A 137,016-nucleotide genomic window follows, 5' to 3' on the forward strand; every position below is an offset into this window, starting at 1 on the left:
TTTGGCTAAGGCCTAGCATAACTGACACACCATTTTCAAAGGCAAGAAACTTGTCAAAACTATCTTACCCTGTCTTGGCAGGATATGACAGTCCTGTTTTTTCCATTCACAGATACTCTGTATTTCTGTCAGTGGTTGAGGTATGGGCATTTTTTTTACCCAAAGGCCAGTTCAGCCAAGAAGAAAGGCTCCAGGTGGAGTGTCTTTGGTGCTCAACATTCTCTCGGGAATAGAGCGGTGTTGCCAGGAGCAATTGTGTCTCACTACCACAAAACTCTGAGTTAGATCAAAGGCCATTTTCTACAGCTCTTTGAAGAGGTTGAAGATTATCTATCTATACTGAGTATAATCTCTATGTATCTAAAGAACCTGATTAGTCTAATTATAAATGACAAACTTAGAATACTATTGATCTATATAATTCTCAATACCTATCTAACTTAAAGACTAAGACAATAAACAACTGTGAAACAAATGAGGACAATGACCTCCAAATATAAACAATGTACAAATATACATTGCAGTACGGTAAATATATATCAATACACAAGCAATATGTAAGTATCTTAATCAGAGGTAGAAATGTACACTGCAATATGGTAGATATATACAATATATATCAATACAATATATGTCATACATAAAAAATGTTTTTAAACAGAGGTAGAAACATGCATGCATACAATAGTCAATATAATTTCACTTTGTATCAATATATAAGAATCGATACCAATACATTTGTCTCAAAACAATAACTCACAAGTACCAACAAGTACCAATATATTATCTATTATCCCTCTTTTTTTTTCAAATGATCCCTGAGCTTATAAAATTCCTTCCCCAACCCTCAACCGTATACCAATTATAATCAACCCCTAAATAATGTCCCTAAACCCAAGGGCAAACTTTACTGGGAGAGGGGACGTCGTCCTCTAGAGTTACTTCCAGCTGTCATGGGAGCGACGTTCTTTCTGGGGGATCCTGTGAAAGTAAAATGATGGTTAAATTTCAAGATCAATGTCTTTTAAAATTGCAAATAGTCTCTGAGTATTTTGTGCAGGTCTGGCCAGAATGTTGTATAAGAGGTACACCATTTCAGCTAACCAAGTTGGGACTGTCTTGTGCAGCTGGTACCCAAAACAGGTCTTGTAGTAGCGCTATCAGTATCATGACGTCATATCAGCCAGGTGGAGTCATTGTTATGGGGCCCCATCTTCTTCCTGGAAACTTTAAATGTCACTTCAGGAAAAACTCATTGTTCATTGTGAAAAACTTAAACATTAATCATATAGACATACACACACACACACATATATATATATATATTGAATATATATATTCAATGAAAGGCATGATAGATATATTCAATGAAAAGTATGATAGATATGAAGAAAAGCAAAGATGTTTTCTAAACTCATATTTCTTTCTGTCCCCTATCATAACTCTTGACATGAGACAGAAACTCCAGAAACTCTGGGTTTTTCTCTTACCAACAGGCTTGGAATTGGAGAGGGACTGAGCCAGAGTCCAACTTCAAAACCAGCTCTATAAATTTAGAAATATGGTTTAGTATATTTTACTTACACAACTTATTCAGTTTTCTTGATAGTTCCTATTGGGCAGGTATTTTTCCATCTGTCAGTATCCAAACATCCAGGATCCCTTGAATTTTTCAAAGATGAGTGTTTTCCTGTGGAGATAAGAACAGAACCCTGCCCCCATTCTATATGTTTTTCTTACCACCTGTAGGAATATCATCATTGTGGATGAGTTGTCATTTCTCCTTTCCAAGAGGTTTCTCCTCTTCAAATCGAACCTTTATTAATTTTGATGGTATCCACAATTTTTCTTCTCCTGTGGAAACAAGAGCAAAACCCCTTCCCCAACGTGGCACATCTCCTGGCTTCCATTAAGAGGTCAGCACATCTTTGAAATAAATTGGTTGATTTAGTTCAGCAGACTTTTCCATTATCCAATGTCTTTCTGCTGCTGTCGTTCCTTTCTCATTAGTGTTAAGAAAATTCAAGGTCAATAAAGCAGTATGTAGTCTATTTCTGGGGGTATTTTTGGTCCCTTTCTGTTTGTTCAGCATATCCTTTATAGTACAATTTGATCTTTCTATAACTGCCTGACCTGTGGGATTATGTGGTATACCTGTAATGTGTTTTATATTATAATAAGCAAAAAACCATTTCATTTTCTTAGTTACATATGCTGGACCATTGTCTGTCTTTATTTGTGCAGGTATTCCCATGATGGCCATAACTTCCAATAGATGTGTGATTACTGAATCAGCCTTTTCTGAGCTCAGGGCAGTAGCCCATTGAAAACCTGAATACGTGTCTATGGTGTGGTGTACATATTTTAATTTACCAAATTCCATAAAGTGGAACACATCCATCTGCCAGATTTCATTTCTCTTAGTACCCTTTGGGTTACTCCCTGCAGGCAACAGTGTTTGATTATAGAAAGAACAAGTAGGACATCTCTTTATAATGTCCTTAGCTTGTTGCCATGTAATGGAAAATTCTTTCTTTAGGCCTTTACTATTGACATGATGCTTTTTATGAAATTCTGAGGCTTGCAACACGCTTCCAATCAATAATTGATCAATCTCAGCGTTGCCTTGTGCTAGAGAACCAGGCAGACCTGTATGGGACCGGATGTGTGTTATGTACATCGGACAAAGCCTGTTCCTGATTATGTCTTGTACCTGGATAAACAATGAAGTCAACTCTGTGTCATCTGGTATAAATTCAGTGGTTTCAATATGCAAGATAACTCTTTCTGCATATTGTGAATCTGTAACTATATTAAGAGGTTCTTTAAAATCCCTTAGCACCATAAGAATGGCATATAATTCTGCCTTCTGGACAGAATTATAAGGGCTTTGTTCCACCTTACTCAATTCATCTGACTTATAACCTGCTTTCCCTGATTTATTTGCATCAGTATAGAATGTACGGGCTCCAGTTATTGGAGCATCATGTACAATTCTAGGAAGAATCCAAGAAGTTCTCTTTATGAGGTTAAGTCTACCACTTTTGGGATAGTTGCTATTAATTTCTCCCAAAAAATTAGCACAAGCTCTTTGCCATGGTTCATTGTCTTCCCATAACTTTTTTATTTCTTCAGTAGTAAAAGGCACTATAATTTCTGCTGGGTCTATACCTGCTAGTTGACGAAGTCTCAGTTTTCTTTTATAATTAATTCAGAGACTTTTTCCACATAAATTTTTAATTTTTTACTTAGTTTATTAGGTATAAATATCCACTCTAAAATAATATCTTCCCTCTGCATTAGAATCCCTGTAGGAGAAATTCTGGAAGGCAATATGACTAGGATACAGCTAAGATTTGGGTTCACCCTATTCACATGTGCCTCCTGTAATTTTTCCTCAATCTTTGTCAGTTCCTTTTCTGCTTCAGCTGTCAGTTTTCTTGGACTATTCAAATCTTTATCACCATCTAAGGTTTTGTTTAAATGAACTATTAGATCAGGTGTTATCCCAACAGCTGGTCGTAGACTGGAAATGTCTCCTAACAGTCTTTGGAAGTCATTAAGAGTCTTTAGCCGGTCTCGCCTAATTTGTGCCTTTTGCGTTTTAATTTTCTCTAACCCTATTCTGTAACCCAGGTAATTAATAGAATTTCCTCTTTGAATCTTTTCAGGGGCAATTTGTAATCCCCACCTAGGCAAGACTTTCTTTACTTCTTCAAACATCCTTTCTAAAGTATCTTTATTTGAATCAGATAACAAGATGTCATCCATGTAATGATAAATTATGGACTTGGGGAATTGTTTATGAATTATTTCCAATGGCTTACTTACAAAATATTGGCACAATGTAGGACTATTGAGCATACCCTCTGGGAGGACAGTCCATTGATATCTCCTATTAGGCTGAGAATTATTATAAGTAGGCACTGTGAAGGCAAATTTTTCTCTATCCTTTTCTTGTAACGGTATGGTGAAAAAACAATCTTTCAAATCAATAACTATAAGAGGCCATCCTTTTGGTAATAGAGAAGGCAAAGGAATTCCAGATTGTAGTGGGCCCATAGGTTGAATTACCTTGTTGACAGCTCTTAAATCTGTCACCATTCTCCATTTACCGGATTTCTTTTTTACAACAAACACAGGAGAATTCCAAGGGCTGGTTGATTCTTCAATATGGTGAGCATCTAGTTGCTCTTGCACCAGCTGTTCCAATGCCTGTAATTTATCTTCAGCTAGAGGCCACTGTTTGATCCATATTGGCTTCTCAGTTAGCCATTTTAAAGGTAGGGCTGTTGGTACCTCTAAAGGTTTGGTATTTGCTGTATGTTCTTGTACAGCCTGAATGGCTGGTGACTTTTTCCCATAATATCTCATCATATCCTTCCCAGAATTATGAGTTCCTGGAACTACAGAAATGCTAATCTGGGTATTCCATTGCTGTAGCAGGTCACGGCCCCATAAATTTATTGCAATATTGGCAATATATGGCTTTAGTCTTCCTATTTGCCCTTCAGGCCCTATGCATTCAACCCATCTTGTACTTTGTTTTACACGAGATAGGGTTCCAATTCCCAGGAACTGAACATCTACCTCTTGAAGGGGCCAATTCGGATGCCAAGATTCTGGAGTAATGATACTTACATCCACACCTGTGTCTAATAACCCTTCAATAAAAGTGCCATTTATACAGACTCTTAGCTTTGGTCTTTGATCATTAATAGAAGTCTGCCAAAATATACGTTTACTCTGTCCTACTGGGTTTTTTGACTCATCCTCCATGCGTAATTCATCATTTAGACCAGTAATATTTTTTACAGCAGAAATTGGAGTTTTTAATTTTCTTGGTGGGGCATGTTCTCTACTGTGACTGGGAATGATTGGGCCACTGTTGGCTTGGGGGCCTGCAAGAGGCCCCTCAAGGAGTTTCCCGACGGTATCGGGTTGCCTTGTCTGTCTGTTGTTGACCTGCATTCGTTGGACCAATGTCAGCCTTTACCGCATCTCCTACATATACCTGAAGGCCGAGGTCTCCTATTTTTGTCATTCCCAGAAGGGATATTATTCCTAGAAATCCTTTGCCTGCAATCCCTTTTCAGATGTCCTAATTTACCACAATTAAAACACCTGGCAGTTTGATGTCTCCTCATTGCTTTGGAAATCGCTTCTCCTACCCAAGATTTATCATTATAGCTAAACGTCTCAACATTCATTGTATGCTGAATCCATTCATCCATAGGTGCTGATCTAAACTTTAAAGTCCCAATTATCTTTTTGCATTCTATGTTTGCATTCTCAAAAGCTAGAGATTCAAGAAGTAATCGTCTAGCTTCTGGGTCTGTTACCCCTATGTCCAGAGCTTAATTAATCTTTGCAAAAAGTCAATAAAGGGTTCTCTCTGTTCCTGCCTAATTCTGGTATATGATTCAACCCTTTTTGCTGGATCTTGTAGCCTATTCCAAGCATTTAAAGCTGCTTGGTGACATAAACACAGTACTTCATCATCATAAAGAGCTTGGACCTGTGGATCAGCATATTCTCCTACACCAAGAATTGGTCTTGGGAAACCTCCACACCTTTTGCTCTTCCATATGTTTGGATTCTTCTCTGAAATAGATTCCAAACATCAAGGAAGGTCCATTATCTAAAACTGCAGACACTAACTGATGGAAATCGTGGAGGGTAGCTCTAGCATTAGAAGCCCAAGTCCTTATCATTTCCTTAACATATGCAGAGTGCAAGCCAAAGGTAACAATAGCTTGCTTAATTTCTTTTAGATCATTCATTGCTATTGGCATCCATCTAGCTTCTCTGACTCCCTTTGAGCCTTTAGAAGTTGACGCTTTGTCAGAATGAATTACAGGGTATGTCGCTAAAACCCTGGGTAAGCCAGTTCTAATAGCTGGTGGTGGCATTGTATCCTGTACTTGTGCCTTCTTACTCTGTTCACCAGCTCCAATAATTTCTTCAATAATTTCAAGTCTTTTTATCATTGTCTCTCTTAAATCCTGAATCTCCTGACCTACATGTGTTTCTAGTGATTTTACTGAGGTATCAATTTTTTGGTCCCCATTCTGCACCTGTGATTCCAAAGCTTTTGAATCCTGAATCTCCTGACCTGCATGAGTTTCTAGTAAAGATTGTATGGTTCTTAGGAGTGCCATATTTTTCCTAAATGATAGAATATTCAAAAGAATACTGAAATCTAGTAACCAGTAAATTAAGTTATCCCCATAGTCATATAAACCTTGCATGACATAACCCATTGTTTTGGTAAGCAAAACCGTAAAATTCGTGTTGGAAACGAAAACTGCCATATTACCTATTATCCAGCAGCTGGCGCTGTTGCCAAGTCGTGACGAAAATGGGGTCCTGTTTCAGTGTCCGCCTAGTATTTGTTAAAAACTGGGAAATGCAAGTTGCTCAACAAAGTAAATGTAATTAAATCAATTCCGTACATGGAACCATAAACCCAGAATCCAGGGGTAGAGAAGAGTAACCCGGAAGCCGTGTATGCCTCCACGTGACAGAGTCGTCCCAAGGGGTTGCAGCTTTCGGCAACCGGTAACCGCGTGCTCTGGTTCGCTCCGCTTAAGAACTGCGCTTGCAAGGGAGATTTGAAAACGATTCAGAAAAGAGCAAACCATGTGGGCAGAGACTACGCGGGCCTGTGGAGTTTAAATCCACGTAAGGAGGCAAACGATAGGCTGCGTGGGGACTTGAAGTCAATCTGAGGTGTCTAAAGGGAAAATATAAAGAACTGCAGCAAGAATGGCCACTGCGTGATGATTTATGTTAAACTGCTGGCTCCACGCACAAGGCACAGGCCGCAAGGCACAGACCACAAGGAACAGGCCACGGCCGAACTGCCAGCAGGCAGCCCAGTGGGGGAAGGAGGGGTACTAAAACCAAACGTTGGGTGCCAGATGAAGGCACAAATCATAAACAATCCCACACCAGTTTGGAATTGTGATTAATAGGGTGGTATTTATTTAAAGGGGAATAAACTTACAGATCACCGTCCCAGTCAACAGCCCTCTGTGCAATTAGGAAGAAGTCTAGTCGCCGGAACTGGAGCAGGAAGTAAAGAGAGCGAGGAGGGAAGTAGCCGCTTTTTTAAAGGGAAAGAGACCACGCCCCAATGGGCTGGTATCTCAGTGGCTATTGGCTGGAGGAGCGAAAGGACCTCCCGCAACACATGAGTTCAAAGGGTGAGATGAAAAGGGGGGTTTGGGGGAGAGCCCTAAGCCTAAGAAGGGCCAGAGGCAAAAGTTTTACCCAGTCAAGGTGAAGCTCCTGTGACATTTTAACAAGAACATTTTTTAAGGAATGGTTAGTTTGTTCTACCTTCCCTGAAGACTGAGGGTGGTATGTGATATGAAAATGCCAGGGAATGTTAAGAGCCTTAGACAAAGTTTGCAAAATCTGGGAAGTAAACTCTGGGCCATTATCTGACTGAAGAGAGGTTGGGATTCCAAACTGGGGGATAATTTCTCGGAGAAGAAATCATCTGGACCCTCTTGTTAGTGTTGGGAAACCCTTCAATCCACCCAGACATGGTGTCCACTAAAACCAGGAGATATTTAACTCTTCTGACCATGGGCATATGAGTAAAATCCAGCTGCCAGTCAGTTCCTGGAAGGGAGCCCCTGGCCTGGTGGGTGGGAAAAGGGAAGCTATGGTATTTATTCTTGGGATCTGACTTTTGACAGATTTGACAAGAGGCAGTGATAGCTTTCAAGAACTCTAAGTCCTCAGGGGCGGGTTGAAGGTGAGCCTTGAAAAAATGAAACAGAGCTTTGCTATTAGGATAAAAGAGCTGATGTAGGTAGGACAGAATTTTTTGGGTGTCAGGGGGTGTCTGTGAGAATGTGGGCTGTACTGTGTTGTGCCCAGATTACGACCCCCAGAGAGAGACCACCAGAGAGGCCCAGACTGTAATAAGCAAGGTTTAATCAGCATAATACAAACATGTTTGGAACTCATCTCCATCCCCATTACAACAAGGTAGAGAGGAGTTGTATCTCCTCTGTGGGGTAAGCTTTTAAAGGTATAACTACAAAGAGAATCATTGAAGCTGCTTTGGCATGGGTGCAAGGACTTTTGCTCCCTCCCATTCTGTTAAGTCAGCTTTCTCCTTGTTCTTAGAGCAAGGCCACTGTTCCTGAGTTAGGCCATCTTTATCAGCCTGTACCAGTTGGCTGGCTGGGCTGAGCTAAGAGACCTTGTGCTCAGAATCTCCTGGGTGGCAGAGGGGAAGACCACTATCTTCCTGGGAAAATATTCTGCTAGGAAATTTCTTCTTGCCCCTTTGAGAATAAGGGGTGAGGGTCCCACATACTGTATAAACCCCCTGAGGTAATTGAGGTAGGTTTGGGCTCTGGAATGCTGCTGTTCTCGCTGCTTAGTCAGAAATACTGTTAACTGTTTGTCTGATGAGACCAACAGTGAATAATTCCTATAGCTTTGGGGAGATGGGAGGCTTTTAACAAGTCCATAATGTAACCTGAATTAGTAATGGATCCTCCTTTCATCATAAGAAGACCACACTCCTTCCAGATAGCTGCGTGGGACAGGAGGATTTGAAAGGCATATTTGGAGTCTGTGTAAGCATTTAAAGATTGTCCCTTTGCTATCTGAAAGGCATGGGTAAGGGATATTAACTCAGCTTGCTGATTAGAAAAAAAAAGAGAAAGAAGAATCTGGAGGACTGACCCCAGGTCATCCAAACATGATTTCAGCTAAGGGAAGCAATCCAGAAATGAATGTCAGTGAAGGGCTCAACTGTAGCCTTAAAGAGTGTGGTTGGGGGCTGTCCCCCTGTTTTTAAGAACACCAGAAGATTTTCTGAAGTTCATTAGTCAATTCCTTGGCTTCAGAGAAATGGTTAAGCTGACCAGAATGAGGGAAACTCACCAACTGAAGCTGGTGTTGTGTGGAGAAATCGTGCTCAGGCATATGGAACACCTGGTTGTTGTAGAAAAAAAAATACCTGATTCTGGATCCTGACCCCAAAAGAGGCACTGGGATGGGAGAGTCTCCCAAGTCTCATGGCACCAATGAACTAATGAAATTACCTGGCATAGCACCAATGAAATTACCTAGTTCACGTGAGAAAGAACCACAAAACATGCAACAAACCTGCTAAGGAGTTTATTAGAGGGGGTGTGCACAGGCCGGGGAAGTCAGTTTGTAGAGAGAGAGAGAGATGGTGCATCCAGCTTTTTAAAAGCTGCCTAGTGCATGCTCACAGGGAGTTGGCGTGACTATGTCATATGCAGATGGCGGGGCTCACACATGCACGCAAGGGCTTAGCTGAGTCATACGTGGATATAACCATGCATGTGCATATGTGAGCCATGCGGGGCCCTTTAACATTCAGGCACTTCTCTCTGAGGGCTTGTCTGCATGTGCACATGCATGGCTCTAGAAACCTAGAAACTGGAAGTGCAGCCTTATTTGTGGCTGAATAATTACAGGCACGATCTTCTTTTCGGAGATGAGTAGTGAGACTTCCCAGTGGGGATGGAAGACAATTGTACTCCCTTCCATGACTCTACCCTTAATGCAAATTAAAAAATCACAGAGAGAACCTCTTTGCAATGACCAGTGCTAACCTTCAGGCATTTTTAGAGCTCTGACACTAGTAACAGAGATCATAAGAGTACAGGAATTCATTGGTCAAAGGGCATGGAGTGATCAGGAGCCAAGAGGAAAACACTAACATGCAAATATATACATATATATATATATATATATATATATATATATATATATATCCAAGAACAGGTAGAAGAAAAGATATAAGAGAAAATCAGAGTGAAATTCAAAAGTATGCGGTGCTGGAAGTGAAGGGATATGAGTGCTTTGGGGACAGAAGGAATGTGGATTGCTGGAGAAAGCTAAACAATATCCAGCCAAGTTATGTTATGTGGATTCACAAAGGCAGGTAGAATAGGACAGTAAGTAGCAATAGGATACACATACTGGGTGTGGAATTAGGGAACTCAGAAAGTTTGGCTATGGAAAGGGACTGGGAAAGCAACTAAGAAAGAAAATGAGAATGACTTGAAAAAAAAAACAACAGGTGAAGTAGGATGGGATTACAAAAGCCTTTTCCTTTGCTGCTTTCTTTTGTATTGGTAGGCCAAACATGAGCTGTGAGAGCTAAAGTTATAAGATTTAATTGCTGTGCCTAAGAGACTCATAAAAGAAAGAAAACCCTCTAGGCTGTAAGCCCATTGCCCATGGACAGGCACTTCCTGAGATGCTGGAGGTTGTTGATCAAATAAGATAACAAGCCATATATTTTTATTTTCCTAAACAAGTTTAACCCAACTGCATTGGATATGCTTGATCCCAAGTAGGTGGGAGGTACATAGGCAGGAAGTATACCATAATGTATGTTTGCCCCCATTGGATGAAGGCAGGAGGTATATAGCTTTTGGCCATTTTCTGGGAACCCTGGAATGGACCTGACAAGAGCCCATCATGCTGGCCAAGATATGCTCAAAATTGTGGTAGTAGTCTTATTCTTGCCCAGTGGGATTAACAGAGCATAGTTACATTTTTTTTTTGAGGAAAGGAGAGTTTGGAAATAAAATGGTTAACAAATAAAAGCAAAAGAGAAAAAACTAGGGGCTAGTGTAGCTGATTATTTTTACTCTTTGGGGACCTACCACGCAGCTCTCAAATAAATACATGGAGTCTTAGTCTTACTTTATGAATGCCTGGCTTTAGCTTAGTTTGTTTTTTAGCCAGCTTTTCTAATTTAAATTATCTGTTTCACTTTAACTGCATTTTGTCTCTGAGTTCTTTTACCTTTCTTTATTCTGTATATCTTTCTTTACTTCTTATTCCCATGGCCGGCTGGGTTGCTGTGTGGCTGGATGGCTGGTCCCTGGCATTCTTTCTCCTCCTTTTCTTGCTACTCCCTCTCCTCTTGAGCCTAGATTTCTCCTCCTATTTATTCTCTCTGCCTAGCACCACTGCCTATCCCTCTCTACTGCCTTGCTATTGGTGGTTCAACTCTTTATTAGACCAAACAGGTATTTTAGGCTGGCAAAGTAATACATAATCACAGACTTAAACAAATGCAACGTGAAAGAGCACAGCACACCATTACAATTTTAAACAAATATTCCACAGCACAAACAAATGTAACACATCTTAAACTAATATTCCACAACAGACTGAGAAGATGGCTCATGCTCTAAAGGCCATTGCTATAGAAGCATGCTGATCTGAGTTTATCCTTTTAAACATGGAAGGAGAAAAATGATTCCACAAAACTGTACCCTGATGACACATGTGCACCTGCATGCTTTCACTCACACATGTATAACAGACACACACACATACAAACATACACACATACACCACAGCATTTGCATTTGAAATAAAATATTATCTCTATATCAACAACCTTCACAGCAAATTTTGTTAATTATTTTGGAATTCTTGACTTATGGATGTATAAGAAAATTTTTTTGACAAAAATTAAAATATATTTATTTCTCCCAACTTCTAAGACTTTTTAAATATAAGACTTTTATTCAGTTTTTATCTCTTTCACTTTGTAAGACCTTTATCCAAGTGTATTTCATAATTATTTTTTTGAAATTGAATTTAATATATATCATTTCCCTTCCCCCAACTGCTCCCATGTACACCACCCTTGATCTCTCTCAAATTAATGGCCTAATTTTAATTGTTGTTACCTATATTTTTATATATGTATTCCTTAAAACACAGATACAACTTGCTCAGTCTGTATGTTCCTTGTAAGCCTATGTCTTCAGGGCTGATCATTAGGTGTTGGATAACCAGTCGCTGTGCTCTTCCCTTGGGAAGACTATTTCTACCACTCTTAACATTCCTTAGTTGCCTATAGATCTTTGCCTAGAGCTTTTAGGCCTTGTGTGGTTTCCCACCTCCATGTTAGCATGTCTATCATGGCAAATGTTTTAATCTCTCCCAACAAATTATATACAAAGGCCTTGCTGCGCTGCATTTTTAGAATATAAATGACTTAAATGTCCAAAATCCAAATGAACTTCCTGTCCTGGTGCATTTACTTGCTCATCCATATTTGTGAATAGCATACTCATTGTATCAGAAGTAAAGTTTTGCCATTTTGAGACAGATTAATTGGAGTCGGGGGACACTTTCTTTGCAACCATGAACTTATTTCTAAAAGAACAATAAACTTCAAAAAGACTCTGGGATGAGGGGTTGTTCCTCCTTCTTCCCATGTCACATTATTTTCCATGTCTTCTATCATCTCTCATAAAGAAGAGAAAAAGAAGTAAGGAAGACGAGGGGAGAAGGAGGGTGGGGGAGAAAGAAAAAGAGGAGAAGAACAAAACAAAGAAGCAAGGAATAATAAGAACACTACAAGGAGAAAAAATATACTTGCCTAGATTCTCCCTCAGCTAAAGGGAAAGAGGAAAAAGCTTTTGCTGAAGATTCTGACAGTGCCTCCTAGATGTAATTATAGGAAGTTGAGAAGAGGTTGTTATCCAGTTTTCCAGGCCTCATAAGAGTAAAAATATCTGAACAGTAGTGGCATAAGACTTTAATTCCAGCACTCTTGAGGTAGAAACAGGCAGACCTATGAATTCAAGGCTAGTCTAGTCTAGATAGTGAGTTCAAGGACATCTAGAGCTACACAGAGTTACCCTGTCTTAAAAGAAAAAAAAGAATAAAAATTAATGAAAAGGTGCAGACTTACAAGTACTAGTAATAATTGATAATGGAAATCCATTTCATTTATCTAATACTTAGGTACATTTTATAAGGATACCTTGATGGAAAATAGAAAAAAGCAGGTGAGAAGTAATACAAGATTCCTATGGCTTGGGAAATAATGACCACACTGTCACTTCTCAGAGCAATCCCTCCTCCAACAGAACTATGCATAGCTCTCTCTCTCTCTCTCTCTCTCTCTCCCAATCTGTGTGTGTGTGTGTGTTTGTGTGTGTGTGTGTGTTTCAGTGCTGAATACAGAACCAAGGTCTAATGAATGGGAGGCAAATATTCTGCTATTGAACCCCAGTCCTAGTCTCTGAAGGCACTGGTGGTTTTAATCTGAACCAATGCAGTAGCCTTCTAATTGTTTTTTCATGCTATATATTTGTCCCTTTAACCCATACTTCCCATAGTAGCTATAACATAGATTAGATCATTAAGGTCCGCTTCTTAAAATTTTACAATGGTTTCTAACTGCTCAGAAATAAGACCCCAGTTCCTAGATATGTATGGCAAGATTCTACTGGGACATTCTCTTGGTTACCTGTAGAAAAAAAAATAACTTTTTCCAAGCTTCATGAGTTCTTGATTCCAATAGACCCCTGTAACAAAAGACAGATTAGCAAATTAAAAACTAACAAGTTATTAACACATTCAGTACACTGTACTTGGGAGAAATCACAATGAAAAGTACTAAAGAGCTGGGCTGGGTGCAGTGGCACAAACTTATAATCCTAGCACTCAAAAGCTAAGGTAGAAGACTCACCATTTTAGTCCCACTGGTGTGGGAAGTTCTTCTGTGTATGTGTTGCTTTTATTGGTTAATAAATAAAAAAACTTCAAAGACTTGAAGTTCTTGTCAAATAGATCTTTCACTTCCTTTGTTAGTGTTACCCCAAGATACTTTATGCTATTTGTGGTTATCGTGAAAGCTGATGCTTCTCTGATTTCCCTCTCTGCTTCCTTATCCTTAGTGTATAGGAAGGCAACTGATTTTTTGGAGTTGATCTTGTATCCTGCCACATTACTAAAGGTGTTTATCAGCTGTAGGAGTTCTTTGGTAGAGTTTTTGGGGTCGCTTATGTACACTATCATATCATCTGCAAATAACGAAAGTTTGACTTCTTCCTTTCCAATTCGAATCCCCTTGATCTCCTCATGCTGTCTTATCGCTATTGCTAGAACTTCAAGCACTATATTGAAGAGGTATGGAGAGAGTGGACAGCCTTGTCTTGTTCCTGATTTTAGTAGGATGGCTTTGAGTTTCTCTCCACTTAATTTAATATTAGCTGTCGGCTTGCTGTAGGGCAGGGAACCCTTACTGCTCTTTGGACTGGAGAGGGAGGGGAAGGGAGATGGGGGGAGTGGGAGGGAAATGGGAGGAGGTGAGGAGGTGGAAACTTTTAATTAAATAATAAAAATAAAAACAAAACAAAAATATAAAAAAAATAAAAAGAAACTGCTTTGGGCCTATAGCAGGGCAAACAGTGATAGGCAGGGAAAACTAAACAGAATGCTGGAAGAACAAGGTAGAGTCAATGAGACACCATGAAGCCACCATGGAGCCACCAAAAGGGAAAGACATGAGTTGCCAGTTGGAACCTTGCCGGTAGGCCACGAACATAGTGGTAAAATATAAAATAAGGGAAATGGGTTAAATTAAGATGTAAGAGCTAGCCAGTAAGAATCAGGAGTTAATAGGCAAAGCAGTGATTTAAATTTAATTAATATAGTTTCTGTGTAGTTATTTCAGGGTTGAGCATTTAGGAGCAAACTAGATGCCTTCTCCAACAAATTGGTGCACCAACATGTGTAAGTACATTCATATAAAATCCTGAGAGACAGGAAATTCGGGATCAACCTACCCCAGGATCCAGCAATACCACTCGGGAATATACCCAAGAGATGCCCTATCATACTACAAAGCATTTGTTCAACTATGTTTATAGCAGCATTATTTGTAATAGCCAGAACCTGTAAACAACCTAGATGCCCCTCAATGGAAGAATGGATAAAGAAAGTGTGGAATATATACGCATTAGAGTACTACTCCGCAGTAAAAAACAATGAAATCTTGAATTTTGCATGCAAATGTATGGAAATAGAAAACACTATCCTGAGTGAGGTAACCCAGACCCAAAAAGATGAATATGAACCTTCATCTGGCAATGGATGGAGATAGAGACAGAGACCCACATTGGAGCACTGGACTGAGATCCCATGGTCCAAATGAGGAGCAGAAGGAGGGAGAACATGGGCAAGGAAGTCAGGACCTCAAGGGGTGTGCCCACCCACCAAGACAGCAGGACTGATCTAATGGGAGCTCCCTAAGGACAGCTGGACTGGGACTGCACGAGCATGTGATCAAACCAGACTCTCTGAACGTGGCTGACAATGAGGGCTGACTGGGAAGCCAAGGACAATGGCACTGGGTTTTGATTCTACTGCATGTACTGGCTTTGTGGGAGCCTAGTCTGTTTGGATGCTCACCTTCCTAGACCTGGATGGAGGGTGGAGGACCTTGAACTTCCCACAGGGCATGGAACCTTGACTACTCTATGGACTGGAGAGGGAGAGGGATGAGGGAGAGGGAAATGGGAGGAGGCAGAAATTTTTAATAAAATAAAATAATTATCTGTATCTCACAATTTAGTAGACATATATTAGCATTTTAAATTATACCATAATAAATGTGAAAATGTCAATTTTTTAAAAAAAATAAAATAAAATCCTGAGAGAGCTTGAAAAGGAATTCTAGACACACACACACACTAAAAAAACAAAGTTTAATGCAGCTTCTTGCTCTATTTACTAGAAGCAAACTGAGGCATGATTTCTTTAAAAGAGGTCTTCCTAATTCAGCAGTAGCAAAATAAGAAAACCTGCTGCACAGTTTCCAAATGGAGGCTTCCTGGGCTGTACTGCAAGCACAAATTCTGGCTGTTTCAGGAGGCCAAGCATTTAAATGGGTTTTGTGAGCAGAGTGCTACAACTTGCTGAATGGTAACATAGATCCTCTGTGTGCCTGAAAATGGGGCTATGTTGGACTGGGCAGAGGCAAAAGACAAAGCAGCCTTAATTCTAGTAATGAACACTGCTTAGCATTTTAAGAAGATCTCCTAGACAGAAAAGGATTGCAGATACACAATAAAGACAGATTCAGATAAAAAAAAAAAGACCTCTATGTGGGTCACAGTGTTGGATAAATGTATGTAGGCTTGGGAAAGAGAAGACAACGAGTGTAGAGAGTTATAAAAAGAAGAAAATCATTTATTAAAAAAGTCTTTAAAGATACAGAGTAAAGACAGTCATAGCTTAAAAGGAGTAAAGAAAAATAAGCCACATAAAGATGGAATATACATAGTCTAGATTATGTATATTATTGTGTTTTCATTGAATTTTTTGACTGTGAAGGAGCTAAGTACAGAGAGACATTTCATTGTATGGGCTGCTAAGCTAAATCAACATAGATGTTTTAAAGACATCTTGACTTCAAAATTTGGGTCTAAGGATTTGTTGCTTTGAAAAGGAGGTTCTTCTTTTGTTTCTACAGAGGATGGGAACCTGTGGAATCCTTCCTGACTAATGTGGTTTGATGGACCAATGGCCCCTGAAAGGTCATCATGAACACCCACCAAAATATTTTGCCCAACAAAATGCAGGAAGCAGTTTGGAGAGAACTGCACCCATATTTCCAAATATTGTTTATAAATCCTTATTTACATTTAAAATGGAATATGCTATAGAGATTTGCATTGGTATGGATCTTGCTTTATTGATACAATTTTAAAGGTCAGTTTTGTTATATGTATATTTCTGTTCTTGATTGAGGTATTGTGTTTGTGCAACTCATTTAAAAATGTAATGTATAATTAAGAAATAGAGGTTAATAGAGAGTCATCTATAATAATCAAGTTTATAGACATGTTAGGTTTTCTAGATGTACAGAGATATATTTCAGTTAGACAGGTATTCTTCAGTCATGTCAAAGAGCTACAGAACATGGCCTTTAAAATGTTTTTTAATAACTTAGGACTTTTCCTGACGCGACACATCTGCTCCTGGCAGCACCAATTACTTTGAGTGGAATATGGGCACCGAAGAGGCTCCGTAAGGAGTTTGCTAGCCACTTGGGCAAGAAACTGCTCTTACCTAGACTGCTTGATGTTATGCTGTGTGAGCTGGACATGCAGGACCCACGGAGAGATGACTGCTGAACTTGGCTTAAACTTGAGACGGGCCTTTGGGATTTCTGCTTCATGAAAGAGTCTGCCAGACATTTTGCAGGACACAGAGGAAATTAACTGACAAACTGCCAATATAGGTAGAACTGTCATTGAAACTTACTGCTTCATGGAAAAGTCTGCTGGATACTATGGGCCTGTGGCCTGAGATTGGGAGCCCCAATGATACAGGAGAACTGTGGGTGACTGTCCAGGCAGCAAGACGTATCTGTGAATTCTAGAGTTTTGGAAGTTGCTTACAATGCACTTCCTGTTTATTTAGGTAATATATCCTTCTCGAGTCTTTGATAGGGTTGAAGAATAGATAGTTAGAATTATAGTTTTCCTTAGTTATGATAAAAGATAAAGTAGATATAAATGTTGTAACTGTAATTCTTGCTTGATAACTGTTTTGTTATATGTAATTTTTCTTTTTATGTAACTTTTCTTTTTATTTAAAGAGAAAAGGGGAAACGGCATGGGAAGTCCTTCTGTCTATGTGATGTTTTTATTGGTTAATAAATAAAGAAACTGTTTTGGGCCTTTAACAGGACAGAATAGTGCTAAGCAGGGAAAACTGAATGCTTGGAGAAAGAAGGCAGAGTCAGTGAGATGCCATGGAGCCACCAGAGGGGAAAGACACAAGCTGCCAAGTGGAACCTTGCTGGTAGGCCATGAACCTTATGGTAAAATGTAAAATAATGGAAGTGGGTTAAATTAAGAAGTAAGAGATAGCCAATAAGAATCTAGAGCTAATAGCCAAAGCAGTGATTTAATTAATACAGTTTCTCTGTGGTTATTTCGGTGCTGAGCAGCTAGAAACAAACTAGCAGCCTCCTACAACATCCCAATCTGAGACAGATAAGAGAAAGAGAGAAATACTTGAACTCTACTTACAAAGCATCTTCAGAAAATAACACCTTTGTAGAGAAATGACAGAAGAGAGGCAAGTTTGGTGACCCACACTTGTAATTGAAGCACTCTGGAGGTAGATGAAGGAAGATCAAGGCCATTATGAGCTACATAGTGAGTTAAAAGCCAGCTCAGGCTAGATGAAATCCTGTTTCAAAAATTTAAAAGACTGCCACTTTACTAAAGCTGCATAATCTCTTTCTACATTCAAAATATTTGTCCTTATACTCACTGGGAAATGTAGTCCTCACCCCTTATCAAGGCATTTTCTCTTTGTAATAGATGGAGACCATTGCAGAAAACCACAAGCAATCAAAATGCAGGGTGGTATAGCCCAGTCCCAATGGACACATCTACAAAACAGTTCTGCACCTAAGCCTCAGAAAATATTGGTTCAATTTTCCCACCATGTTGATTTTAAGGAATTGAACTTAGCTCCTCAGAACTGGCAGGAAGCACCTTCACCTATGGAGCCATCTTACTGGCCTCTGCTGCTTCATTTATTGTTTTTCAACTTACTTATTTAGTCCTTTCCTTTCCCTTCCTTCCTTCCTTCCTTCCTTCCTTCCTTCCTTCCTCCCTCCCTCCCTCCCTCCCTCCCTCCCTCCGTGCGTACTTCATTGCTCTATTCAATTAAGCTCTCTATTCTTAATTTACTACTAAATCCTCCTTTGTCCTTTAGTTTCATAAAGGGTAGCGTAATGTTCTTAAAAAGAAAATGTAGCCCATTGCTTCCCACCTCATTGGCTACCCTCCCTCCCTCCCTCTCTCCCTCCCTCCCTCCCTCCCTTCCTTCCTTTCTTCCTTCCTTCCTTCCTTGCTTCTTTCCATATTAGAGATTTTCCCCAGTACCTTGCACATATAGGCAAGTACTCCACCACTGCACTATATATTGTCCTTTAATTTATTTTTAACTGATACATAAAAACATACAAATTCTACATATGAATGAGTGTTCTGGTTAGTATTTTTCTTCAATTTGACTCAGACTTAGGCACATCTGTGAAGAGGGATCTCAACTGAGGAATTTCCTCTGTCACACTGACATGTAGCAAGTCTGTGGGGGGATTTTTTTTGATGAATGGTTGATGTGGGAGATCTAATACCTCTGGGAGGAGTGGTAGCCCTAGGTAGTCCTTAGTTGTATAAGAAAGCAGTCTGAGCATGTCATTAGGCAAGCCAGTAAGCAGCATTCTTCTATTGCCTCTACTTCAATTCTTTCCTCCGAGATCCTGCCCTGCTCCAGTTCCTGCCCTGAATTCCCTCAATGATGGATTGTGATTAGGATATATTTCTAATTTACCCTTGCCCAACATTGTTTCTTTGGATCAGAATATTTCATCACAGAAACACAAAGCAAAATAGAACAATGGGGAAATCTGTGTTGTGTTGTGTCAAAGAAACATTTTCTGGCATAATATATTGATTGCCTTCATATCCTTCAAAATTCATCTTCATTACACTTTCTTATGAAAAATACTTCCTTTTCAGAGCCCAAAATATTGCTCTGTGAGTAAAGGCAATTACCATCAAGTGTAACAACCTGGAATCTGATCTTCAATCTCCACATGGTGGTATGAGAGAACAGACTCCTGCAAATTGTCCTTTGACTTGCAAATGTGAAGCTTGGCACATAAGCTCCCCTCCAACATTAAGTAAATTAAATTTTAAAAATTAAAAAATACATCTTTTTCAATTATGCCAAGACCTTGATCAACAAATGTTACTTCAGTAGAAGTTCTTCCTTGTTTCAATCCATTCTTTATGGTAGTACTATAATAATCTCCCATCATAATATATAGGGGAAAAACTGTAATAAACTTTACACACTTGTATTGACTATGCTAGTCAACTTTACAATGCTGTTACAAAATCCCTGTGAAAAGCAGCTTAAAAGAAAAAAGTCTTGGTTTCTTATTTCAGAGGTTTCAGTTCATGATCATTCTGCTCCATTAGTTCCAGGACTACACTAATACAGAATGTTTTGGTGGGGACCATGTGGTAGAACAAAGCAGTTCTCCCTCATGTGACCAGGAATCAAATAAGAGAAGGAAAGGAATGAAGGAGCTATACCATTCAAGAACATTACCTAGTGACTTATTTCTTCCACTGAATCCACTTTTTCCCATTTACACACACCTTTCAATAGCCCAATAAGCTGTGGATCTATCCACTTGTGACACCAGAACTTCTATGGTCTGATCACTTTTAAAGGCCCTATGTCTCAACACTGTTCCATTGGGAACAGGCCCCTAACGTAAGAGCTTTTCAGGGGCATACTCCCCGGGCTCCCTGCAGGGGCTCTACCCCCCATACTGCCTCTCTCTTCTTGTCCCACCCAGCTTGCATCCAGAACCCTTCTTCCCTCTGTCCCCTTTCCTCTTTGGGCACATATCACCATCCAGCTCAGTCTGTCTGGCGCTGGGGGCAAATCCTCAGGGCAAGTAGGCAGGCGAGACCTCCTTTGTCTCACTGGCCCGCCTGCACCAACCAAGGTAGGAGCTTTGTTTACAAACTACCCAACCTGCACGGAGATCTGATCTCGGCACCAGGAGAGACAGCAGTGCGGTGAGTTTGTGACCAGCGGCGGCGGAAGCAGCCCTGGACAGGGAACTCTGAAGTTCCTCATCCCCCTCCCTATACTCCCCGGGCTCCCTGCAGGGGCTCTACCCCCCCATACTGCCTCTCTCTTCTTGCCCCACCCAGCTTGCATCCAGAACCCTTCTTCCCTCTGCCCCCTTTCCTCTTTGGGCACATATCACCATCCAGCTCAGTCTGTCTGGCGCTGGGGGCAAATCCTCAGGGCAAGTAGGCAGGCGAGACTTCCTTTGTTTCACTGGCCTGCCTGCAACAAGCAAGGAGAGACATCACTAGAACACCAGGAGAGCTAGCACTGCAGAGAGCCATCACTGGGAAGGTACATCAGTAGGCAAGGAGACCTGATCCGGTAAAAGAACATCCAGAGGGGAGCATTCGGAGAAAGAGATGGGCAGGCGCCAATGCAAGAATTCACCTAACAATCTGAAAAACTATATGAAACCACCAGAACCCAGCGACCTCCCAACAGGTGGACATGAACACCTTAATCATGAAGAAGTAGATAAAATTGACTTTATGAAAGTGATTGACGCCCTTAAACAACATGTAAAAAATGCCCTTATAGAAATGGATGAGAAGTATAACAGAAAGTTTGAAGAATTGAGTAAATCAGTGAATGATACCCTAGGAAACCAAGGAAAAACAATCAAACTGATAATGGAAACAGTTCAAGACTTAAAAACTGAAATGGAGGCAAAGAAGAAAACACAAACAGAAGGCCAGCTGGACAGGGAAAATCTAGATAAACGAATAGAGACCACAGAAGCAAGCATAACCAACAGAATACAAGAGATAGAAGAAAGAATCTCAGATTCTGAAGATAACATAGAGAAAATAAACACGCTGATCAAAGAAAACAGCAAGGCCAACAAATTCTCATCACAAAACATTCAGGAAATATGGGACACAATAAAAAGACCAAACCTAAGAATAATAGGAATAGAAGAAGGAGAAGAAGCGCAGCTCAACGGTCCAGAAAATATATTTAATAAAATTATAGAAGAAAACTTTCCCAACCTAAAGAAAGATATACCTATGAAGGTTCAAGAAGCATACAGAACACCGAATAGGCTGGATCAAAAAAAAACATCCTCTTGCCATATAATAATCAAAACACAAAGCATACAGAATAAAGAAAGAATACTAAGTACAGCAAAGGAAAAAGGCCAAGTTACTTATAAAGGTAAACCTATCAGACTTACACCTGACTTCTCTATGGAAACCATGAAAGCCAGAAGGTCCTGGATAGATGTACTGCAGAAACTAAGAGACCATGAATGCAAGCCCAGACTACTATACCCAGCCAAGCTTTCGTTCACTATAAATGGAGAAAACAAAATTTTCCAGGATAAAAACAAATTTAAACAATATGTAGCCACAAATCCAGCCTTACAGAAAGTAATAGAAGGAAAATCACTAACCAAGGAGTCCAACAATGACCACAATATCTCAGACAACTAGAGACCCTTCACCAGCGCAACACAAAGAAGGGGAACACACAAAATTTACAACTTAAAAAATGACCGGAGTTAACAACCACTGGTCATTAATATCACTTAATGTCAATGGACTCAACTCTCCTATAAAAAGGCACAGACTAAGAGATTGGATACGAAAACAGGATCCAACATTCTCCTGTTTACAAGAAACACACCTCAACCACAAAGACATGCACCTACTCAGAGTAAAGGGTTGGGATAAGGCTTATCAAGTAAATGGACCTAAGAAACAAGCAGGGGTGGCCATACTAATTTCTAACAAAGTTGACTTCAAACTTAAATCAATCAGGAGAGATGGAGAGGGACATTTTCTACTCATAACAGGAACAATTAATCAGGATGAAGTCTCAATCCTGAATATCTATGCCCCTAATATAAAAGCACCCACGTACGTAAAAGAAACATTGTTAAAACTCAAGGCAGCCATCAAACCGCACACATTGATAGTAGGAGACTTTAATACTCCTCTCTCACCAATGGACAGGTCAAGTAGACAGAAACCTAACAGAGAAATAAGAGAATTAATGGAGGTAATGAATCAAATGGACTTAACAGACATCTATAGAATATTCCACCCAAATAGGAAAGAATATACCTTCTTCTCTGCAGCTCATGGAACCTTCTCAAAAATCAACCACATACTCGGTAACAAAGCAAACATCCACAGTTACAAAAAAATATTAATAACCACCTGTATCTTATCAGATCACCATGGATTAAAGCTAGAATTCTGCAACAATGCTACCCCCAGAAAGCCTACAAACTCATGGAAACTGAATAGTCAACTACTGAACCATACCTGGATTAAGGAAGAAATAAAGAAAGAAATTAAACTCTTCCTTGAAGACAATGAAAATAAAGAAACAACATACTCAAACCTATGGGACACTATGAAAGCAGTTCTGAGAGGAAAGTTCATAGCACTAACTGCCCACTTAAAGAAAACAGAGAAAGCACACATTGGAGACTTAACAGCCCACCTGAAAGCTCTAGAAAAAAAAGAAGCAGACTCACCTAGAAGGGGTAGAAGACTGGAAATAAACTGAGGGCTGAAATCAACAAAATAGAAACACAGAAAACAATTGAAAGAATCAATGAATCAAAAAGCTGGTTCCTGGAGAAAATCAACAAGATTGATAAACCCCTATCCAAACTAATCAAACGGCAGAGAGAGAATTTGCAAATTAATAAGATCAGAAATGAAAAGGGAGACATAACCACAGACACAGAGGAAATTGAGAGAATCATTAGATCTTACTACAAAAGCCTGTATGCCACAAAACTGGAAAATGTAAAAGAAATGGAACCTTTTTTAGATAAATACCATTTACCAAAGTTAAACCAGGACCAGGTGAACAACCTAAATAGACCTGTTAGTCGTGAAGAATTAGAAGCTGTTATCAAAAACCTCCCTTCCAAAAAAAGTCCAGGACCAGATGGTTTCAATGCGGAATTCTACCAGAACTTCCAAGAAGACCTAATACCTATTCTCCTTAATGTATTTCACAATATAGAAACAGAAGAGTCATTGCCAAATTCCTTTTATGAAGCTACAGTAACTCTGATACCAAAACCACACAAAGACCCAACCAAGAAAGAGAATTACAGGCCAATCTCACTCATGAACATCGACGCAAAAATCCTCAACAAAATTCTGGCAAACCGAATCCAAGAACACATTAGAAAAATTATCCATTATGATCAAGTAGGCTTCATACCAGAGATGCAGGGCTGGTTTAACATACGCAAATCTATCAATGTAATCCATCATATAAATAAACTGAAAGAAAAAAACCATATGATCGTTTCATTAGATGCTGAAAAAGCATTTGACAAAATTCAACATCCCTTTATGATAAAAGTCTTGGAGAGATTAGGGATACAAGGGTCATACCTAAATATAATTAAAGCTATATACAGCAAGCCGACAGCTAATATCAAATTAAATGGAGAGAAACTTAAAGCCATCCCACTAAAATCAGGAACACGCCAAGGCTGTCCACTCTCTCCATACCTCTTCAATATAGTTCTCGAAGTTTTAGCAATAGCAATAAGACAACATAAGGGGATAAAGGCGATTCAAATTGGAAAGGAAGAAGTTAAACTTGCATTATTTGCAGATGATATGATAGTGTACATGAGCGACCCCAAAAACTCCTCCAAAGAACTCCTACAGCTGATAAACGCCTTTAGTAATGTGGCAGGATACAAGATCAACTCCAAAAAATCAGTCGCCCTCTTATACACAAAGGATCTGGAAGCAGAGAGAGAAATAAGAGAATCATCACCTTTCACGATAGCCACAAACAGCATAAAATATCTTGGGGTAACTCTAACCAAGGAAGTGAAAGATCTATTTGACAAAAACTTTAAGGCATTGAAGAAAGAAATTGAAGAGGATACCAGAAAATGGAAGGATCTCCCTTGCTCTTGGATTGGGAGAATCAACATAGTAAAAATGGCAATTCTACCAAGGGCAATTTATAGATTCAATGCAATCCCCATTAAAATCCCATCAAAATTCTTCACAGATCTTGAAAGGACAATAATCAACTTTATATGGAGAAACAAAAAACCTAGGATAGCCAAAACAATCTTATACAATAAAGGAACTTCTGGAGGCATTATCATCCCTGACTTCAAACTCTATTACAGAGCTACAGTAATGAAAACAGCGTGGTACTGGCATAAAAACAGAGAAGTCGACCAATGGAATCGTATAGAAGACCCGGATTTTAACCCACAAACCTATGAACAACTGATCTTCGATAAAGGAGCTAAAAGTATACAATGGAAGAAAGAAAGCATCTTCAACAAATGGTGCTGGCACAATTGGATGTCAACCTGTAGAAGAATGAAAATAGACCCATATCTATCACCATGCACAAAACTCAAGTCCAAATGGATCAAAGACCTCAATATCAATCTGAACACACTGAACCTGATAGAAGAGAAAATGGGAAGTACCCTACAACATATGGGCACTGGAGATCGCTTCCTATGTATAACCCCAGCAGCACAGACATTAAGGGCAACATTGAATAAATGGGACCTCCTGAAACTGAGAAGCTTCTGTAAAGCAAAGGACACTGTCATTAAGACAAAAAGGCAGCCTACTGACTGGGAGAAGATCTTCACCAACCCCGCAACAGACAAAGGTCTGATCTCCAAAATATATAAAGAACTCAAGAAACTAGACTTTAAAAGGATAATCAACCCAATTAAAAAATGGGGCACTGAACTGAACAGAGAATTCTCAACAGAAGAAGTTAAAATGGCCTAAAGATACTTAAGGTCATGCTCAACCTCCTTAGCGATCAGAGAAATGCAAATCAAAACAACTTTGAGATATCATCTTACACCTGTCAGAATGGCTAAAATCAAAAACACCAAGGATAGCCTTTGCTGGAGAGGTTGTGGAGAAAGGGGTACCCTCATCCATTGCTGGTGGGACTGCAAACTTGTGCAACCACTTTGGAAATCAGTGTGGCGGTTTCTCAGAAAAATTGGGATCAACCTACCCCTGGACCCAGCAATACCACTCTTGGGTATATACCCAAGAGATGCCCTATCATATGACAAAAGCATTTGTCCAACTATGTTCATAGCAGCATTATTTGTAATAGCCAGAACCTGGAAGCAACCTAGATGCCCTTCAATGGAAGAATGGATGAAGAAAGTGTGGAATATATACACATTAGAGTACTACTCTGCGGTAAAAAACAATGACTTCTCAAATTTTGCATGCAAATGGATGGAAATAGAAAATACGATCCTTAGTGAGGTAACCCAGACCCAAAAAGAAGAACATGGGATGTACTCACTCATAATTGGTTTCTAGCCATGGATAGGGGCCACTGAGTCTATAATTTGTGATCCTAAAGAAGCTAAACAAGAGGGTAAACCCAAGGAAAAACATATAGATATCCTCCCCCAGCTATGGGAAATAGACATGACTGATGGGCAAAAAATTGGAATCTTGGGGGTGGGGTGGGATGGGGATGAGGGGTGATGGGGAGAGAAAAGTGTGAAGGAGAGGATGAGGGGAACTGGGGGAATCGGGGTGATTGGGGATAAAGGAAGGTTGGATAGGGGAGCAGGGAAACTCATACCTTAGGTAAGGGAGCCACCTAAGGGGTGGCAAGAGACTTGAACTTGGAATGGCTACCAGATGCCCAGGGCAATGTCCCCAGTTAGTTCATTGGGGCACCTGAGGATAGGGAACCCGAAATGAACCTATCCTATAATCATACTGATGAATATCTTGCATATCGCCATAGAACCTTCATCTAGCGATGGATGGAGATAGAGCCAGAGACCCACACTGGAGCACTGGACTGAGCTCCCAAGGTTATAATGAGGAGCAGAAGGAGAGAGAACATGAACAAGGAAGTCAGGACCATGAGGGGTGCACCCAACCACTGAGACAGTGGGGCCAATCTATTGGGAGCTCACCAAGGTCAGCTGGACTGCTACTGAAAAAACATGGGATAAAACCGGACTCTCGGAATGTGGCGGACAATGAGAGCTGACGAGAGGCCAAGGAGAATGGCACAGGAACTTTCAACTGGCGATAGATCGAGAGAGAGACAGAGACCCAAATTGGAGCAACGGTCTGAGCTCTTAAGGTCCAAATGAGGAGCAGAAGGAGGGAGAACATGAGCAAGGAAATCAGGACCACGAGGCGTGCACCCACCCACTGTGACAGTGGAACTGATCTATTGGGAGCTCTTCAAGGCCAGCTGGACTGGGACTGAATAAGCATGGGTTGAAACTGGACTCTCTGAACATGGCGGACAATGAAGGCTGATGAGAAGCCAAGGACAATGGCACTAGGTTTCGATCCTAATACATGAACTGGCTTTGTGGGAGCTTAGCCTGTTTGGATGCTCACCTTCCTGGGCCTGGATGGAAGTGGGAGGACCTTGGTCTTCCTGTAGGGCAGGGAATTTGGACTGCTCTTCAGTATCGAGAGGGAGGGGGAATGGACTGGGGGGAGGAGAAGAGGAGTGGGGATGGGGGAGGGGAGTGGGGGGAGGGGGCAATGTGTGGGAGGAGGGGAGGGAAATGGGAAACGGGGAGCAGTTGGAAATTTTAATTAAAAAAGAATAAAAAAAATGAAAAAAAAAGAGCTTTTCAGGGGGACATTTCTTTCTTTTATTTCTTTTTTCTTTTTCTTTTCTCTTGAGACAAGGTCTCTCTATGTAGCCCTGGATATCTGTAGATAAGGGCCTGCAACTCACAAATATTCTTCTGCCTCTACCTTCCAAGTGCTGGGATTAAAGGCATGAGCCACCATACCCAGTTTCCAGGGGACATTTCGAATCCAAAACACACCATTACCTATTTTCCACTTTAGAATTCATATTTCATGACTAGTTCCAGAAAACCATAGGAATGAAAGATGGTGAACTGGAAAGATGAGTCAATAGCTAAGAGCACTTGCTGCTCTTCTATAAGACAGGAGCTCAGCACCCATGTAGAATGGCTCACAGTCACCTGTAACTCCAGCTCCAGGGAGATCTGATGCCTTCTTCTGGCCTCTATCAGCACCTGCATAAACATAGCATGCACACAGACAGACAGACAGACACACACACACACACAAACACACAAATATAAGTGCTTTTAAATCTTTGTAAATATTCTTAAACACATGAATCAATCACATCCACAATTGTGAGCAAGGATGGATGTTAATTCTTATTAAATTAAAATAATTACAAAGAGACAAAGTTTGCAACAAAACAAATCTATGCTACCAGATAATGGAATGATGGTTTTATGGGAGAAAGGATCATGAATTGGGTTTTTAGGGAGCTGGCAATGTTGCTTTATGTAGGTGTTCACTATCTAAGTGTATTCAGTTTTGATTAATAGATCATAGGCATATGTGTGGGCAAGTCACACATACAAACAATAATAATAATGATAATAATAATAATAATAATAATAATAATAATAATAATAATAAGAAGAAGAAGAAGAAGAAGAAGAAGAAGAAGAAGAAGAAGAAGAAGAAGAAAGGTGAGAGACTGGGGAGATGGCTCAGTGCTAGGTTAAGAGCATTTGCTGCTTGTATTTCTCAGAGTTCTCCAAAGGAACAGAAGTAATAGGATGAACTTATATATATTAAAAAGGAAAATATTGCAGACCCACAAAGCCCATGAAACTCAGATGGAACAATTCTTCATCCAAAGAAGAACTGACTTTGATTTAAAAAGTGCTAATAAACCTGAGTTCGAGACCAGCCTGGTCTACAAGAGCTAGTTCCAGGACAGGCTCCAAAACCACAGAGAAACCCTGTCTCGAAAAACAAACAAACAAACAAACAAAAATAAACCTGGAGACAAAAGCATACTTCCCACACAGGCCCATACAAAGGCCAGACACTATATGGCAGAGAAATCACTGCCCCCAAAAGAACTACAAGTTCTGCCATTGTTTTTCAATGCTGTGGCAGACACAATGATCCTTTTTTTCAAGTCTCCATTTTTTAAGAGTGAGACATCCATTACCCCACCTTATCCCCATTCACTCCTCAGAGAAGGTAAGGCTTCCCATGGGGAGTCAACAAAGTCTGACACATCACTTTGAGACAGGACCCTCTACATCTAGGCACTCCCTCCTATATCTAGGCAGAGCAAGGTATCCCTCCGAAAAGAATGGGTTCCAAGAAGCCAGTTCAAGCACCCGGATAAATCCTGGTTCACTGCCAGTGGCCCCAACAGACTGTCCAAGCCACAAAAATGTCACCCACATTCAGATGTCCTATTTGGGCATATGCAGAACCCTTGCTATCAATCCAGAGTCAGTGAGCTCCCACTAGCTCAGGTCAGCTGTGGGTATCCCCATCGTGGTCTTGACCGATTTGCACATATTATTGCTCCTCCCTCTTTTTGACTGGTCTCACAAGCTCAGCTTGTTGGTTAGCTGTGGATCTCTGCATCTGCTTTCATCAGGTGCTGAATGAAGGTTCTATGATGGCATTTAGGATAGTCATCAACCTGATTACAGGGCAAGGGCAGTTTAGGCACCTTCTCCATTGTTGCTTACAGTCTTAAATGAGTCATCTTTGTGGATTCTTAAAAATTTCCCTAGTGCCATGTTTCTCACTAGCCCAGTTTTCTCAGGAAAGCTTGTCTATTTCCCCTTCCCAGGGGGATCCAGACAATTCTCTCTTAGGGTTCTCCTTGTTACCTAGCTTCTCTGGGGTTGTGGACTATAGGCTGGTTATCCTTTGCTTTACATCTATTATCCACTTATGAGTGAATACATACCATGTTTGTCTTTCTGGGTCTCAGTCACCTTACTCAGGGTGGATTTTTCTAGTCCTATCAATATGCCTGCAAATTTCAAGAGGAGTTTTTCATTTCCTCTTTAAGGGTCACTATCACCTTCATAAATTTACATTTAAGTTTGTTTTCTTCCTGCTTCTTTTGGGTTAGGATGTTCAGGTCTTTCTGTAGTATGACCACTAGGTTTTGGTGTTGCCATAATGCTCTTTAGGTTTTGGATGCATTTTTGCATTGGGACCTATAGATCTCTTTCTCCAAAAGGTGCCCGTGGGGCCTATGCTTCAGTGGATCTCCTTGCAATTGGTGCAGGTGGGGTCTGCGGCTTAGGTGGTCACTCTTCCTCCTGGTGCAGGTGGGGCCCTACCTCTGGTAGTCGCTGTTGTGACTCTGGGGCAATTTCTAGATGCAGTAGAGGCCAAGGCTCCAGTGGTTGCAGATGTGGTGGGGAACTATTACGGGTGTGGGGGGAGCTGCTCTCAGATCTCTGGGGCTTTGCTGCTGTTTGGGTGAGGCCTTCACCCAAACATCATGAAAAGTTTCTGCACTCGAAATAAACCTCTCTGCCAATGCAGTAATCCAAATCAGATTAAATCAAACCAAATTGGAAAAAAGCCCAGGTTTAATAGATACAGATCCTCCTGGATAGCTTTCCAGCTCCCCAAAGAAAAGACAGGAAAGGAAGACAGAAAAACCGCAAACTTGTTCACTGGGGGTCAGTTTAAATACTCTGTGAGAGTGGTCTTGAGCATCTCTGGGGAAGGGGTCATCATTTGGTGGACTTTCTCAAGGGTGGAGTCTGGACTGAGGCAACTCTCAGGGGAGGAGACTTGGGTTGGAACTTCCATCCAAACATTTTTTAGACTCTTTGGATATTTGGATGCCAGGGGCTGGGTTGAGGCTTTCATCCAAACAGCTGGGTGGGGTGATGCAAGGGTTGTAGCTCAGGGGGTCAAGAGAGTATGGTCCTCCAACCAATGGGGAACCCAGACACTCACCTCATAAGGAGCAGTCAGGGCTAAGGCTCTAGTGGTCAGAGATGCAGTGGGGATGGTTGCAGGTGTGGGGAGGCTGGTAGTGGAGTGGGTAGGGTGTGGAATATGCCTGGGGCTAGGGCCTTCTAACAGGGAACACCTTTTCATAAACAGTCAGGTCCAAGGCTCCAATGGGCACAGATGTAGTGGGGGATGTTTGTGGATGTGGGGAAGCTGCTTCGAGGTCTCTAGGTGTTCATTGGGTGGCAGTGGGGTACAGGATGTGCCTCTGGGGAGCTACGGTCTAGAAAGCAGGGTCCTCTAGCCCAGAACTCAAATAGTCACCTCTCGGGGCAGTCAGGGCAAATGCTCCAACACAGATGCGTTGGGGGATGGTTGTGGATGTGGGGAGGCTGCTCCCATGTCGCTGGGGTTTCACTGGGTGGGAGTTCAGCACAGGATGTGCCTCTGGGAACTAGGATCTAGAGATCATGGCCCTTCAGCTGGGAACCCAGACACTAACCTCTCCAGGTGCAATCAGGGCCAAGGCTCCGGTGAAATAAATGCATTTTCAAAAGTAAAAATAAATAAAATAATCAAAAGTGATATACTGTGAAACTTTGGAAGAAGTCAATATGAAACTTTAGAAAAAAGGCTTAACTACATATTTCAGTTTAAAATACAGGTATTTTAAAACTGGAGATAAAGGCAGAAATGCTGAGTTTTCATTTGTGATACATTTTGCATAGATAGGCCAATGGTTTATATTTTTGATATTTAAGAAGCTAATATACATCAATAAATAACAACATGAATAATTGAACTATACAAATGTTTAATAATACAGATCCAGCAAAAAATAAGTACAATCTCCAGTAATAAAAATATAATTTAAAAAAGCAATATTTCCCCATTAAATTAGCACACACTAAAAATTTCTAAAATGCCTAAACTTGGTTGGGGGGTTGGGGAAACAAGCATTTTCTGCAAGTGAGGTAAAAGCTGACAGAGTCTCTTTGAGAAGCATTTTAACATTTTACATTAAAACTAAATGAATAATATTCCTTTTTTTGTTTGGTTGTTTTTGGCTTGCCAAGACAGGTTTTCTGTGAGTAGCGCTGGCTGCCCTGGAACTCACTCTTTAGCCCAGGCTGGCCTGAAACTCAGAGATCTGCCTTTGCCTCCTGAGTGCTGGGATTAAAAAAAAAAGTTTTTGTTGTTGCTTGATTTTTGAGACAGAGTTTCTCTATAGAGCCCTGACTGTCCTAGAATTAATTCTACAGAGCAGACAGGTCTCATACTCTGAGATCCTGTCTGCCTCTGCCTCCTGAGTGCTGGAATTAAAGTTGAGTGCCACCATGCCCAGCTTTAAGAATAATGTTATTTGTTAATGTTAAATGTTTTCTTAAACGAACCTCACCACCAGTGCAAATCATCCCAATCAGACTGAATAAGACTGAATTAAAAGACACCCTTGTTTAATAGATGACCTTACTCCTGGTGGCACCAGGAAAACATGGAGAGGGGAAGAGAGAGAAGGGAAGACCATGAAAAACCTGGAGACCACGTGTTCATTCTGGGTGGGGTTTTAAATAGCCTGTGGGAGTAGTCTTGACATTCCCTGGGGAGGGCTTACCATTTGACAGGCTTTCTTGACCCTACCTGTGACCAGGTCATTGTTTGGTGAGTTTTCTTGGAGGTGGAGTTTGGACTGAGGCAACTCTCAGGGGAGGGGGCTTATGCCAGGAGCTGGGGTGAAGCCCCCGGGCAAACAATCCAGACTTTTTGTATAAAAGGGTGTTAGGGAGCTGGGGTGGTACTTCTGACCAAACAGTTAAAGCAACTTATTTTTTAGAAGCAATTCCAAATATATGAACAACTTTACTCAATATATATTTTAATCATGCCATTAATTCAAATTGCAAAAATATGAGAATATACACGTGCTTTCTTTTTTAAAGTCAGTGTATTCATTTGATGAAATGTTACACAGTCATTAAAAAGTGATTATGAGTTCATAAAATTTGGGAAAAGCTCATAATTTGATGGAGGAAGGTCATTGGTTAAATAATAAAGAAACTGCCTAGGCCCATTTATAGGCCAGCCCTTAGGTGGGTGGAGTAAACAGACAGGATGCTGGGAGAAAGAAGCCGAGTAAGGAGTCGCCATGATTCTCCCACTCCAGACAGACGCAGGTTAAGATCTTTCCTGGTAAGCCAGCTCGTGGTACTACACAGAATATTAGAAATGGGTTAGATCAATATGTAAGAGCTAGCCAATAAGAGGCTGAAACTAATGGACCAGGCAGTGTTCAAAAGAATACAGTTTCCGTGTAATTATTTCGGGGCATAAGCTAGCCATGCGGGCGGCCAGGTGCCGGGGACGCAGACCCGCCGCTCCTATTACAACAATAATTTAGTGTTAAAGTGAAAGATACATACATTCTGTAGTTAATCTCTGTCCTTGAGGAGAAAATTTCACCTCCAGCTTGTAAACAAGCATTCCTACGTTTGTATTTAAAATATTTTTTCTCCCATTAAGATACTGAAAAGATATTGTGTAGGCAGGAAAGAGGGCTCAGTGGGCAAAACACTTGCCTGCCACCAAGCCTCATGAGCTGCCTTCTAACCCAAGGACCCACATAGTAGATCGAGAGAACTGACTTCCACATGTATGCCATGATACATACACCTAAATGAAATATTTTTCAAAGAAAACATATCTGTATTAGTTTTACTTAATTTTAAGATAGTCTATATAATAGATGTAATATATCCATATTAGTTTACTTAGTATTTATTAGTATTTGTATGATTCAAAGACAATTGGAGTAGAAAGTAATACGTAAGAAGGTAAAAATCTTGTCTTACTATGCTGCAGTTTCCAAGGATTTAAGGGCTTTTATACAGATTGCTCTTTTTGCTGTAGAAAATGCAGAAGACTATTTGCTGAACTGCCAAAGGGATTTTACTTCAATAATGCTTGACCCATTAAGTCATGAGTAATAAAGTTTGGGGATGTTTTGTATTAATGTCCACCAGGGTTAAAACCTCAAGCTGTGTGTCATTAACTGGCTGTTCCCTTTGTTGTTTGAGCATCCCATGCCAGAAGTGAAGGTCATTGCTTTACAGCGTGCGCAGCTGCTGTAAAGTACAATTCATTTTGAGGGCCTCAAAACCTAGATACGTTCTATTATATTTCTAGAGAAGTTATTTCTTTCTGGTGCTGAGAATGGACCGCAGGGCCTGCTGCTTGCTCGGAACCCATTCTACCACTAAGCTATACTTACCAATGTGTTTTTGTAGTAGACTACAAGGTCTTATTATGTCTCAGATATCCTAGTACTCAAATGTAGCCGAGGATGAACTCAGTTTTATGGCCATTGTCCTGCCTCAGCTTCCCAAATGCTAGGATTATAGGTGTGTATGACTGTATCCAAATTGTACAAGGTTTTTCCCCTTTTCTTTTTATGCTGTTGATGATCAAACCCAAATTCTTGAAGGGAGGAGTCCTCACTGAAGTGTTACAATTGTCTTTCAGGAAACAAGAGGGGATGGAGATTCTGCCCTGCTGAAATCAAAGCCCATCGACTTCCTTAGCTCTTCTACTCTTTCATACCTCTGAATAAAGTGATTTGATCACACACACACACACACACACACACACAGAGAGAGAGAGAGAGAGCGAGAGAGAGAGAGAGAGAGAGAGAGAGAGAGAGAGAGAGAGAGAGAGAGAACTGAGGTAAAAAACAACTGAAAGGCAACTCCATCTATAATATACTTCCTTAGTCTCATTGCCTCCAGTGACTGGAGTTTGATATATACAAAAGTCTATTTCTTTTTTCTTTTTCTTTTTCTTTTTTCTTTTTCTTTTTCTTTTTTTTTTTTTTTTTTTTTTTTTTTGGTTTTTTGAGACAGGGTTTCTCTGTGGTTTTGGAGCCTGTCCTGGAACTAGCTCTTGTAGACCAGGTTGGTCTCGATCTCACAGAGATCCACCTGCCTCTGCCTCCCGAGTGCTGGGATACAAAAGTCTATTTCTATTTAGTGTAGTGGCTTACATCCTAGCATTCAAGGCTGAAGTAGAAGAATCTCCTTAAGTTTGAGTTCACTCTGGGTTATGTAACGAGTATCAAACCATCAATGGCTATATAGAAAGGTCTTCTCTCACAAAATATATTCCCTTACTGGAACAGTATGTGAAAAAGCATGCATGTATTATCCAGAAATTTGTTAATTCTCAAACTCTTTAAATATTGGTTCCTCACTACATTTCCAACTAAAATAGTATGGTGAGAAATACATCAGTTGTCTCCCTGCCCTCTGACTGCAACAAAAACACTTTTGTTAATATGTAAAAAGTGTGTCAACTTGACATTATTAAAAACCATAAAAATGTGTAAAAATAGCCATATAAATACAAAACTAAGAGCTCCATCACTAATTTGTACTTGAATTTTATTGTCTTATTTCTTCCCAGTGGGGTATGCTTTTAAAATAACAGGGTAATATGAACCTGGATTTCAAAAGCAAGTAGCATTTATTAGATATTTATTATTATGCTCCAAGAATAGATTCTTCTCCAAAAGCAGTCATCAACTCTCAATAGTTCCTCAGCTAGAGGTGGGTCTTCTCAAGGCCCTCCCCGTCAATGCTGGAATTTTGCTTTAGTGCAAGTCTTGTGCAGATAACAATAGCAGCTGTGAGTTCATGTTTGCAATGGCCATGCCATGTCCAGAAGACAGAATTTCACAGCCCTCCTCCTTTAGCTCTTACATTCTTTCCACCCCCTTTTGTGGTGTTTCCTGAGCCCGTGTTGTGGTGGTTGATATAGATGTGCTGCTGTTTAGAACCAAACACTCTGTAACAGGCTTTTTCTTTTGGGTCACCAGCTAGTTCCCAAATCATGACACAGAGACTTAATAGTTTTGAATGCTCATCCTTAGCTTAGCTCTTATTTCAATGTTTTTCTTTTTATCTACATTTTGTCTCAGGACTTTCAACATTCCATTCTTTCTGTATATATCACTTCCCTGCTGTTTCCATGTCTGGTTGGTGGCTACCTGGCTTCTGGGCCTGAGTGGGTCCCTCTCTTTCTCTCCATTTTCTTCTTTCTTCTCCTTCCTCTTGTACTTGATTTCTCCTCCTACCTATTCTCTCTGCCTGCCAACCCCACATATCCTCTCCTGCCTAGATATTAATTGTTCAGCTTCTTATTAGACCAATCAGGTGCCTTAAGCAGACAAGGTGAGACAGCAACAAATCTTTTCATGATTAAACAAATGTAGCATAAACAAATGTATCACATTCATATATTATTAAACAAATGCACCAGAAACAAATGTAACACATCTTCATACAATTAATGTAATATTCCACAGCATAAATAAATGTAACACATCTTTACATAGTTAAATATTCTAAAACAGTACTCAAAGTTACTTATTCTCATCACTTTGGCAAGTAATTCCACTCTGCATTAACCAATGATCATTGCAAAAGTAAATTCCTTTGAGGACTTTTGACCAAGGAGCCAATAAGAAAAGGGTTGGGTACTCCATGCCACTGTTGTATAGAGGGCACATCCTGTTTGACAGATCAGTATTATAACATGCAGCAGTGATTGATAACACCATTGATGTCTTTTCTTCCCCAGCAGCTTATATTGTACTTTTCATCACTATGAAAGTTAGACAGTAGGAAAGAAGTTTCCTCTGTCTGTTTGGGGTTGATTTCCTTATGTTCTGCAACTAAAATATGCAGTGTCTTCAGCAACAGGGTTTTACTATGTAGTTACAGTAACCAAGAGCAATGACAGTAGTCTGTGTTGTTTAGAGGGCCTCTGAGGATACCTGACCACAGGAAGGAATCCTCTTTCTGGCACTGAGATTTTTTTTAATAACCTATGGTTTCTGAAATTATTGTCCATCTATATAAGGTACCTGTGCTCAAATTCCATTTTAAAATTCTATTGTAAATTGTCTTACAACATAGTGTGTTTCTACAGGCTTTTTCAGATATTTTTAATTTTGGTTAACCCACCTCATCCTCTCCAATCCCACATCCTCCTCCCCCATCCAGTATTTGAAACCACTAACCTCCAGTATTTTTCTCCAACTTGTTTAATATCACATGTGTTCTATTATCCCGTCCATCTATTAATGCCCCTTCCCCTCACTCTTCTCAAGATCCTTTCCTGGATTCCTTATCTCTGAAGACACTTTGCTGTAAAAATTCCTACAACCAGTAGCCTTTAAGTTGCCCACCCACTTGAGCATGGCCTCTTATACTATATATGCTCGTGTAAAGCACGGGTCTGGCCTCTCTTCCGGTGGTGTGATTCAGTTCCTGTTTTCTGTTCATGCAGAGGATTGCCATCTGTGAATCTATCCCTAAAAAAATAGCCCTTTATTATACTCAGTTCTGAGCTAGTGTGGGATTTCTTTTTAGCATCCTTCATCAACACTTCAAGTTAAACATACAGTTTTTGGAAGTAAGATCTTATGTAGCCTAGGCTGGTCTCCAAGTTGCTCTGTGGCTAAGAATGCCTTTAAACTCCTCATCCTGTCTATGTCTCCCAAATAGTGGGAATATAAGCCTAAACCACCATATACCTACATTCTTAGTATTCAGTAGAGTAGAATAAGCATATGGAGAAACTAGAACTCTCATAGATGGCTAGAAGGAAATAACATAGTACTACCATTTTGGAAAACAGTAAGATAGTTTATTAAAACAGTAAACGAAACAGAATACCAGAATTTCATCTTAAAATGTGTCTTTGTGGTGGTTGATTTCTTATAAACATGACACAAGCTAGAGTTATTTGGGAAGAGAAACTTCAATTTAAAAAAATGCCCCCAACAGATTTGCCTGTGCTCAAATATATGGTACATTTTCTTGGTTAATGTAGGAAGAGTGCCTGCTTGTTCATCCAGCTGCCCGGCTAGCTTAGTCCTGAAATACCACACAGAAACTGCATTAATTAAATCACTGCTTGGCCCATTAGCTCTAGTCTCTTATTGGCTACCTCTTATATTAATTTAACCCATTTCCATTAATCTGTGTATCACCATGTGGCAGTGGTTTACTGGGTAAAATTCCCAGTATCTGTCTCCAGTGGCTCCATGGCGTCTCTCTAACTCTGCTTTCTTACTCCCAGAATTCAGTTCTGTCTTCTCTGCCTACCTAAGTTCTGCCCTATCAGGCCAAGGCAGTTTCTTTATTCATTAACCAATACAGGCAACATGCAGAGGGGATTTCCACATCAGGTTAATCATTGATCATTAAAATGAGAAGGCAAGGCCTAGCTCACTGTGAGCAGTGTCACTCCTGGGCTGGTGCTCCAATGTGCTATAATTTAGAATGCTGAGCAAACCATAAAGACCAGACCAGTAAGCAACATCCCCCATGACCCCTCCTTCAGTTCCTACTTCTAGGTTCCAGTCCTGTTTGAGTTCCTGTCCTGACTTTTTCAGTGATGGAGTGTGACCTGATAGTTGTAAGCTGAAATAAATGCTTTCTTCCCCCAAGTTGCTTTTGGTCTTGCTGTTTATCACAGAAATAGAAAGCAAACAAAGTTAGTTTCTTTGACACAAAAGATCTTTGTACTGAAGAAAATTAAGAAGCAGCAAAAAGAATTGTCCCTACCTTCCCTCTTTTCTGCCTAAGAACAGAGCATGCTTTACTGGTGAATATTCTTTATCAGCTAATACAACATTTAAGGAATCTACAAACAAAATTTATCCCAAGATCCCAGGTAAGACATAGTGACTTAAACTTATAATTCTAGTCCTGGGGGTCAAGGGCTAAAGGACTGCAAAAAGTTTGAAGCCAGCCTGGGATACATATTGAGTTTCAAGATAGCCAGTGTTATAAAATGATGCCCTCTTTAATATTAAACAAACCACCACCACTGCCAAAAACAAAAAAATCCAATACCCAAAACCAAACCAAACCAAACCAACCAAACAAACAAAAGACCTGTTCCATTAGAATCTTCCCATGCATTTTCCTTCCAGCAGGTTTTCACTTTAGAAACCCAAAACCTTTCCTTTATCCTATCATTTCTTCACAATTCTCTCTCTCACATACACATATAAACACCCTGAGTGACTTTGCATTAAAGTTTTCCCATGTGATATGCACTTTATATCTAATACTTAATTTTCTTGTTAATATGTTTTTTATAATGGCATTTGTTTCGATTTTAATCTTATGAGAGTTAAGGAGGAATTCTCTTTCCTCTTTAGCAAATACCCACTGCACAAGGTAGCTATTCTACTTGTAGGTACTTATCCAAGTGAAGTGGATGTATAAAACCATACAAATACTTCTATACAGATATTCACAGTAACTCTACTTGTAATAATCAAAACTCAGATTACACAAATGTTCATCAGGAGGCAAATAGATAAGCAAATTATAGGATATCCACAGTTGTCAGTATGTACAAATTTCCACTACTAGCAACAAAAGAGTGAATTATTAATATATAACAATAATTTTTTCAAAATAATTATGCCTAAGCAAATGTCAGATAATAAAAAGTTCCATTTGATTCTATATATACAAAATTTTATGAAATTCAAATTTTTTAGGAACAATAGAAAGATCAGTGAATATTTGCAAGTTAAATGTTTCAGTTGGGGTGGGAAAAAGGAATAAGAAATAAGAAAAAAGCTCAAAGAAACTTAAGGAGCTAGTATGTTTCCTTCTGTCCTTCCTTCTTTTCTTCTTTCCTTCCTTTATTTTTTTCTTTATTTTATTTTACTGTGTTGTGAGACATACTCTCACTATGTAGTCCAGGCTGGCCTTGAACTCATAATCCTCCAGCTCTGCTTTCCCCGTTCTGGTACTACAGGCATGTACCACCACATTCAGAACAAATACGATCAGTTTCCTAAATGTGGTTGCAGTTCCAGCTACATATACATATGCGAAAACAATCCAATTATACTAAAGTATGAATATACAGTTTGTTATGTGCGAATTATACTTAAATAAAGACCCTAAACAAAAATAATATTCAACAGAAGAAAATTTGTCAAAAAATTGATCTACAAGGAATGCAGATGTAGCTCAGTGATGAAGCACTCACCTGGCATATATATGAGGCCTTGTCTTCTATCCTTAGCACTGCAATATATGTATATAATCTTCTAGAAATTTGCAGAGGACACTCGCCTGACAAATCACAGGTTATTATACATAATACATGGATGCATATATCTATATATGTAACATGAGGGCCTGCTTGTTGGTAGTTTCTGTCCTGCCCAGTTCCCACAGCCAGTAAATTCCCAAAGAAAATCACACAGAGGTCTCCATAAGTTATAAACTGATTGGCCCATTAACTCAGGCTTCATATTAGCTCTTATAACGTATATTAGCTCTCATGTTTTATATATATATATATATATATATATATATATGATTATTTAATTTTTGTAAAGAGATATAAAATTTATACAAACTTTTTAAAGAATCACTTAGGGAGACATATAAGACTAGTAATAGTGGTGGAAGATCTTCTGAAAGAGAGAGTCACTATTTGACCAGGTCTCTATGAAAATAACAATACAGTGATCAGAAATTTGGTGAGAGCAAAGGAGATAATTGAGGAAATAAATTTTGGCCTAAATGTAATATAAATTTCTTCCATTTCAGAAAAGAAATATGAGAAAGAACCTAGTATGGTGCTGCACACCTGTGATTCCAGTGAAGAGGTGGAGGTAGGATGACAGTGAGTTCAAGGCCAACTGGGCTATATATCAAGATCTTGTATATTTTAAACGTTTGTATCAAAGAAGGAGGAAGAAGAACAGGAAAAAGAGGAGGGGTAGGAGACAAACAAAAAAAAAAAGTCTAGAATTTACACTGACAAGTCACAGGTTATTATACAAGCCAGAAAAGGTGGTTGTAAGTGAATGTGAACATAAGAAAATATAAACCAAACTAGAAAGTTTTTCTTAGTGAAATTCTTCTTGTGACCAATTTACCTAAGCATGCATTAATATATAAATTTAAACCCAAGTGTAACATTTTACAGTTTACTTAGAGATTGGGGCCAGAGGGGAAAAGAGAGAGAATAGAGGTGTAAGAGAGCTAGAAATCAAGTAAATAAAGATTAGAAGCCTGAGGATTTGCCATCTCTGACTTAATGTACCAGGAAGAAGATATCTTAAATGAGTTAGGATTATTGCATCTGCTGTCCTCCTTCAAGCAAAGGAATAATCCTATTGACTGCATCTTCTCCTCAGAGGCAGCTTTGGAGCTGCTGATTCTATCTAAATCTTTTTAGAGACTCCTGGTAAACGAGCTCGAGATGATTTGATGAACCTGAGCTCTGGGTTTCGTTTTAATGACCTTCATGTAAACAGTATGACAGGATTCCATCAAAATGTCCTGACATGGCAAATGGCAAGCATTTGCAAACATACAAGTTTGAAACAAGCAAGAAAATGACAAGAAAAACAAAAAATACCAGAAAAGATGAGAGGAGGTGGAAAGAACCAAAGTATTGAGGACAGAAGACAACAAATAAATTGGATTTAGAAAAGCAGATACTTGGAATAAGTGGAACTCACAATATTTACTGATGAATCCAGATTCATAAAGATGCTATTATTAATTGAATATAGGAAAATTAATAAGAATTACTCATGTAAAATTTATATGTAGGAAGAATGAAGTTCAGGAAAGAGCAACAATAAAAGGGTAGCATTATAAAGTTACATGCCTCTATTGCTAGAGCATAGAATACATACTAGAGGTGAAGAATCTAACCAGGAGATAGACATTGTCTTAACAAAATTCACTTAGATACAGATACTCCTCAGACATTACCAAATAAGCAGAGAGATTAACAGGAAAAGATAAGCAAATATTTAATACTACTATATCTCATGTATACATGTTTCCATGCATAAGCCCAACTCTCACCTCAAAAAAGAATAAAAAAAGTTTATTATAAAGTCACATATAAGGACTCCTGGACAAGAAACACAGATTTGTATGACCCTAAAGAACCACATCCTAAAATTGTAATAGTTTATTGAAGTTTGACCAGTCATTGAACAAGAGATAGTCATAAATTAAAGTATTTTTCTTTACATTAATGGGAACATCAGGTAACAGATTACAGCAATGTTGAAAAATTTCACCTATAGACTTCAGAAGCTATCTTATGTCCTTGATATCCTTTGGGCTAGTAGAAGCTAGTGGTCTATTAGTGCATTCCTAAAGGATTTACCTAATAGTAATAGTCACAAGAATGGATGTTATGTTGTAGGTTGTGCACACAAGATAAAGAACCCAAGATACTTTGGCTCTTGACCTGCAATATTTTGATGCTTGACAAACATGAAAGTTCTATAATGCTTGTAGAATCTTAAATAAGTTTGGCTTTTTTTCCTGGAAACTTCAATTCACATGTAGAAGGTACATTTCCAGGTAAAATGAGTAAATCACAAGCCCTTTTGGTCAAGCTTACATACCCTTATTTTCTGAAACAGAAAGAGAAGTCTGAGGCCAATTATGAAGAAATGCCAAGGGTAAGCATATAAACAAAAATAAGTTTTGTTATATAGATTTTTTTGATGTCTTTATTATTGATAAAAATATCTAGTCATTTGCTTATCCTTTTTCTGAAAGAGAGAGAGGGATGGAGAGATAGAGAGAGAGAACAAGTGGAGTCACTCTATGTAGATGTAATTTCTCCTACCAAAGGTAATCTGTTTTCTGAGTTTCTCCTGTTGTGATAGTATCTTCTCAAACTAATCATTTCAAGAGTTATGCATGGTGCCACGGGTCTGTAATCCATAGCAGCTGAGAGGCTGACCAAGGAATGTAGAGAATTCAAGGTAAGCATTGGCTGAACAGTCAGTCCCATACTGGTCTTAGCTTATAGAGATCTGAAACTAGATCCCCTTTCCCAAAATTGAGCTCAAAATAATCATTACACCAAAAAGGTACATTTTAGGTTGCCATATTAGTCCCTTACAGTCATTGTGAGTTGGGATATGCTGGTCTTTTACACTGAAATACAAATAAAAGATAATATACAATCTAAGTTGTTGATAAAAATTCAAAATGGAAGTGCTTCTACAGGAACCCCTGGAAACTTGCCTACAGTGGTGGCTATGTAACTCAAAGATAATTCAGCAGAAAATAAAATTAGATTGAAATTGAAAGGGTTGCTTGCTGTTTTTCATAGAACCTAGAATATTTATAAGTAAACCATGCCTATGACATATATAACTAGGCAGCTTTGTCCTTTGTTCTTTAATTGTGGGTAAATAAAATTTCAAAAATGGCAGTAGGAAAAGTAATAGAGCATGGATTTGTCTGTTCCCAGGGACTCCTGTTTCTAAGAACACTTTCCATGGAAGTTATTCCCTCCCTGACTCAATAGAAGTCAAGCCACTATTCTAATCATTCAAAGAGTAATGACTAAAGTGGTCATTACCACTAGAAGTCAATAGGTTTTGAAAAATTCAGCAGTTGGTGAGCCTTGGCTGGCTGTTTAAGCAAATGATGTTAATTATTTCTGTGCCAGTCTGGATAGCAATGTGTCCAAATGAACAAAATATCCATGATTGATGGAGGAAGCTCATTGGTTAAAAAATAAAGAAACTGCTTGGCCCTCATAGGTTAGAACATAGGTGGGTGGAGTAAACAGAACAGAATGCTGGGAAAAAGAAGAAGTGAGCTCAGACTCGATAGCTCTTCTCTCTGGGGCAGACGCGATGAAGCTCCGACCCAGGATGGACGTAGGCTAGAATCTTTCTGGTAAGCGCATCTTGGGGTGCTACACACATGAATAGAAATGGGCCAAGCAATGTTTAAATGAATACAGTTTGTGTGCTGTTATTCTGGGGCCTAAGCTAGCCAGGTGACCAGGACTGGGGCGGCAGGAACACAGCCCACAGCTCCTACTACACGATTACATAGGAAACCAATTACACTGAAACATAGTAAAGTGTTAAAATTTTACAGTAAAATAATATAGGTTATTTTAATTAGTAACTTAAATAGCAAGGTCTAGAATTGGGGATTTTCATTAATTTTGAAGCATCATATTGATTATAAAAGGATTTTATAACACAGCTACATAATAGTTAATGCCTGAGACTTTTGCTGGTTACAAGTGATATACAGTAGTTTATTTTCTATGCTTATAATTAAGACATATCAATTTCAGTCAAGTTAATGGAATCAATAATTATTTTTTAATTTACTATTAAAGATGGGATCCTTATTCCTTGGCATCCCAAGTTCTATAAACATGTGGCAACGTCATACCCAGTTGACATTTTTTTCTTTTTAAGAACGCAGTTTCTGGGGTTAGATAGATGGCTCAGTGGTTAAGAGCGCTTGATACCCTTGCAGAGGACCAGGGTTCCCAGAACTCATATCAGGTGGCTGGCAACCCTCTATAACTCCAGTTCCAGAAAATGTAGTACCATCCTTTGACGACTGCAGACATGCACACACACACAGAATTAAAAGAAAAGTATCTTCACACACACACACACTCACATACACACACACTCACACACACAAAACTGAAGGATTTCTAAAAGCATAGGTGCTCTGCACTTTCAATAAGAGCTGTTAGCTTCAAAATTCAATTCCAAACATGGAAGCAATTGAAATTAGTGAGAGAAATAAATGTAAAAAAAACAAAATGAAAAAGGGACTGGAAAGATGGGTGAGGAGGGTAAGCCATTTGTCACTAGATAGACCTGACAGCCTGTGTTTGATCCCCAAAACTCACAAAGGAGAGAACCAACTCTTACAGACTTTGAACACATTAAATGTGGGACCCTCACCCCTTATTCTCAAATGGGCAAGAAGAAATTTCCTAGCAGAATGTTTTCCCAGGAAGATAGTGGCCTTCCCCTCTCCCACCCAGGGCATTCTGAGCACAAGGTCACTTAGCTCAGCCCAGCCAGCCACCTGGTATAGGCTGATAAAGATGGCCTAACTCAAGAACAGTGGCCTTGCTCTAAGAACAAGGAGAAAGCTGACTTAACGGAATGGAAGAGAGCAAAAGTCCTTGTACCCGTGGCAAAGCATCTTCAAAGATTCTCTTTGTAGTTATGCCTTTAAAAGCTTACCCCACAGAGGAGCTACAACTCCTCTCTACCTTGTTGTAACGGGGATGGAGATGAGTTCCAAACATGTTTGTATTATGCTGATTAAAACCTTGCTTATTGTGGTCTCTCTCTGGGGGTCATAATCTGGGCATAACACTAAATAAATGTTAAATAAATAAATAAGTGTAAAAGTGTGTTGAAAATGAGTTTTATTGATGCTCATCTTTATCTACCTAAACTGTCCTAAGAACTTGAAGAAAAGAATCATATACTCTTTCCAGAGCAGCAAATTCAGAATGGTATATTGAGCAAGCTTATATACTGTATTACTATTTGATTTTTTAAAAATATTTTTTGAGACAGAATCTAGCTATTAAGCCCAGGCTGGTCTTGAACTTTTGCTACTTATGCCATCATCCTTAGTGCTGGGATTGCCACCAGGGATTCTTCAACTTTGGGTGATGTTTTTCAGGCCGTCACTCAAAAGTCTAACATACAAAGTAGATAGAATTTCAGTTCTGCTTATCAGTTGTCATAGTAGGCCCCATTTACATAGTTGGTCATATTGCAGGGTCAAATGCAACAAGGAGCACAACACAGATTCACCTGGAATTTCTTGTTTGTTTTGAGACAAAGTCTCCCTCGGTATCCTATTTTGTCTCAGCTTCCTGTGTGCTGGAATGCAGGCATCACACCTTCTTTACTACTTAGGATTTCTGAGTAGACTTCCAAAGACTGGAATATTTACAATGGTATGAACTGGGTTAACCAGAGATGCTGAAGCATCCACAGATTAGCAGCTGCTCGATATGACTGTGCATGGAGAAAAGCAGTGCTAAGGGATACATACCAGCTGAGAGCTGAAGCTATGGAGGATGGCAGCTGTAGTACTGTGGAAGTGACCAAGACCACGACCTCAGTTTAGTATTAGATGGGGCTAGGGACAAGAGGATGTTAACAGTGATTGAATAAACACATGAACTTTCTTTCCTTTAGTCCCTTGTTGGTCCTCACTCCCATGGACCAAATTGACCACAACTGTAAAGGCAAGGGCACCAAAGCCATGCATCTTAAGCATCTTAAGGAGGTCACAGCAGAACAGAGAAGGATGCAAAATGGGTGTGGAAGAGGAAGAAATGGAGGCCAGCATTTGCCTTCAGCCCTTTTAGATGGTGTTTTTACAAAAACAGGTTGAGGAAATTGAAGCTAGTTATCTGGCTTATAATTCAAGTCCTTCTTTAAATGGATGCTTTTAAGGAAGGTCCTGTTTGCCTCAAGTTCCATATTGATCAAACTGTGTAGATAACCATTTGTTTATCATGCCATTTTCCTTTGCCCCCCCCAGCCAGTGGGGATGCCTGGAGCTGTAATCTCTAAAATGAAGCTGATTTGAACTTAATTGCTAATCTACTCAAGGAGGGCACTGCCTGGCTTTAAAAACAATTCTTGTTTTTCAAATTATATCTTGAAATATTGAAAGTTCAGGGCATGATTTAAAGAAGACTGGACTTAAATTTGCCTAGAGCCACATGATTCAGATGGTATTCTGACTCTTGTCTTTTGAGGCGAAGCAAAAGCAAACACGTTTATAAATGTCAGACATGGCCCCTCTAGGCCCTCTAGGGACTATTGATATAGACAGCCAGAGCCAGCATTTAACAAATTATCCAAGGGGCTTGATTCAATATCATCGCTGACCTGGAATCTGGGAAAGAATTAGTGCTGATGTGTTTGGAAAGTTTTAACCTTCTCTCAATATTCTGCTCTGCACATAGGAACTTCTCTTAAAGGGGCAGCAGTTCTTGGGATTTGAGGCTAAAAACATGTTCTTGAACCATAAAACAGCAGGGATTAAGGATCCCCTTTATCATCACTCTCCACTCAAGTCACTTGTCATTTGTTAAGGAACTCAATCACATTTGTGCTTTATGTTCTTGGGAGATATTTTTGAGTTCTTTCATTTGATCCACATATATCATATCTCAGTGGGACTCCTTTACACTATAGGGCATATTTCAAAGTGTTTTTATTATTGTTTTCTATTTTTCCCAGCCCAGTCATAACTGTCAAGATAGACTAAAGACCAATTTCACTCCTGCTGGCTACCATGCAGATCAAATAAAGGTGCACAAAATACTAATACTACTAATAATAAATCATTTAAAAAAACTTCTGGGGCTGTGGGAATGGAGAGATAATACCTCAGTTGGTAAGGAGCTTGCCACACATGTATGAAGATATGAGCTTTATCCCAGAACCCATATAAAAAGTCAAATACAAGGGTGGGCATACCTCGTGATGACAGAGCTAGAGAGGAGAGAGAGGCGGACTGGCCAGCCAGCCTAGCTGAAACATCCCAAGTCCTACTAAGTGACGCTGCCTCAAGAAACAAGATAGGCTGCTCTGCTTAGGAAGAACACAAGAGGTTGTCCTCTAGCCTACACACATATGTGCAAGCGTACCTGCATACACATATATACTCACATGCACAGAAACACAAAATGAGTTCAAGCAGACTAACTTAGGTGTCCTGCTTTGTTTTCCATTTCTGTGAAAAAAAAAAAAAACAGGACCAAAGGCAACTTGGAGAAGAGATGGATTATCTATCCCAACACTTAAGGAAATCAGGGCAGAAGCTCAAGGCAGGAACCAGGAGGCAGAAAAAGAAACAGATATTTTGGAGAAATGTTGCTTACTGGCTTGATCCCCATGACTTGCTCAGGGTGGCACTACCTGCACAGATTGGATCCTCCCATACCCATCATAAATCAAGAAAATGCCCCCATATACTTGCCCACAGGCCAATCTGATAGAGGCATTCTGTTAAAGTCTTTCTTTGTAGATGACCCTAACTTGTGTCAAATTGTAAAAACAAACAAACAACAAAAAAAACTAGTTCATGTGCCAAATGTGGATTATCAACAGCATATATGCTACTTTTTCCTCTCCTAGGGAATTCGATAATTCAAGGAATAGGCAAAGTAGAAAGAGATGGCAATGTGGATTCAAACAGAACAACACAATAATGGGAGGAATGAACTTTCCTTGTCTTAAGCATCAGATAGTTAACTAAAAAAGATTCAAAGAAGAGCTATGTTTGAGTTCAAATTTCCTTTCTCCCTTCCCTGTGAATTTAGAAGCTATGGATTACATTAGAACAGGGCTAGGGCCTGGCTTCACTGGTAGAATATTTTAGCACATGTAAGGCTCTGGATTACATTTCTAACATCAAAAAATTATGTTGGAGATTTTTTGTTGTTTATTTTACTCTCTCTCTCTCTCTCTCTCTCTCTCTCTCTCTCTCTCTCTCTCTCTCTCTCTCTCTCTCCATCCCCAGATGCCCTGGAACTGACTGTGTAACTCAGGATGACCTCAAACTCATGGTGATCCTCTTGGCACTCCATTTTGAATGCTGAGAATCCAGGTGTGAGCTACCATACTGCCATTGGCCACTTTCAAGCCTCCTTCACCTCTCACATATCCCACCTTCTGCAAAATGCAGATATGTGAGAGGAGACGCCCAGTCATTGCTGAGATGGAGCTGAACAGGACCAGATGGAAGTATTCTTGAACAGGGCAACAACTAACACATATTTAATTTTCCACATCGATGTAAAGAAATATATAAGCCAGGTGTGGTGGTATATCCCTGTAATTCCAGCACTCAGGAAGCTGAGGCTGGAGGATGGTGAGTTTAAGGCCAATTTTGAACTTTTTAAAAGAAGGGGAAAAAATGCAACAGAAGTTTCTTAGCATCTGACATTCCTAGGAGACACAATCTCACTGCAAACTCCCAGTTCCTCTTGCTCTTACAATCTTTCTGTCAATTTATTTATAATGCTCACTGAGCCTGAGGTTCAGAAGTTGTCTCAGTTGGGACTGGGCTGCACAACTCTGCATTTTGATTGGTTGTGATCTTCTGTAATTGTCTCTGTTGCAAAGAGAAGTTCCTTTGATGGTAGGGGGAGGACTACATTCTTCTGTGGGTATAAGGACCAACATTTAGATGTAGTTAGGGAGTGTGATGGTTAGATATGCAAATATAGGCAGGGGAAAGCTCATAAGGCCTCAAACCTACCAAAGAACTATGGGCGGCTAAGGAATGCTGAGTGAGGACTGGAGAAAAAGTCTTTTCCAGTGAAGCAAACACCAATTGGTTATTCGATACCAAATGGTGAGCTCTGAAAACATACATATGAATAACATTATACAAACTTATAAGGGTTATTTGTTTAGTAATACACATACATATATACACAGGTATATATACATATATATTTCTCTCTATTTATCTAATTAGCTACCTATTGTTTTAATGGGGAGTTATACTCCAGTTTTTGTTGTGGAGACAGAGTCTTACTATGTATTCTAGATTTGTCTGGGACTTAGTATATAACCCAGGCTGGTCTTGAACTCACTATCCTATTATCTTAGCCTCCTTGATCCTGGGATTATTATAGTGTACCATATAAGCCAGACCAGCTGTTATATAAAATGTTGAGATTTTTGTCTGTTGCTCTCTGGTGAGTGAACTGATGCTAATTTTTGTAAGAATAATATGTAGGCCAGAGGACATACTTAACTGCTTTGTGCTAAAGGACATACACATTAGATTAATGATGACAAGTGATTCAAAGTTCACCATTTCCACTAGGTGGGGACTGGAGTGCTAAACCTCTTATTTATAAAATCATGGGTTTTTTCTCCTTATAGTTAATAAAGTAAAATAAAAAGGAATACTTGGAATAGTCAGAACTCAGAAAGGCAGGCCAAGCTAACCGAATCTGCGATCCTGTGTTGGGGTTGCTTCACAAGGACTGCATTTTAGGGGTCAGGGATTTGGGGAAGGAAAAGTACATCATCTTCAGGTGAATCCATTTTCCTGATGGTTGTCCTCCAGCCAGGTCTCTTAGAGAAGGAGACCTGGACATGGGGAAATCAAAGGCATCTCCACATAGAGGTAGATTTATTAGTTACACTAACAATTGTGAGGATCACCTCAAGTTTGACATCAACCTAATCTATATAGTGAATTCTAGCCCAGTCAGGGGGCTGCACAACGAGACCATGTCTCCATAAACAAACACTCATTTATTTCTATATCGACTATTTGACAGTTTTTGTGAAGAAGAGCTTCCCATTTTCATTCATTATTAGTGTGTGTGTGTGTGTGTGTGTGCGCGTGCGCGTGCGCGCGCTGGAGACTGCATGCCAAACCACATTTAAGGAAATCAGAGGACAATTTTCAGGGTCAGTTTTTCACCTTTCACCATGGACTCCAGGGACTGAATTCAGGTTTTTGGGCATGTGAACCAAGAACTTTTACCTGCTGAGCCATCTCACTGGCTGGGGATTCCCATTTTTAATCCTTTTCTCTGTATTTGTAACAGGGATAAAGAGCAGAAACACATTGGTAAAATACAATGGGCTTTGGAATTTGTTTTACTAAGAATTATCATCATTTTGTTGTTGTTGTTGTTGTTGTAAGATGCGGTGTCACACTCTAGCCCATGGTGGACTAGAACTCATTATATAGCTTGGATTAATCTCAAGATCACAATCCTTCTGAGTGCAGGGATTAGAGGTATGTGCCACTATAGCAAACCTTACAAGTTTTAAAAATTACATTTGCTTATTTGTGTGTGGTGGGGCACACCTACACCACAGTGCACATGTGAAGGTTGTGGGACCCTCACCCCTTATTCTCAGGGGGTCAGGAAAAAATTTCCTAGCAGGATGTTTTCCCAGGAATGTAGTGGCCTTCCCCTCTCCCACCCAGGGCATTCTGAGCACAAGGTCACTTAGCTCTGTCCAGCCAGCCACCTGGTATAGGCTGATAAAGATGGCCTAACTCAAGAACAGTGGCCTTGCTCTAGGAACAAGGAGAAGGCTGACTTAATAGAATGGGAGGGAGCAAGGGTCCTTGTACCCGTGGCAAAGCATCTTCAAAGATTCACTTTGTAGTTATGCCTTTAAAAGCTTAAGCCACAGAGGAGATACAACTCCTTTCTACCTTGTTGTAACGGGGATGGAGATGAGTTCCAAACATGTTTGTATTATGCTGATTAAACCTTGCTTATTACAGTCTGGGCCTCTCTGGTGGTCTCTCTCTGGGGGTCGTAATCGGGCACAACAAAGGTCAGAGGACAGTTTGTAGAAGTTCATTCTTTCCTCCTACCATTTGTGTCCTGGGGATTGAACTCAGGTTGCCAAGCTTAGCACTACGTTCTTTCCTCCACTGAGAGCTGTCTCTCTGACCCCATGACAATTCTCTTTAATACTCAAATTGTTTCAATTTTATTTGGTGACTTTACTTACAACAAATGTGCCTTCTGATTGGTAAGTAGTAGCTGGACTGATAGACACTCTAAAAAGCTGTAAATTACTGAAGCAAGCATAACCCCTGGTTTCTTCTAGTGTGATGACTGCTAATTTGGTATCTCATGTGAGAGGCCTTGGAAACTAAGGCTATGGGATTATTTTAATAAAACATACTTGCTTCTCTGAGGTATAAGGTTGCAAACCTAGGCTAGGTTTCCCACTTGTCTAGTGTGAATCCTGTTCCCTTAGACCTAAATTATCACCTGGAATACTAGACAGAACAGTTGGAATCCAGTTATTTGGACTGTTGTGTGATTTGAAGGCAAACACTAACTGCCTGATGGCAAGTGCTAGTGTTTGCTGTATATCTCTTTCAACTGATTTACAACTAAAACAGGTATACCTAATAACTGGAGGTTTTCATAAAACCATGAAGATGTCTTAATAAGAGCTGAACTATTTTTTAAAAATCTGAAGAGCAATTTCATTGCTATCTTTTGTATCACATCCTCACCCATTTATCTATAATTTATCCTCATAGTTCTTGAGAAGTAAATATTATTTTACATGAGGATATAAATGCACAAGTATAAAAGTATGCTGTTTATATTCACAGCTTGATTTTATAAGTGGATAATATCCTGGAAATTATTGCAATTAGTCAGAGCCCTTCATTTTTAAAATTTGTTGTTTGGGGGCTAGTGAGATGGTTGAGTGCATAAAGGCACTTGTTGCCAAACTTGATGACCCAAATTAGAATCCTGGACCTACATATGGTAGAACAGACTCCAGAGAGTTTCCTGTGATCTCCACAAGGAGACCAAGGTACAGGTGTACCCACACACAAAATAAATAAATCCAATAAAATTGTAATTTAGTGTGTCGTTGTGTAGACATATGGTAACTCAGAAAACTAAACTCCCATGAATGGGCTTATAAACAATTCCAGAAGCTTTGCACGCTAATGTTTACACATAGTCCCAATTCATAGGGAGGCCAAGGTGAGGAGGATCACTTGAACTCAGGAGTTTGAGGCCTGTTTGATCAATACAGTGTCACTATGACACTCCATGTTCAAAAGAAAGAAACTTTAAGTAAAATAAATAGAAGTGGTATCTCGGATTGTGAGAGGGGTGGATATGATCAAGTTACATTATACGTAAGTATGAAATTTTGTCAACAAATAAAAATTATTTTTAACAAAAGAAAATAAATAACCATGTGTTTGTGGAAGAATATTGTTAGACTAAACTCTCCTTTGTCTCCCTACTAATCTCCTCACTCCCTAGCCATCCCCACCCCCATCCCCCTAGGGCCTGGAGCTCACGTGACAGAGTAGGCCAGCAATCCTTGCATCCTGGCCTGTGGAATGCTTGATTACAAGTGTGTGCCACTAAGTTCTATACTGCCCCACAACCCTTCCTTTTTTTTTTTTTTAATTACACCTTAGACTTCCTTTAGCTTTCGATTTTAAACTTTAGTGCCACTTAATGTGTGGTATCGGAGTTATTTTTCTCGCATACTTGTTTAGATTCTGGTCGGTTCCCTTGAAAACATACCACAAAAAACTAAGAACCGCTCCCCAGGACAGGCATTTCATCCCCCACCTTCCCGCCCCTCCCCCTAGCCCGTCCCAGACAGCTGCGCGGCTGTGCGGCTGCGCCGAAAGCCCCGCCCCATGACGTCACCGGAGGGCTAGACCAAACTGAACTAAGCCGAGTTCCGCCACTTTGTCCTTCGGCTTTTTCTCCTTTACATATTTGCTTTCTTGGGCCCACCTCGGCTCAGAACTCTTCAGGTTAAAAGATACTAAGAAACCGGAAGCTTACTAATCCTCACCGCTGCGCGCGCAGATTCCGCTCACAGGCGCCGCCCCCTCTGTTCGCGGTGGTATCGTCCAGTCCCTGAGGCCGGCGCCCGAGTCGCGCACTTTGGCGGGAAAGGCGGAGCCGCCCCGCGCCGACGTCTCGTTTCCCCGCCTCCGAGTGGGCCGGGCGCTTGGGTTGGGCCTCAGTCTGGTAACGGCTTGGGCCCTGAAAGCTGAGAGTTGTTGAGGGGAGGGTTCATTCAGGCTTGCGGTTCGCTGTGTCCCGCCGCTGAGGGATTTATGGCCGAAAAGAAGGCCCCCCCAGGCGGCGGCAGGCGTGGCCGCGGCATCAGGGGGCGTGAGGGGGAATGGGCCCTCGGAACTCGGACTCCTCCTTCCCTGACCCCAGTGGAGATGTCCCACCAAGCCAGCACCTCTAGCAGCTCACGCGGGTCCTCCCACTCTCAGTCGCAGACCGCCTCCCATCCCTTTTCCTCCGCTCACACGAGCTGGTCCACTGAGGAGCTGTTTGATTCCTTTAGTTCCATTAACCTCTCTGAGCTCAGTGATTATTCTGGCCAAAGAAATGATCCCAACTCAGAGTCTGGTTCCAGGGACTTAAACGTCCCCGGGCAGAGCGACCAGGTCCCTATACCTGCCTCGGACTCCTCCCACCTTAGCTCGGTCTCCCAGCACCTATCTGTACTAGAATCCTTCCCACTCCAGGATTCATCCCTTTCTTTTGGGCAAAGGTCCTCGGTGACTTTTGGGCAAGTGTCTTCGGTGCTTTCTAGACCTAGCACTTCTCTAGAGTCAGAACTTGGGTCTACCCATGTCTCAGTGTTCAGCACTCTCCGAGGGTCGGTAGAGGAGCCCACTCCACCTTCACTGTCTAGCTACAACTGGGGATTACCACTAGAACTTCCCGAAGAAAGTAACACGTCCCTGATTTCCTTACAACTACCCGACACTCCAGAAAATATCCCACTGGTGTCGGCAGAAGACTCCTCCATGCACTCTCTGTCCGTTTCTTCTTGGTTATCCACACCATCACCTTCTGCACCCAGTTTCCCTTCCCAGCTGCCAGTACAAAGCTCACTACTTAGGTCCCCGCCTCCCCCACTGTATAACCCCCAAGGCTCGATGCAGGGACCTCCTCCTCCAGTGCCTTTTCTAGGGCCATCGGTGCCCTGTGTGTGGGGCTCTCCCTGGGTATCTCAGCTAGGATCAGCTCCGCCCCTGAGCGCTCCCCTTGTCGTTGCACAAGGGCCTGCTCCGCCCTCAGGGCCGGGCTCCCCCTGGGTACGGGTAGAAAGATCGGCTCCGCCCCCAGACACTAGGCTAGGGGCCGTACAAGGGTCTGTTCCACCCTGGGCGGTCCCCTCTTTTAAACGCAAGTCTTCGGAGAATCTCACTCAAACCATGACGAGTCTGGAGAAGTCTAACAACGCAGGCCACATGTTCGACGTAGTCGTGATTGGAGGCGGCATCTCAGGTCAGTTTGTGTCTTTAACAGTAGCTTAAGGGGACCTGGCTGACCAGGTACTTGCAATGTTCTTGTTGTGTTTGGCAGGATCTTTCTCCTGCTTGTGAGAGTGTTTCTAAAGACAGGGCCCCAGATCCTGCCAGATGGGAGCAGGAGTTGGTCCTTTTCCTGGTGGTATGCACTGGTGGAGGGAGGCAAAATAATTTGACTGTTACTACTAAATACTAATGATTAATTAGTTCTTGCTGTGCACGTTACATGAGTTTCCTCTTCTCTCAACAGTCTTGTGAGTGGGCAACACATTTACTATTTTACAAAACCAAGAATCTGTGGTTTGAGAGTTTCAGTAACTCTGCCTGAGGTCTAATCTCCTCCCTGGGAAGCTGCAGACCTATTTTCTTCCATTTAAGACCATCTCTTGCAATTCTTGAGGTGGTTGCTTGGGCTCCCTCATTTCACATCCTTTTCTCTGAATAGAATATCAGAGACTGTTGAAGTCGGTCATAGTAGAATTAGTTCAGTTCTGCTCTTCTCCAAAACACCATTGCTTAGAAGATTTGAATAGGTAAAAAATGAGACAGAATCCTTTAGGAATAGGTAATTTTTTTTTTAAAGGAGCTACCTACTCCTTTGTTTTTTCCTACTTCTGATGGTCTTTTTTTTTTTTTTAGAACTTCAATAAAACTGTGGGGTATTTGTTGCCTAAAGGGAATCTCTTCATAAAGCAAGAGCTGAGGGTGGGTTAGGGAGTACCCTGCACCTTGTCCTGGCTTAGATGGCTTATCAAGTAAGGAGTACATGAACCTTTTTTCTATTTTCCTGAAGAACGCTTCAATATTTGTATATTAAATTGCCACTTATATTGTCATTTTGGAAAATTTTAGGGATTATGATTTGGCTCTGTGTAGAAGCCCAAACTGAAATGTCCCCTTTCCCTCATCTGCACTTAGAAAGAGGGAGATAGACTAGAGAGGGAGTTAATAGGGTGACTCCAAATTATCCATTTTAATGTATGCCCCCTTTGAGTAGACCAGGGATGTGTTTATATATTAATTTTAGATGCAGGTAGCTTTGGACTCATCCTGTTCTGGGAAAACTATCTTAATCACCAGCTTGGTATGAACTGCTTCTTTGGTAGTCCTAGCCAGTGGAAGCATTTGTACTGAAGCATCAGAGGGAAGCAGATCCTGGTGAAGAGTTAGAAAAAGGAGGACTTATAATTCTTTCCTTCTTTCGTTTCTTCTTTCAAGAAACACTTGTTGAGTGCCTACAGGTTAGTGGATTGGTGTTACCAAAAACCTGGTCCTTCTGAGCAAGTACCATAGAGGCAATGTGGTTGTTTATCACTGAAATATAAATATGATAATATGTAATATAAATTGGTTAACACCATACCACAATTTGCTGTTTTGCTGGGATTTTATTCTTCTTCATTTCTTGGTTTATCTCCAGTGGTCCTTAAAGACAGCATTGTCTTTTTAAATTTTTTTGATGTTTGTTTTTGAGTGTAGCCGTTAGCAGCTGAACTATCTCTCCAGCCTGACTTTTTAAATTTTTTATGAGACAGTGTCTCATGTATCTCACGATGGCATCCAATTTAATATGTAGCCATCTATGAACTTGGACTTCTGATTTTCTAACATATGACTACCAAGTGCTCAGATTGCAGATGTGGGATAACATGTCTGCTTTATGTAGTATTGGGGATTAACCCCAGGGCTTTATGCCTGGTAGGAAAGCACTCTATCAAGTGAGCTATATCCTGAGCCCTGTCTTTTGTTTTTCTTTTGTCTAATTGCTTGGTCTTTCTCACTTGACTCCTAATATTTAGTCATCAACAGATGTGTATTTTGAATATAGCTGATGAACCTTACACTGGGATCCTTTCTGATCTCATTCTAAATGAATTACCAGCTTCATACTAAGTCGTGTTACAATTTTGCTTTCTTCTTTTGTTTTGTGGTGGTACAGTATTAAGACAGGATCTCGTGTGCCATAGGCTGGACTTGAAATCCCTGTGCATCTAGAATGACTTTGAGCTTCTAATCCTCCTGCTTCCCCCTCTAAGTGCTGGGATTACACTTGTATGCTACCATGCCAGGTGTATTGATTTCTTATTTCTTAAAGAGAACATCCAAATTACATAAAACCCCATAAAAAGTTGACCCTATTCTTGGGAATTATTAACTAGATCATTTCTTTGGGAGGGTCAAAGAGACATTTTTTGTTTGCTCAATGTGCTTATTCCAGACACCAACTTTCAGTTCACCAGCAACATTGGGAAAAAAGTGTCATTTCTACCAGTCATATCTGAGAGATTTTAGGAGCCAAACTGACTAAAATATTCCTTTCTGTGTGTTGTCATCCAAAATGATTTATTGCTAACCTAGATGTGGGTGCTTATCTGACTCAGGTATTAGATACAGGCCGAATGTTTCACGAACATGAACATTATTGTGTACTCCACGTCTCTTTATTTAGGCTTGCCATATCCAATGATGTGAATCCCACGACGCAGTCCTAGTTTGTTTGTTTGACACAGGTCCAGTATAGTCCAGGCTGGCCTCACATTTCACATTTGTCTGTAGTAGAGGCTACTATGATCTCCTGATCCTATTGTTTCTATCTCGCGAGAGCTAGAATTAGGTAAGGCCACTCCTCCCAGCTCCTGTATCAAATTTATGTATTTATTGAAGCTGAGTTGGAAGATTTTTTTACAGTAATATTATTAATATAGATTTTAAGATCAAGGGTTAAAGGACAGTGGCAATCTGGAAGGAAGTTAAGATACACTTCAAAGCATGGGTCTGGGTTTCTCAAAGATGAACAGCTGTGTGCCAGTTTTAAACACTTTGGAATATTCCTTAAAACTTCCTTGTTAGAATTTATATACTCTAATCATGCTACCTATGCAACTATAATCTATGACCAATAATTAACATTTGTCATGTTAGGCTAATGAGTAGCTTCTAGAAGAGGACATATTTTAAATGGTGTTACTAGTAATTGATTCAAGTGTAGAAAGCTTATCTTTGTACAAAGAATAGTATTTCCATTTTGTCATTAGAAACATAAGACAGAACATTTCCAACAACCATAATACCCTATTTTCTGTCCACCCATCTAATTAATGCTTTTATCCTGTGTTAGTACTTGTAAACGGAAACAGCCCTGCTTATAATTCATAATCTATAACCCATTCCTTTTGAAAGAACTTCCGTGTTTTCTGTGATACTATTGAATACTGAAGTTTTATCATCCATTGATCATATGTTTTCCATTTTCTTTTAAAATCACCTTGAGGCTCTGCTGTGCTTCTTGTTCTATACTCCAGTGTTCCCTTATGTATAGAAAGTTCTCAAGTATTTAAGTGGAATCTTTCTCTAAACTCATATGCCATAATTTATCTTTTTATGGATATTTTACACTTATATACTGCAGGTTCCTCAGTTCCTTGACTCTTTTCTTGGAATCTGTCTTTTCCATCATTTTTATTACATCCTTTTTCTCTGTTTTATTTAATTCGTTTATTTCTGAGACAGGTTCTTACATAGTCCAGGCTGAATTTGAAGTCACCTTGTAGCCTAGGATGATCTGACCTTTCGATCCTCTTGTCTCTGCTTCCTGAGTACTAGGATTACTAGCTTGCGCCACCACACCCTATTTTGTTTTCATGCATTAGCAGGGCTTCGTGCATGCTAGGTGAACACTGCCAAATGAGCTACATCTCCATCATGTCCTTTTCTTTTATCTTCTATCTTCCCTACTAATTTTTTGATGTGCTAGACATTAAACACCAGGCTTCATGTATGCTATGCATATACATCTACAACCTACTTACATCCTCAGGCCTTTTGTATTCCCTTTTCAGGTCCTTTGAGCTGGACTGACTCATTTTCTGCTTCCTCAGTTCCCGTGTTCAAGCCCCCATTTCCAGGGCACTCTCGACTCCTGAAGCTTCCGTGACTATTTCCAGTGGCTGTGGTTTACAACAATAACTCTCTTCACTTCCATCCTGCATGCAGAATTCTCCCAAGCTTGATTGATTTACTTTAAGCACTTCTTTTTCACCTTTCCACTCAAGTTCTTCAGTGGTCTCATATTACAAGTGTTTCAAGACCTAATCCACATTGTCAATTATCTGGCTTCACTTTGTTGAACAAATAGTGTTACCCACTTTTCCTCAATATGGATGTGAGGTTTAATCACAGTGCTTTCTGTCTTAGTGCTAGTCTGTATATTTTGTCCATTTGTCTTCTGTGTTTTCATCTTAGCATAAGAAGTGCTTCTAACAGTTCATCCTATATGTTCTGCAATACCTGGATAATCACCCTGGCTCTCATCGATTTTTCTCTTTTCTTAAAGAGATTTTAATCTATGTTTAACAAGATATATTTATTTTCTGACTCTTAGTTCTCAGTTTTATTTTCAAGAACAATGTATCATTCTCAGACTCTAGATGCTAGTTCTTTGTCGTAATTGTCACAGATGGAATAAATGACAAAAATGATATTTGTCCTTATCCAATAATTTTTGAAATGATTTTTTTAGAGAGTGAAATAAGAAACAGAAAAAGGCTACCCTCTTAGGACAATATATTTATTCTTCATAGGACTTTTGGAATCTTAGAAGTTTGGGTCAGAGGGTTTTTAAAAGGTAACCTAGCTCAATCACCTACAATTGTAATCCTCCCGATAGCATCTCCTTAGTGATTATCTAACTATAGCTCTGAATTTAAGTAGGGAAGGGGAGTACTCTATTCCTCTAAGCAACTCAGGAGCTCTGGCCTGAATTTATTCAGACATTTTAGAGCTTCTACTATATGCTGAGCAGTAGCTAGATCACAAGGATGGAAGGATATAAAGATAACTAGTATCCCTGCCAGAAATGTGCCCTTGTCTTCTTACAAGAAGTAGTAGGCAAATAATCAACATGAATACAGTGAGATAAATATTAATGTTAAGAATATGAACAAAGTACTGGGACCTTGAGAATGAAGTATGATTTATCATAATAGATAGGGATAAGACAATTTAAAAAGACATCCCAAATAGTAGACACCAGAGGAGCATTGGTGCCGAGTCATGAATGTATATGCCAGATACAAGTAGTACTTAATTTAAATGCATGACAGAAATACTGGGGTTGGGGTGTGGGGATGGAATAGTTTTCCTTTGTACTTCTAGGAATGTGATCCTGGGAGCTACTTGGAGCATTCACTGTGAGTTTTGTGCTTCTGAACTGTGAAGAGTTAGCATGTACTTAATGAAAATATCTTAGTCATAATGCTGGATGGTTCTTGTTGAATAAAATGTTTTTTTGTTTGTTTTCAAGTAAATACTAAGTATCATGTAGAAAGAGCTCTCACTGTATACATTTTTATCTTTAAGCCAAGCTCTACCACAATTGAGAGTACCAGAACCTGATACTTTATTAAATTAGCAGGGATTGAATTTTCTCATGATCAAAGACAGAAAAATCATTTTGCGAGAAGAATGACTAATGCATCGAGTTCCCCCTTTCTGACATACATCACCTGTAAAAATCATTTCTATAAGGAACATTTTAAACATTTTAACCCAGAACATGGTGGCACATGCTGGTGGTTTTGCAGTGATTTTTAAAAAGCTTCCATTTTAAAAGAGGGCACTGGTTTTTGATAGCTTGCTTATTGGATACTCTGAGGTTCACTGGGCATGAGAATTGTGTGCCTTTTAGGCTATTTCTTTTCATTTGTTTTTTTTTTTTCATTAAAAGTCTGCCAGTATACTTTCATTCTATTGTGTAAGCTATTTTTGTTGTTTTTGAACAATAATACAAGAGTTAAATTTATTTGAATTCTGATTAAAAATCAATTTTTAAAAAATAGTCAAATGAACGTTTGGATGAATCTGACATTGAGTGAGCAGTTTTAACATTTAATCAGTGCTAAATGATTTGACTTTTATATAACTCTCAGCTAATGTGATGAATGTTTTTTAAGAATAAATCTAAGTATAATATAATTACATTTACCACAGAGACCAAGTATGGAGAAAAGGAATGTTATAATGCATTATTGATGAAATTGTACCCCATAATCTGTGCAGTTGTGGTGCAGAGATCTTTTAACATGAAAAATTTGCAGTATTTGGATTCAGCAGTAGCCAGCAATTGTGAGAATGTATTATAGCTTTCTTTCACATACTGGAACTTGCAAAAGTATTCAACCCTGTGATTTAAGTATTTGCCTTGTGAATGTGTATACACATTTGAGATACATGTTTTTCATAATAAGTGTTTTTTAATATTTTTTTAAGATTAAAACTTTATAAAATTTTTCTAAACATTGTGAGCATTTGAGACAAGTTGAGTGTTTAGGCTGTTTTTCCTCTTGATTGTGACAAATATGTAATTTTAAACAGTACTTTTTGTTTTCCTTTAGGTAGCACTGTCTTTATTATATTGTCAGATAGCATTGTGAATTAGGGAAATTTAAAGTCTTTTAATTGTTGTTTTGTTATTTAGTGGTAAGATTAAATAGGAGTATAGCTCAGTGGTAGAGTACACACATGCCTAGTACAGGCAAAGCTGTAAATTCAGTTCCCAGCACTGAAAAAAAGGAGGTGGGCAAGGGATGTAGCTCAGTTGATAGAGTTGTTGCCAACATGCACAAAGCCTGGGTTTGGTCTCCAACACTGCCTTAACCTAACATGGTGTTAATGCACCTGTAATTCCACTCAGGAGGTGGAAGCAGAAGATTTAGAAGTTTAGGGTCATATTCAGCACATAGTATGTTTTAGGCCATCATGGGATACATGAGATCCTATCTCAAGGAAAGAAAAGAGGTTGGCTATGTGATATATCATCTAATATTTCAGTATTTTCTTTTGTTGGTAATTAACCAGCTTCATAAAGGTTTTCATCCTTGGGTTTACTTTTGCATCATTCCTTAGCACTATTTTCTTCCATGCTTTATTCTGGAATTGGTTTGTTTTATCTTTTATACTAACACAATATAGTAGTTTAAATTAGCACCCAGGACTCTTCACAGATATGTGTTCACATTTACCCATGGCTTCTGAGTCTTTGTTTAAAAGCACTTTTCCAGTTGGTATTCCAAAGTAAACAAAGCTCCACTTAATAACAGTATTTGATTGACCAGGGTAAAGTGTTAATAAGAGGTTAAACAAGGTGATTAACTTTTGTGGAACCCTCACCCCTTATTCTCAAAGGGTCGAGAAGAAATTTCCTAGCAGAATGTTTTCCCAGGAAGATAGTGGCCTTCCCCTCTCCCACCCAGGAGATTCTGAACACAAAGTCACTTAACTCAGTCCAGCCAGGCACCTGGTACAGGCTGATAAAGATGGCCTAACTCCGGAACAGTGGCCTTGCTCTAAAAACAAGGAAAAAGCTGATTTAGCAGAATGGGAGGGAGCAAAAGTCTTTGTACCCGTGGCAAAGCAGCTTCAAAGATTCTCTTTGTAGTTATGCCTTTAAAAGCTTACCCCACAGAGGAGATACAACTCCTCTCTACCTCTTTTTAACAGGGATGGAGATGAGTTCCAAACATGCTTGTATTATGCTGATTAAACCTTGCTTATTACAGTCTGGGCCTCTCTGGTGGTCTCTCTCTGGGGGTGTAATCTGGGCACAACACTTTGATAGTTACATATTAACCATGTCTGAGGGTCTTAGTTACTGCTCATAATATTTCAAAAGGGCCAAAATGGAAGCCCAAAAAAGGCAAGTGAATTTTCAAATATCCCAGAAGTCTCAGTGACTCATCTAAACCTTTGATCCTTACATTCATGACATCCCTTTTCTATTCCCTATCTCCCTAGTTTGCTGTGAAGGCTTATCCATGGATCTGTAGTAACTGTGTTTACTTACCTTGAGCATTGATTGATGAACTAAAACCTAGTTAGTATCTGCTACCTGAAAGTAATTTACAGATGTGACTGTATTATACTGCTGTTGCTCATGGGCAGCTACATTGAAAAATGTGGGGTATCCTATTAGGTTTGGAAACTCTCATGTGACAAACATATTTGCCTTTAAATGTCTATTATTATTGTCTATATGGTGTGTGTGTGTATGTATGTATGTGTGTATGCATGCATGCATGCATGATAATAGATGTGCAAGTGCTACAGCAGACAGGTGCTGTTCTCTCCTTTCACCTTTATTTTCTCCTTTATGTGGGTTCCGGGAATTGAGAACAGATCACCAGGCTTGTGCAACAGCTGCCTTTATAAACTGAGCCATCTAGCTAGCCTATATATACTTTTATTTATTCCTTTTTGTACATTTTAGATATATTTATTTTATGTGTATGAGTGTTTTTGTCTGCATTTATGTATGTGAACTGTGTGTGTGTCTGATGCTTGAGAAGGTCAGAAAGTAGCATGAGATTCGCTTGGAACTGGAGTTATAGATGGTTTTGAATCACCATGGAGGTGCTGGGAACTGAACCCAGTTCTTCTCTTAACCTCCGATCCCTCTCTCCAGCCTACTCACCTCTATATACTTTAAAATAATAATTTGGGATGCTGAGTAGAGATTAAACAGTTGTTATCAGTTATTCTTAGCTTTTTGGACCAAATATGCCCTTGAAAATCGGGTATGGTAGCTTAAATTTTTAATTCTAGCTCTTAGAAAGTTGAGGCAAGATAATTATTTCAAGTTGGAGTCAGCCTGGACTAAATAGTGAGTTCCAGATCAACCTGTGATATGGGATTTCCCTCTGTATGGTGTGAATCCCATTGGTAAATAAAGAAACTGCCTTGGCCTGTTGATAGGACAGAACTTATGTGGCTGGGAAAACTAAACTGAATGCTGAGAGAAAGGAGGCAGAGTCAGGGAGCAGTCACGTAGCTCCACCTGAGACAGATGCTGGAACTTTAGCCGGTAAGCCACATCCATATGGCAATACACAGATTAATAAGAATGGGTTAAATTAAGATGGAGGAGTTAGCCAATAAGAAGCTAGAGGTAATGGGCCAAGCAATGATTTAATGAGTACAGTTTTTGCCGGCAAACAAACAAGCAGCCCTCCTTCAACAAGTCTGAGCTACTGAGTGAGACTGGTTCATAAACCAAAAGAAGATGCTAGGGAAGTGATGCAGTGGGTAAAATGTTTTCTCTACAATCATGAGGATCTGAGTTTAGAACGTATATAACCACAGAAAAATTCAGTATGGTGGTGCATTTTTATAAGTCAAACACTGGTAGTGGGGTAAGCTGATTTGGACTGGAGCTGTGGAAACATATTTTGGGGACTTACTTGTCAGATAGTCTAACTAAAAGGCAAGCTCCAGGTTCAGTGACAGACACTGCTTGTTAAAATATGTTGGTGAAATGGTAGAGGAAGATTAAAGTCAATTTCTGGTTTCCACCTGTTAATGTACCACAGGCCCCTACCCACACACATGGTAGAGGGACGGGAGAGAAGTGGGAGAGGGAGGGTGGAGGGAGAAGAAATCACCACACAAATATCCCTTTGAAAATCTGTTGGGGCTGGAGAGATGGCTCAGAGGTTAAGAGCATTGCCTGCTCTTCCAAAGGTCCTGAGTTCAATTCCCAGCAACCACATGGTGGCTCACAACCATCTGTAATGAGGTCTGGTGTCCTCTTCTGGCCAGCAGGCATACACACAGACAGAATATTGTATACATAATAAATAAATATTAAAAAAAAGAAAATCTGTTAAAAGCTATTTGAATTTTTCATTTTAAAGATGGTCATATTTTTATAAATAGACTTTTTCCTTTTTATCCTGGGTTAACATTGTATGTTCTTGAAACCTTTTCATTGTCCTTGTGCCTACAGTGTAATTTGAACTGATTCTGAGATTTCACAGAAGTGGTAAAACATAAGAATTGTAAGAAAATTCAACTGGATGCATGCTTTTAATCTCAACATTTAGGTAGAGGCAGGAGGAGGATCAGTAAATAAAGATCTTTGGCTACATATCAAGTTCAAAACCAGACTGAGTTATATAAAAATTTGTCTCAAACAAATAAGTGAACAAGCAAACAAAAGATAAGTTTACTAACATAAGAAAGTTAGTAGTAAATAGACTATGATGGAATAGTCCTAACATTCATACTAAAACTAATGAATGTAATTTTTCTTTTGTTCTGTTCATTTCTTTTTTCTCTTTTATTGAGACAGTGTCTCATGTATTCAAACTGGCTTCAAAATCATTATGTAGCTGAGGATGACTTTGAACTTCTGATTTCCCTGTATCCACATTTAAAGTGCTGGGACTATAGGTTCCAAACCAGTTTTTATGATTCCGGGGATCAAACTTGATCTTGGCTTTATGCATCATATATAAGCACTCTACCAATTGAGCCATATCCCCAGCCAATAAGATTACTTTTAGACAGTTTGAAAGACTAATATTTAAAGATCTTATATTTTGGAGTGAAGCCATTGATACTAAATATGCATTTATTGTTTATTTTGTATTTATTATAGATTATAAAGATCAATGGCCTTCGAAAGCATTAGATAAAATTTTGACTTACATGAAAGAAACAAGTTTGATCAGAGGGTGCTCTCTAGTTTATCTGCTAGCTCATTTCTCTATACAGTAGCTAATGTAAGACATAAGACCCCTCTGTGTAGCAGAATTTATATCTATGAATATGAAGTGCTGCTGATACTTGCTGAGTATCCCTAACTTGAAGATAAAAAATCTGAAAGTTTTTGAGTGCTCACATGATGCTACATGTGGAAAATTCTGCGTCTTACATCATGTGGCAGGTTATAGTCAGAAAACACATGAGAAATATTGCATAAAGCTACTTTAAGCCTATGCATAGAAGGTGTATGTTTAAAATAAGTGAATGCAGTATTTAGATTTGGGTCTCTCCCCCAATCCTCCCCCCTGCATATATATACATATATATTTTTTTCATGACAATCAGAAAAACATAGAAGAGTTCTTTTTTAATGGTAGCAGGTAAAGCACAGATAATCTTTGCAGTCTAGAAAGACATTTTCTTTCCTTAAGACAGGTTCTTGCTATGCAGCTCAGGCTGGCATTGAATTGCAGCAATCCTCCTGCCTCACTCAGCCTCTATACAATACTATCTATCTATCTATCTATCTATCTATCTATCTATCTATCTATCTATCTATCTATCGAATTGGGGACAAGACCCCCCCACACACAAATAAAGTCTAAACAAATAATCTGAAATCTAAACAACTTAGGGTCTAAAGTATTACAAGATGAGGGATATTCAGCATATGCTTAAGATTGGTTCACAGTGTCAGGAGCAACTAATTCTGCCTGCAGGAAATTGTAGGGGAATTATTTTATGGAGGAAGTAATACTTGATGGAAGTGTTCTATACTTTAGATAAGTTATGAACGATAATGAAAATGACATTTGAATAGATCGTTTCCAAATTAAATGAGTTAACTGTGAGCTGTGGCTTACATTAAAACCCTTTTTATTGTATGCTCAATTCATTCATTTGTTCATTCTATCATTCATTCATCCATTTATTTATCCATCCATTCATTCAGTATTTGTCAATAAAGTGTTCACTATGTGCCTTCAGTAAAATTTGTAAGGATTTGTTCTCTGTTTTCCGGCTTTGAGAATGTTGACTAGAAACTTTAATATAAACTGTGTTTGATTATACTTTTTTATTGTCCCTGAATCCAAGTGTGCAGTTATATAGGAATTCTGTTAGTCAGGGACCACATCACAAAATAGTAAGAAATTAACTGTGCACATTCTGGGGTGATGATCAATATGAAAAGTTGGAAATACCACTTGTAATTATAGAATAATCTTGTGAGGTGTTAGAGGATAAGCCATGACTATATCAAAGCTTTGTTCCCATACTTAACTTATGTTATAGATGTTATGATGTTATTTAACTAGGACCCTGCTTATGGGAGTTTATTACTGTAACTATTTGAACAATTTTGAAAGTGATTAAACCAGCTTTTCCTAACTGTATTTTGATGCACAGTCTTTTAAAAAAGAATAACAGAGTGTGGAGAGATGCTGAATTTAATGAGTATTTTTATTATTATTATTATTATTATTATTATTATTATTATTTTGCTGCAGGACTGCTCAGGGTTTTGAATATAAATAGTGTTCTCTGGAAATTTATCCCAAAGGGAGAAGTATAAGTATCTCAACTTTTATGAAAATTAATGCTCTTCCTTGGAGTGTCTTATCTGAGGATTAGTGTTCATAAAACTTATGCTTTAAATTTAGACTTTCTCTTTGTTCAGAATTCGAGAATATCTTTCTGGAACATTTTTAGTGTACTTTAAATTTCAACGAAAGACTTAGACAAATAACGAATTAAGAAGTAATTACATTTCCCAACTTAGGTGAGATTTATTTATCTAAAGTGAAGATAAATGCTGAGCAATAATCAAATAAGTTGAGATTGTCTAGACAACCAGTCTGTTGAATTAAGGGCAAATTGAAGTTAACTGTTAGATTAATTCTATTTATCACTTAAGACTGTACTATGTTTTTAGCTTAGTGAAATTGAAAGGATTGTAAAATTTGGCCTTTTTAAAAACACAGAATTATTTATCTGCCAGTCAGCACAAAATCCAGATAGACAGATAGGTAGACAGACAAACAAGAATATTTGTATGTATCAGTAACCAGCTTGTGTGCATACTGAGATACTTTGTTCTTGTCTGTCAGCAATACGTGCTTAAAAATCAGAAAAACCGGCTATTAGTACTTAGAATATTCTGATTCCATTGGGCACACACACACACACACACACACACACACACACACACACATTGGCCTGATAACTATACTCATTAAACTTTTTTGGTTACTTGAGATAAAGGTAATATAAGGGTCAGAGACAACTCAGTGATCCTTTGCTGGCCTAGCTAACATGTATAAGACATAGCTAGCATGTATAACATGTTCAACTCTAAGTACCAGTAAAACCTACCCTGTTGCAGGGTATAGTGGTGCACATCTTTAATCCCAGCAAAGACAGAAGCTGGCAAATTAGTCAAGGCTATATAGGAAGGCCTTATCTGAGATGAGAAAAAGCAAAAAGCAAAAAACCCTAAACCAAACAAAACCAAACCAACCAACCAACCAACCAAACAGTAAAACAAACAAACAAGATACCTCAGCCATATGAATGTGGTTTTGTTTTCTTAGCATATAGTTTTCCCACTGACTGCAGCAAGCATTTGGACACCTGCAACATAGCAGGTGCTCTACTCTAGGGAAGCAACAAGTTTTCATTGAGCTGGCATAGTTGCATGGGTTTATAATCCCAGCACTCTTAAGGCTGAAGAAAAACGAATCTCATGTTTAAGACTTGCTTGGGACTCATATCTTGTTTCTGTTTGATTTGCTCCTCATTATTTGCTATCCGAGCACACTAGCCTCATTGCTTATAGTACACACATTTCACAGCATACTTTGAAAATAGGATCCTTGCTATTTCTTCATAATTCCTTTTCTCCTGACTACTTATTTTAAATATTAATTTTAATCCTTCCCTTTCCCCTTCTCTTTTCTTTCCCTTCTTCCCATTATTTAATTCTTTCTTTGACATACATAGTCTTGCTACACAGCCAGATGGGCCTCAAAATTTATATCTTCCTGCATGAGCCTTCTGCATGAAGGAATTACAGGCATGTTCCACCATGCTCAGTTGAGATCTGTTATTTCTACAAGTGATCATTGAGTTTTGTAGCGACTGGGGAGAGAGTAGAATGCATGGTTAAGGAGTATAATCTCAGAGACTTGTATTTATAGTAGGTATCCTCTTTTGTTTTCCCTCCAAATTGACAACTATAGTTGTTACATTAGGAAAGCTTCACTGAAGCTGAGCATGGTGCTGCATACTTGTAATCACAACACTCAGGAGCCTGAGGCAGGAGTATTGCTGACAGTTCAATGCCAGCCTGAACTGCATAGCAAGACCCTGTCCTTTTTTTTTTTCAAGACAGTGTTTCTCTGTAGCTTTGGAGCCTGTCCTGGAACTAGCTCTTGTATCCCAAGCTGGCCTCAACCTCATAGAGATCTGCCTGCCTCTGCCTTCCGAGTGATGGGATTAAAGGCATGCGCCACCACCGCCCAGCAAGACCCTGTCTTATAAAGAAAACGTCTTTCTAGACTGCAAAGATTGTCTATGCTTTACCTGCTAGCATTAAGAAAAGCACTCTTCTGTGTTTTCTAACCTTTTGTTTGTCATGAAAATTCTTTATTCGTCATTGTCATCCCAAACAACATAAAAACTGAAACATTAACATTAATTTATTCTGCATCATGAAAAAATGTTTGGCATAACAGTCATAACGTGTAACCTGGGCTGGCCTCAAACGCATAATATAGTTGTGAATAGATGCTCTTGAAGTCCTGATCCTCTTGCCTTTACATCCACTTGCTGGTATTATATGCGTGCACCACCATGTTAGGTAAACCAGACAGACACAATCTCTAAAAAAAAAAAACCACTCAGTATATAGTTGATTATATTTGGATAGGGATGGCTAACACTAGTTGATTTTCCTAAATAGCATTCTATTTAAATTCCAAGACCAACTATTCAGATTAATATTTAGGGCCACAGGAAAATTTTCTTATTCTCATCATTCTTTATTCACACACCAAAAATTGTACTTCTCAATGATAACAAGCTTTTACTCCCATGTCTTATAGCACATTACACCCCTGACAAATCCAGGATAGTAGTGCTAGTGATAGCATCAATGCTATTACTAATAAATGCTAATAAAATACTATTTTGCAGTTATTCCTGGCTTTGGAACATATACCATTAAAATTTATCAAATTAATTGGTTTATAATCACTCTAAATAACACATTTCTTCAGCCACTTTTATGTATATGTGTATATATTTATACATATATATATGTATATATCTTGATATTATTTTACTACCGTCACCTCTACTGTTACTCATTTTTCTCTAACATTCTAGTTAGCCTTTCTCCCTTATATTTACCTCTACAGTATGATTTATTTCATTTTAACAGATGTTTCAAAGATAAACAGGTACTATGGTAGTATTTGAAATATAATGTATGCAGGCTGAAAAATATGTATATACAAATAAGTATAGCCTTATGCTGAGAATTAAGAGTTCCTGCAAGCAATAGCACTCCAGTAATCATAAAAACACCACATTTTGGTTTCTAATTTTATTCCTTCCCCCCAAAAGGGATCAAGGCTCACTATAGAAATGGGTGATTATAAGGTTTGGACAGGCAGGGAAGATACTGTGAGCCTGGGGCACCTGTGGCACCATAAAGTAAGGAAGTTCATACACATATACAAACACAACTAATAGAGGTATGCAAAAGAAACACAAGAACCAAAGAATTCCCAGGTGAATAATTTGAATAATTTAAGCAATAAATAATACAGTATTAGATTATATGCTGGAGTCTAAACAAATATGAGTTCATAATAATGACTGAAAAAATAAACAAGAAAAAGAAACAATTTGTATTGTTGAAGAATTCTCAACAATTTATATAAATACAGTACCTTCAAAGTGGTAGACCATAACTTCCATTTGTTCAAATGCAGAGTATGCATAGCAGTCCTTCCAAAGAGTACAGTATAAAAAGGAGAGTGATGGTGTAATTTTATACGGGGAGAAAGCTGGGAAACCCTTGCTGAGCTAGGTGATTAGATTACGATAATCATAAATGATCATACATACTGATATCATGTGTCTTTGATAAAATAGTAATTTATAACACTGTCTTAACTTCTCCACTGCTACAATATTGGATTTGAAATATATCTTTTATAAAAGCCTTTATTTATAGATGAGAACCTGTTCATCAGCTTTGGGCTAATGAATGAAATTAAGTACAACTCCTAACTCTAAGAATCTTAGAATCTACGGAGGGAAACAATATTTAGGAACTATGTAATATAGATATAAGTAATAGGAACTGGTGGTAAAATTTAAATTGAGAAAAGTCTAGACATCTGAGTGCTGCTGCAGGTATGAAAGTTTTACAGAAAAACACCATCTTCTGTTTATTTAATTAAAATTTTTAGTGCTAAAGATGGAACTCTGGGTATGAGGCATGGTAGGCAAATGTTCTTCCACTGAATCACTGAGTCCTATATCTGTTTATACAGTCCAAATTTCTGGAAGAGGGATCAGAGGATTCTCTAAGTGTGATTTGACTAGTCTAGAAAACAAGATACACTTTCAAAAATATTGCTCTTTTTTTCCAATAGCTAACCTTAAATACAAGATGAATAAGCTAGTCATTTGGTCAAAGTTTCTTATAATAATAGCAAAATCAACAGATTAAATGTACTGTCCTTTACTCATTTTCTGGATAGATCTGATCAAGTCTGGAATGTCTGGCATTTAGATGTTAATGCTTTGTCTCTTTTATTTTGCCTTTAGGATTGGCTGCTGCCAAACTCTTGTCTGAATATAAAATTAATGTCTTGGTTTTGGAAGCTCGTGATAGAGTTGGAGGAAGAACATATACTGTGAGGGTAAGTGATTTCAATAATTATAGCATGTCACTTAAAAGTATAAATAGGGCCACTTGAAGTCATAGCACTGAATAAGATCACACAGTTAAGCCATTTGCCCACCAAGTCTAAACTATTTCATCAAGTAAATGTTCTTTTCTTTCTTTATTTATTTTTGAGACAGTATTTTTCTCAGTATCTAAGGCTGGCCTTAAACCCATTATATAGTTCTGGCTGCCCTCAAATTCATTCTCATATGTAGTGGGAGCTGCGGGCTGTGTTCCTGCCGCCCCAGCTCCTGGTAGCTTGGCTAGCTTATGCCCCGAAATAACAACACACAAACTGTATTCTTTTAAACACTGCTTGGCCCATTATATCTTGCCTCTTCTCGACTAATTCTCGCACCTGGACTAGCCCATTTCTAATAATGTGTGTAGCACCCCAAGGTGCGCTTACCAGGAAGATTCTAGCCTACGTCCATCCTGGGTCGGAGCTTCATCGCATCTGCCCCAGAGAGGAGAGCTATCGAGTCTGAGCTCACTTCCTCTTCCTCCCAGCATTCTGTTCTGTTTTCTCCACCCACCTATGTTCTAACCTATGAGGGCCAAGCAGTTTCTTTATTTTTTAACCTATGACCTTCCTCCATCACTCATACCTCAGTGTTCCAAGTGCTGGGATTATAGACATATAGTACTATGATCATTTTTCAATAAGTGCTTACTAGACAGTGATGGCCTCTGACTTCAGTCACTCACATTCTAATAAAACAACAAATGTGAACAAATAACTTTATTACAGTGTTATAATCTCTATATTAAGAGAGTCAAATTGAGTATATAGTACTTGAGGTAATGTAGTAGTTTGGCTGTACTAAAAGTAATTTTGTAGCCCAAATAAACACACACACACACACACACACACACACACAATGTAGGTTCCTTGTTTATTCAACAAATATAAAGTATAAAGAAGTGTAGAAGTAAATGTAACATATCTTCTGTACTTTTTGCTTTGGCCTCTTTGCTCAGCCTAAGTCTGGCTACATAAAAGAAGCACAGTTCTTGTTCTATCACTGCCTTTTATATATTGACTACATTAGTATTCTGGGAAATTGTGAGCTAACTATTGTTTAATATTACTGTGTTTACAAATAACTGAATCTATGGGTGCTCATGAAAAAGTACATTTGGAGAAGATATAAGGAAATAAGGTGAAAGATGGAAGTTTGTAGGGCATGTAATGAGACAGGAGACAGAGGGAGAAGGAGCTAGAGAAAAGCCATAGAAGCTAAGAAGGAAGGCCAGCCTGAAACACTGCTATGCTAGCCTGTCACTGGAGGGAAGAGGAAGGAATGCTCAACAGTGCCAAATGATATAGGATAAAGGTAGAAACATTTCTTTGTTTATGGTAGTTAGAAATTCATTAATGATCTCCTTTGGTAGAATACACAAATAGAATGGTAATGACTGAGTACTAGTAGTGTAAAAAAAAATATTGTTTTTAAAAAAAGGCTAGAAGAAGAGAATGCCTGCCTAGGTAGATGTTTCTGTTAGGCTAATAACAGAATGGCCTATGATATAGTAACAGTGGCTTAGGCAGTGAAAACATTAAATTATTTCACAGACATTTACTAGTAGATATTCCAGGACAGTACAGGAGTTTAGCTTTGTCATTAAGGTTTCAGGTTTTTCCTACCCTTTCTTCTACCGTTCTTTGCATGTTGGCTTGTTATATTTTGGTAACAAAGTGAGTACTGTGGCTCTAAGCAAGTCTTCTCTCAAGGGAGCAAGAATCCCTGGGCCTTGTGACTCACAGTAGTAAGCACTTGAGAGGCCTAGGCAAGAAGGTAATGAGACCAGCCTGTGCTACATAGTGGTGTCTTGTTTAAAAAACAAAAACAAAACAAACAAACAAAAAGAAAATAGAATGAAAGAGCAGCACTATCCTTGGCCGAGACAAACAGAACTTTTACCAGTAAACTCCAGGCAGACATTTGTCTCATTAGGCAGAGCAGCTATCTCCACTGTAGGGAAAGCAAATATTTAACATTGCCAGGCAGTGGAGAAGAAACCGGCATAAAAAGGAGATTTGGAATACTGCTGCAATAGCTGAGTAATGGCATCTCAACTAGGATAATATAGTAACTCTTCCAGTCATACCATGTCATGCATTCTTTCTATTATGTGCATCTACTTCACTAGACCCATGAGGCCTGTTTCTATTTTGCTCAGGCATCATCTGGAAATTTGTGAGTAAGTTCTCAGGACTTCTGAATCTCCATTTGCTTTTTTTCCCTTTTTAATTTTTTTAAAACAGGGTTTCTCTGTAGCTTTGGGACTTGTTCTAGAACTAGTTCTCGTAGACCAGGTTGACCTCGAACTCACAGAGATCCACCTGCTTCTGCCTCCCCAGTGCTGGGATTAAAGGCGTGCGACACCACCACCCAGCTTCCATTTGCTTTTTAATGAGTTTCCAAGGGAGAGGGGTTGCAGATATGCTTCTCTGCAGTATAAAATATGCTCAATTCCTTTACTTTAATGTAAATCAATCGACATTAAATTTATTTGGAGTATTTCTGAGTTTTTCCTTAGTTATAGTCTGCTGCAAGTTTTGGTTAAGAGCATTTGTTGCTCTTGCAGAGGACCTGGGTTTGATTCCAAGCTCCTATGTCATGGTTAATAGCCATTTATAAATCCAGTTCCAGGTCTAAAGTCCTCTTATGACTTCTGTGGGCAGGAGGCATACCCATCGTGCACACACATACATGTAGGCAAAACTTTTGTATACATTAAAAATGAACAAAATGAATAAGGAGACTAGAATCTCTTCACTATACCTACCCAACTCTAACTTTGATAAGTCCTAATATCATTTTCACATGCAAGTCTTCTCAGCTGAGTGATAAGATATATGTCTTTCAAGAAGCTCCTGTATACATTTATTTAAATTTTCTGTTTGTTTTTGAGACAGGGTCTTACTCTGGCTTTCCTGGAACTCATATGTAGACCAAGCTGACCAGAAACTAGCAGAGACTTACCTGCCTCTATCTCCCAAGGCGGGGATTAAAAGCATGAACCACAGTGTCTGGCTCTTCATTTTAAATTTTTGAGATTGGTTCTTTCTGTGTAATCAGACTGACTTTCAACTTGAGATCCTACTGCCCCAGCCTTTAGAATGATAGAATCATAGGTGTGTACCCCCACAACCAGCCCATCTTTACATTGAAATTGAAGGCATTGTATGGTAGTGAAAAAGACAAGTTGAATATTTTGCTTATATTCACTTAGTAGATGTGATTTTGTCATTTTTGAAAAATAGTCTTTCGTTTTAGAGATACACATTAAGTTATCCCTTAGTCCTACTTTTCTTATAATTTAAATCTTTTGCTTATTAAAAAGAACATCAGTCATGATGCAGATTTTCAGTTAAGAGCAAGTCATGTAAAGGAAATGAAATTCCAACATGCTTATCCCAATCTATGTTATTAGCTTGAGCTACTTGGCCATTTTGCTCTATTTATATATGTCAGCAGCAGACAGGAATTATCAGCGTCTATTCAGCCTGTACTCTTTGGTATATGAGAAATAAATCTTAGAAATACTTAGAAATGAACACTTAGCATTTATATTTCAAATGCCTAGAGAGAGATAAGGAAGGTAAACGAAGGGTCAGAATGGTATTAATAGAAAACATTAAACAACAATCAATCAGGGGCCTGGAGAGATGGCTCAGTGGTTAAGAGCATTGCCTGCTCTTCCAAAGGTCATGAGTTCAATTCCCAGCAACCACATGGTGGCTCACAACCATCTGTAATGAGGTTTGCTGCCCTCTTCTGGTCTGCAAACACACACAGACAGAATATTGTATACATAATAAATAAATAAATATTTTTTAAAAAAAACAATCAGGATAATTGTGGAAGAAGAAGTCATATATACTATTTGGAGCTTAAAAAACCAAAATTCCAAATGTGATATTCTCACCTGACTTCTTCTGATGGATTTTTTTTCTACAAGTTCAGAACTTAACAATTTTTCATTATTAAACCATCTATAATTCTACAGAATCAAATTCATAAAGTTTGGAATGCCTGCAAGGCCACCACAAGGTCAACATATTTGTCCCCTAATAGATTTCCATGTTTGTGGCCTCTTAGGCTGAGTAACATATTCTAAATAAGAAAGAATAAGCACAGCATGACAGAGCACCACATTACACTTCTTAGAGTCTTCCTGCAGAACTCAAGGTACCTCATCTGAGTATTTCTGATTTTTAAGGAAACCTTTTATGAAATGACTCACTCTTTTTCCTGCTTCATTTAGGATTATATGCTTTAAAGAGAGTGTCAGTATTCTAAAGATATATTTGGAAATTCTCAAGAGTCTCCTTGTTGTCCGTGTTAAAGCAATAGAAATTTATTGGTGCACTGATTTATTCTTTTTTTTTTTTTTTTTTGGTTTTTCAAGACAGGGTTTCTCTGTGGTTTTGGAGCCTGTCCCGGAACTAGCTCTTGTAGACCAGGCTGGCCTCGAACTCCCAGAGATTCGCCTGCCTCTGCCTCCCGAGTGCTAGGATTAAAGGCGTGCGCCACCACTGCCCGGCCTGATTTATTCTTAAGAAGATGTTGGAAACTAAAGAAGCTTCAGGAGACATAGTTAGTGAAAGAAAACATGAAGATTATGATATCCAGATTAAAGAAATTGAAATAACCCTTCACTACTACTGCTAAAGCAGAATGGAAACCTTGAGTGACTCCTCTATATTATTGAAATAAGTAAAATGTTAACTAGAATTCATTGTATTGACCTGTCAGGGAAGTTAGAAATTAGTAGATATATATGTTGAACAGACATCTTAAAATTGATCATCCAAACTGATATGTGTGTGTGTGTGTGTGTGTGTGTGTGTGTGTGTGTGTGTGTGTACTGGGCATGAAACCCCGAACATAACTGGACTAGAACTGAATCACTGAGGTATAACCCCATGCCTAGAGTACATTCTTGTTGAGGAACATAAAATATTCACTTTGGAGAGCTGCTGATGAATTGCTCACTGGTAGAATAATTTTCTACTTTGTTAAATGTCCTAGATTCCCTTGCCAACAACTGCAAAATCAAGATTCATTCCTACACAGCAACTTATCAATACTTGGGTTCTTGTTTAGCACTTCCAGACCAATGTTCATTCTGTGTGAAATTATTTTGCCTTTGTCTTCAAAATACATCTGGAATTCACTGTTTGCTATGATTGTCACTGCTATATTATGGGTGGAGCCACTATAACCTCTAGGTCACGTTACTGCTTTAGTTTTCTGATTTCCCTGTTTTTACTTTTGTTTGTATTATCTATTTTATCACAGCAGTGAAAGTAAGTTCTTCAAATCTAAGGGTTAGACCTTAGCACGACTTAAGCCTTCCAAAGGCTCACCTTCTCACTTGTATAAAAAGCCAATGTCTTTCCAGTGCCCTCAGAAGGACTCCCTAATTGACTTTCTTCCTTGTTCATTTTCTTCCATCCTGGGGAAATATGTGTATGAGGAGGGGTTTTCAACCCCTCTTTTCAGGTTGGCCTGCATCTTAGAATTAAGGGTGAACTGCAAGAAGACTAGGCTACATGTGCATTTCCTCCTAGCTTCAAATCGCAGATACTGAAAAGAAACAGTTATCTTGTATTATTAGTATCTTATAAATCTTTTTTGAGAAAAATAACTCTCAGAAGTTTACTTATGTCTATAAGGTTTTTAAGTACAGTGATTACTACACAACAAAAAATAATCAGTTAAGTAATGATAAAAGGCAATATGTACACATAATAACTGATGGAAACAATAGAAGACAAGTATACCTGAAAACTTATTAAAAATGCACAAAGGAGTTGTGTGTTGCCAATATTCAATTCGTTGATTAAATCAAATGCATTAATAAGCTGGAAAAGTAGAGAGCTGCATTTAAGAGGGAAAATAAAATAGTTTTAGTGTATGAAAGAGTACATATTTGTAAATAATTAAATAGTTATATGAATATTTTTATACTTTTAAATATACTTTTGCCATGATCCATTTTTCCCTAGAAATGTTTTAGAATATCAGCAAAAGTCCATGAATGTGGGCTGATTTAAGATTTCATCTAGCAGAAATCAGGCAATTAGGATTATTAAATACCTGGAAGACTCCTAAAGCAATAACCCTAGAGAAAAGTACATGTAATAAGCTAAGTGATTTGCAAAGGATCTAGATCAGCAAGATGTACTAGGTTTTTTTTTTTTATGTGTTGTATTGCTGAATCAGCCTCACCAATAGCTCTACAAATGGACATGCCTATTGAATTGTCAGACAGTGTTATCCAGTTTTTGAGTAGAAGGGAAAAAGGTTTTGAGTTTCAGGTGTACATTATAAAGGACATGCAAATCACAATTAAGTTAGCCAATAAACAAAATCTTTCATGACAAAAAGATTTCTTGATTACAAAGTTTAAGTAACATCACTTTTCCTCTTTCTGCAGAATGAGCATGTTAAATGGGTAGATGTTGGCGGAGCCTATGTGGGACCAACCCAGAACAGAATTTTACGCTTGTCTAAAGAGCTAGGCATAGAGACTTATAAAGTGAATGTCAATGAGCGTCTAGTTCAATATGTCAAGGTAAGCCTGACTTTTTATTCATATGACCAATTCAAGAACATTTTATTTGAGAAAGAGTGTTTATTTGTGACTATTTTTCTCCCTTTAAAGTTAATTTTTAAATTCTTTCATTGTGTATTTTCACTTTGCATGATATGTTGCATATTATATAAGTATATTGTCATATAAGCATATATTGCATGTTGAGTATGTTCCTTCTCCTATTCTTCCACCTTCTTTTCTTCCCCCTCCCATTAGCTTCCTTTATTCCCCTACGTAGTTTTGCTTCTACTTTCATAATTTTTTTGTATCTGTATAAAAATCTAGGAACTACAAATAAGATAAAACATAATATTTCCCTTTCTAAGGTTGTCTTAATTTGTTTAATATAATTGGCTTTAGATGCTTAAAATTTCCAGCATAATTTTATTGTTTTGTATAACTGAAAAATTCCATCATTTATATCTACATTTTCTTTATCAATTCCTGTGACACCTAGGTTGGTTCCATAATTTAGCTATTATGAATAATGCTGCAATAAATATTTATGTTTAAGTAGCTCTGTGATATTTTGATAAGGAGTCTTTTGGGTAAATACCTAGGAATGGTAGATTTGGGCCATATGGTAGATCTAATATTAGTTTTTTTCAGAGACCCCCATACTGATTTCCGTAGCAACTAGAATAGTTTACATTTTTACCAGAGTGGTGTGTAGGTGTTTCTTTTTGCCCATATCCTTCTCATGATTGGTTGTTATTTGTTTTTTTAATGATGACCATTCTCACTATAGTAAGATGAAATCTCAATGTAGTTTTCATCTCTAATGGTTATTGTATTTCATCTTTCAAAAACTTATCTGTACATATCATTAGTCAATTTATTGGCTAAATTCTTTGATTTGTTATTGTTTAGATTTTTTGTATTTTTTAAATAAATTCCAGATATTAATTCTCTGTCTGTCAGATAGGCAGAAGCTTTTCTTTCACTGAAAATATTTTTTTTCATGTTCAGGATATTCTGATTATGGTTTCTCCTCCCTTATTTCCTCCTAGCTCTCATAACCTCCACTTCCATCCAACTGCACACGTTCTCTCTCTCTCTTTAGAAAACAAATAAATAAAATAAACAAACTAGAATTTAAAAAACAAAAAAGCATAAGAAATACACATGCATAAAACATAACAACATAAAAATCAAAAACTGTAATATACAAGCAAAAGACCAGTAAGACAAATGCCCAAAGAAGCAGCATGAGACAAAAAAAAATCTACAAATACCATTGCTGGACATGGAGCTTACCCTTAAGTGTGGTTTATAGACCCAGTGAGAGTCCATTGGAACAAACTAATTTATCCTTTGCAAGTGGTTGCTAATTAGAAGTAGCTTCTTAATTAGGGATGGGGGCTTGTGTCTACTGCCCCCTCTCAGCACATGCACCATCTGGCTTGGATCTATATAGGCCTAGCAGAAGTTTTTTAATTTCTTGAGGTTTCATTTGTCAGTGTTGACATTACTTTCTGAATAACTGGAATCCTATTTAGAAAATCCCTAAATATGCCTAAACTTGAAGTGTTTCCTCTACTTTTTCTTGTAACAGTTTTTAAATTCTCAGGTTTTGGATCCTATCTTAGTTACTTTTGTGTTGCTATAACAAAACACCATGAGCAAGGTCAATTATGAAAGAAAGCATTTAATTGGGCTTATGGTTTCAGGGAGCTAGAATATTTGATAGAGGAACAAAGAAACGGTGGCAGGAACAGCTGAGAGGTTATATCTGAGTCTGCAAGCAGGAGAAAGAGACAGGGAAAAGGAGTGAGCATACTGAGAATGGCAGTCTTGAAATCTCAAAACTCTTCACAAGTGACATATGTCTTCCAACAAAGTCATACCTCCTAATCCTTCCCAAATAGTTCTACCAACTGAGGACCAAATATTCAAACATATGATCTTATGGAACCATTCTCCAAAGTAATTTATGAGACTATAAGCAATCTTTTAATTGTCACCACCTGTAAAATCAAAAAGCAAATTACATACTGACAAAATACAATGCCAAGGAATATATTTTACCATTCAAGAAGGGATGAATCAGGGCAAACAAAGAAATACTGGACCAAAGAAAGATTGAAACCTGACAGGGCAAACTGCCTGTAGTTTCATGTCTGATGTCAAAGAGCTTAGATAGCTCCATCTTCCCAGCCTTGATACCCACAAATATAAGTGCTCTCTCGCTCTTTCTCCCTCTCTCTCTCTCTCTCTCTCTCTCTCTCTCTCTCTCTCTCTCTCTCTCTCAAGGTAGTTTCACTCCATGCATGCAGTTCTTCTTTTTTTTTTATTGAAAAAAAAAATTTTCCGCCTCCTCCCTGCCTCCCATTTTCCTCCCCCTCCTCCTGCCCCTCTCCCCCTCCCCCCCACTCCTCTTCTCCTCCCTCTCCAGCCCCAGGAGCAGTCAGGGTTCCCTGCCCTGTGGAAAGTCCAAGGTCCTCCCCCCTCCATCCAGATCTAGGAAGTTGAACATCCAAACTGTCTAGGCTCCCACAAAGCCAGAACCTGAAGTAGGATCAACACCCCGTGCCATTGTCCTTGGCCTCTTGTCAGCTCTCATTGTCCGCCATGTTCAGAGAGTCCGGTTTTATCCCATGCTTTTTCAGTCACAGTCCAACTGGCCTTGGTGAGCTCCCAATAGATCGGTCCGACTGTCTCAGTGGGTGGGTGCACCCCTCATGGTCCTGACTTCGTTGTACATGTTCTCCCTCCTTCTGCTCCTCATTAGGACCTTGGGAGCTCAGTCCGGTGCTCCAGTGTGGGTCTCTGTCTCTATCTCCATCCATCGCTAGATGAAGGTTCCCAATGATGGCTCTCCTGGTCCATGCAGTTCTTCTTTAAAGATATCCCATGACTCTGGAATTTCTAACATGGAGTTTCCAACAAAATCTGAGTTTCACTTTTACATCATTACAAGTCTTCTCAGGTCCTCCTTGTAGAGACTCTCCTGCCCCACTCTTGGCCTCAGCAACTCTCCTTAACCATGGAGGAAGATTCCTCAACCTTTTATTCGTGTACTCTTTATGATTCTAAAACCAGAACCATGTGGACAACACTGCTAAGCTTGACTACCAGCTTGGGGTGAACCCAACATCCTTGAGTCACATTTGTAGAAACTTTGATTTGGTGTTGATTTTTAGGAGCAGAAAATTCCATAGGCCTTTTATTTTCACAAGTTGGAATCTTAGTTTGATGGGGTCTTATAATGAGGGCAACCCTTCCTTTATCCCAATGCATATCAGGCCTTTCTCATCTCTTTCTGCAAAAGCCTTGGCTCCAACATTAAATTTTAAGCTATCTTTTTGCCCCAGTTGCTCTCTTTCATTGTAGACTTGCCTAAGAGTGATTACTAATAACAAAGCAGCAGAGTCAATATGCTGCATTGAAATCTCCTCTGCCGAAGAAATTAGTCCATTGCATTTTAATTTAGCCTCAAACAAATTCTTAGGACAAGAGCAAAAAGCTGTTCCATTCTTTACCAAAATATCACAAGAATGGTTTCTAGCCTGGATCATGTTATTCTTCTCCTCTAAAGCCTCTTGAGCTTCATAGTCGACATAGCTTTAAGCACTGTTTCTGCCATGATCCTACTAGGATGACCTATTAAGCCCCACTTACAGTGTAAGTATGGTCCTTATAGGCTCATGTCTTTGAATACTTGGTCCCCACTTGGTGAAATTGTTTGAGAAGGATTAGGAGTTATGACCTTGCTGAAGAAGGTATGTTACTGGGGATTGACCTTCAGGTTTCTAAAAACTTGTGCCATTCCTGGTGTGTTCTCTCTTTGTGTAGAAGGAGCAGCACGTTGCTTCCCGCCGCCCGGGAAGGCTCCCAGCCACCGGCTAGCTTTACCCAAATAATTACACAAAAACCGTATTCTTTTAAACATTGTTTGGCCCATTAGCTCTAGCCTCTTATTGGCTAATTCTCACGTCTTGATTAACCCATTTCTAATAATCTATGTAGCACCACGAGGTAGTGGCTTACCCGGAAGGATCTTAACCTGCGTCCATCTTGGAGAAGAGAGCTACAGCGTCTGCCTGACTCAGCTTTCTTCCTCCCAGAATTCTGTTCTGTCTTCCCCGCCTACCTATGTTCTGACCTATCAGGCCAAGCTGTTTCTTTATTAATTAACCAATGAAAGCAACAGATAGACAGATGACCCTCCTCCATCATCTTTGTCTCATATTTTCAATCAATATGTGAGCTTTCAGCTGTTCTTGCCACTAGGCATTGATCTGCCATATGTATTCTAACCCTCTGAAGTGGTAAGAGCAACTAAATTCATTCTTTTATAAGCTGTCTCGGTCGTGGCGTTTTGTCATAGCAATAGAAAAGTAACTATGATACCTGATACCTACCATAGCCTTCCTAGGCTGTACCGTACTTCCTTTCCTAATCCATTTGCATGCCACAGGAGATGGATTTACTTGAACAAACAGACAGACACACACACAGACAGGCACACACACACACACACACCTGTGCATTTTTTCATAGTTCCAAGCAACTCCTGATTCACCTAGGAGCTAGTTCTAAAGGCCCAAAGAACAGAACAATTTGAAGCCATTTTAGCTTTTGAATTGGTTCTTTTTTTGCATTGTTACCCAGCATGTCTTTGAATACTTTGTTCATTTGCTTTGTACCTGGCATTTCCTCTTGGAAAATGTAGCTTGTTTGCGCGTTTCCTAGTGTTTAAAGAAGAGATTGTTTAAACTCAGCTCCTCAGATCCACCTAAGAAACAATAGCCTTTTCCATTATTATTGTTTCTCACTGAAGCCAAACATGTAGTGACTTGAACCTAGAAAAATGCTTGAGAAATTAACTTTACAATCTGCTATTGTAGGACAGTTCCTGAAACTATGAGAGAAAGGAACATTTACTCATACCAAATGACATGATTTCCATACCAGTCACCACACCTCTTTGCAAAAGTCACATCTTTCCCTGACTGTATATAATCATGTTGGGTCTGGAGGCTAAAGCATTGGGAGTTTTTTAGGAATTAAGGACACTTGTGATCTGTGCATAATAATAGACAACCAGGAGGTCAGGGATCTTAGCAAATTTGATAAACATGTAGTTTCGGATGCTTAGGATTGTGTGACAGTAATAGGTGAGAAGACAAACAAGTATTCTTTAGAAATATTGAGAACTCAGAGGTTAAGAGATCAAAAAAGTATTAAGAGATTTTACAAAGTGCTGACAACTAAAGATATATCTTGAGACATCGAATTTGCATAGTATGTAGGAGGCCTTTGATTCAATCTCAAACACCATGAAATAATTATATAAACTATTTTGATATGTTGGCTTCATTAGGGCACAATGAAAACAATTTCCTATTTTCTCATTTCTATAAAGCATAGCATTTTCCTAGCCTAATGGGTGATAATAACAATAAAAATAATAGTAGTTCCCATTTACAGAAACCGTTTACATTTTTATATTTGATGTGAAGAAGGAAATCAAATCCCATGTGCTAAACTACTTAAATAGTCATAGCAACCTACTCTGCACTTCAACTGGGAAGTGTGGGAAACCAGTTGAGTAGACTCATGTACGTTATTCATTCTTTAGTGAGTCAGGTGCTGAAAGAACTTTATTGTTCCTAGAGGGTAACAATAAAAGAACTGAGTCCTTTTTATGTATGAACTCATTATATTCTTGTATCTGTTCCCTAGGCTGTCATGATTTTCCCCATTCTGGAGATGAGAAGACAAAGGTTCAATGAGATAGAGTGACTTGAAAAAGCTATGAAACTAGTAACAATCTACTTATCCCTGAAAGCATGATCTTATTTACTTGATTATGTATTCCTGGAAATGAAACTGAAGTAAAGAATAGAAGAGCACTTTGCCTCTTCTGTTTGTAAAATATCTCTCCATCAGTTTCAGTGAAGACTGGCTGATAAATAAGCAGATGTAGTTAGTGAAAGACAATGATTTTTCCCACTCCTTTACTCTGCCAGTTCCATGTTCCTTTTTGTATATTTTAAACACTGAAAATTTGCAGTCAGTTATGTCCTCAGCTAAGTACTTTTTGATCTCCTGGTTATATAAGTCCACTCTAAAACATGAGAGCAATGTAAGAATTTGGCAGAGGCACATGGTGAGTAATTCAATGTCCTAGATTCAGTCTCTCTCTCTCTCTCTCTATCTCTCTCTCTCTCTCTCTCTCTCTTTTCTCTCTCTCTCTCTCTCTCTGTATGTATGTATTTGAGTGCCTATGTGTGTCTGTGCACATATGTGTGACTATATGTTGAAACCATACCTCAACTGTTTTCTACCTTACTTTTGAGACAAAATCTTTCACAAGAATCTGGAGCTTACTGATTCAGCTAGACTGACTGGTCAGCAAGACCCAGGCACCTGCCTGTTGGTGCCCTCCTTGTGCTGGGATTACAGGTGTACAATGTTGCACCCAGGCTTAGGGATCTGAACTCAAGTTCCTTCTTGCACAGTAAGTACTGTTCTGACTGTGAGCCATCTCCCTGGACAACATCATTATTTTCTTTAAATCATGTTTAGTGCATATACATAGGTGTGTTCATGTATATGTGCACATACTATGATACAGGTTTGGAGATCAGAGAACAACCTGTGAGAGTCACTTTTCTTCTTCTACCATGAATGTATCAGGGATTGAACTCAGGTCATCAGACTTGATGGCAAGCCCTTCCACCCACTAAGACATCTAATCAACTCTTCATCCCATTATTCTTAGTTGAGACAAAGTAAGATTAAAATGAAAAACTGGTGTTTAAGAATCTGAATGTTGCCTGCAAGTTATAAGATTCTGGTATGCTGCTCAACCTTCTTGACATGACCTTCTGAATTTAGTATATTCAGTTAAGTATTGATCTTTCCAATACCCATGAAATTTTCTGGATTTCACAGAGAATCATAACTTTTAGAAATGCTGATGTAATAATATTGAGAGAACCTTTCTTCATGATTTAACAGAAGATGAGCTCATGATAAGTTTTAAGGAAATGCTCATGATAAATCAGGTGTCGCAGCTAAAAAAAGAGAATTATTTTAAAAGTGGTGCTAGGGTTGCCTATATTGTTGCTGAGTGCCTCTCTAACAGGTAAATAAGATCTTTGATATTTCTTTTTCCAAGAAAAGGTACACCTTTATTTTTCTGGAGATAGGACATACTCAACCCCTATTATATTTTTCTTTTATCACAACATAAATGTCACTGAGCTGTTACATAAGAGCTACTGGAAAAAGGTACCTTGTAGCCTTAACATTGATATTCTGAGGTTGCTCTCATTATATAGTTATTAGCTTAATGTGTGGGTACACTTGTGAGACTAAGGCAGGAGGATGGTTGTAACTGGAGGTTTCTCTCTTGCTTGCCAGTTCCTGAAAAGCCACTCTGAGGCTTAAATATTAATTACAAACTGTTTAAACGATGGCTCAGGCTTATTTCTGGCTAGCACTTGTGTTTAAATTAACCCATTTTTATTAGTTTACATTTTATGAGGATTGTGCCTCGTTACCTCCCATCTTGTTTCCATGGTGGCTGCTGGCTTCTCTCAGACTCTACCTTCTTTGTCCCTCTTTTTCTTTCTCTCTCTGCTTGGATTTCCTGCATGTACATATATATATATATATATATATATATATATATATATATATATATATATATATATATATGTATCTCGATATCCATCCCTGCCATGGGCCAAAGTAGTTTATTAACCAATGGTAATAAAACATATTCACAACATTCAGAAGGGCGTCCCACATCAGATGGTAAATTCAAAGCCAGTTTAGGCTATATACTACCTTGTCTCAAACAACAACAAAGTAGTTATTAATCTCTGACTTGTTGCTGTCTCATGGTCATGCACCTCAGCACAATAGCTCTATTAGGTCATAATTATTAAATGTGTAGTCTATGGAAACTTTGGTGATAAACTCATGCATCACTTGCATTTTGGACAACAAATGGTGTATTTGAATCTCTCCCATACAGCCGTGCTTGGTGGTATATTACCTATAATCCCAGTACTTGGAAAGTGGAGGCAGGAGGTTCAAGGGGTTCAAGACAAACTTCAATTACATGAGACTATGCATTAATAACTCCCTTCAAAAATAAAAACAATCTCTGCCATGTACTTGGTTCTTCAAGGTCAACATGGTAGTAATGATAAGAGTGGAGCCCTTACTGTGTTCCTCTATGGAGACCTTACTGTGTTCCAGGCCTGATTTCAAAATTTTATTTCTGTTATTTCACTTAACTCTTACTCTCCTGAAGGCTCTTATATAGGGACTGTAGCTCATATTACAGAAAAGGCCTGAGTTTCAGAGGCCAATTAACCTGCCAAGTAAAGAAGAGCCACTGAGAAGGAATGCAAATCAAGCTCTTTCTACTCCTCTGTGCTGTGGGGGGTGGGTGTGGACTCCAGGAAGCAGCTTTAGAGTTTGTATTTGTTCTAGTTCTTTGGATGCTTCTTTTCTAAGCATCATCTCATGTTTGTTCCTGTGTCACCATGTGTGAGGCTGGTGGGATTTTGCTCAGTCATTTGGTCCAGAAGCCTAAAATAGCAATGTTATAATACTAAGTGTAGTAGATGTTCTAAATATGATGAGGAAACTATAAATGGAGATTCTTATAGTAAGGAAAAATAGGAAGATATTGAATTGACTATTCTAGATAAGATTGTTAATTAATGTTTTTATAAATGAGTTCCATTAAGTAATAGAAACATTTTGTTAGGTTTTATAGTGTGTGATGAAGGATGTGGAGAGGGAAGACCCAATCAGAACCTGAACAGGCATTTTCAGGACCTGCTTTGAAATAGAAATTGAGATATTGATGCATGCTCACTTTCTCCCTATATTTTACATCCTCTCTAAGTAAAACTGGAGTCAGAAATATGCACTAAACATTTAGTTTTAGAGAGTGGTTTGATAAAGCTTTATTTAAAATTTCAGAAACTTAGTAACAACACGGTATTTTTCCTAGTACTAGATTTTCTATTCTGTCTATGACTATTTACTCCAGGTTTCTAAGCTCAAAAATGTTTCAGAATGTGTGTGTCCTAGAATACTAAGTATATGTTGTTGTTGTTGCTAAGAGATGAACTTGGTTTCAGCCAAAGTATCCTGTAGAAGACAAAAGGTCTGCTTTTGTGTTACTTCGTCTCAGTGCTTACTAATATGACCTTGGTTTTGACTCTTGGTTTAAATGTGTTTCTTTTGAATAGGGGTATTTGATTTTGAGATTATTTTAGCATCTTTTCTATACTAATTTATAAAATATGGTTCTTTTATCTCAAGAAGAAGTTGTAATTTTACTTCCAACCCCTTTCAGAAACCCGAAAAACCAAAGGGATGTTGCTATCCCTTTTAATTTGCTAACTGCATCCTTTCTGAGTTCATGATACTATTATTGCCGTTTACATCATTGTGCTTATAGATGTTTTATCTCATTTGAATTTCCCATTTATAAGTAGAATTTTTATTTGTTTGGTTTGGTTTTTCGAGACAGGGTTTCTCTGTGTAGGTCTCACTGTCCTGGAAGTCACTCTGTAGACCAGACTGGCCTTAAACTCAGAGATCTGTCTGCCTCTGCCTCGCAAGCACACAGAATTAAAGGTGTGCACCACTAGACCTGGTGGGTAGGTGTTATTTTTTAAAACAGCGGCTAAAATATTTAAATATATTTAGTTTTATTTATCAAATATACAATATAAATGTGTATGCAAGTAGCTTTTAAATAGTTCTGAGTAACTTACACACACACACACACACGCACACACACAGAGAGGTTGAGATTGAGAGAGTTTTTTCAAAAGATTTAATTTGCTGCTTATGGATCACTAGAGATCTAAATGACAGAATTATAAACTTAAAGCTTTTGACACTGGGTTTTCTTACAGCACTGAAAGCAAATGCCACTATCCATTTCCTCTCAGAAGCTCCTTTCTATGTTCTATATATTCCGAGATACCACTCAGATGTGGTTTCTATAGTAGAAGTATTCTACTCAGTCAAAGTGTAAGCCCATAACATAGTTAAGAGAGGTTAGTAATTTTTTTCCTATCATTACTCACCATTTTAGGTATATAACTCATTGTCATTATGTGCATTCATACTGTTGTACAACCATCGCCACTAACTATGCATAGAAATTCCCTTTCTCATGGTACTGGCAATGAAACACAGGGACTGGTACTATCTCTTTTCACACAGAGCCCTTTTGATCTTTGTATCCTTTCTTCTTCCTTCTTTTTCTATCCCTTCCACTCTGGTTTGTTTGTTTGTTTTGAGACAAGTTCTCACTATCTTGCCTCAACCTTCAAAGTATTGAGATTACAGAAATTCACCACCATTCCTGGTTATTCTGTCATGTTTTATTAGTGATAATTCATTGTAGGAATTTTCTCTAACCATTCATTGAAAAGTACTAGAATTGCCTTGCTGTCTTGGAGTGGTTAAATATGAATGATTTTGTTTACATCAGGTTGTGGATCTGCAATCACCTTCTTAGTTGTAGCTTTGGTATTTGGGTTAATAGTCACAATAACTTTCTGAGTGGAATGAAACATTAAATAAACAACTTTCCCCAGAGAAATTATGCTAGTCTGTATGATATCATCCAAGATGAAAATATCCTCTTTCTTAGAGAAAACTAACTCTTCTTCCCTTTACAGCTATCAAGTGTTAATAGTTCATCAACTAGGCATGTTACTTCATGTCCAACATTCTGTGTAGCTCCTTATAAGTCAACCATGCTCCAATGGAAGGTTACACATCCACGAATATTTGAGCAGCACAAATTAGTCTTGATGTTTTTTAATGCACAAAAGTTGGCTAGGTAGTTAAGCGAGATGGATCTGAGAAGAGTTGACTAAATATGATCAAAGCATGTTCATAGTTCTTAAGAACTCATTAAATATTTTTTAAAGAAGGAAGGAAGGAAGTCTTCTTTTTCTTTTCCTCACTTTTGCTTCCTATGTGTTTCCATCTCCATTAACCCCTACCTTCACACTACAAAACATATACAAACTGCATTCAAAATGCTTAATATTTGGTCCTCATTTTTCAAACTTATCCAGAGTTGCATTTTATCAATTGAAACCTGAAAAACACCCCAGTGTCTTATGAATCCAATTCTCATTCCATTCTGGGCACTTCCTGAAGAAGTGAAATTCAGTTGTCCCATGTTGGTCTTACCAGAAAGTGTTTCTGCCATTACCCAATACTCTGCCACTTGACAAGATTGGTGCTGCCGTGTAGTTCTCTGTCTCAGATATAGACTCAAAACCTTTTCACCTCTAGGCCAAATTTAAAGAATACCTTTTGAAAACTTGATGGATCTTAGTATTTTAGTGATTGTTTCTACTTAGATGAGAAAAAAAAAAGTTGTAAGAATGTCTTTGGTTCAAGGTCTTATAGAAATGACATAAAATGACAGTTGTAAGAGCCTCATCAATAACTATCCTTCCCAAATATAATTTGAAGTTAAAAACATACAAATAATGATAATAATGTCAATAACTAATAATTGAACTATCCAGTACTATTTCTATAGAACTTCCTTTTATTTTTTGAATTGTATTTGGGTTTCATGTAATCAGAAGAAAATTATCAATGGAACCATACAAATATTGTCAAATATTAACTCCCACTCAGTATAATTTGTGTAAATATTTTTCATTCTAGAAGATTGTTCTCATGTTAACACTTTCAAACAAAATGAATGATTACTAAACTATTCCATTTTATTTCATTCCCATACCTTTCCTGTAATTTTTCAGACTCACATGATACACATATGAATTGCAAACTGAGATTTAATTTTATGTGTTTGTCAAAGTACTCTGTGGCCTAGTTTCCATAGTTATCCAGGAGGTAAATGTCTCATAAAATCAGACATAGGAGATAATAGGAAGGAATCAATTTGGCAACACTTGCTGGCTAATGTGATAAAAGGAGATCCCAGAGCACAGAAATTAGAACAGCTGCTAATTAATTATTTGTGCATCTACTACTGGAATAATCTTTAGTATTTGTGGCTATTTTTTAAAAATACTTCTTTAATGTCCAAATACTAGGAGGATTGTATTTAGTCTGGTGTCTGCAGATCCTAGAGCAATCTAGTTAAGTAATTTCTTCCAATACAAGGGCAGACCTACATCTGTCCCATCGTTGGAAAATACAACATGGACATGCTCAGCTAACAGTCTAGCTATCAAACTCTGTTATGCCTTGATCTTTTATGACATATTTTCTTATTTTGTTGTCTTGTGATAAAGGAAGAAGTGCCTATGGCAGAGATTCTGTACAGAGCCCATGATACCCTTTTGTTTTTAACTAGATATGCAAGTCATTTCAGTTTATTTCACCTGTGTAATGGGATGATGTACCCTCTTGTACAGAAGGGATCTAAGTGAGAATGTCTTCTCATGGGTTACAGGTAGAAAGTTCTCTCATGCTGTCTCAGTATTCTGCCAGTACAAGCAAGAATTTGAAAAAATAATATCTATGGAAATATTTTCTGAGTATGTACTTTCTAAATGACATCAATCTAAAAACATGCACTGCATGAGTTTGGTAGTCATTTACATTTTGGAAGTACTCCATATTCTAAATTTGTATTAGAGAGTCAAGATTCCCATTAGCAAATTAAAAGTCCTACAGAGTCAGGCAATAAAAAAGATTGCTTTACTATAGCCAAGATTTCCCAGATTTATGACCCTAGAGCCCATTTTCATATAGCATCTGGAAAGATTAGTGTGAGAAATGCTATCATATGAAATGATTTTAGAGATTTACAATTTAAATTCACAAAGAGACTAAGTCTTCTATCTTTCTCTGTTCCCTTCATCATCTTCCATATAGTAAGTTCTTATCAATTTGACAGTAATGTTGGAAAAAGTTTGTATGTAGAACTGATACTAAAAGTCAGTGCTGAGTGGGGCAGTGATGGCACAAGCCTTTAATCCCAGCACTTGGGAGGCAGAGGTGTCTGAGTTTGAGGCCAATCTGGTCTATATAGAAACTCTGTCTTAAGAAAACAAAAAACCAAAAAAAAATTAATCAAAAAACAAAAACTAACGAAAAGTCATTGCTGAGTTAGCATTTTACTAGAAGTTGTTATTTTTGTGGGGCCATGGAAGGGAGGAAAAAAGAGGGACTTGTTTGTGTTGAAAATGATCAAACATTTTCTGGGAAAGCTAGATGTGATACAAGCTAGGCTGTAAAAAACAGGCACCTCATTTTCCACTTCGTATCTTTTTTTTAAACAAACATTTATTGGAACTCACCTAGTCACAAGGCAGTCTAAATAGAGCAGGTACAAACACATTTGAAGCATAGTCTGTCTTCTTGGGTGCATTGAGAATAATCTGGAAAGTTAGCCACGTGTATAAATCAGTATAATATAGTGGAGAGCCTGGCAAAAGGCCAGGGGGTCATGTTCTTGTCATTCAGCAGAGGATGCACAAGTGGTTTATGACTGAGGTATCTAGGTGGGATTCTTGAGACCACATCTTTCCAGGTCATTGTTTGCTTATACATATAACTTCCAGGTCTAGGGGTATGCCTGATAAGTTCTCAAAGGAGAATCCAGCTCAATGGCATTGTAGGATTGATCTGGCTATCTCTTACTAACATGGAGGTTGATGGGGTGGTAGTTGGTATGACAGGAATCTGAACTAAGAGCATAGTAACATAAATTTAATTCTGTTAGGCACTATCAGGGTTTAAACATAATCTGTTTATACATACATACCTCTCTACAAGTATGATTAAAAACAATGTATATTATAAATGACTGAATATCTTTAGGCATATATAACATAAAAATCATCCAAGGCTACCCATATTATATTACCTTATGATGCATTTGCTAATGATAATACAATGTTATCTAGGAGCAATGAAAGCAAGAGAAATCAGACATGGAATTAGAAGTATATGAAGAATGTAAAAAGAGTAAAATTGTAAATGGAAACTGCTCGTTTGTTTCCGTGCTGCCCAGACCTGAATAATTACACAGAAACTATATTAATTACAATTCTGTTTGGCCAATAGCTTGGGCGTACTCCTAACTAGATCTTATCTTATATCTTAAATTAACCCATTTTTATTAATCTATGTATCATCATGAGGCTATGACCTACTGGTAAGGTTCGATATCCTTCTCCTTCAACAGCTACATGGTGTCTCTGACTACGAATTCTTTGTCCCTGCATTCAGTTTAGTTTGCCCACCTAGCTCATGTCTGCCCTGCCATAGGCCAAAACAACTTCTTTATTAACCAATGGTAATAAAACATATTCACAGCATACAGAGGGGAATCCCTCTGTATTAAATGAATAATTCTCTAAAAACAAATTAGGAAGGCAGGCATGGGGCTATAATCCTAGTACATAGGTAATTGATGTAGGAAGTTCGCAAGTTTGAGGCTAGCCTGGGTTATAAACACCTGTGCCTTCCACCCCTAAAAAAGAAAAGTAGGAAAGAATAGCAAATGAACATCTAAAACAGAATGGATCATTTCCCTTAGTGTTTTGGGTTGTTTTGACAGGGAGGGTCTTGCTGGTTTGAAATTTGTGATCCTCCTACTCCTTAAGCTTCTCAACTGCTGGAATTACAGATATGTCCTACAATATCCAGCTTTATTGTTTTTGAAGTTTAATGAACATAAATTAAAAACAGATTGTGTTAGCAAAATTAAGCATTTTTACAATTTTGGCATTTTTTCAAAGAATGTCATTAACTTTGCCATTAACCATAGATAATGAATAAGATGATTTTTTTAAAATAAGTACTAAAGGGGGCTGGAGAGATGGCTCAGGGGTTAAGAGCGTTGCCTGCTCTTCCAAAGGTTCTGAGTTCAATTCCCAGCAACCACATGGTGACTCACAACCATCTGTAATGAGGCCTGGTGCCCTCTTCTGGCCTTCAGGCATACACGCAGAAGGAATATTGTATACATAATAAATAAATAAATAAATAAATATTTAAACAAATAAGTACTAAAATATAATAATGGACAACTATTAGTATCAGGATGATCTGCTACTTATTAAAAATATAGGTTCCCTGGTTCAACACCCTGATATAGTTGGCCTAATGATAGGATCCTTATACTCCATATTTAAATAAGTAGCCTGGAATATATTCTGAAGTAATCCAGAAATATTACAAACAAAAAGAGTTTAGTTGATCAGTGGGAGTTGAAGAGATGGCTTGGTGGTTAAAAGCCCTTGCTGCCTAATACTAATTTGAACTTCGATTACTGGAACTGACTTCTAAAAGATTGTCTTCTGACCTCCATATGCATGCTGTAGCGTGTGTGAGCCTGTACACACACACACACACACACAAATGATGATGATGATCAGAGCTGGAACACACAACAGTTTATGATATTCACAGTTTATATATCTCTGTTCAGCATGATTTCTCAGTTTTGATATTGTAGATCAGATAATTCTTTGTTTTAGAGGGCTACCCACTTTATTATAGGATGCTTAACATCATCTTGTGCCCAGTTCTAACAATCAAGACTATCTGCCAACATTAACAAACATATCTAGGGAGCAAACTCTCCCTTGGTTGAGAATACTTACTTACTCTAACAATACTGATCATTCTAGCTTAATGATTAATCTACATTGTTTAGATTAATGAAGACTACATTCCCAAATAAAATGTTCTTGCCTATTGTAATGGCTTGCCCTTGTATCCTCTTAGCTGTTCTATTCAAGTACTTAAACACATGAAACTCCATTATAAGTTTGTGTGGGATTTGGTATAAGGTAGATAGATTCTCCCTCAAATGCTTTATGGAAGAATTTTCCCGCAAAAGAGCCAAGTGATCACAATATGATACTTTATTGGTCCTGCTATATAGAACTTGGAGACTGTGTTATGGGAAGACACTGGGGACAAGTCTTTAATAATAATAAAATAATAAAAATAATACCACAAATGAAGGTTAATAGAATCTAAACAGTAGAGAGGTGAATTCTGTGTGAAATGAGCAACTTGTTAGTTTTCATTTTAATGTCATTTAAGGTATTTTAAAAGCCAAGTACTTTATATCTGTTTTTCATCCTTTCTACTCTATCCTTCTTTTAGCCTTGGAGAGAGAATCCTCTTTGGAGTTTAGAAGTAATATAACCATTCCAGATCATGCTGTTCCAATGCATTTACTCATTAATTCATAAAACTGATTTTGAGAGTGAGGATACAGTTAAGTGTTAGAGAACTTGATTAGCATGTGCAAGACTCTGTATTAGATCCATAGTGTGCATAGATAGACAGACAGACGGATGGATGGATGATAATTGACACAAAAGAGTTCTGAAGGAAGCTTAGAATAATAAATAGCAAATTGTTCTACAGTGGTACAGTCAGTATAAGCCCTATTATCATTTGACTAATAAAACAGCAGAGCTAGGGCTGGAGAGATGGCTCAGTGGTTAAGAGCATTGCCTGCTCTTCCAAAGGTCCTGAGTTCAATTCCCAGTAACCACATGGTGGCTCACAACCATCTGTAAAGAGGTCTGGCGCCCTCTTCTGGCCTTCAGGCATACAGACAGAATATTGTATACTAAATAAATAAATAAATAAATAAATAAATAAATAAATAAACATTAAAAACAGCAGAGCTAGTGAGTTAGAAGTGTCATGGTGGAAAGATGGTAACCTCTACTTAAATAATGGAAGCATCAGGAGTTAGTGGCACATGCCTTTAATCCCACCACTCAGGAGGCAGAGGTAGATGGATCTCTGTGAGTGCCAGCACAGCAAGGGCTTTTACACAGAGAAGCCCTGTCTCGAAAAACTAAAAGAAAAAAAATATGAGCATAAGTATTGTAAGATTTAATTTTTTTATTAATATTTTTTCTTTGAGACAAAATATTGCTGTATAGCCCAGGTTCTCCTTGAACTTATGATCCTCCTATGTGAATATCACTTGAGTCAAGAGTTTGATACTAGTTAGCCTAGGTAATATAGAGAGATTATCTCTCAAAACCCTTTTCAATTTAAAACCAAAATGAATCTGGATGGGGAGGCACATAGCCATAATCATAGCACTCCGTGAATAACAACAGGAGAATCATGAATTTGATTCTCTATCTAGTATAGACTCTCATGTAGTCTATACTACATTATCAAGACCATCTCCAAAACAATAACAAAACCTCACACCCTCTAAAACAGCTATTGTTAAAAAAACAAAAACAGTATTGCATAAAGACAGAGAGGTCTTAGAACCCTCATACATTACTGGAAGAAAACGTAAATATTGCCCCAACTTTTGAAAAAGAGTTCAACAATTCTTAAAAATGAAGTGGGGAAGGACAGAGAATGACTACTACAGAGTAAGAGATTATACATAGGGTGGAGAAAATGTTCTAAATTTGAATATAATCGTGGTTACACACTGACTTTAAATGGATGGATTTTGAGGTATGTGAATGATAGGTTAATATGGCTACTAAACGGCTGTTCATCCTCACAGTATTTTCATCTTTCTCTTTACTATCCTTTACCCCTAAATTAATGGCATCTGTGAAGGAAGGAAAATACTTTTTAAAGGCTGCCCTGCCAGTGATTTTTATAATTACCCAAAAGTCTACAGAAAAACTTGTATTGTTTCTATTTTTTACAAAAAAAATATTTTGTACTGTTTATTCTAATTATGATTGTGTAATTGCTCTGGTTTAAATTTCTCTAAATAGCTAGAATCTTTTGGGAAGGCCCACTTCCTTTTGCTTAACTAAAATATGAAAGTATTAAGAAGAGAAAACTCTTTCTTGTGCCAGTCAGGAAGTGCTACTTTACTTAGTCTAAACAGTGTATCTTGTGGTTTATGACAGCCATAAACTATCATGTCCTGTTAATAATCTGCTATTATTATCAACATTGATAGACTGAAGATGTGATTCTCAAGTGGACTTAAATATTTGGGAGTGTGATTCCAGGAACATTGTATTCTACTCAACATAAATTTCTGCTGTTTCAGTCCTTCAGACAGTAAAAGCTATTTTGAAAAAACAGTATGATTTCAGAATATAGGCATAACCTGAACAACTGCTACTCTAGGTTCTTTATTTCCTTTTATTTTTTAAAAGTATTAGTCATTTAGAAGTAGTTTTAGAGCTTCTGCCTTACTCTCAGGTCATGAAGTCATTTCTTGAAGAGAATTTATTTCAGATTGAGAAACTGCTGACACCTTGCTGATAAGTTATGGAGTCTCATTTTAGGACACTGAGAGAGCCTCTGCATGTTTCCCTTAGCTAAGAGACATTCTCAGTGCCTCTTCCAATATGCCACACATGTCAAAGTAGTCTCCAATTGTGTAATCTAGAAGTAGCCATTGATAAGTAAGCCCTTTTAGGTGTTTGTGAGAAAGGAGGAGGCTGTTGCCTTAAAGTTCCCAGTTCCTAGCAGCATCTGTGTGCTTTTGTAGCAGATTTATGTTTTCTGGAAAATGAAAACAGAAAAGCCAAAACTGTTAAAGAGGAAACTACTTGATGTCTTTGTCAGCAGGATAAAAATTTACATCTTTCAGACTATTTATGGCTTCTGACATTAAGGAGATTGCCAGGCTAGATTCTCCCTTCACCCTGTTCTTTGACCTTTCTGGGTCTCTGTGTGTTTATAAACACTTGGATTGAGGAAGCCCTTAAAACTTTTTGAAAGCACACTCAAGTTGGTGTTGTTCTATGAGGAGAATTTCATTAGTAATACAACACTTATAATACTTCATTAAATGATTAATGAAAATATTTTTTAAAGTGCTTTTTGGCCACTGATCTACATGTTGAGCTCCAGGTCAGCCAAAGTTACATAGTGAGACCCTATGTCAAAACCTTTTTTATTTTCAAAGCAGAGATCAGTTTTGCATATTGTTTGAGTACAGTCATTTATGGAAGAAATACAGATTTTTTTTTTTTTGAGATTTCAAGTTAGGGAAGAATTGTAACAAGAACCAGCTATTCTGAAGGCTCCCCAGGCTATCAAGTAAGTCCAGCCTTTCTCCTCTCCATTTTTCTTGTGTAAAATGTTTCTGGCTGTTAGTCTTTTCCAAAGATGGCTACATTTCCTTGGCAATCACACTCTTGGTGCTTCATCCTCTGTATTTTACTCTTTAGAAACAGAAAAGACACATAGAGAAGATTTGTAATTTTCTCATGTGAGAGTTCTCTTTATTTTATTAGAAAAGTTTAAAATGTATCTAAAACAAAACTATCTCCATGTTCCATCAACTATATAAGAGTGAGGAAAGCATTTTATGAAGAGCTTGGGAGAGGAAATTACCCTTATACTATTTCCTAGCTGCTGTTACTAGACTTTAGTTTGCTTATTTATAAAATGGAAATATTAGTAGTCCTTGCCCCCACAGAGCTGGTGCAAGCATTACATGAGATAACGCATATAAAGAGTTTCAGCTGCTGCTAGGCATGGAGAAAGTTCAATAAATGTTTGATGATGGTCATGACAGTGATAAAGGATTTGGAGTCTCAAAAAGTTGTATTGTAGCATTTCAACATAGTATTTTCTGATAAGAAATCAGATCACATAATCAACCAAGGTTATTTGAATTTGCTAGTGGAAAGGAAATTTGCTTCTTTGTCATTTAATGGATGCCATGTTTTCTTATTCAGTTGTGGGGGTGGGGAGAGTATGCACATACCGTCATGCCTTGTGCCTCTGCCTTGGTAATCAGGATTTTTTCTTGAACCTTTTTGAAAGTCTGGCACAACTTTTGATAATATGCAGTGCTTGGAGTTGACTTTCTACAGATATTTATTAATAAAAAAATCAAGTTTTCCTAAGAAATTCTACTAGCAGGAAAGATTTGTGCTTTATGAATATTGAGACGTCATTTATTTTTAACCATAATTGCCCCTTGGTATTTGCAGAGGATAGATTTCAACACTTCCTATGAAAATCAAGATCTGGGAATACCTAAGTGCTTAAATAAAGTAGAATGTTATTTGCATATATTCTATTCATATTTTCCTGTTTACTTCAAATCATCTTTAGATTGGTTATAATATCTAGCATATGTAAATTCCAGCTAAATAATTGCTATATTTTTTGTTGAGGTAATAATAACAGGAAAATGTCTGTGCATGTTAAGTATAGATAGTTTTTTAATGCTTTCTATCTGCAATTCGTTTAATCTGCAGACGAAGAACCTGAGGAACCACTAAATGAACTAAATTTTCAGATAGTACCTTATAAATGATCTAGTCTGTCTCTCTTTTTCTAAGAGTCCACCCTCTATTTACCCTTGTTTTTGCTTAGCATAGTATGTGTCACTCAATAAAGTAAATGGTTTCTAGATATCATGCTGTCTTCATATTAGAAATCTTAGTACTGAGTCACACAAACTGATTTGAGGTAACAAAGGGAGTTTATAAGGCCGGAACAGAATCTATAGAAAGCAGGAAAACTTTGACAAGTTAGGGACAAGAATCATGGTCTTTACAACAGAAAGTATCTATTTGGCATGCTGTCTTAGGGAAGAGAATCCACTTTCTTCTGTACTTGGCTATGATGACCTAACTACAGGGTCAAGTCTTTGAACAGTGATTAATCAAGGTCAGATCACAAACTCATAGCTGGGCTAGATCAGGACTTGGGAAGAATCTAGCCTCTACCTATTTTAATGGCAGCTGGCACCATACTCCTTACCTAATTAACTACAAAGAAGAGTGGCAGTTTCCCAAAAGGAAACCAGGGTACATCTAGAAAAGAAAGATGGCTGTTGAACAACCCAAACTGGTAAATGCTTGTGATTCCACACTGCTAATAATCTGGCTCTTTACATCAGACATAGTAGCCTAGCCAGCCTTCATTTATCCTGTGAAAACCTTTAAGACTTGGTCTGAAATGTGACTTGTATGTGTCTAAAGATGGTCTTCCATTTATTTGTTCTATCACTCATATTAATAAGACTATTATGGTTTCAGCATTTACACTAATATAATTTTATCTTTATATATTTATTTGTCCCAATAAGTAAAAATGAGTCAAGGCTATAATTTCCTATAAACTTACAACACTTAATACAACATTGGGAGAAATTTTAGGAATCTTGTTAAAATTAGGATTATTTAGGTAAAATATATTTACATCAAAAGAAATGTATTTGATGTGGTAGAAGATCCTGTTGCTTGAAAATGTTTTAGGTTAGGGTTGGTGGGTTTTGTACCGGCATGAGGACCTGAAATGAGTTCTTAAGCACCCTGGTAAAAAAACAGTCAGACACAGTGGTGACTAAGATTCTAGGCTAAGGAAGCAGAAGCAGACAGATCCTAGAGACATAACTACCAACTAAGCCAGCTAGTCTTGGTCAAACTAGTGATCTGCAAGTTCAATAGCAGACCCTTCCTTAAGAAAATAAGATGGAGAACAATCACAGAAGATACCCAAAGTTGACCTGATCTTTATGTGTATCTACACAGGCAAGTCTGCCAGCACAAACTTGTGGACACATATACATACACCATACTTTATGTATCCTCTCTCCCTCCCTCTCCCCCTCTGTCTCTGTCTGTCTCTTTTTCTCTCTCTCACTCTCTCTCATACACACACACACACAGAGAGAGAGAGAGAGAGAGAGAGAGAGAGAGAGAATGATTTATATTTTAAAAAATTTTTAAATTTATTTACTTATTTTTTGTAGTCTTGGAGATGGAACACAAGACATTATATATGCTAAATAAAAACTTTACCATTTAATAATATCCACAGTCCTTTTATTTCTTCTTATTTTTAATACAGAATCTCACTAAATTGCTCAGACTGGAAATTTGGAATCCTTCAACTTCCTGAGCTTGTGTGATTGTAGACCTGCATCTCAGGCCAACCTGGTTCTGGTGGTTTTAGGATGCCAAGTAACTTAAAAGTATTATTCATTTTAAGTTGAACCCCTTTGCTGTTATGTTCCAGGGGAAAACTTACCCATTTCGTGGTGCGTTTCCACCTGTGTGGAATCCCTTGGCATATTTGGATTATAACAATCTGTGGAGGACAATGGACGAAATGGGAAAAGAGGTAAAATGTGTGTTTGGTTTTCATGTATCACATATTGCTGAAGAATAAAACTGATTAATATCTTTGTAAGGTACAGTGGACATTGCTGATTTCCAGTGATGTATGCCCTTCTAGTATAATCAGCAACTCTGCAAAAACCTAGAAGGATTTCCACTTGACAGATGGAGAAAATGAATACCAAGTATTTATATAATTTACTCAAAACTATGCAGCAAGGGAACCAGAATTCAAAGCCACTCTTGCTTATACTACTGCCTGGGTAGCTTCACTTCTATGCCTCTGAGCATATATATGACATTTCTACTAAACATCTACTTGTAGTTATGTATCTACAATGCCGCTTTAAATAGTAAACGAGAGAAGAACTTTCTGCATCAAAGTTTATTGGGGAGGCTAAAAATGGGTGTGGTCTTCCAATGATAATATAGATATTAATGATGACCATAATTATCCCAATTACAAGTAAATTTATACATGCTGTAGTTATGAATGCTGTTATTACTATTGTTTGACAATAGCATTAAGGCATGAATTTCAGATTTATCTCACCTCTCTATGCACTTCCAAGCCAACTGTAAACACCAAGAAACAAGTTTTTAGAGGTTAACATGAAGGCTTCTCTGGAGAGTAGTAGAGCAATGGTGGCAGTTTCCTTCACTCATGAGTGTATGACCTTTCATTGCAGATCCCTGTTGATGCACCATGGCAAGCAAGACATGCTGAGGAATGGGACAAGATGACCATGAAAGATCTCATTGATAAAATCTGCTGGACAAAGTATATGTGACTACTTAAAATCATCTTTTAAAAAATCTTTCCCTCTGATCTTTTGTATCCTGTCTTGAATAGTAATGCTGTTAAGTAATGGGAAAGATAAGAAATATAATAATTTAATATTATTAATCAAAATATATTAATCTAAATATAAGAAATATAATGATAATAACAAAGTCAGAAGGTTTGAGCAGGAAATTAATAAAAGAAAAGGTAGATGTTGAGAAAACATGTATGTTACTAGTAGATCTTCTAGGAAAGGACAAGGTCAGAACATAAAAAGTGATTGCTATGGAAGGATAGTATCTTCCTGAAACAGTCCAAAGTAGCTATGGGGGATAAATGATCAAAAATAGAGAAGGATATTATTATCATGGGATGATGTATATGGGCTTGAATACTCAGAGGAGTATAAATATAACTAAGATGGTGTCTTCTAGGTATAATTCGTAGGGAGAGACAAGATATGTGGTTTGTATGATGGTCCATTGCCATGAATGATGAGCAAAAAGTGTCCTACTCCTTAGGATTTTGTGAAAGAAAGAATTTATTTCAGAAATAACTTAGGGTAATGTGGATACAAGAATGGTAGCAGTGGTGGTGGTGGTTTTGGTGGTGGTGGTGTGTATGTGTTTATGATTTCTTCTAGGAATGACCAGAATAGTGAGTGAATCTTGATGAGTAGGGCATATACCCAAGGAATGAGTATTAGAGACTGTGGAAAGACAAGGGAGAATAGATTAGGTGGAAATGGTAATACCCATGAAGGAGAAATAGAGTTTGACACTGTTTTTATGGTGTCTTCCCAAAATGATCTGCAAGGCAGGAATGTATTGGGTGTTTTTGTTTGGATAAAGTGCTTGCTCTGTAAGTATAAGAACAGGATTTTTGATCCACATAAAAGCTATGACAGGTATGACAGCCTGCCTGTAACCTTGGTGCTCCAGAGGCAGAGACAAGAAATCAGTGAGGCAAATTGGGTAGTTAGACTAGCCAAAGTGGCAAGCTCCAGATTTAGTTGAGAGATACTGCCTCAATAAATTAAGTAGAAAGAGATCCAGGAAGACACTTTGCTTCAATCTTTGCCATTCGCCCCATGCATGGAGATGAGTTCACACACATGTGAAAAATGCACACACATGCATACACACTACACACTTACATGCCAGTACAACATCAAACAGAATGTGCCACAGTGGTTAAGGGGAAGTAAGGTTGTATTAATGTGATGGGAGAACATGTTGTAGGTGACCCAAAAGGGTGAGATGTTATCTTCTAGGTATAGGCCAAGGTTAGGGGTAAGCCTGATGTTAGGTAATGTGGAAATAGTACTATCTTCCAGGAATAAGTCATAGCAGCATTTGAGAGTCAGGGAAAGATAGATAGAGTTATCTTCCAGGAATAAGTCATCACAGCATTTGAGAGTCAGGGAAAGACAGATAGGGTTAGATGCTACCTTCCAGGATAATTCATGGGGTCAAGGGTGGGGAGATACAAAAATAGATATAAAGTGAGGACATTGTATTTCCTATGAAATGGCCCAAGAAACATGATACCTTATATGAATGACAACAAAAACATGGGGATACAGGATAAATGGGTTTTTCTGGAGTTGCATCTTTCAGGAATGGTACATTGTTAGTATAGGAGAGAGTAAAAAGTAGATGTAGTTGGGATGTTAGGTATTTCTTACAGAGAGGAGAATAAGGAAGATGATGTTGAGGAATATCTTCCAGGATTAACCAAGAGGAAGGCGAGAGATTCAGACTTGTGAGTGATGTAAGGCAATAGTATTTTCTACAGAGAAAATAAGGAGTAGCTTTTTGAAATGGCTTAAGAAGGGAAGGAAATTTACACATTTTAACAAGTGAATAGTCATTATGCCTGGAACATAGAGCAAGTAGTGAGATGAGTAATTGGAGTTGAACAGCCTATAAATGCATCTATTATATTGTCTGCATGAAAGATTTTTCCATTTTAGGCCATTATAGAATTTTTTAAATTTTGTTTTGTGTTTTAAAACTATGTTTTTAGTTTAGTTTAGTTTTGCTTGTGCATCAGCTGGCCTCTAACTTACTATCTTCTTTCCTCTTCCTACTGCATGCTGAGATTACAGACCCTGTTACAATGCTCAATTTATCACCAAAATGTTTTTAAAGTCCCCATTGTGTTTAGCATGGCAGAGAGTACTAGAGGCATATAGGGTGAGAATATGGAGTTCACCACTTTCTCTGTCCATGTAAGAGATTATACAGTAGCATGGACCAGAGTGGAGGCAGAAGAGATGGAAAAGTTAGGAAAATCTTTAAAATAGATGAGATGTATGCCTAATGATCAAGGATATTGAATCTTTAGATAGAGCATATTTGGAGCTAACCATATTTCTTAATAGCAGGAGAAAACTTTTTTTTTCAAAAGTTAACAAATGATTTCCTATGGACATTGGAACCATGTGGTTTTCTTTTTTTGTTGTTATTGTTGTTGTTTTCCAAAACAGTAGAATCACTTTCTATTTGTAAATGTTTTGTAAAGGTTCATTCCTCTGAGTTCTGTATACATTTGTAATTAGGTTATTATTGATGTGTGTGTGTGTTTGTGTGTTTGTGACTGGTATATACATTTCACAGTATGTATGTGTCACGTGTGTGGAGATTAGAGGATAACTTTCAAGATTTTGTTTTCTCCTTCCTCCTATATGCATTGACATGTGATTTCCAGTCTTATTCTGTAAACAGAACTGCTCGGGAATTTGCTTCTCTTTTTGTGAACATCAATGTGACTTCTGAGCCTCATGAGGTATCCGCCCTGTGGTTCTTGTGGTATGTGAAGCAGTGTGGTGGCACCACTCGGATATTCTCAGTCACCAATGGAGGCCAGGTTTGTTCTGAAACTAACTTGCCAAGAACAATGCCTTGATAATGTCTTCATTGTTATAATCATGTATGGTAGTATAAAATGATCTAAAACTATGTCTGAAAATTTTCTCATTTCTTTTTTTATTCCTGAAAATTCATAGCTAAAGAAAGTTTTATATTGAATTAATTAATGTTTCATTTTGAATTATGTCTTAATAATTAAGTTCTTTCCTTTAAAATGTAGAAAAATGAAACCATTTATATAGAAGTAATTAATTTCCAAGAATATTGTAGTGCTTATAAAATTAATATACTTAAAATCATCTCTGTTCTTTATATAGGCTTCTTTATCCCACCTGTTTCTCACAAGTATTCTTTCTTGTTAACTACTGTAGAATGGGAATCACTCTTCTAATTCACACAAGTCTTTTATGTCCATTCTTTTCATAGTAAGTTCTGTAGCTGTATTTTAGAATTTAACTGTCCCCTTGCAATTTGTTTTTGCTTCTATACATTTCTATTACTAACGATGAAGCAATTCAATTCATTGACCAAGTACATAATAAACTAACAGCAAAGCCTAAATACTAAATCCCAAGTCCTTAGACTCTGACATTCATTGCAAATCTCTCCCTTATCCAAAGAGAATGCTAGGAATGTTATGCTCAAGTAGGATGTTAATTAATTTGTTACAGATAAATTCTAGCTTATGCTGTTACCTGAGTTCTAGAATTCTGAGTGCATTTGATGAATTTAGACTTTGTCTTCAAAGTAAACCATTGTTCTCTTCAGGTGATCATCTGAAGTCTCCAAATTAATATAGTACATTTACATTTTTAAAATGTATACTTATGAACAGAAACTCAGTATTACTCTGTTTAACTCATTTTACCTACTGAGGCATCTTACTCATGGGTTATCTGTATCCTTCATTTGTGAGGGACAGAATACTTCTAGACAAGCCCTATATGATCTTTTAGAAAATAGAATTTTGATTTTTACTCTCAAGCCATTATCACAGTATCTTTTAAAAGACCTTAACATTTGCCCCTTTATAATTCAATTTAATAAATTCTAAACACAGAAAAGAAGATAGTGAACAGATAGAACTAGTCCATGATTTTTATGTTATACTAGATTTCAAAGCACCTGTTTGGAAACATAGATCAGATTCAGTGTTAAATAATTTAAATTTCTTCAGCAAGAATGAATGATAAATTTAAGTCTTAACCACTCTGTGATCATTTTTATAAAAAACTTTGACATCCTCACTAAACGTCAGTTGCAAAAGTTACTGCATTACTACTCATAAATGAGGTATCATAATTGTCAGTTTTGTCCTGCCCCACAGTTTACTGACATGCATTTGTAAGAACTCAAAAAATCTCTTACAGAAGGCTAAAAATATTCCCTATACTGTAACCAAATATGCTGTATTAAGAACTTATTTTTTTTTTTTTTTGGTTTGTGCTTAAGCAATATTCATGCTGAGAATAGCAGGCTACAGAAGGCAGAGAACTTCTGATCCTTTAGTGTTGCTCAAGAGAAATACTTAGCAATGTTTAAAAGAATAAACAGATCACTATTCTGCCATGACTATGAAACTTACAGTTAGTTTTAAGAAGAAGATATTCAAAAGCTGAAATTCAGGTTCCTCGACCTGATTTGGCAATTTCTGATAGGGTATTGCTAACCTTAATAGCACGCTAAGCTTATTCTTTTAGACTTATGTCATGTATAATAAAATATTTTCTATGTTCTCACCTGCTCAGGCAAGTAACTCCATGGGGAAATAGAAACCATATCCCCTAGGATCAACATAGTTACCTTCCCTTCTCAGGGCACCTTGCATATACCATACTTGTGCAAATTTGAAGTTCCTAGTCTTGCTGTTTGCTTTTGATCAGAGCAGCATTGGCATAAGAGAACATTTTTTTTTCTGATATCTGATTTTATATGATAGTAATGGCTTTTCCTTGCTAGAAGCTGTGTTGATGATGATAATTGAGGTACCTTGGCTTACTTTCTCTATTCTAATGATTTTTTCCCACAATTGGCTATGGCAGTGATAGAGGATATTTACCTTCTTGGAGATTTATGAATTAGTGGCAAATGTTCCACCATTCTCCTTTTATAACTTTTCTGCTTACTTTCTTCAACAGGAACGAAAATTTGTAGGTGGAGCTGGCCAAGTAAGTGAAAAGATGATGGATCTTCTTGGGGATAAAGTGAAACTGAACTCTCCTGTTACTTATATTGACCAAACAGATGACAACATCATTGTAGAGACACTGAATCATGAACACTATGAGGTAACCCATTATAATCAAAGGAGTTTATAGTCAATAGGTTTTGTGCTTTTTGCAACTTCTAATCATATATAATCTAATCAGTAATATAGTTAACTCTAGCATATATCTATCTACTGCAAGTATTCCTGCTTCTTTGTTGCTGTGATAAATACCATAACCAAAAGCAACTATGGGAAGAAAGAGTTTATTTGGCTTTCAGGTCTTGATCACAATCCGTCATTGAGGGAAGTCACTAGAGATATTCAAACAGGAGCAGAGGCAGGAATCATGCAGAAGTGCTACTAATCAACTTGCTCCTATGACTTGTTCATTTTGCTTCTTATACTACTCAGGACCACCTGTCCAGGGATGATACCTTCCATAGTGGGCTGGGCTGTCCCATATCAATCATTAATCAAGAAAATGCGCACAGACAAGCCAACATGCCAGTATGGTGGAGGCAGTTCCTCAGTTGTGGCTCCCTTTTCCAAGCTAACTCTGTCAAATTGACAAAATATACCATCCCACCTATCTTGTTTTTTTTTCTGGCTTCACAGATGCTTGATTTGGTATTTTTTTTAATGATGCTTTGTACCCTTTGCAAAGGCTGCAACTCATGTGTCAAGTGATATTTTTGCATATTGCATTTCAGTGTAAATATGTAATTAGTGCCATTCCACCAACTTTGACTGCCAAGATACACTTCAAGCCAGAGCTTCCACCTGAGAGAACCCAGTTAATTCAGCGTATTCCGATGGGGGCTGTCATCAAGTGCATGGTATATTACAAGGAAGCCTTCTGGAAGAAAAAGGGTAGGTTACTCTTATTTGTGTTTGAACTATTAAGTAAAGAAACCACATTTTAGGGATATTGAGAATATGCTGAATAGAAAAAGACAAATGTTTTAAAATTTGTAGAGAAATTGTAAATCTGTCTCTAAATTTCACAAAATGGCCTCAAGAGTGACTGTTGGCAATGGGAGAAAAAGATGGGCATGCAATAGGAATATCAATTATGGGTCCACCACTGTCAAGCTCCTGGCATTTGTCTTGCTGCTTACCCTTCATGAGCAGAATGAGACCACGGGACCTTGTGGAAACAGTGCTGCTATGAAACCAATTATTCCTGGACTTCACCAGTTTATTGGCATCAGTCTCTAAACATAAAATGATTATAAGACTTTGTGATAAATGCTTATTATGGTGTTGTGAATATTAAATGAGGCAGGGTTTAGGAAACAGGAACTTTCCAGATATGGTTCTTGCTCATATCCAACAGAATTCTTTTCACAACTTCTGGTGTTAATGGAAGTGATTCCTTCCAGCGCATTCTGTCTTTTTCTCCATTTGTTCCTGCATTCAGGGCTATTTTACCATTTTCCCCATCTTACCATTTTACCATGCATGAGTCATAGCCCTCTGTGGAAAAAATGATAGAGATGGGCCATTTTCCACATAAGGAATAGATGTTCTTGTCTAGTCATGTGTGTCTTTAAAATACAAGGGTCTAGAGTTAGAGCTAATAGTAGTACTTTAAAATTTTCCTTCCTCCTACTAAAATAGTTTATATACATTCTTTATATGTGTGTATCTCTAATGTTAATTTCAATTCCTTAATTTTCTCCTGCTTAAGACTATTGTGGATGCATGATAATTGAAGATGAGGACGCACCAATTGCAATCACTCTGGATGACACCAAACCAGATGGATCAGTGCCTGCCATCATGGGGTAAGTTAGAGCTGGGTGCAGTTTCTAATTTGTGTTGGTATAGGTGCTGGCAAAGTTATTTCATTATAATTAAACTCAATCAATAATACATATAAACTATATCATGTTTCCATGTGTTAGCATATCCATAGCAATGTTTTTGTGTGTGGCACAAGAATGCCAGAAAACTACTAAACTTGACACCATTTTTAACTACCTATTCTCTATAAAAACTTACATGCTGTATGATAGTCAGCGTTTTCTAAAGACAGGATGTCTGCAGTCATTTTGGAAAGAGAACAACTTTACCCTATAAAACCTTTCAAATACAGTGTCTCTGTACTTGATCTGCTTTCCAAACACTGGTTGCATACAAAGTATCAGTGTCAATATAACCCAGGCCACAAGTGGATGGCCTGTGGTTGTCATTCACCAGGAATGCTTCTTTTGTCTTCAGAAGTGCACTGATGGCCGGGCAGTGGTGGCGCACGCCTTTAATCCCAGCACTTGGGAGGCAGAGGCAGGCGGATCTCTGTGAGTTCGAGACCAGCCTGGTCTACAAGAGCTAGTTCCAGGACAGGCTCCAAAACCACAGAGAAACCCTGTCTCGAAAAACCAAAAAAAAAAAAAAAAAAAAAAAGAAGTGCACTGATAATTCACCAGTCTGGGAACTAGTGCTCTGGAGAAGGAAGTGGGCCCTCACAAAGGAAATGCTAAGGAGAGACACACCTTCCTAGTTGCCTACTTTTCTCCTTCTAAAATATCCTATATACATAGAAAGCCTTTAATTTTGTTGCACTATAACAAAATAACACATGTTGATAATAGTCAAATGACTTTTAGAGACCAATGGTTTCTGATTTGGGGAAATTCAGGCCTCCTTGCTGAAGAGATAGTTGAGCTTTATAAATATCGCATCATGCCATTTTGGGAAAGCTAAAAGAGAAAGGGGTCAGACCCAAGTTCCAAGGAACCTAAGAAGCAGGTTCTGCCTGGGTACTCATAAAATGGTTACTAAACGCTCCTCTGGCTGTAATGTAAGAAATAGTACTAAATTCCTGAGGCAGGCAGGAACATACAGTATAATGACCATAAAAAGCCATATATCCTGTTCATTTTTCATCCCACTGAGCAAGACAGGATCCAGGTAGTTTAGCCAGCTTGGCATTTCTATAGGCAACAAAAAGCAAATCAGGGTACCTGTTTCAGAAAGTCAGTGATAGTTCAGTTATGGATGGAAGAACTTCAGATGTCCTTCTCTTATGCTCCACTGGAATTGGTTGGCTTTATAACAGGGACATATGTGTTGGCATTCTTCCAAGTATGCTGGAATTATTTAGGAAATGCTAAAATGATGTATTTATTGTTTTAACTTTATTTTATTGCTAAAAGATGTATATCTGTGTGAAAAATATTTTAATAATATCTACTTTGTGGAATGATCAAATCGGGTTTGTTATTATATCCTTTACCTCATATGGTTATTTTTTATGATAAGAACATTAAAAACTTTGTTTAACTATTTTAAAATATATAATAAATTAATATTAACTATGGTCACCCTACTGTTCAGTAGATCACCGAATTTATTCCTCCAGTTTAACTGGTACTTTATGTTTATGGGAGGCCAGACATTACTTTTTTTCAAATATGAAGAACCACTGAAAACAATTGTGATGCAAGAGATCTCATTCCTTCCTTCTGTTTAAAATGCAGAACAGAGATTTTAAAAGGTAGATGGTTTCTCTGTCCTCCCTTGCATCTCACTTATGTTAGGAGATAAGTTCTCCTTTACTGTAAATAGCATTTTATTAGCTTGGAGCCAGAGCCAGAGGAATCTGCAAGCTGACCTCCAAAAGTAGCTTCAAGTGTACTTGCCTTCTCATGATTTCCCATTTCCACAAACCTAAAACTCTGTTCCTTTGTTTCTAAAATGTGTTGTTCTTTGTTATATATGTAGTATAAGCCAGACTTGCCACTTCTAGGATACTTTTCGCCAGTGTGTCTCCTAAAGGACAAACACTGCGAAGGATAATAAACTTGCATATTTTTCTTTTCTTTTTTATTTAAAATTTTTTTATTTCATATACAAACCCCAGTTCCCCCTCCCTTCCCTTTTCCCACCCTTCCCTCTTCCCCCCATCCCACCCCAAACCACTCCTCAGAGGAGGTAGGGCCTCCCTTGGGGAGTCAACAGAGTCTCACATATCATTTTTCTTTTGTAAATCTCTTTTGTTGTTATTATTACAACAATATGAGGATTGAGAAGAAATATTTCATCTTTCATTACTGTTGTTGATAGCTACTCTTGTTACATTAGGTCAGTAGCTTCCACCCTCTCCTATTTTGTATGTACAACACTGCATATTGAACCTAGGGTCTGGTACATGCTAGGCAAATGTCTTCTACTATTTTGTATGATTTATTTTGATATAGGGTCTCACTAAATTACTCTGCAGCAAAACTGGTTTTAAACTTTCCTGCTTCAGAATCCTGAGTAGCTGCAATTGCAGGACTGTGCTACCAGACTCAGTTCAATTGCTTGTGCTTTCTTCCTCCCTCTAACCCTCCTTTCTTCCTTCCCTCCCTCCTTCCTTTTCCTTTCTCTTGAGGCAGGTTCTCATATAGCCAAACTTGGTTTGTAATTGAGACTGACCTTTAACTTCTGATCCTCTGGCCTCCACCTTCTAAATGCTGGGATTGCAGACATATGCCAGCACATCTGACTTTGTACTTTGTTCCTGATAATGAAAACCTTGTAGATTATCACTTCTACTTTGGTCTTTGCATTTGGCCCTAAGAGCCTCAAAAACAAGGGTAATAATTAACTAGCACTGTGTTTGTAATAACCATCACCTTTTAGAAATTGTACTTTAGAACTATTAAATGTCTTCAATGCAACTCCGGCATGTTTGATTTCCACAGTAAATGGCTAAAGAAAGTTGAACAGTATTTGTCCATAGTTAAAGTGATTATTGTATTCCTAGTGAGATTTTATAGTTGATAAACAACACTGTCTTTGAAGTCACAACCATACAAAATCAGCTGACTAATAATTTAATTTTTCATCAGATCTTGGTAATTTTCTTTAAAATAGTATATAAGTCTAAACTTAATGATTATTGCACAAACCTAAAATATAACCAAATCCATTAATTTTGAGTCAAAACTAAAAGTGCTAACTCAAGCAAAATTATTATTGTATCCTATAATGTTGACTCGTTCAAATATCATTTTAATTCATTCATTTTTAAATATTAAGACACAAATGCTGGATTTCATTATGGCATTTCCATCCATACTTTGTTTTTGCAGATACTTCTCTTCCATTCTCCATCCCCATCCTCTAGTACCCCTCTTGCTGGTATCTTTATTTAAATAATATGCATCTGCCTCTGAAACTCCATCCTGTGTTAACATTCTTTGTATCTTTGCTTCTCTGAACATTTTCTAATAGCAGTTTTAAAAGAGTTGCTAGTCAAATTGATGAACACTTCTATTCAGGGGTGAGGAGAAGAGGAAATATCCCCTTTCAGCCTTGATCTATCTATCTATCTATCTATCTATCTATCTATCTATCTATTTGATCTCTCTAGAAAAAAAGTAAAATTTTAGCCATTTTTAATGAAGAAATAGTTTCATTACACTAGTTCATTTAGATTGGTAGTGGATACTGGAAAATAGATCCAGAACTTTCTATATACTGATCAAGTGCTTTACCACTGAGCTATGTCATCACACCTCCCTTGAATTTTATAATATATCTATTTCTATTAATAGTATAAGTAAGGATTTCATCTCACAATTGAATTCTTTAAAATGTATGTACAGTTAATATCATTGATATAATATATAGGATCTATTTGACTAAAGGGGCCAGATAGATTATAGTTGAGTTTTACTGAGTTAGTTTGTTGGGAGGCTCTATTTAATCATTTCCCAAGGAAGCTGACTTAGAGACATGGGTACAGGAGACTTATTGGGGTGAACTTTAGGCCCTTATGGAAGGGAAGGAATCAGAGAGAATGTTGAATGTCAGTGCTGTCTAAACCAAGATCTCAGCCAGCCCCTAGAAATATGGAAGCTGGAATGACCTTTCACGCTTGTTCCAAACTTAGACAAGGGAATGGGCCAACTTTATCATTGGGTATCAATTGCCTCTTAGGAGGGGCAAGATATTGTTCCAGGAACTTATCTGCTGGTGAATATAATTGCTGGGGAAGGGTTTAATATGTGAACTAAGGGCACCAATTACTGGTTTTGAAGAGCATTTGGGCAGGGAGTGAGGGGTGTATCATTGCATTTATGGTAGGTGTATATTAATAATTGTCCAGTTTTTATTGAGTGTCATTGCCATGATAATCATCTAATGCAATCTTAATATGCCTAACATCTAATTTCCTATAATATCAAATATGATGTTAAATTTTAGAAGTAAAATATTGATCAAGAAATTATCTGTTAATTAGGAACTCACAGTCTAGCAGAGTTTTGGATGCAGAGGAAACCTGAAGACAGGATGGCATTTGCTGTAGGGGAAGGGGAGGGTTGGGAGAGTTCATTAATGCTGAGTAGATAGTGGTATGTATTTATCATGACTATAACTGTCCATTCAAATGTGGCTTCTTTCTCCAGCTTCATACTTGCCCGGAAAGCTGATCGACTTGCTAAACTACATAAAGAAATAAGGTAAACAATTTATATCTGAAAAATCAATAAATGTTGCCTTTACATTTTGTTTGTTGCACCAACAATAGTAGAACAATAGCAAGAAGAGCACAATATTTTACAAATATTCCCAACCTCAACAATTCAACTTTTTAAATACTTTGCTATGTTCTCCTTGGTCAAGTCAATTTCTATGTGCATGTGTTAATTTTACACATTTGTGTTCATTTTATGTGGTTAAGAGATAGGGTTTTCCTGTGAGATAATTGAAGGTAGCCAGAATACTGTAATAGAGCCCTCATGGCTTAGCCACTTTTCCTAAGAGCACTATCACTTTGAATACCATCACTTTGGTAATAAAGTTCTAACAAGGAAAAAACTTAATGTGGTGTGTGTGTGTGTGTGTGTGTGCATGCACGTGCACATGTGCATGTATATATGTGTTGGCTCATGCATACCATAACACATGAGTGGAGAACAGGGAACAGTTTTGAGGTATCAGTTTTCTTCTACCTTGAAATGGGTTCCAGGAATTGAACTCAAATCATCAGGATTACATAGCAAGCATGTGTACTCACTGAATCATCCTACTAACTCTAACATAGGAATTTTGGAGGGTTGCATACATTCAGATATTAGCCATGTGACAAAGTCAAGAGAAGCGGATAACACATCCACACTTTTTTTTCATTCCACCACAGTAAGCTTGACGTTTTCTGTTGGATTTCCTGCATTTCCTTTCTATTAATAATAAAATAAATACCAAACTGGAGGTAGACATTTGGTTATGATTCCACATACGGGCTGAACTGTAAAGATTTTGTAAGCCAAAACCTTTACTGAATACATCAGTGATAAGAACAGTAGTTTTCAAAACTGACTTGCCTAACTCTCACAAAAAGTATTTGGAAAGTCTAATCTCTTGAGGCTTATAGAATATGATTCAGTAGGTCTGAAGTAGAGACTTAGAGTTTGTATTTTTTAACTACCTGCTCAAGTGATTATAAGGAGGAGACAGTTTGATAAGCTAGTGGTTTAATACAACTATAAAATGTTGTGCATGGTGGCCTCATTTGGCTGCAGTTTAAAATATATTCTATTTAAGGACAAACTAATCTAAATACATTACTCTGAGTGGAGAATATATCTCAGTGGTAAAACACATCTATTTTTGTGTGTGAAACCCAGTGTTTCATCCCTGTCACACATACATAGAACCTATTTCTGTATAACATTATTGTCTTCCATATATCTTCTCAAAAGTTTTAATTTAAATGAGGGAAGTGAATGGGAAAGATAATTCTCTGATGTGTTTATACAAGCTTGTCTTTGGCTCATATAATAATATGAAATACAGTAAATGTTATTTTATTATGTTTTTATTATTTATGATTAAAAGTTAATTACAATGAAGGTTGAATTTTAGGTTTAGTTCTAATTTAGTAAAGATTTTATTATACGTAAAGAAAATAAGTTAAACACATCAAGCTTTTTAGAATACTGATTGACAATATTCTTATTTGTCTTGGCAATAGTCTTAACTGACTCTGAATGTCTGAATTACTGCTTATAATCTCTCATAAAGTTAGAATCTGTAATCTCTTTGTGGCACAGAAAAGAGGATGCAATGTAGAAGGAACTGCTGGCAGGCTGCGTTCCCACCCAGCTCCCGCACAGCTAGCTTTACACCCGAAATAACAACACACAAATTGTATTCATTTAAACACTGCCTGGCCCATTAGTTTCAGCCTCTTACTGGCTAATGCTCACATCTTGATTAACCCATTTCTAATAATCTGTGTAGCACCACAAGGTGGTGGCTTACTGGGAAAGATTCAGCATGTCTGATGTGGCGGCTGGCTCCATGGCGCCTGCCTCACTTCCCTTCTTCCCAGCATTCTGTCTACTCCACCCACCTAATTTTCTGCCCTATCAAAAGGCCAAGGCAGTCTTTTTATCAACCAATGAAAGTAACACATAGAGAGAAGGCCCACTTACATCAATACAATACTGGACTGAGCATAGAATTTGACTCAACACATATTGAGCACCTACTATGGACAGAATGCTCTGAATTGTAAAGGTTTGCCTTCCCATTGCTCAACTAAATAAAGGAATCTGAAGCTCACTGAACTTCAGCTTCATCTCTTGAATGGAGAATTTAGATTTGACAGAGAAAGCAAGTAAACTTATGACTTCTTCCTGTATGTTAGGGCTTTTAGTCAAGCATTTTCTAACAGTCCTAGAATGAACATATCCACTTAACATTGTGTGACATCATTCATGAGTGACGTTTGTCTCCTTTAACACCTTACATAAGCCGGGCGGTGGTGGCGCACGCCTTTAATCCCAGCACTCGGGAGGCAAAAGGCAGGCAGATCTCTGTGAGTTCGAGGCCAGCCTGGACTACAAGAGCTAGTTCCAGGACAGGAACGAAAAGCTATGGAGAAACCCTTTCTCGAAAAATCCAAAATAAATAAATAAATAAATAAATAAAACCTTACATAAAAACAGTATACCAATAAATGGCATGTATAATTCTACCTCCTCTTCTCGACTTAACCTTCTGTACTTACGTGATAGGAGTCTAAGAGTTATATATATATCAATGGTATAAAAACAATGATATCAAGAGTGATAAGCTTAAATTTTGTTCCACACTATTTAGAGAAATTGGGGTTATATTTTAAAAATATTTTCTAATGTAATTGGCAATATAAACTTGTATATTTTTATGGTTGGTTCTTTAATACTAGTAAGCTTGGCTCTTGCATGTATGTGTGCACTCACAATACATATTTTTAACCATTTTTTTCACTTGTTCTTAATGCTTTTTTATGGGTTTGAATTACACCTTTCCCTCGTTTTCATAAAAATTATTTTCTGATTGTTCATTAGCCTTTAACAAATATTTCAGACACATTTTCACATGTTTAAACTATTTAAAAACTAAAAAGAGTAAATGTCAGTAGTATATATTCAATACTTGAGATAGAGCCATTAACTTAGAAGATGGGTAGATTTAGTAACTTAGGTTTTAAAAAAGTTTACCAGGAATAGTTGTGAGTTTTAATTGTATCTTCTTTCATGAAGAGATTAGCTAGGCATGGTAGAATACACCTATAATCCAAACACTCAAGAGGCCGAGACAAGGGAATCACAGCAAGTTTGAAGCCACCCTTATCTCCATAGCAAGTTACAGGCTATACATAGTGAGACTTTGACTTTTAAAAAAGGAAAATTCTGTTGCTTCCTCAAATTATTGTACTGAGGCATATGATATTAATCAGCATATAGAAATACACTGAGACATATAAGCTAAGTACAGGGATTAATTGACTATTTGTTTTTTTGTTTGTTTGTTTTTGTTTTTTTGGTTTTGGTGGAAGTACTTTATTTATTTATTTATTTATTAAAGATTTCTGCCTCCTCCCCACCACCACCTCCCATTTCCCTCCCCCAATCAAGTCCCCCTCCCTCGTCAGCCCTAAGAGCAATCAGGGTTCCCTGCCCTGTGGGAAGTCCAAATACCATCCACCTCCATCCCGGTCTAGTAAGAGGAGTATCCAAACTGCCTAGGAGCCAACAAAGCCAGTACGTGCAGTAGGATAAAAAACCCATTGCCATTGTTCTTGAGTTCTCAGTAGTCCTCATTGTCCGCTATGTTCAGCGAGTCCGGTTTTATCCCATGCTTTTTCTGACCCAGGCCAGCTGGCCTTGGTGAGTTCCCGATAGAACATCCCCATTGTCTCAGTGTGTGAGTGCCCCCCTCGCGGTCCTGAGTTCTTTGCTCGTGCTCTCTCTCCTTCTGCTCCTGATTTGGACCTTGAGATTTCAGTCCGGTGCTTCAATGTGGGTCTTTGTATCTGTCTCCTTTCATCGCCTGATGAAGGTTACTGTTCAGGAGGATGCCTATATGTTTTTCTTTGGGTTCACCTTCTTATTTAGCTTCTCTAGGATCACGAATTCTAGGCTCAATGTCCTTTATTTATGGCTAGAAACCAAATATGAGTGAGTACATCCCATGTTCCTCTTTTTGGGTCTGGCTTACCTCACTCAGGATAATGTTTTCTATTTCCGTCCATTTGCATGCAAAATTCAAGAAGTCATTGTTTTTTACTGCTGAGTAGTACTCTAATATGTATATATTCCATACTTCATCCATTCTTCCATTGAAGGGCATCTAGGTTGTTTCCAGGTTCTGGCTATTACAAACAATGCTGCTATGACTATATGACTATTTGTTTTATAGTTACAGAAGGCTATTAAGTTTTATTTTTTCTTCAAGGAAGTCACTATCAAGTACCCTAGAACTTAATGTGTTTATACTATGCCCATCAGTTATTACTTATTTAACATACTTTTGCTCTTCTCTATAGGAAGAGGAAAATCTGTGAGCTCTATGCCAAAGTTCTGGGATCTCAAGAAGCTTTACATGTAAGAACCCCTAGTCTTTAACAGACTTTGCTCTGTTTAAATTAAAGCAAGTTCTGGTTTCTTGTAAGTCTTAAGCGGTGAATAGAAATAGGTGTGTTTAATTTAGAGAATTAATTTCAGTAATCCAAAAGTATTAAAAATATGACATTCCTTTGGGCTTTTTAAATATTCACTGCATAATAGACATTCAAATGTAGTAAGAGACGTAGGGCTACAATCATTATGTCACGGATCATTGAGATTAGTCTGCAAAACAGAGATCCTGTGCTTCTGTCATTGTCAAGTGCTTGCTATTAAATAAAAAACCCCAGATATGTCACTATGTGTTGCTGAAGGCTTTGTGATATATATTTTACACACCAGGCTTAATGTTTGCCCTGGTAAAGATATGCTAATTCATTTCTCCACGTGGAGAATCAATTCATACCTCATTTGGCACTCCGAGGTTTTTTTTATACTGCTTCTGAAAGTAGTGAGAAGGAAACGGCTTCTGAAGAGCCTACCAATAGCTGAGGACTTTTTCTGTGTATTATTGTTTAAACTGTGCAAATACTAAACATTTAGAATGTGATAGGGGAGTCATGGGGAAAAAAAGTGCTCCCCAAGGAGCACTTTCATCTTGTGTCCTTTGAGCAGTATTTTTATCATGTACTTTTCCAGCTTAGCAAAGGGATATGAAATAATGTTTTGTGCTCATCTTTTACTTGCTCCCTCCCACCCTGCCATTATTAGTGATGCCTGGGTAGATTGGAAAGTAAAGTCCACTTTCTTAAACACTCCAGAATTTGGAGAAGACCTTTCCAAAAGCTAATTGTTAGTAGTGTTTCCTGAAGACTTAGCTTTACATTCTACTATCTGCATGGATGAGAGCATCCTTGCTACCAATTATTGGGCTACGTTTTGACTACCTTAGGCAAGATGTTAAGAAAATCTGTGTTTTTATTTTACAATGTACTCTTTTTTTTTCTTGCAGTGCTGGAAATTAAACTTGGGATCTTGTGCATGTTATGAAAGTGATCTACCACTCAGTTTCATTCCTGGACTGATGTTTTTCTCTCTTCCCCTCCTCCTTCTTCCCACTTTCCTTTTCTTTCTAATTTTCTTATTTATTTTCATTGTACTGGGGCTCAAACTCAGGGCCTGGCACATACACTCCACAGAGTCCCATTACCACTTTATACTTTAAATATAAGCTGTTTTGTTATTGTAACATACACAAGGCCTTCACTGTTGACAGGTAACAGTTCTACTTTTATTTCCTTTTGTAATTTTTTTCTCATTGAACTACAGCCAGTCCATTATGAAGAGAAGAACTGGTGTGAAGAGCAGTACTCTGGAGGTTGCTACACAGCCTACTTCCCTCCCGGCATCATGACACAGTATGGAAGGTACTGCCCCATCACTGCACCAACTCATACAGGGGTGGCAACACATTCAAACAAGCTGTTTTCAATAAGGCTTGTAGAAATAGACAATACTCTTATTTGTAAATCCCCGATAAATAGTCAGCTTGTAAATCAATGGATGCCCCCGAGAAATGGATGTTAACACATAGAGTTGTAGCAGAGTACTAGGCAGGATGTCAGATGTCAACAGCATTTGTGAGATGAAGACAACTACATTGTCCTTTGAGAAGCCCTTTGAATTCTCCTCAGCATTTATTTTCACAGGGTTACCCAGCCACAGGACAATGGATGTGTTTGTCCAACTCATCTGTCTTGTCAACAGAGGGGCACCATATATTCTTCTTCAAAGGAAAAATTCCTAAGTGTATACAGCTGAGATGGGAAGAGATGAGATCTACATGGCCTTGTAGTCTACCCTTACTTAGAAATACCATGTTTCATATACATTGTTATTTCTTTTTCATGTAGGCATAGGATTCAGGGTTACTTGCTCAGTTTCAAGAGATGCTACATAGGAGTACTGTACCCATATGTTCTCACAGGCTGACTAGCTGGCTGAAAATATGTCATCATCACCTTTAGTGATGAGTAAACTTACAGTCTACTTCTCCCAGGCTTGATAATTTAGATCCTTGTGCACAGGTATAGAAAGCAAAGAATAGCCTTTTACTTTGGGCTGAGTCTCATGAGTGTTTTCTCCTTGATTGTTTTCCCTTCCTTTTGTGGACTAGATGAAGACAGTGATTGGCTCGTTTCCCCTCAGCACATTTCCATTTAACTCTGTGTGACCTCTTTATTTCCTTGAAGGGTGATTCGCCAGCCAGTGGGCAGAATTTACTTTGCAGGCACGGAGACAGCTACACAGTGGAGTGGTTACATGGAAGGAGCAGTCCAAGCTGGAGAACGAGCAGCTAGAGAGGTAAGGGAGGAATCTAAGGTGCACTTCTTTTTCAGTTGTAATTACATCTCAGGAAGCAGTACTGAGAATTGAATTGAAGGCATCATGCATGAGAGGTATGGGGTATACCAATGAGCTGTAGCCTAGCCCTGTGACAGCATTCTTGTCATCTTGTCTTTCTTGTTGTTTGTTTTATGTTTGTATGGATATAGTACAACAAAGTAGATTTTGGGGCTATTTTATTGACATATATATGTGCTATTTGTATTTCTTGTGCATATTTGTGGGGTACACGTTGATATTTTGATGCCTATGAATAATATGCAACAATCAAATCAAGATAATTAGCATCTCCTTCATATCAAACATGTATTGTTTCTTTGAATCATTCAAAATCCTTTCTTCTAGCTCTTTGAAACTATATAGTAAATTGTGATTATTCATAGTGACCCTATATTGCTATAGAATGTTAGAATTTGTTCTTCCCTTTGAACTATATTTTGATACCTATTATTCACTCTCAGTAGTCTTACTCCTTGTTGCCTTTCTTAACTTCTGGTGGCCTCTGTTCTTTTTTCTACTTCTATAAGATCCACTTTATTTGGCCTCTGCATATAATGGATAGCATGTGCTATTTGTATTTCTAGGGATGACAGATTTCATTTAAGGTTGTATTGTCCTTTATGCTCATCCAAGTTGTAAGATTGATAACATTTCATTCTTATTTAAAGCTGAATAATGTTCCATTGTATGTGAATAACAAATTTTCATTATCCATTCATCCATCTATTTCTTGACCCTGATAGACACTGATAATTATGTATAGATTTCTTCGACACCCACCTGTGGGTTTATCAATGTTTAATATGTTTTGAGTCTATCAAAAATATATAATGTCACATTATAATGCCATAGTCACTTCTCTTTCAGGTCTTGAATGCTCTAGGAAAAGTTGCCAAGAAAGACATATGGGTTCAAGAGCCTGACTCTAAGGTAAGTTTGGCTACTCCATCTCTATAGACAAGCTACAAGGCAAAAAAAAAAAATTGCATTGCCCTTCTTTCAGCCTTTATTATAGATGTAACTGTCTTGGGGATAGAAATGCACACTATTACATATAGACTTTGTTTCTTCTAGCTGTGCAAGAATTTCTGTTAATGATCTATGTTCATTTATCTAGGATGTTCCAGCATTTGAAATTACCCACACCTTCTTGGAGAGGAACCTGCCTTCCGTGCCAGGGCTACTAAAGATCACTGGTTTTTCCACCTCTGTGGCTCTTCTCTGCTTTGTATTGTACAAGTTTAAACTGCTGCCGTGATCCTGAATTTTTTTCACCCTCAGGCCTCCTGCTTGATCATCCTTAGCACCATCACCATTAAAAGAAAAATGTGGATGAATTACAGCCTGGGTCACTGGGCCATTCAAGTGCACTTGATTTAACCCTCCTCAGTTTAATCTCGGTCTTTGTAAAGTGATAACAATGCAAAGAATCACCTAGCTAATTTTAGTAAGATTAAGTTTCATTCTGTTTATTACACTAATTTGTGTTTGCTGGTAGAATAAAATCCTGTGAGTATTTGATTTCAAAAAGGTGAAATACTTGTGAGGAATAATTTCTGGGTTCTGTTTTTCTTGCCTTTAACGCAAAATAGTTGATGGTTTCAGAAATAAAACATTTGACTTATTGTGATTTTCATGTAGCTACCCAAATGTGCAGAATAAAATGGTGGCTGAAATGTTCTCTAGGTATCCTCACTGACCAGTTCCATGTGAGACAAACTACAATAGGTACTTTCTTTTCTAAACTGTATCTAAACATGAATTGGCCCTTGTAAGTAACATTCTGTGCTGATTTAAAGAAAGTAGCATTTTTTCATAGAATTGGATCCCTAAACCACCTGTGTCTTCAATGTGGTTAAATATTAGTATGTATGCCATTTTCTCTCAAGTACCGAAGGACACATAAAATTTTCTCTATTGTTATTTATTGAGACAGTCAAATACAGAAATAAAATTAAGGCTCAATCTGATAACATTACTTGTTTTAATTATTAGGTTTTATGACAACAATTAAATTAAATGATTTTATATACCCAGATTGAGTTCTTGATCTTAGAAGTATTGAGTATTGTGAGCCTGGAATTGTACCTATCTATTCTCTTTTCTATTTGAAAAAAAAAAATACTGTCAATTAAAAGAAAAAAAAAAACACTTTCCATAGGTTTCAACCACAAAGCCCTTCCTCTTTTAAAAAAATATAAACATATTTTTTATTTAAGAAAAATTAAAAGATTGCTAGCACATGCCAGTCAACCCAAGTTTATTACACTAGATTTGTCCTAAATACAAACTTAAACCTCTGGATGATGATGTGAGGACTTGAGATATTTAAAGTTTTGCCCATTCTAAGAGCAAAGATCTAGTTTTTCTGCCCTGCTTTATCTTGTAATTCAAAAGCATTTTAACTAACTTAAAAGATTCAGTGATGTCTTATTCTCCAGTACATAAGGAGTTGCCTGGGTTCATATCAAACTGCAGTGAGAATTCTCATCACTAATCTGTTAGAGTTGTGTGTATTAACTTACTGATTAACTCAGCCCTGACACACCTTGAGAAATGATTTAAACAGCTGAACTGGCAATGGTTCTAACAGTATTCAGATTATTAGCATTGAACTATTGAACGTTGAAAATCTCCTGACTTTGCAGTTTACCCTCTTCTGCTTCTTAGAAATCCAATTAATCCATCCTAATGATATCAATCCTATTAAGCTACAGCTTGGGTATTAAAATGATTTCTAGTACAGATGCACTTTGATATGTAATGAGAGTTGAGAAACACCATACATGAGGTTGTCTACCACAAAGATATAACATAGATCTTTTCTCTATGACAGAGGAAAAAAAAGTCATTTTAAGAGGTTGATAATCCTAATCCCCTTCGCAGTTCTGAATACCAGTTGGCCTTTTTAATAATTAGGATGAGAATTAGATATAAGAAGTACACCTTTTTGTCACAGCTGTTAAATATGGACTCATTATGATGAAAAAAGTTAAACTTTACTGAAAGACCGTGAACTTTATTTTGCTTGATGATTGTGAACTTGGTGCCCAATGTTCCATGTCCAATGTTGGCCCCAGTGCTACATGTGAATGTTTGTCTATGTATATGATTTGACACTGAAGTAAGATTTTGTCTGTATGGTACTGGGTTTTGTTGTTAATAAAATGTGATGCCACCTTCATTCAGATAGACTTCTCTTTTTGGCTGATAGTTCTATCAGAAGGTTCAAATGGGTTCCCATGGCCAGAAATCTACAGAGGATGAACTTCTAAAAAGTATTTGATATTGAGACTTCAGATTCTCAACACTGGGTTTCGTCTTCAAGCCCAGGAGTAGATCAAATGCTATAATATTATAGTTGGTCTGGCTGGGCCACAGTTGTGTATTCTACCTACAATTTGTGGTTTCTCACCTAATTAGTTTATGGTGCCTAGAGCAGATCACTGGGATTCTCTGCCTCAGTTTCCCTATCTGGGCAAAGATTATCATGAGACCTTATAGAGAAGTAAAGAGTAGATGACCTATGAGTTGTGTGTCACTCAGAAAGGTACAAATTCCTTTTGATGACTTCTGGTCATCAAAAATTAAAAACTGTTGCTGATGGTTTGGTTTGCTTGACCAAATTGTTCACAAGTCTCTCACTTTAAAAAAAATAAGAAATCTGTTTTATATCATTTGAATACCAAATTATTTGTGGTTGCCTTTTATTCTCACAAAATACCAACCAAGTAAAATTACTGGGGTTGGTAAAAGAGGCCTACGTTAGAAGTTTAAAAAGACAGACGACACAGCAAAAGCCATCTTTAGTGCCTGTCCTAGCAACCCCTGTTATTCATATGTTCTGCTCATATATCCATGTCATGGCTGACGAGAGCATGCTATATACCATAACATGCTGGGCGGGGGTGAGGGAAATTTCTCACTATCTATAGGAACCACCATCTTTCTTCTGTGTTGACTTACAGAATTCTTGTAAGCAGGAGGGCAATCGTGAAATGGTTAAATCTAAAACTATGCTGTTCATAGTATACAGAAAAATCCATAAACAGTCCCTAAACAGAAGAACCTGGTGAGACCTTGAAAGGAGGAGGAAAACAAAAGAAGGCACTATGTAACAGCAAGTTTCCGTTTCCTCTAGAAAACAAAGTTACTAAGTAACAGCAACAATGTTTTGTTCTTTTCTCTAACTCAGGGCTTTTGTTCCCTTTGGCCAAGGCCATTCTCTTAACAGTTCTAAGATAAGGCAAGCCTCAAAGTGATAATTTGTTTTTTGTTTAAATAAAAGTGATTGATTTAAGCTGTAGTTACTGAAGGTAGCTTTGGAGGCCTCAAGTAAAAATATGGCCAAGACATACTCTAGACCTCCTTTAATTCATGTGTAATCATTCTGCCCACTGACTTAAACTCCTATACAGTCTCACTTTTGTGTAAGCCAGCTTTTCCTATCAATAAGCCTCAGATATTTCCCATGAACCACTAAAGTCCATGTATGGGGAGTGGAGTGGTATGGCATGGGTGTGTACTGGGGGAAAGGAGTGCTGGTTGAGGCTGAGGGAGAAATGGGAAAGATGCTAAAAGGTCCACGAAACAGCACACCAATGAGAGTCCTAACAGGTCTATAGCAACAATGTGGAATCATTTGTTATAATGCTCCTAGACAGCAACTCAGAATGTTTACTTTGCAGGTTTCACTGTAGTGGTGAAGTAATGCAAGAAAAGCCTTAGAATAGAAGCAAAAATTACTTCTTAAATTGTGAATAGGCATGATTTTGGATTTCTTAGCATCACTTAACACCTGTGTGCTAAGTAGCCACTATGGGTTTCAGTAGTGAATCAGCGCACATGTGATTAGAGACACCAAGTCTCTATTAATTGGGGCTCTGTGCAGTGCTATTATATAAACGCACAGGGTACTAAGGGTACCTTACACAGGGTAAGGCAGATTTAATGGGAGGTTATTAGGATGTAGTCTCAAGGCTCCAAAAACATCACCAGATGTAGTAAGTCAGTAGAGAGCCTGCAGAAGACAGAGAAAGAGAGTGAAAAAGAGATGGCATAGCTCATCACAAGAAGCATCATCAAGTGTCAAATGTTAGGGTTCATTTGTCCTGTTGACAACAGTTCAATGCCACCAGTCTTTACCCTCATCCCTTCTCTACACAGCCCCTTTTTGCCTTAGAAGATCTTCGAGAATTTCATATAATACTTTGATCATATTGATCCCTTCTCCCCTAACGTCTCCCATATATATTCCTCCCTATTATCCAACTCAGTGTCCACCCCCCCTTTTTTATCCTTCTCTTTTTGAATAGCTCATTTTCATTGGCACTGACTCCTTATCTCCCAGGCGTGGTGCTGCAAAGTAAATTTGTTTGAAGAGAGTGCCATCTACTGGTCAAACATTGTTCACTTCGGATGGAAATTCTCAAGCATTCAGTGCCTTAAGCAAAAAAACCCAAGAGCTTCTTTCTCTTTTCAGTTGTTGAATGTACCTAAATGTTTATAATTAATAATCATAGCCCTTTCCTTACCCTATTTTTTGAGGAAGATTTTTTTTTCTGTTAGAACTGCTTGTTCCTCAGACTTTGTTGTGTTTCTCTGAATAATGGGCAAGAAGAAAAATTCATGGACAATAAGAGACGTGCAATAAAAAGGGAAAGGGAGAAAAAAAATCATGAAACGCTGTCTTCTCCTAGAGAACATTTGCTTACCTCTAGCAAGCAGAGCAGACCTGAGAAATTGCTGCTACTAAGAAATCATGCATAATGCTGTTATTTTGTGTCTAGAATTACTCCCCAAGCTATCTCAGGCTTTATGTGGATGCAGTTGTCCACATGTTGGGCATCATTTGTTGACTGGGTTTTCTGTCCTGCCTGGTTCCCGCAATCATTAAGTACCAAAGAAAATCACACAGAGGTCTACATTAGTTATAAACTGATTGGCATAATAGCTCAGACTTCTTATTAACTCTTACAACTTATATTAGCCCATTATTTTTGTCTATGTTAGCCAGATGGCTTTGGCGGGGCAGTCACATCTTGCTTCTTCTGTGGCTGGGATGGGACTACAGAAAACAGAATCCTATTCCCAGAATTCTGTTCTCATTGACCCACCTCTACTTCCTGTCTGGTTGTCCTGCCTATACTTCCTGCCTGGTTACTGGCCAATCAGAATTTTTAAAAATATAATTGACAGAATACAGACCATTGTCTCACACCACTGTTAGAAAAGGATCCAAGCAATCAAAGCAAAGTTTATCAGACACACAGCAACAGAGTAGTGGGGGTGGGGATGAGGTGAGGGAGGGGCTTTACATCAACAGAGTTCAGTACTTTGTAGGTATTTTTATCCTCTGCTTCTTGTTCCTCTGATCCTTCTCCTTATTTTCTTTAATATTTTTCTTTTCTTTTTCTTTTTTCAGGGAAGGAACACAGGGTCTGGTGTAGCTTAGTATGGCCTTCAAAATGATATATAGATGATATGACCTTGAATTTTCAGTTCTCGTGTACCCACCTTCCAAGTTCTATGATTAGAGATATGCACCTCTATATCTAGTATCTTAAGATGGAAAATTAGGGAAGGATTTATATGGCTTGCAAATATGGTTATTATTTTTTAAGTCAGGTTTAGCAAGGCAGAAAATGGGTTGGAATTAGAAAAGTTTATGACATAGCTATGGACAGAGTAAAAGTGAACTCTTGAAACAAGCCCCAGTGAGCAACTGTAAAACATTATAAAGAACACACTTGTTTAAATTTAGTTCATTCTTTTATTTTTGAGGTTATATTTCATCATTTCCCCCTTCCCTTTCCACCTTCCAAACCTTCTCTATGAGCACTTTGTGATGGCTGATCTTGGTTGTCAACTTGATTACATCTGGAATTAACTAAAAATCAAAAATGGAGATGTATACCTGAGGGTATTTTTTTTTTTTTGCGCTAAATTTGAAGTAGGAAGATCTGCTTCCAATCTGAATCTCTAAGATAGGAAGATACACCTCTAATCTAGATCTTTTGATTTGGGAAAACCCAGACTGATCTGGGCTATGCCTTCTGTTGGAAGCCTTTATAAGGACATGGAGGAAAGAAGCTTTTGCTCTTTGCCTGTGTGTTCTTACCTTGCTGGAAAGTCCATCCCTTCACTGGCATTAGAGCCTACTTCTTCAGAATTCTAGCATATACCAAAGACCAGCTAAGACATCCAGCTTCACGGACTGAACAACTACTAGATTCTTGGACCTTCAGTTCATAGGCAGCCAGTCATTGTGGGACTAGCTGGACCATAGCCTGTATGTCATATTGTGTGTGTGTATGTATGTATGTATGTATGTATGTATGTATGTATGTATGTATATATACATATATATTTATATGTGTATGCATATATGTACATATATATATTCATTCCATACATTCTGTTACTCTAGATCAGTGGTTCTCAACCTATATGTTGTGACCCCTTTTGGGGTTCCATATCAGATATCCTACATATCAGATATTTACATTACCATTTATAACAGTTGCAAAATTACAGTTATGAAGGAGAGATGAAAGAGTTTTATGGTTGGGGGTCACCATAATATGAGGAACTATATTAAAGGGTCTTAGTATTAGAAAGGTTGAGAACCACTGCTCCACAGAAACCTGACTTGACCCCAGCTAAGACCCTAAGCAATAGAAGAGAGGGGGCTCAATCTTGACTTGCCCTGTAGTCAGACTCATGTATATCTTAAATATCACCATAGAACCTTCATCCAGCAACTGATGGAAACATAGGCAGAGACCCACCGCAGAGCACTGGACTGAGCTCCCAAAGTCCAGTTGAAGAGTGGGAAGAATGAGAATATGAGCACATAGATCAAGACCATCATGGGTACACCCACTAAAACAGTCTACCTGAGCTAATGGGAGCTCACGAACACCAGCCAGACTGGGAAGGACTAAACATGGGACCAAACTGGTCCCTCTGAGTATGGTTGACAGTTGCATAGCTCGGGCAGACTGAGAGGCCACTGGCAGTGGCACCAGGATTTATCCCTCTTGCATGTACTGGCTATTTGAGAACCTATTCTCTTTGGATGGATACCTGACTCAGCTTAGATAAAGTAGGGAGAGCCTTGGACTTTCCCCAAAGCAATGTGCCTTACCCTCTCTGAAGAGTGGATGGGGGTGGGGTGGAAGGGTATGAGGAGGGAATAGGAGGAGGGAAGGGAGTGGGAACTTGGATTGGTACGAATAATAAAAAAAGATAGCTTGTTTTCTTTCTTTTAAAAAATTCTATGACAAAATGACTGGAGGAGCAGATGTAAGGAGCTCATTCCTATTATGACAGACATTTGAGAAAAAAACATAATTTTCTGCAAAGATTATTTGTTAATTAAAAAATGAAACCTGACTAATGTACCCTTTATACTCTTTTTTAAATTCTTCGCTTCTTTTTTTCTTTAATTGTTGTTATATTGATACATGTGCATATATATACACAACATGCTCAATCTGTGTAATGTTACTTGCATGTATGTTTTCAGAGACGACCATTTGATAGTGGATAACCAATTGATGCGCTCTTTCCTAAAGACTATTTCTCCCACTCTCAGCTTTCCTTTGTTGCCTGTGGTTCTTTGTGTAAGGCTTGGACTTTCCCCACCAGTTTAGGCTGTCTTTTGTTGCTCTTGTTTAGCTCATGTTTGTACAATCATATTAGTGAGACTTTATGGGTGTAGTTTCTGATATTACTAGGAGACACAATCTCACAGCAGATTCCCTGATCCTCTGCCTCTCACGATCTTTCTGCCCCTTCTGTAATATTCCTAAACCTTAGATGCAGGAGTGTTTTGTAGATGTAGCCATTGGGACTGGGCTCTGATTGGTTGTGACTTTCTGGAGTGATCTCTGGACTGGTTTCCAGAAAATACCATGAAAGCTAGTCCTCAGGAAGGGCACTTTCAGGTCATTTCCAGCTCAGGGGCCTCTGGTCCCTGTGTCTGAAGTGCATGGTGTCTTTAGCAATAGGGACTTACCTTCCACCTCTGGGGTAAATGATGGGCACTAGCAATAGCTTGTAATGTTTTGGGAGTTTTTTGGACAGCCCTGACCAATAACTCAAAAGAGAGCTTTTTATACCTGTTGTTGGGGCTTTTATTACATAGTGTTTTACTCTTGGAAGGAACATTTCTAGCTCAGATAGGAAAATTTTGTTAAAACTATATTTATACGCTGACTTTCATGTGTTATATGTGTTTTTAGTAAATAGTTAATAGAATATTTACAAATTTTTAGATATTTTCTTGTTATTTTACCTTCGCTTTCCTTTTGTATTTATCTCCCTCCTCTTCCTTAGAGTCTCTGTTTTCTCCATCATGTCACTTGTAGTCTGCCATTCCTCTAGCTATTGCTCTCCCATGCCCCATGAAATGACCCTTTTTACTTTCCTGGTTTCTTTGGCCATGCCAGGATATGTATTCACATTTGAAGATTTAGAGCTAGAAGCTTCCAGTAAGTAAGAACATGTGATATTTGTCTTTCTAGGTTTGGGTTACACCATTCTATGATCTTTTCTAGTTCTATCCATTTACCTACAAAATTCATGATTTCATTTGTCCTTTGCAGCTGAATAATATTCCATAATGTATGCTTACCACATTTTCATTATCTATTGGTCAAGTGATGAACATGTATGTTTCTTTAGTTTCCTAGCTACTGTGGATAGAGCAATAGAGCAGCAATGAGCATGGTTGAGTCCTTTGACTTTTTTTTTTTTGTATTTTTAGTTCTTAACATATTCTGGACATTAATCATTTGTCATATGTATAATTGACAAATATTCTCCCTTTGTGTGGACTTCCTCTTCACCTGGTTAGTTGTTTATTTAGCTGTGCAGCCCTTTAGTTTTATAAACTTCCACTTGTCAGTCATTGGCCTTAATTCTTAGACAAATGGAGTTCTTCTCAGAAAGTCCTTTACCACATGTAGGATAATGCTTATGTTTTCATTCAGAAGTTTCAGTGTTTTACACTGAGGTTTTTGATCCATTTGGAATTAGTTTTTTTATGCAAGGTGAGAGCTAACTGTCTAATTTCATTATTCTACATGTGGATCTCCAGTTTTCTCAGCATAATTTGTTGGAGATGTTTTCTTTTCTCCAGTTTATGTTTTTGGCATCTTGGTAAATACAATTGATAGGGTCACTGTACTTCTGTTTGGGTCTTTGATTTTTGTCCCATTGGTGGGCATATCTCTTTTATGCCTGTACCTTATTGTTTTAATTACTATGGGTCTGTAATATATCTTAAATCTAGATTGGTAATAACCTCGACATTGTTTTCTTTCTTTATTTCTTGCTCAAGACTGTTTGGGCTATGCAGAATCTTTGTCATTCTGTATGAGATACAGAATAGTTTTTAAAGAATCCATTTTTAGTATTTTATAATTTGGTGCTACAAGAAGCTGTGTTTCCTGAGATAAGTAGCCAGATTTTTTTAAACTGGTTTCCCTATGACTTAACTCAGCAACAGGAAAGTATGGTTTTGTTTGATTTTTCTAATTCACACATTCTGGTGAGTATCACAGATTACTGTATGTTGGGGAATATTACCTTTGTGTTACTTTTGTTTATGTTGCATTTGTTTAACTCTGTGAAGCTGTGTTACTGTGCCTTTCTAAAACACTAGATGGTCTGATAAAGAACTGAATGGCCAATAGCAAGGCAGGAGAGATGAACAGGTGGAGCTGGCAGGCAGAGAGAATAAATATGAGGAGAAATCTGGAAGAAAAGGGATCGGAGGATGAGAGAGGAAGAAGGAGGACTTCAGGGGTCAGCCACCCAGCTACACATTCAGACACAGGAAAAGGAAAGAAAAGGTGTACAGGAATAGAGAAAGATAAAAGCACCAAGGTCAAAGATAGATGGGATAATTTCAGTTAAGAAAAGCTGACAAGAGACAAGCCAAGCCGAGCCAAGGCCAGGTATTCATAATTAAGAATAAGCCTCTGTGCGTGTTTTGTTTGGGAGCTGGGTGGTGGGCTCCTCAAAAAGCCATAAGAGTAAAACATTGCACAATTGTAACTGCACATATACACTTTTTCTATAATGTTCAACTCAGGGTAAACTACCTACCACTTCACATTTATCATTTTCTAATGATGAAGCATTCAAAATCCTCCTACCTGTTTTGGAAATACATATTTTGTCATCACCTATCATCGTCATACTGTGAGATATAGTACCAGATTTACTTTGCCTAACTGTGGCTTAGTGCCCATTAATAAATTTCACCTATTTATTCCTTCCCTTCCGCTCTCTCCCATTTCTACCCTCAATGTCTATGAGATCAGTACTTTTAGATTTCTTGTATGAGTGAATATGTTATTTTGCTTAACATAATAATCTCCAGTTCTATGAATGCTGCCAAAAATCAGAGTTTTATCCTTTTTTATGGTTGAATAACAGCCCATGGTGTGATACATAATACATTTTCTTTAACTATTCAGCAGTCAGTAGACACATAGGTTCCTTCTATTTATTGGCTATTATGAACAGTGATGTAATAAACATGAGGGTGTGCATGTGGCTTTGATATAATGATATCATTTTATTTTTTAGACACCTATCTCTCACCATATATAAAACTGAGCTCAAGATGGATTAAAGACAAACAAGGTCCAAGTGTAATAAAAATATACAGTGTCATTGGGATGAGCAAAAATTGTTTGGATAGGAACTCAAAAACACTGAAACAGATGCAAAAATACATAGTACATACAACACACTAAAAAGTTACTCAGCATCAAGGGAAAACCAGCAAAATGAAGAATGAAAGAAACTATTAGCGTACTCTGTCTGACAAAGGGTTAGCAGCTAGAATACATAAGGAACTCAGGACAATGGCAAAAATAAAAGAAAACAAAAACCATAATCTGGTGAAAAGTGGACAATATTCCTAAACAGATTATTTCTCAACAGAAGATCTACAAGTGGCCAACAATTCTGTGTAGAAAAGTGCTCAACATTGATCACAAACAGGGAGGGAAATGCAAATGAAAACCATGGCCAGGTACCACCCCATTTCAAATAAATCAGCTATCATCAAAAGAGAGATCTCCAGCACCCACATGAAAGCTCACAACCATCCCAAACTGCAGTCCTAGGGGATCCGATGACCTCATCTGTCCTCTATAGGCACTGCACGCATGTGGTACATGGTCATACATGCAGGCAAAACACCCTTACACATAAAATAATTAAAAAAGACAGCATGTTGATTTCTTTCTTACATTCACCACCAAACTGAAGCTACTTATTAGATTCACATTTGAATTTAGTAATCCTCTTTCTTCTATTTTTTTAATATTTAGTGTGTGTGTGTGTGTGTGTGTGTGTTTATGAGTACCTGGTGCCCGTGAATGTCAGAAGAGGTTGTCATATCTCCTGTAACTACCAAGAATACCATATGGATTCTGGGAACTGAACCCGAGTCCTCTGTTCTGAACTACTGAGTCAGCTCTCCACCCACCCACACAAAGCGTTTTCTTTAGAAACAGATTACTGGTTCAGTTGCCCTACTATCAAGGAGAATACAAATGTTAAGAGCTCACATTTCCAGAGACAGCTAGGCCTGGTTTTCAGTCTTGATTTTGAGCATATGTTTTTCTTAAAAGAATTTAATAAGATAATGAAGGTAGAGCTATTATTAACAATAAATTTTGATCACAAAAATTGTTTGTGGTCCACTATTATTCCTACTTGTGCACATCTTGAGCTATTTCTCATCAATTAAAACGTCTCTGTTGTGCCCAGATTACGACCCTCAGAAAGAGACCACCAGAGAGGCCCAGTCTGTAATAAGCAAGGTTTAATCAGCATAATACAAACATGTTTGGAACTCATTTCCATCCCCGTTACAACAAGGTAGAGAGGAGTTGTATCTCCTCTGTAGGGTAAGCTTTTAAAGGCATAACTACAAAGAGAATCTTTGAAGATGCTTTGGCACGGGTACAAGGACTCCCTCCCATTCTGTTAAGTCAGCTTTCTCCTTGTTCTTAGAGCAAGGCCACTGTTCTTGAGTTAGGCATCTTTATCAGCCTGTACCAGGTGGCTGGCTGGGCTGAGCTAAGAGACCTTGTGCTCGGAATCTCCTGGGTGGGAGAGGGGAAGGCCACTATCTTCCTGGGAAAACATTCTGCTAGGAAATTTCTTCTTGTCCCTTTGAGAATAAGGGGTGAGGGTCCCACAGTCTCTGGTGAGTCATTGCTTGTCAAAATGTGTCCTAGATGTTCTTTGACCAAGCAGTCCACATGATCCTTTCAGCATTTTTCATTCTTGGTATTGGAGACTGACTCCAGAGCATTATGCATGCTAACTAAGTGCTCCAAACAGCTATTTCCCCCATCCCTTTATTTTCTCAACAACTTTGAAGACTGACAAGACGGCTTGCTGGGTAGAGGCACTTGCGTCCAAGCATGATGACCTGAGCTTGATCTTCTGGACCTACGTGGGGGAAAAAATCTGCTCTTGTAAATTGTCTTCTGAGGTCCACACTCATGCCAATGCACATATGTGACCCCCATGGGTAAATAAATCATTCAATTTTTAAAAAATATGTTGTGGTAGGATTAGTGCAGGCTGGCCTCAAACTTCTTTTGTTAGTTAGTTTCCTGAGTACCTGGGATTATAGGCATGTATCACCATGTGCAGCCCCAAAGGGCCTGCCAGTCCAGTTTCAATTATCTTCAATAGCTGTTCTTTTGCACTCTGGATATAACACACCATGGATCCCAAGGCCTTCCACGCTCTATTCTCATTTGTTTCCCCAGATTTGCCTCGGACCTTCCTACTCCTGCTCAGAGCCTTCCAGACTGCTAGTTTCCGTAAATCCTCTGAAAGGTCCAGTCTTTTTTCTATCTCTGGAAGATTCTTTTCTCCATTTGTGCCTTAGCTAATCCTTTAGGTCACTGATGAAATATTACTTCCTGGGAGCTACGTTTCTGACAATGCCTCATTCCCAGTTATTTCTCCATCATGACCACTAAGCACTGCTTCCACCCCTAATTCATCACTATTTGAAGTTCTTTATTAGGCTTAATAGTTTACATATGGAATATCAATAATTTGGAGGTCAAGGCAAAAGGATAGCTGTTTTGGAGGAAATGAAAATAAAAATCATAATAAAGCATCACTTCACTCTAGTTAAAATAGCTATAATCAAAAAGAAAAACATGTTGGTTTCAGTTGAACCAACTGCTTTCTGTTTCCCCAAATAATAGACCCTATATAATAGGTTATATATGTGTGGCTCTTTAGAGATTTTCATTCCTTCAGACAGAGAGAAGGGAGCCTTAGTGGCTGTAACCCTGAGTTATTCACTTCCAGGCATGTAACAACCTTATTCATCTACCAACATGCCATACAAATGCATTCTTTTGTTTTTCTATAGAAAAGGATGTTGGTAAGTTCTGCCTGAAGCCTGGAATTTTAGTACAGACAAAATTATAAGCAATCAAGGACCAAGAATCTGAATTAATATTCAGGGTTTACTATGAAGCATTACTTATATGCAAAAAAATTAAAGTTTCTGTCATTTACCAGGATCCCAATTTCATGTGATACCCTATATCATAATGGCAATGACATAGTTTTAAATGCATCCAACCACAACCTCAAGTTTGCTGCTCTTTAATTCTTTTATTTCCATTGTAACATGCTCTCAGAAGAAGGTATTTAAATGAGCCAATTAGTAACCAGAGGTCAGTCCGAAGAAATAATTGACAAGACTAGACCTCATATCTCAGCAGGCTCCTTGGACTTAAATTGGAATCCAAGAGAGAAGCATTTATTCATTATTTATTTCATTCGATCATTCATGACATGCCCAGTCTCTAGGGGAAGTTGAGAATCTGTCTGAAATACAAAATTAACAAATTAAAATTAATAAATATTGAAAAGAAGAAAGAAATGCAGTTTTCTACCAATTTACTCCAAGGGATAGAATGGATGCTGGGCAATTCCAGAAAGTATGGTGACCTCTTGCTTCTCAGAATTAGGCCAACCTTCTCCTCCACTCCTTTAATCCACCCCCCTCTCACATATGAATCCATGGCCAAAATTTGTGTTTAAGTAAAAAGAGGGAGGTAGGAAGGGAGGAAGGAGAGAGAGAGAGAGAGAGAGAGAGAGAGAGAGAGAGAGAGAGAGAACTTGAAATGACACAAACATTGTTTGACATATGGATGCTGTCAAGCACATGGCAGATAGCATCCTCCTCCATGGATCAGTGCTCAGGGAAACTGTGGTTCTTCAGGACCAGTTGCCATGCTACAGGGAGAAGGGACACATACCTGGCACAAGGCTTTCTCTTGCTAGGGAACAATGTGATGGGGTCCCCAGGGTGAAGAAAAGCCTCTGTGGTCAGGAAGTGTTATAAGGGGAGGTGGGTTGGCTATACTAGGGCACAGCAATTTGGGTTTCAGGAAAATACATCCAGGTACTCTCAAGGAATTGACTGAGGGATAACAAGAGGAAATTCGTGGTGAGATACAATTTCAAGTTCAGGCAGGAAATCCTTCCCCAGGAAGCATAGGGTAGGGGCTGTTCAGTAACTGGGCATATGTTTTGTTCTCTAAGGCAAGTATGCCTTTAGACAGCAAATGGTTACTGGGCATCTACCTCAACTGCTTTGTTCTCCGTACATCTCCTTCTGCTATTACTCTCCACTCCCACTGGCTGATATTAATTCTCATGTGCCTGTGGATGGCTCCAACCATGTATCCTTGCAGATTGCTCTCTGCTCTGCCCATCCATCTGGGTTCCCCACCAAGTAGAATATCTACTGTGGTCTCCACTGCAGCCACAGTTCACTGGGGCAGAAGAGGATTCTGGATGTAGACAAATCACCTTAGTTTTTGGAAAAGGAGAATTTCTAGAGCTTAGTTCAGAAGCCTTATCTAATTATTCTTCACCAATAAAAATTTGGGAGTCAGATATCTTGATAAGAACCTGAAAGATCAGAGAAGCAGAGGAGCAGCCACCAGTGGCTTCTTCCCTCTTCTGTTCCTTCCTCCAAAATGGGCCAGATCCTCTCTCAGCCCTGCCTTACTACTTCCTGTCTTTTTATTTTTTTTATTTTTCGAGACAGGGTTTCTCCGTAGCTTTTGGTCCTTGTCCTGGAACTAGCTCTTGTAGACCAGGCTGGCCTCGAACTCACAGAGATCCGCCTGCCTCTGCCTCCCGAGTGCTGGGATTAAAGGTGTGCACCACCACTGCCCGGCTTACTTCCTGTCTCTTATCTGTCTACAGTTCTCCAAACTCTTATGGTTAGTTTTGGTCGGGTAGTGACTAGCTCCACCCTCTGACTCCAAGCAAGCTTTATTTATCAGAACACAATCAAAATATCACACAACAAAGTTCTAAATACAAAATGTAGCCATTCTCTAGGAAAACACCCAAGGCAGAAGGAGGAGTGGGACCTGTCTCTACATGTCCCAGTAGGAGACTATGGGCCATGATGGGTTGGGTGTTCAAGAGGACAACAGAATTCATGGGAGATTAAATACCATATCTATTTCTCATCTCACAATTGTTATAAAATACCGATTGGGAATAATTTAAGAATGTATACATTTCTTTTGGCTCAGGGTTTTAGTGGACTTCAGTGGCAGAGAAGGCATAACTGAGTTCCTGGTCATGAGAATGTATGGTGGATGTTTCTTAGGTCATAGCAGACCAGGAAGTAGAGAAAATGCCAGAGACAGAGGCTGAGCTATGATATCAAAGGCCTACTACTAGCAGTCTAGCTTATCCACGAAGCTCCAACTTCTAAAGAGTTTTCAATGTCATAGAATAGTTCCACCAGATACAGAACAAGCATTTGAAAAGTAAACCTTTGGGTGGACATTTCATGCTCAAATTATAAACTGAATCCTGTATATCTAGCCTAGTTTTCTTTCCCATTTACCTTTCAGGCATGGAACACACACTTCTTAGGTCAAACCATGAAAAGTGTTTTGGAAGCATGCTTCTGCTAAGCCTTGCATGCACTGGACATAGTCAGACACTTTTCACTCACTGAGCAAGATACTGAAAGTGGGAAAGGTCAACCACTGAAGGACACTACTGCTCCAGATATAGGACAAGGGGAGACCCGAGAAAAAGCTGTTGTTAAGGACATAGGCAGAAAGAGGAAACTAGTAGTGGTATGAAACAAAGAATCATTGTATCTCCCAATGAACACAGTCACTTTCTGTAGCTGTGCTCCAGGATCCTGTCTTCTGAGTACTAGTTCTTTCTAGGTTGATCCTATTTAACAGAGTTCACTTACACTAAGGTGAGACATTGAGGTATATATCCAAGAGACTTTCTGATGTTATGTTTCTGACAAGGTGACAAAACAGAACAAGAAAATTCTAGGCCTTTGTCAATGAGTTCTTTTTGGAGTTAAAGTACCCTACACAGAATATAATTGTCCTTCTGTGTAACAATCAGCTTCTCCTGACCCAGTTGCTGCTCATCCACCATCTCCTGTTGTGTTCTTTTGATGACTTCATATTCACACATATGACTGATTGTTGTTCATATTCTCTGAGAAGTAGAAGACAATATGCATATCCATAGAGCAACACTTTGTTTAACCAGGTGCACAAACAGCAGCAATACACAACAGACATGTTTTTATAAGGCTAAAAGGAATCTTCATTCACATTTAACCTTGAAACACTGTAAAAATAGTGATTATAAGGAATGATTACACTCAAATTGCCTCAGTCTGGATACACAAGTTATGACAGGTTTTAGATTTCTGTTCAAGGGTTATACTTGTCTGTAACTAAACAAATGCAATTATCTCCTGGTACTCAGCAAAGACTAGTTCCTGGACTCTATAGGACACCAAATTTGTGGAGGCTCAAATTCCTTTCATAAAATGGCATATTATTTGCCTATAACATATTCATATCCTCCTGTATACTTTAAAAGTAAATCATCTGTAGATTACTAATAATACAATAAAAGGTACATACTTTGTAAACAGCTGATATTTTGTACTGTTTGGGAGGAAATGACAAGAAAAACAACTGTACTTAGTGAAATGCAGATACAACTTTTTTTAAAATTACAAGTGATCTTTTGATACCGTTACTCATGCAATTTAATGGATAATTTTATTTTTTATTACCTTATTAATACTAGGAATCAAAATTTCCACTTTCCTCCCCTCCACTCCCTTCCCTCCCGCTCCCCCCTTCTCCCTCCTCCCCTCACCCTCCAGTCCTAAGAGAGGGCAGGGTACCCTGCCCTGTGAGAAGTCCAAGGCCCTACCTCAGGATCCAGCAATACCACTCTTGGGCATATACCCAAAAGGTGCTCAATCATACTACAAAAACATTTGTTCAACTTTATTCATAGCAGCATTATTTCTAATAGCCAGAATCTGGAAACAACCTAAATGCCCCTCAACTAAAGAATGGATAAAAAAAATGTGGCACATTTACACATTAGAGTACTACTCAATGGTAAAAAAACAATGACATCTTGAATTTTGCATGTAAAATTTTTGCATGGAATTAGAAAACACTATCTAGAATGAGACTCAAAAAGATGAATATGGTATGTACTCACTCATAAATGGATACTAACCATAAACAAAGAATATTTAACCTATAGTTCATGATCTGGAGAAGCTAAGTAATAAGGTGAATCCTAAGAAAAACATATGTACATCCACCTGGAAAGTTGAAATAGAAAAGATTAACTGACAAAATTGGGAG

The 137,016-nt window shown here is 38.2% G+C and overlaps 1 protein-coding gene across 1 annotated transcript; it reads left to right on the top strand.

Annotated features, from left to right (window-relative positions):
- The first annotated feature begins 53,719 nt into the window (after positions 1-53,719).
- Positions 53,720-121,445, top strand: Maoa (monoamine oxidase A). The gene is made up of 15 exons (XM_057759982.1): positions 53,720-53,969; positions 70,373-70,467; positions 76,947-77,084; positions 99,057-99,161; positions 99,847-99,938; positions 102,671-102,812; positions 104,953-105,102; positions 105,734-105,893; positions 106,714-106,810; positions 111,425-111,478; positions 115,837-115,894; positions 117,185-117,282; positions 118,108-118,219; positions 119,129-119,191; positions 119,379-121,445. Exons 1-15 carry the CDS (start codon positions 53,897-53,899, stop codon positions 119,517-119,519), a joined length of 1,578 nt encoding a protein of 525 aa, XP_057615965.1. The 5' UTR covers positions 53,720-53,896; the 3' UTR covers positions 119,520-121,445.
- The last annotated feature ends 15,571 nt before the right edge of the window (positions 121,446-137,016 follow it).

The sequence above is a fragment of the Chionomys nivalis genome, chromosome X (assembly GCF_950005125.1).
Source record: "Chionomys nivalis chromosome X, mChiNiv1.1, whole genome shotgun sequence".
NCBI classification, from domain to species: Eukaryota; Metazoa; Chordata; class Mammalia; order Rodentia; family Cricetidae; genus Chionomys; species Chionomys nivalis.

What these genes read in the sequence shown, in the direction of transcription:
- Maoa (XM_057759982.1), top strand. Translation starts at nt 53,897, where the DNA reads ATGACGAGTCTGGAGAAGTCTAACAACGCAGGCCACATGTTCGACGTA. An exon ending in GATTGGAGGCGGCATCTCAG is followed by an intron (nt 53,970 to 70,372) that starts GTCAGTTTGTGT and finishes TTTTGCCTTTAG; the next exon opens with GATTGGCTGCTGCCAAACTC. An exon ending in TCAGTGCCTGCCATCATGGG is followed by an intron (nt 106,811 to 111,424) that starts GTAAGTTAGAGC and finishes TTCTTTCTCCAG; the next exon opens with CTTCATACTTGCCCGGAAAG.